This window comes from Tachypleus tridentatus, chromosome 10 (genome assembly GCF_004210375.1).
Source record: "Tachypleus tridentatus isolate NWPU-2018 chromosome 10, ASM421037v1, whole genome shotgun sequence".
Classification (NCBI taxonomy): domain Eukaryota; kingdom Metazoa; phylum Arthropoda; class Merostomata; order Xiphosura; family Limulidae; genus Tachypleus; species Tachypleus tridentatus.
Genome location: NC_134834.1, coordinates 72,623,741 through 72,745,636, shown reverse-complemented (window position 1 = coordinate 72,745,636; position 121,896 = coordinate 72,623,741). Strand labels below are relative to the sequence as shown.

The following is a 121,896-nucleotide window of genomic DNA, read 5'->3' as shown; positions in this document are numbered from 1 at the left end:
TGTTGTAATCTGTAAACCCTCCTAAATACGTTTCAATTGTTTAAGAGAAACTTTACATTTTGTCTGTTATTTTCTCTACCATAACTATGTGGGATCTGTCAGTTTTACCGGCCTCGTAACCACCATAAACAAATGAGAACATAAATAGAAATTATACTTTTTTTCGTTCTAAAAAAGACTACGGAGTATAACACGAAAACACAAATGTTTAGTCTAAATAGCTAAAATCTCATAACAATATATTTATTATGCTGATCTTCCAGTCGTGCCTGGTTAACATTACAGAAGTTGTACGCGTACTTATGTTACCTTATCCAATAATATAAAACTGACCTTTAGTCTTTACCGAACATTTGATATTAAAATACAAAGGCATCCCAAAAGCAGTCACACAAAAACTGTTGGTACTCCAACACTAAGTCAAGACAAATTACAATAACAATAAAAAACCTAAGAACATCACTTTATTTCCAGAAATGAACACCCATCATATATTTGAATATCAGAGCATGAGACAAAAACTTGGAGCAAGTTACCTTATCAGAAAAATATAATTCATAGTTAAATATTTATCTAGTAACATTTAATGTATTAATTTATAAAGGAGATATTTGGTTACTTTTTATTTCTCGTATTCCTCGATTTTTGTTTTGTTCTTTATGTACAAAACATCATAATTCACATTAGAAAAAATTATAAATAGCATTTAAATGACCAAAACATGAACAAATAATGAATCAGAAATAATGTACTGAAAATATTCTAAGATGCCCTTACATAATGTTGTATGACTAAAATTACTTTAGTAACAGTTAGTATATCTTTATTCCATTTTTATCACATATACATACAAACCCATTAATTAACACGTTCTTAACTTCCATTATGTGGTCACCATATGTTCTTTAACTCCATTAAACTATATGGTATTCAGAATTATAGGCTAATAGAGATTTCTTTCTATAACATACCACTTGTGAACTAAATCATGCTTGCATTGACTTACATTAAACAGACTCTAGCATACATTCTCATGATACTATAAAAACCTAACATATTTGTAAAACTTGTATATTAACTATTAAATAACAACACTGATGTATATTTCATTACTCAAGAGTCTAATAATAAATGTCATAGGCAGTTTGATCAGGATTTTTGACATTATAAAAGACACTTAATTTAATGATGTAAAGTCTTACATACACATCATAAATTTTCAATTTATTACACCAACACAGATATTTGGTTATCCTGGTTATGAAACTGATTATATATTTCTTTGAAAACGACCTGTCTTTCTGGTAATTGTGTATCAATGAAAACAGTGATGTAATAAAATATCACGATGCATACTAACAAGATATTTCATGCAGCTCTACGTCAATTTTAAAATGGTTCCTATTTAGAATAAAATACAAACTGAACATTCAGAAATTGTTTATGAAAAAAATTAAAGGAAATATGAAGGAAACATATAGTGTTAATATAAAAACACAACAAACTTGATGAATCAAGCTAAATATCATTCAAGTTTAACAACCCTCCTTAAAAAACAAAACCTATTACAGTGATCACTTCAATTTCCAACCTGTTTTTGTCAGTTATCACTCCAACTGAATGAAGCTTATTAAAAAACACAGGTAATTACTCCATGTTACACCAGTCTTGTTATAAAACTCCCATCACATTTCAGAGATTCTTCAAGCTCAAACTATCTTGCTAAACAGTTATATTTCATTTATCACTAACGATTTACTTTGATCAGATATGCACTGAGCAACTCCATTAACGACTCACTTATTAGTTTATTTCTCAAACCCATTACAGCAATATCATATAACAACTGAATACAACTTGCATCATAAGCCTGCAGGTCTGACAAATCTTCAACTGAACTGCTATATATTACATTCTTACTGATAATATATGTACAAAATTTGATAGCATACTAGATTGCTGGAGTGCTACGTAAAAGTTTTGAAGAAGCTCTTCTAATGCCAGGAGACATTTGCATCTTATGGTTTTAACACAAGTATATTTATTTAAACTAGTGACCTAACAAAGCTATCAGAAAAATGACTCATTGAGTGTCAATAAAACATAATATTGAATACTTCATTGAATTATTTTTCATTCTTTACATTATTAATTTTAAAATGAAGTTAAAAAAGGATAACTGACATTTAGTTACACAATATAAGATAGAGATTTGTATAACCAACATGTCATTTCACAGAATGACATAATTAAAATCATTGGTAATAGGACAAAAGTCGTATTTTGCAGAAATCCAGGGGTAAATGTAGATTGGTGTATGAATGTTTTTCTATGAATTATCACAAAGAATAATTACAGATTAAATGACATATTGAAGCACTATTTTAACCCGCACCTAAACATTGAGTGTTGTTAGTATTTTGAGGGAATTACAGTACTAAATTGTTCAGAATTTCACAATAACTCTGCTATTAAAACAGGTTCACCATCTTTGCCAATTGTTAAACTTGACTGTCTCACTTCAGATGGTTCTTGTAAACTGGAAGATGGCTCTGGACTGCTGCTACCTTGATGAAAATTACTTGTGTCATAAGTATCATTTATGACAGCAGGTGGCACTGGTGTTTGGAGTTCATGATATTCATGATGCTGTCAGGTAAGAAATGAATATAACAAATATATTAAACACTACAACTGAAATGCACTGAGTAGTGTCAAACAATAAGAACTAAAGTGAAAGATCCATATAAGAGTCACTAAACCAATGAAAACTACATATCCACTAAATGTTCTTTCAAAAATATTTCTGTACCAGAAATAACATGTTTACTTGAGAAAGCTGCATTTTTAAATTAGAGACATTTGGTGAAGATTAATAACTTGTTCATTTTCAATGCAATTTTTTTTTTATAATTTCTGGAAGTTAAACTTAGCCTATCAATCTTATCTGATCTGAAAGAAAAAGGTATAAGTTACAATCTTTTAATCTCCAAATTACTGGTTTGCTTGCATACAATTCTTTGCCAATGGGCTTCATGTTGCATTACATGAGTAATTCCATGTTTTTGCCTAATACAACACTAATATGTTGTATAATCATTTTAAAAAATGGGTTTAGAAGGCCAATGTTGGTCCCATCAGGGATTCTAGAGTTAACATATTATGGTAACAACTAGCCAACTTTTAAACTTCAGAAATATGTTTTAATAAATTTTATATTTAGGCATGACAGAAAAAGACATTCCACAATGAGTAGTATGTAAGTGGTTCCCATACCATGGGCAGAATGAAACTTTTCCTAAACCTTTCTGACCAAATTATTTTATTCTCTGATCATCTGATCTATGCTTCTAATACATCATTACTTATACTAAAATATATAATTGCAAGACATTATTCATGTATTGTTCAATAAAAGACAAAACAAACTATATGTTAAGAGTCAAAGTGTACTTAAATTTAATCTATCAAAGTTCCAATATGATTAGTCCCACCATTCTCAAATATGATACTTCATCACATTAGCATTTAAAAAAACAAAACAAAAAACAGCTCATTCATTTTTTTTAATGACAGTGCACACTGATCACACTTTTTAATTTTAAATAAAATGAAAAAGCTATTAGTACAAACAATACTATGGATGTTAACAAATGTGATAATAATATTTCAACTTTTAATAATGACATTAAATGATGTAATATGTCTAAGATAGGAATATGCGATGTATGGCCTACAATGAACTCCAAAATATAATTGAATATGGCCCACAAACAGCTCACAAGTTTATCTTTTTTTCTATAATCAAAGAAAAATAAAACTGAGTGCTTACAAACTGTTTTCATATAGCAAAGCCACATCGGACTATCTACTAGCACATTACTCATATAGCTTAAGAAACTAATCAATCAGAACACTAAGATAATTTTCTTCCATAACACTGTTAATGTTGCTCCCATCACAATTCACAGTTTAAATTCTGATATCTTATATTCATTACCTTACATTTATTATAATTAACAGCCATCTGCAATTTATTCATCCAACAATCAAAATCCTTTTGTAAAGCAAGAGCATTCTCCTCAGTCAGCAACATCATAAATTTTAATTTTATCAGCATTATGATGCCACATAAACAGTGGCAAAATCTTATTTTTAAATTATGCATTTTTTCTATTCCATTTTAGGTGTTTTTAAATTTTGTAGAATGTGGGATACCTCTAACATTCATATTTATAAAGGCAAGATTTTCCCCCAGTGAAACCATTCTATTAATAATATTTTACACTTTGTTAAATTACTTTAAAAATTTCTTAATAGACTTTCAAAAAAAAAACTTTTCCTACCACTGATGTATGATTAATATGCCTATAATTGCTAAGACAATTTTTGTAACACTCACTGAAGGAGCCATTAGCCAACTTTCAATCTTCTAGTACCTGATACTAAACAGCTCATGTAGCCAGTTATCAGCCTTCAAATTTGTATTTTTTAAACAAGTTCCAAATTAATGAGATTTTTTCTCAGTTATCTTTTCTTGTAGTAACTGTTCAGGATGAGGAATGTTAGTTAAATCTCCAATAGCAAAACTTGAAAACAAGGTGCGATTCAATAACTTAGTCATCCTTTAATCATCAGATATTAGCTTTTCTATATCATCCATAAAAGGTCCTACTTGCAAGCTAAGACTGTGTTTAGCCTTAATGTATTTAAAGAAATCCTTACTATTAATTTTTACATTTGCAGCCAACTTTATTTTCATATATTTTTTAAAATTTTCTAATGCCTTATTTAACCAACTTTCTTGACCTTATATAATCCTCTAAGTCTCCCATCATTGATGTCAACCTAAATTTTGTATTTTTATCTTCTTTAATGTTACCCTTTGTAAGCACACATGGTTTTCACTTGCAATCACCCTTTGTTTTTCTACAAGGAATAGGCCTAGCACTAAAGAATTAATTATTATATCTTAATCTTAAGAGCACTTTGTAATCTGATAGCCCATAGTTTCACAACAAAACTACAGGTATAAATTTCATGCTCATTTGCATCTTCAGTCTTTATTCTTTCGTGTTCTTTGCATCTTATTTATTGCTTGATAACCATTAAATGTTTCCTAATATACTACTCAGGTACCCAATGCATCAAATTATAGATTATTAGGTAAACAGAATGTATAATGTTCAACTGTATTTACAAAAATTCATTAATGACAAACAGCACCATATTCTTGAAAACCTTTATGTGTTATACTGTTATCCATTATCTGTGAAATTTTCTACATTTCAATATTTTTAATAAGTTTTGGAAAAAAATCATTTATCTTTAACTTTCCAATACACACTGACATCCATATTTTGCTTTATAATAGTTCTCCTTAACTATAGCTGGTGAAATTCTACTATTCTCTTGCAGATATTGTCTAGTAATGATTACTGCCCAAGATGTACTATGTATAATGACATCATATGCTATAGATAATATTTATCAATCTATATTTTGTTTTTATAATGAATTAAACCTACATTACTGATAAATGATTATTTCTTATTATTAGTTAATTTTGATAACTATAATATTAAACAAATACAATATGGAAATGAAATAAAAAAAAACACCAAAACTGTGTAGGTTTGTACTATCCTTGAACTGGTGGGCCTTAATAAAAGTAAACTATATGTGTTTGAATATATTATGTCATTTATGTATTTTATGGAAAAGATTTGAAAGATGTCAGACTATTTTGTGTACTTAACTGGGAACTATTTTATCAATGCATTACAATATGGAAAATAACATTTATTGGAAACAGCCTATCACTAAATACTAATTTGCTAAAAGCTTCTAGTTTTAGTCTGTAGTAAACAATTCTCTGTAACATAGGTTTAGGAAACCCAAATGAAGCCTTTTAACATAACCCGAATGCAACATTTAGATGGTAACCAGCTATTTGGTTATGTAATTATTATGGCTGCTTTTATAACTGATGGAAAACAAAATAGGTGAATGTAGATAAACAAATGTTTATGCATATTTTAACATAATAAATGTACCAGAACTTATTTTCCTGCAACTTTTTGGTTTCAACACTTATTTATTTTTAATCATTTGTATCGTAAAAGCATCACTGACTCGCATGAAATTCAGTAACATTTCCTGGGCCAGGAATTTAAAATGTAAGTTTCGCCGACTTTTTCTCCAATCTGTAGAAACCATGTATTTACTCTCAGGTATAACAACATTTTGTTTTCTGTAATATGAATACACTTCAGTTATAACATAATTAAATTTGTTAAAAACTTTCTTTCATTAAATTATTGCCAGAAGCACTTTTCTTATACTAGCTTTATGTGCTATTTGATTTTGACTAATGCATATTTAAATAAAAATTTTTTTGTTTATAATCATTTTATATATTTCATTTTATTCAATAACTCCCCAGAATGCAACTTAAAAACACACTCACATCTGGTTCTCGCTGTCTTTGTCTTCTTAAGGTGTTACTGGCACTTTTTTGGTCACTTACTGGTTGTTCAGAACCATTAGAATGATTGTTGAGTGTGGCATACTCATTTGTGGTGCTTCGATCTAATGTTGCACCTCCTCGGTTGCTCACACTTCCGATACTACCTGCGTTACTTCTTCTTAGTGTTGCATACATGGCACTTGCAGTGTCATCTCCAAAGCTGATGGCAGCTTCAGTAACAATAACATGTTCCTGATCTGGTGCAACACTCATGCTGAGTTCCTAAACAAAACAATTAATCTATCCATCATGCTACCTTACACTTTCAAAATGTTCTTTTCAAATTACTGTACCTAAATACTGTTTATATTGAGATAAACAGAAAACAGTTAATTCTTAAGATTATTGAAATAACAGAAGTATAGAAAAACATTTGTGCACTTACACTAATGAAAAAGAAATCTTTTTAGGAAATACTCATTATGAAACTTAATATGTAGAACATGTCAGTACTTCTAAGTGGAAGAAAACCTTTCTACTGACAATCGTAGCTCATTAAAAAACAACAACAATGTACACGATAGTTTAACATTTAATGAATCACCAATAAATACTGTTTTTTGGTATCTGTATAGAAATATTCTGTGTATAACAAAACAACTTTCATAATGCTTCATCTGTGACTATTCTCAATGATACTGACATAAAATCCTAAAAGGTGAGCTATAAAAACTGCTACTGAGCTCTACATACCTGTTCCTCATAAAGCTTTAGTTTCCTGTCAGATATAATAAAAATAATAATGTTATTTGCTGAAGAAATGTGGTTTTCAATTAATCACAGTTTATTGTTACAGATTTATTTTCACTATTTCAGTTAAAAGTTGGAACTTTTATGGAAATATTGAATTTAAATTTAAAGAATTATATCTATGATACATTTCAAAATGCTAACTTTACTAATTTGTTGAAGATTTGTATTCATTATTTAATACTGACTCTAACATGTATGGGACAAAGGCTTTGACATAGAAGTCATTGTAATAAACTGTACAAATACCTGTGAAATAAAGATTAGATTACATACTAATAACAACACTTTAGCACTTTTGTAATAGACTAAATTACAATAGTAATAATAATAATATAATTTTTAGCACACTTTTTCTGTCTTAAAAATTACTGAATAAACAATGATTAAATTTGACTAAGTTACTATACAAATTATACAATAAAATTTCTGAATAACTGAACTGAAAATATGACAACATTGATATTAAATATAAAACATGGATAAAAGATTCAATATTTATTTTTAAAACAATGGGAAATACAAAATAAGATATTATTTTGGTTGTTCTTTAATTAATAAAGTGAATCTACATTTATGTGGGTTTTATGGAAGAATATGTTGCACTGACACTAGTAATTTATTCATTTGTTTTGTCCAACAAACATACCATATAAGATACTAAAGAGATATGATGGCGAATAAAAGACATGAAAAAACACATAATATAACATGCACTATAAGAAGCCTAATTTTGTTCTTTGCTTTAACCTTATAATTGGGGTATAAATCTCTAGAACCAGTTTAGCTAATATAAACTAAAAATACATTTCATTTTATTTTGGACACTATATTGTAAGTTAAAATAAAGTAAGAAGATGCTAGTAGTAATCATAATAAAAGAAATGGTTATTCCAGATATTCCTGTATAGCCTTTCATGGCAAAAGCTTTAGTAATTGCACAATAAACACAAGTTGAAATTAACATTTAACATGTGTTACAAAAATTAAACAATTATATCATATGAAAGTGGAATTTATGTAAAAACAAAGTAAGACAAAGCCTTCATTTCTTGTATATTTAGTAGATAATATTTAGTATATACTAAACAGACACCTTTCAAATAACATGCATGCTGTAGCTAGACCTGAACGTGAACACAGCATGTGATGTGATGATAACAAAGGAAATTCAGTTTAACACTTACTGTTCAGTCCACAGTGGGTTCTCACTATTCAGAAAAAAAAACAATAACACATTATTTAGCTTTTTTTCATATCAATAAACTCTTAAAAAATGTGAACATTAATAAATTATTTGAATAAAACAAATAACAGAGAAGTAATTTTTAGTAGTCTTTTAAGACAATTTACTAATACTTCCAACTACAGCATATTTAAATGTTTGAAATTAATTTTTAATTGTTTTAATTTCATAACCTTAACAATGACAATTTTAATTATGTAGTTTTGGTTGTATGAATGATCTTTAATTATATGACTGAATGTGTGATTGCTTTAATTATGTGGCTAAGTGTATGACTTCAATTTTATGTATTTGACTTTAAAACTGTTAATTTTGGGGATTTAACAATCTGATTATTTTAAATAAACAATTTCAATGAACTGTATTAATGAGATTAGATGGCTTTGCTTGTACAGTTATTTTAGTTATGTAGCTAACTAAAGGACTATTATATTTTAAATGTGAAGATTTAACTATAAATTTATGATGTGGTTTTAACCGAGTGACTTTTAACTATACAGAGTTTAAATGCATAAATATTTACTTATTTATCTTTAACTAAAGACATATTTGTTCATTAAACAACAAATATGGATACTAGTGGTTAAACAACCAAATTCAACAACTCCTTTGGTTTAGATACAAATGACCATTCTTTCAACTGTGGATCATAGGTATGGTAGTCAACTGGCAGAACCTGCCACCTCAAATAAATAGTGGGACTGACTGTCACTCTTATTACAGACAATTACAAGTGAGAAATGTGTTTAGTTCTACCACATCTCAAACTCAAGCCCCTAGATTCTCACTCTGATATGCTGACTATTAAGGCCATATTTGGACAAACCAACTTTAAGCCTGTTTTATGTAGCTTTAAATGTATGTTTTTAATATGTGGATAACTATTTCAATTATGTGGATTTGAATATATCACTAACTTAATTCTGCACATTTGATTACATAGTAGTTAATTATGAAACTTTCACTCCACGAAAACTTTGATTTTTTGTTTTTAAATGTATGATTAAAGTGTATATTTTGTTGTATGACTGTTAACTATGAGATTTTAACTGAAGGTTGTTTAATAATGTACATTTAACTGTACGTTTTATTTATGTAGTTTTAACAGCATGCCTGTTGTGTGGCTTTAATTACATTATTGTTCAATTATATGACGTGCATACAAATCTTGTTCTAAGTTAGTGGATTATTCTCTTAAAAATAAATGTATTTCTTAAAAACTTCACCTCATGTTGTTGGAAAAGATAAAACTAAGCTTTCATTCAAATAAAGGAAAAACTTCTTGAACTCTGTCATGATGTTTCCATTAGTACTTTCGGAAGCTACTTAACATTATTACATACTTTTTTTTTTTTTTTTATATGCAAAAACGGCTCGTTTGGGTTGAGAAAATATTTTACATAGAAGAGCAAACAACGTTTCGACCTTCTTTGGTCATCGTCAGGTTCACAAACGTTGTTCGCTCTTCTATGTAAAATATTTTCTCAACCCAAACGAGCTGGTTTTGCATATAAATTTCTCAACAAGTGGGGTTCTCGACATCACTGATTGTTACATACTATGTTACAACTATTCCAGTGTTGTAACATTATGTACAACATTAGAAATCCTTTAACATGAAAATTTAACAATTTTTGTATGGTGTGTTTTAAAAATTGTACTTACGTGGTGTTTCCTGGTTCTTGAATCTCATCATTATGTACTGAAACAAAATATTTTTCATATTATGTAACTACAGAAAAAAATTTTCTTGAGGTTCATCATGTGAAATAAAAGGACCTTAATTTGATGAACATATCATTAATTAAGCATCAATGTTATATCAAAGAACAATTTTGTTTTCAGTTCTAGAAACAAAACATTACCTTGAAGTTATTGATGGAAAAGAAAAACACTACTAAATCCAATTTTGTAGTCACATAAGTGTTTATTTCTTGTGATTAAAATTAAACCACAAATGGTTTTTACAAATTTTTCATATTTTATGTATCCTGGATGCCAAAATTAGGTGTGTAAAAAAATAATACTTTTAGATCTATATGCTGTCTCCCACTAGTCCCTCATGTAGCCTTCCATTCCATACAAGAATGTACCAGTTAGCTGAATGATGATGATAAGCAAAGAGTTTGTTTGAAATGCTATGTTTTAAGCATCAAGAAACATATGTTGAACTTTAAGCCTGTTTTATATAGCTTTAAAAGTTAAGGTTTAAGTACCAAAAGCTAGCAAAGTATTAGATTAACCAATATGAACAGCATTCATGAAAATACACTGCTAAGATTTTTTAAATGAGTACAATAAACACTTAGTGATACATAAAATTATCATTTAATATAATGCTACTATACATATAATCAATCATAATTTATTTTAAAATATCATTTAATGAAATAAAGCATCTTAATAAAATTTTAACTTCAATTTTCCACAGCTTATGAAGTTAATAAATATAGAATAACTCATAAAAATGCTCTATGATTTGATTTCTTTCAGCTGTTATAAAACACTGAAAAAAACAAAAAAAAACAAACACTACACATTTCAATCTTCTTACCCTGTAAAGTTACATTCTCTACATTTTAATATTAAAAACATTAATTTGGAAAATTACTTTTACAATGAATGAAAAGTTTAACTTCTAAGTTTTTAACACTGCAAGACAAAAATATGTATGAATTTAGCTTGTTTTGTTTATTTAGCTGATAAATTATATAAAGAAACTAATTCCTCTTTAATTATCTGATAAATAACTTACTTAAAGCTTCTTTGATTTTCACAGCATACCTAAAACAAGATGAAAAGTTTAGAAAAACTCTGAATGAAAATTAGATACAAGAAGTTAGATAGTAATGTTTGCTAGATATCTTCTTGAAAAGATGCATATTTGATAGCTTTATTAACTAAAGACAGTGCTTTTATATCAGTTATTTCCATTTCACAACTATGGTGTTAAAATATCTTTCACAGTACACAAGTCTCAAGAAGGCTTTCTTGTAATAAAGTGAAAACAGAAGTCTACTCTTAAAACACAATAGCATTATTAATTAAAACATATTTTCTTGACATTTGCACTACTTATGTTAGTGCAAAACTTAATCAAATTGCCAATTTTGGAAACTTTGCAAAGTCTCAAATGTTACAACTTTAACCAAATGATCTAATTTAACAATTGACTCACCAGGACTTGAGACACATACAACATACAATCACTGTGATAATTCCTACGAACAGAACAACCAACAAGGCGATCAGAACAGCTAAGGACAGATCAAACTGTTCCTCTTCAATTCCAACATAGGCTGGCTAAATGATGAATAAAAAAACAAATTATTTCTGTGTTTCCTAATTATTTTATTAGGTACATTATTATAAATAACAACCTACATTTCTATAATATCTTAATTAGCTAAATATTTCACATATTATAGTTTCATCATTACAAAATCAGTAATCAACAGTTTGTATTTTATTACTTTATAAATTATATAATAACACAATTAATATACATATTACTCCTATATACTCAGTTGACACTAAAAATTCATTTATCTTACTAATGGAGCAAATACTCTTCAAAGTAACTGGTCACTCTGTAAGTGCATAATATCTTATTAAAGAAGGGGCAGTTCCGAAGTACTAAGAAATCATCTTTACTAACTAAGTCTGTAATAGTTGAAGTGGTGAAATATTAAGGGAACAAAGATTATTGCACAATAAGGTTTGTTTTGTTACATAGTGAGGAAAGTAGAAATGAACTGTATTGTACATAAAAGTTTTTGAAACAGCTTTTGGTGGTAATATTATATTTAGTGTTTAAATTACATTGTTGGGCCTCTAAAAGTGAGTTTGTTATCATGAACATTATACAACTTGAGTAATTACATTAGTACTTCTTGAGAAGAATGAGAAATTAAATCTTTATTCCTAATTTTCAGAAATCCATTTCTGAGGCCATGAGACAAGACTTATTTTGTTAGTGAAGAAGGAAATTTGAAAAAAAAAAAAGTTTTTCAATTAAAATAACCATGTTCATAAGAAAAGAATAACAGAAAACAAGTCAAACTTACTAAAACCACAAAGAAAAATGATTAAGGATAAATTGCACGAGCTTATGAGATGTAAGCTGACATACGGGATGGAACAGGGTTGAAATTCTGTCGGTACTGAGAAATGGAACTTATTTTCTAAGGCAGCACTAGAACCTGTACTTAGAGTTTCTATGTTGTTTATCTTTACACGTAGATTTGTTTTCTCAAAATTAGATCGATTTTTCTCAGCTAAGTACTCTCCACCCCCTTTATTATTTATGAGAATTTCACTCCTTGGATGAAAGATGTATAGAACTACAGGAAACTAGGGTTTAAATAGAAAAAATAAATTAAGACCAAATGGAATTATGAAAAACTAGTTGATTAATAATACCAAACTTAAAGCAAAGATTTTTTAAAGAATGTTAAAGGTAAGTAAAACGTTAAAATGAGGACTTGGCTCTTAGTTAAGTTTTTGTTGGAGACTGAAACACCCGAACTTCTAAGCATCCGATTCTGATGTTTAAAAAATGGGATGTCAAAAATTTCTTAGCCCTATGTGAAACACTGGGATGGATTTAAATAATGTGGTTATTCATCTATTTGTGGTAAAAAGAAAGACTAAGAGATTAAAAATAAAGCATAAGTGGTAAGAATCATAAAGAGAGACAAAAGAAATAAGATGTGTGTGTGTGTGTGTGTGTGTGTGTGTGTGTGTGTGTGTGTATATAGCTGGTAAAATATGATACAATAAAGGAAACAAAATGGGCTCACTAGTAGAAAATTTTTTCTTAGTAATCTGATAACATTATTTTTAGAATGTTAGATGTTTTCTTGGTGATGAAGAGTGTATGAAGTAGGCACACTTAGAATTTGAAATATCTTTTGATAAAGTTCCACACAAAATATTGGGGGTAGGGTGAAAGAATAGTAAATTGGACTGTTGGATGGTTAAATAAAAGAAAGCAGCAGGTTGCAGGTTTTTACTAGTTTGTTTGAAATTATGCACAAAGCTGCACAATGGGTTAACCATGCTCTGCCCACTATGGACATCAAAACCTGGTTTCTAGCATTGCAAATCTGTAGATAAAGTTTTTACTAATGGAGTCCAGTCAAATTGGATCCTTGCTGCTAATGGAGTTGACCATTTTCTTATTTACATTAATGATACTGATAAATGCATAGTTAGTAAAGTTTGTAGATTACATTAACCCTATCTGATGAGGCACAAGTCAAAGACCATTTCACCTCATTTGCTGACTTGCATTCAAAAGCCTTGCATTTTACTGAAGTACTGTTTTATACATTTATATCAATAAGTTTTGTATCAAGCTGTAGAATATAATTCATATTTTAGTATTATACATTATTTAAATTCTTAATATAAAAAGTAAATATTAAAAACAAACAAACGCTTAAACATTAGTTTTTGTGTGTCACTTGGTATGTTCAATGGAGCATTAGGTCAAATTATATGTTTGTGGTGTCCAAATACAAAGTATGTAGTTTCATATGAATTAGGAACTCAAATAACCAATATTGACAAGCTACAATATAAAATAAGAACCTTCCACCTTTACTATTTGTTGAGATATGGCTTATATACTGAATCAAACAAAGTGGCTCCTCTCACCTCTTTACATTTTTGGAAATGGCCCCTTTAAATGGCCAATAAAATGTTCAGAATGTCCAACCAATTACTTTCTCAGCCATTTTGAAGTGCTAGGAAAACATCTAGTTTTCTCAAACAGGTAGGTTGTGTCTATAGTTTGCTTGAAATATCACACTTCATTTAAACAAAATACAACTTAGTTACAAAGCTTGATAAAGTACAGTGGCATTCTATGGTATAGTTGTAATTATTTCCAGTTTTTTGATTATTTCAAATGTATATATAAAACCTAAAAAGAAAATTATTTCACTTTACACCCACCATGTGTAAAATATGAAAAGGCTTAGCAACCTACACTATACAGAAAATGAGTACAAAGGTCATTGTAACTAGAAGATATAATTGTTTGCCATATTTATTTACTGATGTATATTTTAAGAAAAATAGGTTAAAAAACTTGGTTGTAAATAGTAGTAATATAAGTACATATCTATATAATATAACCAAACATATCCATTTAAATTTGTCTATTCATCAATAACATTTCATAACCTATTGCCATACTGGTTAATGAAAAGTTAAAACATGTTTTCACTGATTTTACAAAGTTTTTTTTTTCGTACATAAATCTATGCATTTACAACAACATACTTTTAAAAATACAAAAAACAATTATCATTTCTACTTACAACTACTTTATGAATTTGTAAACTTTTGGACTGTGCTTCAAACAACCTAGCATTGGTATCAACAGCTTCTATAACCTCAGGAATAGAGATCATCTTGCCATCTTCATTTGCAACATGAATATAAAGATCAGTCCTACAGAAAAAAATATTTAACTCTTCTTGAGTAAAAAGGAAATTAGTGTGTTCAATTAGTTTTCTTTACACATATCTATACACTTGAAGCCAATACTTACTATATCTCTTCTGAATAAATATTTTGTAGAAAATAATCTAGAATGTACCACATGTAGTGAGTACAAGCCTATATTTATGTACATTTTAAAGTAGTTACATAATATGTTGTATTTACAAGTTGAAGTTAGTGTTGGTTTTAAACTAGGTTACTCCACATGTGGTTAGTACAAGTCAAGGTTACTTTTAATTTTGAACTAGATTACATCATATTTAGTGAATCCAAGTCCATGTTAGTGTTCATATTGAAGTAGGATCAATCATATGTCAGTGGGCACTTATAGGTGGCCTGCACTTTGATCACATATTGGAAAAGTAGACAAACACATATCTTGGATACTTTCAGCCACTTTTATCCAAAAGAAGGGTCCTAGTTTTAATTAAACAATGTAACATATTTCAAAATACAAAAAAGTATCATGCTCACCATTTTTGTACTAAATTGTTGTCAGCATTCACATGGTATCTTATATCATCTATTACAACAAAACCACCTGTTGCATTGGAAAGAATTCTAGCAAAATAGGAAAATATATATGATTAAAAACTTCAATATATCAGTCTTATAATGAATACAAGTTCTAAATACGTTATTTAATTTAATCTTTAATTATAATATAATGTTAAGTATTTAATATACTAAGTATTATAGGGGCACCAGTACCATGAACTAAAGTAATAGAATCATAAGATTACAAGAACCTACACTATTAAATAAATCAATTGTATCATAATATTATGAATTAAAATCATTAAAACTAAGAGATTATAATTACTATGAACTAAATCAATACATTACAGAATTAAGGAAACCAAATACAACTGTACAAATTACAGTTATTCCATTTATTATTACCATGTTTTGCCAGTAAAGGCATCAGCAGATATGGTCTGAAATGGCTTGTAAGTAGGTTCATATTTGTTTATAATTTATTTTAGTCTCATCTAAAGATGCCTTTGCTTGAGAAACCATGATAGTAACAAGTATTTGTGAAACATGTAACTATCACTGTTTTCATCACTTATGTAATTATAGTGTTTCACAAAGTACCAACAGTGACAAGAATTGATATGTATGAAGTAAACCCATAAAACCACGAAAATATGAGTACTACAAATGAAATAACAGCATCTTAATATTACAAGTGATACAAACTAAACCTTAAGATCATAAACTTATGGAGTACTGAGAATTAAACTTGTTGTATCTCTAACTTAAATATAAAACTTACTTTGATGTGTTGAGTTCCAGAACCACACTAAAATAGTATCTATTATTTTGACATATACAAGACTAGTATTATCTTTTTATGTATTAATATAAAGAAATATTTGTATATACTTATGTACACAGCCTACCAACAAAGAAATATGTGTGTACAAGAATACATATTACAGATCTCAATGATATGAGAAGTAATCCACAACAAGTGAATACAAGTATAACCATGTAAAAACCACTGAATATAAATAGCATTACCATGAATGAAAGAATTATGGGAAATAAATTTATGTTCAGAAGGTTTCACAGTTGGATGATTGGAAGGTGGTCAAAACTGGTGAAAAATAAATCACCAGATACTGCTTTCTATAGTAAATATAGTGAAAATATTGGTCTAGTCATGTGAAAATACAGCAGTTTAGTCATTTCCCAATCAACAAAGAGCCAACAAAATGGACACTTCATGTAGTGAAAAGAATGGAGACTGACAAAAGTAAAAAAGTAATAACTCTTTCAAGAAGTGGTATCATTAAGCACATTAATGGAAACTACTTATGGCATCAATAGCATACATCAGCAGCAATGGGTATCACACATATTGTCAAACTTTCCTCTCCTTTAGAACACTGTAGTTTTATCCAACAAGTTTATATTTGCACAATTCTTGAACACACACCTGGGTTTGGAAACTATCCTCCCAAGAAGTTTTATTGAACTATTTGCTAGTCATAAAAAAGTTCAATGGTATTTCTGTTATGGTGCAATATGTCATCAAAGTTACTGCTGATTGATACATCATAGTTCTTGAGGAAAGCCTATTTGTCTATACCAATGACCAGCACCAATGCTTAAAATTATGCATTCAGTCCAAGTTAGAAAATGGCATGTAGGTCAAAATATTACCACTTACAGGTGGCTTGACCAATTGTTACATATGAACCCAATAAAATGTGTTATCCATCCTTGATCTTTCCCTGAAAAAAATGTCCCAAACAATAAACTTTTAGAGTATAATAATTCAAGTTCTTCACTAAATAACATTCTTTCTGGAATGGGTGTTTATTTCTTGTAGACTTGTTTTATAAATAAATAAATAAATATATGAAATAAGCATTAAAATGATTTTGATGGAGATTCTAGGAACTATAAGAACTTAAGGGTAACTTTCTTCCCACAACTGGCTGCAGTTGAGATGTTGTGGATGCAAGAACCCAAACTCCTTACCCTTAGTTGATTTCCATTTTGGCTGGCTTGTTTAACATGAGCATTTGAATTTTGTCTGATAGATGGGATATTTTCAATGTATTTAAGAGATAATACCACAGGCATTATCTGCTATAACTTTAAGGTAATTACTAGGGCTTCATATAAGTGTGTATTTAGTATCTTCTTTAAGTATATAAAAAAGTAAAACACTGAACATTTTAACAACAAATTACAAAACCACTTCTTATGTAACTTTTAAATTGTAATGTAACTCACTCTCAATTAAATGACACAAAGTTAATGAAAGAATACCATAATAATAATAATACAGTGCAGGCATGCATACAAACAGTGCTCATCTTTGTTCTTGTTTTGTAAGCCTGATTTATTCTACAGGATATATTACTTTAGAAAACTACTATAAAGCCTTCTAAGAAATAATGTGTGATAAAATGCCATAAAACAGTTCCGTTTCTGAATAAGGTAGGATATCCTGGCTAAAGACTTAGAAATAAAAGTGTATTGATTCACCACAACAGATGATCACAGTAATATATAGTTGTACATAGTTTTTATGGGCATGATCAGATTTTACTTACGAGATAAATTCTTCTTTCTTTTTGTTCACAATTTCTGGTGGTTGGGCAATAATTACTCGAGTCAATTGCTCTGGTTCATAAACCCATAACTGAAATGGTTAAAAACAGAATTTATTGATTCCTCAGATATTATTTTAACCCATTCACTGTGGCTGGGATGTATATTTCCCAGTGCTCCCACCTCCTTACACTGTGACTGGGACAAATATTTACTCATTTCTAACACTGTTAATGCTTTCCTCTGCTGGATCCAGGTGTATAATATTGATTATTATCACTAGATGAAGAACTAGTATCCTCTGGTCTCATTGTCTCTTCATCATCATATATTTGAACATCACATGACTTACTTTCACTGTCTTTTAAGACATCCAAGTCAAGTGAATCAAGCATATTTACATTGTAATTAGGGTTTCTATTCCCTGCTCTAGCTCTGTGGGCATGATTGGCACAAAGCTGTCAGACATTTTACTTAGTCATTTTGTTGGTTACCCTAGGACTGAGTGAAACCTTATATCAACATTAGATGGGATACCAATAAGGACTTTCCAACTCACTTTACTTCCACACGTCACACGTGGCAACTCTGAATGACAATAAGAAACATCTATCCCAGTCACAAGGTGAGGGTGTGAGAGCACTGGGAAATATATGCCACAGCTGCAATGAAAAGGTTAAAATTAAAAACAATGTGATATTTGAATTTTAACCTTATATTTCTTACTGTATCAACAGAATTAAAATTAATTTTTTTTATCAGTTATTATTACATTTTTTATTCTTAATCATATCTTCTGTTATACAAATACTTAATACTACTTAAATACTTTACTTCTGTATCTTTCAGTAATTATACTTTTAAAGATGATTTCTACAGTGAAAGAATTGCTACAAAGTTTAGCTTGACTATTGTTTTAACTCATTTTGAACCATATTTCTATTTTAAGTTAACTCTTCTATAAATACAACATACAAATGGTAAAACATTATAAAAACTTTTACACAATTAATTTCCTGTAAAATTAGACTAATATGGATAATGTCAAAAACTGATTTTTAACAGCCACCCCTTATGAATTAAATCCCTAAGTTGTAGATTACTTAAGGTAACTGAAGTTTATAAGAAAGTTGTTTGACAATCCATGCTTCTCAAACTCTTATTTATAAGACGCATGTTCCACATCGTTGCAATGGCTTTTCGAGTTGGAACTTTTTTTTGTCACACCATAGCTTTCACTTTACAGAAGAGAACATCGTTCTAGATAGTTTGGAGTGTGGCTTTTGAGCCAGTAGCTGTTTTTAAGTATTCTAATGTGGAAGTTTCTGAACTTCAGAGAACACTGAAGTATTTTATCTTAAAAGGTTGTGACCTCTAGCCCCATATTGTTTGTTGTGATAGTATACCATATTACAGCCATTTCAAAAGAATGATATCCTCGTAGCTTACTGTGTCATGTGGTCTAGAATTCATCATACATGTTAAATATGTTTCCCATGGAACATCATTCTAACATCTTTTATGACATACCACTATGTGGCATATGACTATTGTTTTTATGCAGCATGATTAACCTTTTATAATAAATATTAAGCTTTAAAATTACATGACTACAGCTATTTTATATATTCAGAAATGGCATATTATTAAGACCAGAATAACAAAGAAGTTCGAAGTGTAATGTTTTAGTAAAACTAAAAAGGTAATCAACAAGGATAAAGATGATTTTGCCATCTACATTTAACTTACAGAGAGCCTAAAATATGTTTTATCTTTTACAGAATGTTCTGATTTGGTGGTATTTAAGTGTACATTTTGAAAATATGTCTTGTCTTACTGAGTAATAAATGCACACATAGTTAAAAATTTTTAAATATTTGCTATGGGACACACCTTGACAGTAGCTCGAGTAACTCTGTGAGGAAATGCATCTTCTCGTGCTGCTACAACAATCTTAAAGTGAACTTGATTATATTGTGTCATTAACTGAGTTGTGGAAATACGACCATCTTTAGAGATGTTGAAAGGAGAGGGGATAGGACGAACACTTCCAGGAACCCCAAGCCTGAAGAGGTTGATTTGTTCTAATCGATAAGTGAGTGTTCCATTTGGTCCTTGGTCAGCATCAACTGCTGTTACAGTAGCCACTACATCTCCAACTTGAGCAGTGTACTTGATACCTGGAAGGGTGAGAGAGGTCACAGATTTGCAAGATGAAAACAAAGTTTATATTTGTGTAGAATTTAGAGTAATCATAAGGGCTTGAGTAATTTATGATGAAAATAAGCATTAGAACATTTCCATGTGTAAGGGACATTTAATTTTGTTATCCTGTTACTGTAAAAGCCAGGGTATAACAAGTGCAGTACTATTATTACTGAAATAAAATAAAAAAGAAAGAGCAGAATCAAACTGTTAATGCGAAAGATATTTAATACTGAACAAATGTTTACAATTTTTTCTTTCTATTCTTATCCATTAAATTTTTTTTTTTCCCCATTATGAGGAGAAATTGGGGTCTTACTGGAAATTTTTACTGATCATTTTAATAACTTAACTCACAATAAAATTAACAAGTGTTACATACCAAATGATTCTAAAATTAACATCAGGCATGTGAATATTTAAAACAACATGATCAAATGTAGCAAGCAATATTGCAGCAATCATCTCATACGAGATAAAACTATTATATCTTGTCAGGAAAAAGGGGAGTGTATTGTTTAGTTAAATCAAGATCACATATTTTTTGCATCATAAAAATTTATAATTTAGCAGCCCCAAATCATTGCAAATACAAGGCTCCTTTAGTTTCTATTGTCCATTAACTTACATTAGAGGTTCCCAAACTGTGATCTGTATCCTCTGAGGGATTCACAAAAGTACTTTAGTGGGTCTCCACCAGCACATCAAATTTATGAAATTACCATTTATTGAAAGAGTAATGAATAAAATGAAATGCTAAAACATTACAAAACTAATATAATAATATATAAATCCAAAGTTAATGATTGTAATTAACATAAATCACATACATTTGTTGAGCGCCTGGTACCGTTGCATGCTGGTTGCAAAAAAACAAGACTGATTTTATGTGCATCAACCCAACTGGAAATTAACAAAGTCTAAAAATTGGATGAATGTGGTTTGTTTTGTCTGTTTTTGAATTTCGTGCAAAGCTACACGAGGGCTATCTGTGCTAGCTATCCCAAATTTAGCAATGCAAAACTAGAGGGAAGGCAGCTAGTAATCACCACCCACCACCAACTCTTGGACTACACTTTTACCAAAGAATAGTGGGATTGACCGTCACATTATAGTGCCCCCATGGCTGAAAGGGTGAGCATTTTTGGTGCGACCGGGATTCGAACCAGCAAACCATCAGATTATGAGTTGAATACCTTAACCCACCTGGCCATGCTGGGCCAGGATGAATGTGGAGCCATATCTTCTTTATAAACTGTTAGACATTGACCCAGAAATTCATAAGGTTATTTTATCAAAGCAGTACCTTCACATTAAAAGTAAATCATAAGATTTTTAAAAACATTTTTGATATTTAAACCTCTTTTCATTGTTATTTTCTTAAAATGTAAAAAGGTAGTAAAACACACATGATACACAATTTTTAATTAGAGGTCATCTGCCAATACAGTAAAGAGGTTGACACTGTATAGGAACTCCCAACTTAGATTATATGGCTGATTTCTACCAAGTTTCTTAAAAAAATGTTGACTAGGGCTCAAATCAGTAATGAGTATGCATGTAAACGATGCACACAAACATGCATAATGATTATTAATAACAGTATTAGTACTTGTCTTATGCTGTGTGTAGATTTAGACAAACATCAGTAAACATAAATTATGTCAGTCTTAATGTCAGTCAGAAGTCCTAGAAATAGCTATTGATTAAGCTGGAGATATAGATTATATAATGCACAAGCTGGGGAATGTTTAAACTTAATTAAAACAATCCAACGTTAACAGTAACAAAATATTTCAGGGCAATAATAATATGGACAAACTTTATCTCAAAATTTTACTTACAACAAAGCTTCTTCATAAGCGACATTTGCAGCTTGTTTCCCATTTACCAACAAATAAAGATTTTGACGTGATCCCACCCTAGAACATCCTACATTTTATTGACCATGAGAAAAGCATGGTTGTTTGAGAAACAGTCCAGTAATTTTCATACTTTGACCATGAACAGTTTTAGAGCAAAGAATATTCAAGATTATCTAATGCTTCAACCTACCAAAAATTGAAACTGTCTCAACAGCCTGGGAGTAATTAATCAACTAGGTTAAGTTCAAATTTAACCCCATTAGGACATTTACAATAGTTTATAGTGTTTATGTATAAATTTTGATTGAGGTTGGCCCAATAGGCTTGAAGGAGTTAGGGTGCAAATAAATACACTTTTCTTTTTTATATACATAGATTATATTTATTATCATTGCTATAGTAGAAGTGAGGTCTCTTGTTAAATTTATATTTAAATAGATATTTTTAATCCAAGCAAAAGATTTAGGCCCACATCTAAAATAAAGCATAACATGTCCATACCAGACTCAATTTGATATTTATAGTTGTGACTGCTAAGATACAAACTTAGTGCTATTTACACAAGACTATGAAACTTTAGGTTTCTGTCATGTCTTAGTTTTTGCAGAAAAAGCCCAAAACAATACTTAGCAGGAAATGGAAGCTTAAAAGTTTTTTAAGGTACATTTTTTCAGCACCCAAACACCTCTTGTGGCACCTAAAATTTTTATGCCATGTGGCATTTAAAAAAAAAAAAGTTCATTTTGTACCCTTCTTCTGAAACTACAAAAAAATTAGTTTAAAACATTTATTCATTGCACTTAAGACATACTGTTAAAAACCAAATGGATTGTAAACATTACTTTTACCTGCAAAGTATGGATCATTCGTAAAGTATGGAACATTATCATTGATATCTGCAACAATAACTTGTATCCAAGCAAGGGTTAAATCCTCTTCACGATAGCTTCTGTCTACAGGAGATAAGCCATTCTGTTGCGACTGCTGGAAAAATTCAAGACATTGTATACCTTTATACTCTTTGTAGTAAATATTTATTAATTTATATACAAATGCAATTAATTTAATAATAGATTAATCCTTACTATTGTGATAAGTCTTGCTTAGTAGAATAATGGGTTGTAGGTAAACTAATCCCACATAACAGAAAATTCAAAGACTGGCTAGAGAGACTGTTCATGTGACTGTTTTTTTCACAGTAAAGCTACTTCAGGTTATATGCTGTATCCATTGAGAGGAATCAAACCCCTAAATGTAGCATTGTAAATTCACAGATTTACAACCATCACACCAGTAGACATTTATGCGAGAAAAGGTGCATAAGAGAAGAAACAAACACGTTTGACAAACACAATGAAGTACGGTACATTTTGAGCTTCACATACAATTATATATTTATATATGACTTCCAGACTGAGATGATGAAAATAAGTAAAAGTGAATGAATTTGATATTAACATACAACTAAAGTAAAAAGTACACAACGAACAATGGAAATATAGTGAAATAAAAGATTAAACTTCTGATCTTCTCAGCTCAGAGATACATCATCTTCCTTGAAAGTTGGAATGAATCTTCCCAAAAGTGTGAAAACTGCATATACAATACTAGACAAAGTGTTTGGCCAAGAGAACACTTTGTCATTCTTCCCATTTTATGAGACTAAGTTGTCCATGCCATTACAACAGAATGCAAGTTTCAACTTTGTGGTAATGCTTTACTGAGCCAGGATGAGAATAAGTAATTTTTAGAATACCTGAATACTTTTACCAAGGGCATGTCATAAGAATTCTGCTTGAATGAGCATACTAATAAAATTTAGGGTCTGAAATAACTGTCATGGTACCTCTTGCAATGTCGTAACTACATAGAAAAATGCTAGCATATGGTAGAAGAAATTAATTTTACAGTACTTCATGAAACAAAGCTTCATAAAAACAGTGTTTAACAATATAGGTTACATTTTGTTGTCATGCCACAGCCCAAAAAGCATAGAAAACTGTCAGTGGAGCAGAGAGTTCACATAAAAGCTTTACATGATGCTGGTTGGACTCTGATAAATTGTGGAAGACTTTAAATGCTCTCTAAATACTGTCAAGTACATCCTAGATCATGAGACCAAAACAGGTGAATTTGAAAATGGGAAAGGAAAAGGCAAAACATCTAAACTCAATGATACTGATGTTAAGTATTTTTTATACAGACTTTGGGAAGGAAGGAATGAAGAATGCTACTAATCTCAGGCACGAGATAAATGACTGTGTACCAAATGACAGAAAAGGGTCCAGATAGACAGTATCAAGACGACTCAATGAAAAGGGAATATTTGGTTGGGTAGCACTATAAAAAAAAAGACAAAAAACATTTTTTTCAAACTATTGTCAAGAGACTGAAATTTGCTAAAAATACAAAACTGGACTGTAGGTGATTGGAAAAGGGTATTAAGACAGGATGAAATATTTGGTTCAAAGTTTAGGGTTTTACATCTGGAAGGCAAAAGGTGAAAGATACCTCAATACATATCATCTACAGTGAAGCATGGGAGAGACAGCAGTGTGATGGTTTGGGGATGTTTTTCTACTGAAGCAATAGGAGGCATACCCAAAAATAGATGGAATAATGGATCAGAGCAACTACCATTAGATACTGATCCATCATGGTACACCCAGTTATTGAGTATTATTGGTAAAAGATTCTACTACCAAAAAGACAATAACTCTGAACACTCATCCAACCTGTGCAGAAATTATCTAGCTAAGAGAGAAGCTACTGGAGTCATTCATATGATCCTGATCTCAATCCAATTGAGCAGATCTGGGATTTGATAGGTTTAAAACTTGGTAAATCAAAAGTTACTTCCAATGAAATTTAATGGGAGTGCAGAGACATTTATAGTAAAATCCCAAAGGACACTTTGATTAAGTATGTTGCAACAATGCCTAGAAGACTGTCTACATTTATTACAGTAAAAGGGAGACATACAATATTAACTGTTTGCTGCACTTAAGCACTTCCATCAAGTGTCTGCTGTATTAAGTATGAAAATTATTCAGTTTTGATGGTTCACTTGCAACTTACCTTTCACTGCTTTTGAAAATATATATTAAATATACAGTCTAATTTATTGCATTAATTTGAAAGGGCCTTTATTAAAGACTAAATGTTTTATACTGTTTTAACTCCAGGTATCAAACTTTTCATTACACTGCTTACAATGGGCCTTTACCAGAGGGTGGCATTTCTGCAGATTTACTCGGTTATCTCGAATTATCATTATAATACATGGAAGGCATCTTTACAAAGAGTTAAGTATGCTGCATTAAAATCCAGTTATGCTCTATCTGATAATCATGCACTTGAGAATAGCCACACAGCATATTTTCTATTGCAAAAGGCTCAGACTAATGTCTAAAACACACCAATCCTGCTTGCAATCATTCCATAATCCGTCTCCACACCCATAACAACAGTGTTTGCACAGAAACCTACTAATGCTGTGCGAAGCAACTTTATTAATATGTATTTGTATGGAAAAGCAAGAATACTTGTCACAATCTCTATCTGCTCGAGATATGTAACTGTGGAACAGGATAAATAACTCAAATACTATTTTGGTGTACCAATACCCTGATAGCCTCATCTATATAAAAATTCAGTGTTTCTGTGTGGTATAAAGGATCCAGAAAACTGACTTGATACTAAGAAGAGTGCACCTTGATCTTTTTACTCACTCTCCTGATCCCTAGCTTGCTCCTGACACAGTAACTATGATCATAACTCCCTTTGAAAATATTTTGCAACACTGAAACTTTTTTCACCACTGACCAAGAAAAAAATGGTAAAAAGACTTGTTACAATTATCAATATACGTATACATTTTGATGGGTACTAACCTGCATTGCAATTTTTACCTAACTACATACATACAATTTTCTACAGTTTGTTTTCCTTTCTTGGTTGTGTCATGGAAGCAACTTGTGTTCATACGGCTTGTGTTATCTTATAGGTGGAAATCAATTATTTTATGTAGTTTCCTGATACACATTTATGACTATTTCAATGGATCTTTGCATTCTTGTTTTCTCACCTGTTAAAAAATGCTGCACTTTGTTTACCACAAATAGAGCACAACTTTTTTTTTCTTTCAAATTCATTAAAATCAAAGGGATATCCTATTCTCTGAAAAGCTATAATCCTTCACCTAAACACATCTTTATGATCTTAGTTTATGAATATTTTTCATCACAAAGGATTGATCCAGATTCTTTACAAAAGCAATCAATTTTTGTAGGCAGCACATACTTAAAAAAACCCAAAAAACTAAACAATATTAAAATGTAGATCTGATACATTCAATTTCACCATGACTTTATAATTAGCTGTGGTTTTCCATTATTTACAGATATGCATATTCAAAATATTTTAATATAACATACTTAACCTTGTAAATGATAAAGCAATAAGTTCACAATTTTCTTCAACTATGATGAAACTTGTCATTACACAAATTGCAAGGAACCCTTATCACATAGTGATGTTTCAACTATCTCTACTTCAGCTGTCATCAGAAAGTAGAAACTAATAAGGGCAAGGTTTTATCCGTCTTCAATTCAGATGTCATTAAAGTTACCACTACATAAATTAGCAGTGTTCCTTATTATATAGCAACATGTCATTCTACTTCAGGAATCACAAACAGTCTTTAGACTGACCCTTAGTAAGTAGTGGTATTTTCAGACTTGAGTATAAAAAATGAGGTAGAGGCCTTCTTCAAATATATGCTTTACATATTAACTCGTACCATGTTATAACTATCCAATATCAAGGAAAAATGTCTGCCTGTATGTCTATAGATGAATCGCCTTCTAAACAAGTTGACCAATCCACTTCAAACTTAATATGTCCAATTAGCAGCCCAAAAGCAAACCACATTCTTACGAAGCTTTCCAATAGCTATTGTAAATAGTTGAGTTAATATAAAATTCGCACTACAAAAAAATTCTACAAGTCAATGATTGTAAATAAAATCTTCAGCATTTGGGTTTATTTCCCTATGATGACAAAAATATATAGCAAGAACGTAGAAAATAAAGATACTGCTGTGCTTAAGTTTCCAGCTCTTTTTGGATCCACACACTTTAATTTCCAGTTTAGACTAAGGTTAGAATAAGTGAATTCCAAAAAGCATTATCCAATATCAAATTTACAATTCTTTTAAGAATTTAGACAGCTAAATTTGTCAATGTAGCTTTTGTCACAATTTCTCATCATTGTCAGAATTTTTTTTTTAAATTTATAATTTAAATATCCTAAAAATATTTCAAAACCCATTTCACAGTAGAGTTAAGATTTCTACTGCTTGATGTTGGTACATTTAATGTATTAAATGTAATAATAATCTTCACTTTTGCTTCTACAGGAAGCACTACATTAAATGTACGAAGTTCAAGCAGTAGAAACCTTAACCACAACTCTACTGTGAAATGGGTTGCTTTGAACAAGAAATGATGGAACTGTTTTGCTATTACTACCAAGTTTGACTCAACTACACCTCACTTCAATACATTTCTGTCATCTTACAATAAATTCCTTTGAGAATAATTGTTACTTAAAATCCTTGCAGACACTTTTGCTCATTTTTAGGAAATTTGTTACAATATATTTCTACCTTCTCATTTACTTTTCAGATGCAAAAATTCCATTCTGAGAACTTACAAGAAAGAACAATTCTAGCCTGATATATTAAAAGATGCCACCAAGAGAGAGAGAAAAAGTACAGGAAAAATGCTCTGATTATATTATCCTTCTACTAAATTTAAGGTTTTCTTATTATTACAGCTATTGAAAGGGCAGAGCTAGGTATGAAATACGCTGCCTAAAAATGAGTCAAATTGCACACATACTTTACTTTTTACCCTCAAGGATTTTTAAAGATTGGATAATTCACTAACAATTTCCAGTGAATACACTTTCATTGAACAACTTATCCATTTTTGAACAGAAACTTGATATTTAAATCTTGTTTAAAAATTTGGCAAATAGTGTCAAATGTAAAGTTTCTAAAATATATATAAAAAATTTTACAGATCTTCAAGATATTATAAATTAAATAAAATTTGTAGAAATCTACAATTTCAAATATTTTATAATCTGTATTAAATATGAAAAACACATATGTATGAACTTACTTTAAGAATGGTGTAGTCTGGATTGCTTGTCACTTTGACAATTAACTCAAAATCTGTTTTATTTTCTCGGTCAAATGATACATTGCTACGAATCACTCCATGCAATTTGTCAATGGTGAAAAAACCATTATAGTTCCCATCTATAAAAACAAACATTTAATTTTAAAACAAAACTTAAACAAAAGGGTTAAATAACAACTGAAGCATCTTTATTTGCTTTCAAGTCTCTGTCATATGACTATAATCCAAAAACTGTAACGTCAAGGTTTGTGCTAAGATGTCAGTCTTCTATGAAGTTAGATGATCTAAACAGACAACTGATAATCTCTACAATACAAAAGTTCCTATCAAACTTACAATTGCACCATAACTGACAGCTGACACACCAAATAACTTATTTAAATATATCTGATGTATACAATTACTTTAAACCAAATTTCATTATGAAAATAATGATGCATACATATATTTTGATATATAACTTAAAAATAATCTATTATTTTTCAGAGTTTAAATTTTTCACCCAATTAATAGTTTATGCAAAAAAATAAAAAAAATATGTAATGTATGATATATATGAAAATATAAAACTGGTTAAGTTGGTGGATAGAAAAAAGAAATAGTTCATTAACAGCTCTTTGTTCAAACAGTTTATGGTCAAAGCCTGTAGACAGAGAAGCTTTTTTACATTTCACAACTTTAACTCTGGCTTGCACACACACAGATATATATTTGTTTAAAATGTCAGTTTTGTCAGACATGATATACTGGTAGGCTAAAACGCTAGTTATACTGATGTACCAATTATCGTTGTTACAATTCTCTTGAACAGTCCAGTTTCATTTAAGGACTTAAGTAACTTATTCAGCTTGAAGTGGGCATAGTTAAGAATAAGAGATGATATTTTTATTGAGGATCTAAAATCTGCTTTTAATAACACATAAGAAGTGAAGGAACTTCTTCACAAGTTAAAGATTTAATTCTTTTAATTAGACAAGATGTAATAATTTTTTGTAACTGATCATGTAACTGGAGAGCTTAAAACAAAGATTTTGTAATATATATTGTCAAATCTCAAAAGTTCACACTTCAAAAGTTTTAGAAGATCACATAACAGCTAGCTTTTCCTTTAGGAATATGATATATGTAGGGTTTTGGTTATTATGACAGTGACTAATTTAGTTATAATTATGAATGAACTTTTGTATTATTTTTTAAATATTATTACAAAACTTTTTTTTTAATTTCTGAAGAAACTTCATACAACAACTTATGGTTGTAATTGCATATTACATACCATATCCAGTGTATAATAAAAACAAAAACAAACCTATGATATAGTAATATATATGAGCGTTATCTCCAACATCAGCATCGGTGGCATGCAACTGTCCTACTGGTGTGCCTAGAGGAGCATTTTCATTTATGTTGAAAACATATGGGTTGGTGCTCTGAAATAAAGAAATATTTTGCTGATTTACTCTTCACTCATATACTCTATCATTAAAATAAATTTACAACATTTAATAAAACAACATTTGACTATTTTAATAAAAACCACAAGTTCAGTCTTTAGAGTACCTGTGTTCGAGTAAATTGAGGAATGTTGTCATCCACATCTTTCAAAACAATTGTTAAAAACTGAAGAGTTTCAAATGGCATTGGTGATCCATGATCTTTTGCTGCTAATACAAGCTGTAAAGTAAAATGAAAATTATGTAAGAAACTATAACTGACAAAATAAAAATATCAAACATGAACAATTAATAAATGTGAATTTTGTAAAAATAGCTTCTTTTAAAATTAGTGCAACATTCTGTAGCACCTGTTATGTGAAATTCTGTTTTACTATGATCTTCAGATGTTTAGTTGATAATTACTACATGACTTGCAGTTTAAAAGCAGGTTAGTTTTTACAGTTACATTGCTCATTAGTTACAGTAATCACCTTAAATTTACTGCATCATTTACTTTTTTTTTTACCATTATGCTATTCACCAATCAAAATGATTTATTCCCATTATATTAATAATGTGTAGGCATGAGACAAATATTTGATGAGATTAGATACAGTACTATCAGATGAAATTTGGTCTTAGATATTAATCTTGCAATGAATTAGCTTATTAGACAATATTTCCATGAAAGGATTATTTTGCAATTGCATAAATTACGACACAATATTACTTTCTCATGGATCATAGAGAGCAGTATTTTCTACAAGCTTATAAACAAACATACTCAAATTTACCATGATATTAAAGGTAAGAAAAATTGTCTCAGATTGCCAAGCACCACATTTCCTTTAAGAATCTGAAATATCTGAACTATACATTGTCAATGTAAATCTTTATTTAAAAAAGATGAGTAGCTAGTTTAATACCTTACTGTAATGAAACTGTAGTTTATATTAATGGCATTTTTAATGTGTATGTGGACATTTACTGTCTCTTTTTGAAATATTTAACTCCAATCAAATATCAGGAGCCAGATATTTGAAACCAAATATATGACCAAAATGATTATTTGTCCAATCATTACTATTGTTATCACTTAATAGTTAAACAATCCATTTATCATATATTGTTATACCATATTGGTTCATGTTGCTATTTAATCTTTTATAGACTAAACAAATTGTCACTTTATAGCTGTTATATCTGTCATAATTTAAGATCATCAGCTAGAAATATTTAATTATAACTACAATGTAATTAACCTCATATTTAGGTTTCTTCTCTCTATCCAAAATCTTCTTGGTTTTAAGCTCTCCAGTTACATGATCAATAAAAAACTCTTCTGTCTCTTCAACATTTTTATCTCCAAGCTTGAGCCAATAGGATATACGTCCATTCTCTTCTTTATCAGTATCCACAGCCTTCACTGTCATCACGAGGTAGTCTGATATACTCTGGTTCTGAAAGAATGGAAGCAAGATTTAGAATTAAGATTCTAAAATTCCTACAGTAATTATATACATAAATAAATATCTGGGAATTAAGTTATCCTAATGTTTTTCTGATTTCGAGTGTTTGGATCTTGCTAAGTCAGGCAGGGTAAAGCAGCTTAGAATCCCTGTTGACACAAAACAAGACTACATACAATTTTTTGAAAGACAATAACATATAATATACACTTTCCGTAGCTTAAATAAATGTCTAATTGAATGTTAAGGAAAAAAAAATAGAAAAGTAATACTGTGTTTTGTGTTACACTGTAGACTACATTCTTGAGTAGTCTTGTCACAAATTAGTTGTATCTTTCTGCTTTGATAAAGTAATGTTACAAGAACTGTTACATCTTCTTTCATTTGTTTCTAGGAGAGGAGATTATTTTTTAAGAAGGAAAGTTTGTGTAGATGGAAAGGCATAATGTAGAATAACAAGAGGGCTATTACTAAACAGGAAAGGACTGAAGTTTAGCAAAAATAGCTGAAACTATGTAAACAGTTGCTTTGTACATGAAAGATTCCAATTACAAGATAAAGAATTATAAACATGTTTCTAAATGTTTGATCAGTTGCAAAAGGTTTTCCAATAGCATTTTAATAAACCAAGAAAATGAAACATTTTTTATATATTATTTAATAATCCAGGTCTTTCTTCTATTTTCATAACCAACGTTTTTTTTTGTTTTTTTTATGTTGAACATAACCCATATATTTGTTTTAGATAATATTTCAACATTTATACTTAGACACAGATTTCAAATATTAACACAAATTATTTTACCAGTATTAAATAAGTTTAATCAGCATGTTTACATTTTCCATCACCATCCATCCCTCTGATAATACATATTTACACAGTTTACTTTTGTCAGTATTAACTAACTTCACCAGCACTGCTTATAATTAAACAAAAGATCCACAAACTGACAGATTTATGATAACTGACCTCTGGGATTTCAACAGTGGCATTCAGTGAAGCAGGAACAAGAAACCTAGGTTTGTCCTGATTGACCTCAACAATTTCAATGGTTACTGTTGTCTCATCATAGTTTGTACCACGACCATTCTGGTCTCGAGCCTGCACTCTAAGAAGGTAGTTTTTTAGAGTCTCTTCAAATGGTTGAGCAGGGTAGATTGAACCTTTTTCTTCATTTATAGCAAATTGTCCTAACAAAGTTTGCAAACAGTAATTTATATAAATACTTTATTTTTATCACAATAATTGGTAAATATTTAAAGTTGTTACTTATTAAAAATGTATAGTTACATGTTTTTACAAAAACTAAGTTTGGATTCATATAGATATTACTCAGTTTTTCACAAAATGTTTGAAGGTTAACAGCTTTACTTATGTCTGTTAATATTACTGTAAAACTACTTTTCTTTCACATTCATATGTTTCTTTGTTTCAAATAGCTGTTTAATTCACTACTGTAGTAATCAAATGTTAAAATAACTGATCCTCTTAAAAAAAAATTTCGTCATCACTAACAGGGTACTTATGTTGGGAAAACACCAGCACAGAACATTCATAACTTGTAAAGTGAATTCAGCAAAAACTGTTTATCAGTAAATATTAATTTGCATTTGAAAAATAAACTTATAATTTGGAAATATAATCACGAAATACCATTTTCATTTCCAGCAACAATAGTGTACGAGACCTCAGCATTATGGCCTTCATCTTTGTCAAGAGCAGTGACCTGAATGATGGGACTTGGGTGGTCCAGAGGAATATTGGTTACAATGGAAGCTCTATAGTTTCTTTGTGTGAAAACTGGTGGATTATCATTTACATCTTTGAGTGAAATGTAAATCTGAAAGAAATTGATGTTGATACTCAATTTAAGTTCTTTTATAAATACAAGCAACTTAAGTCATGATATATTTTCACATACACAAAAAATGAGTAAACACACACATTAGAGAAGGAAGAATTTATTATAAAGAGAGGTCAATGAAGCAAACAAATATTATTCAAAAATAAATACAACTGAGTAATGGTTATTATTAACTGCAGATTTTAAATCAAGTATTAACCAATTAAGTCATCTTTGTGTGCGTGTTTAAAATTATTAGCGTTTAACTAATAAGTTGGAGTTTCAGAAACAAAGATCAAACATTCTATAACAAAAACTTCTTTTCACTACCAAAAACAATTACCAAATCACTTATGCATTTATTAGCACTACAATTTGACTCCCACCAAAATGCTTCTACTCACGGGAACAGAGATAGAACGGTAACTATTCAAGTCATGCCCTTGGTCTGTGGCCTGAACTTGTAATGTAATCATAGGAGTTTCTTCTCTATCTAACATGGCAGCAGCTGCTACTCTAATAACCCCCTAATACAAAAAATATGAATAAATTATGCAACAATTGAGTAAAAGAGATCATTACTCACCTGCAACTTGCTACTTGGCAAATAATAAGAATTTCTATATACTTAAAAGCTATCCTACAACACATTTAAATTTACACAAAATATATCCCACTACTAATAACTATTTTAAATAACTCATTCATAACTATATGCTTAAAAGCTATCCTACAACACATTTAAATTTACACAAAATATATCCCACTACTAATAACCATTTTAAATAACTCATTCATAACTATATGCTTAAAAGCTATCCTACAACACATTTAAATTTACACAAAATATATCCCACTACTAATAACCATTTTAAATAACTCATTCATAACTATATGCTTAAAAGCTATCCTACAACACATTTAAATTTACACAAAATATATCCCACTACTAATAACCATTTTAAATAACTCATTCATAACTATATGCTTAAAAGCTATCCTACAACACATTTAAATTTACACAAAATATATCCCACTACTAATAACCATTTTAAATAACTCATTCATAACTATGTATTTGATATGTTTAAAACAATACAAACTTGGTTGTCCACTGTGAAATCTGAGCTGCGTTCTCCAATCAAGGAATATTGAATTTTTCCAAAATCTCCAGCATCTGCATCAGTAGCATTAATGGTTATAACAAAGGTTCCTTCTGCAGCATTTTCTTTCAGTTCAGCCTTATAACTTTGCTTCAGACAAAACAAGAGCAAGAAATCAAATAAATTTAAATCTCTGTCCCAGTTAAACATATACGAGAGTTAGCACATACAAGTATGAAAAGTACCCAAAGTTTATTTGATAAAATCATACATCAATAAGTAATAAAAGACATTACTGCTGCTGCTATCACACAAAAAAAACTAACTGGTAGCCAGTAACAATATATTAAATGTTTTCCAATATTCAATGTAAAAAAACAAACTGATAAGTTTTTAAATACTTTTCTCTTGACTGAATATCAATATATGGGCTTTAAGTAACTTTACAAGTCAAAATTTAAAAACAAAGAAATAAGTTTTTTTGGATGTTTTATCAAAGTAGTTTAGATTCCTAGCAATCAAACTTCACTAATTTTAGGTTATATAACATGAAACTTGATGTGCATAAGTATTCTCAGACAATAAAGAAATCTTGTATTCCTGTTGAAACACTTATTTCATAAGAAACCTTTTTTTTTTAATCAGTCTAGTAATAATTCTGCTAAATAATACATTGAGTTTGTAATAGAAATATTTCATTAGAGAAAAATAGAATCTTACTTGTGAAAAAATAGGGTCATTATCATTGATATTCACAACGTCAGCTGTAACCTTAGCAACAGATGACAACTGAGGAACTCCTGTGTCATAAGCTATTATACTAAATACAAACTGTTGTACTTGCTCAAAATCAACTCTTTTCTTGATAGTTAGAATACCTAAAATAGCAAGGATAGATTGTGAAAACCCACTAATATGAGCTAGAATTCACTTTATTGATATCTTGTATAGAAAATAAAAATTATTTTAAGTGAAAACCTCACAGTTTATACTTATATTTCCAATTTCTTAAAAATGCATATCTGTACCATAAAAAAGTTTATTCTTTTAAACAAAGAATATTTTTCAGCAAAATTATTTTTAACAGTCCTGAAAAAGGACAAGCTTGAAATGTACATGTTTAACCTTAAAAATGGAAACTTAAGAATAATTTTGTTAAAAACAAGAATTTTAGCTAACCATTTTCATCTAAACAAAGCTTGTATAAACTTTTTTAAAAAAAATTGGGAACTTTTACAGACTTTAGAGACCAATTATGATTCCACAAAATTTTATTGACCTTAGACAATAAGAAGTACAAATGAATTAATAACAACAATAACTTTACAATGTACCTGAACTATTGTCAAGAGCAAAATGATCATTATCAGACTTCAGTTCGTAACGAGCAATATTAGAATCTGGATCAGATGCTACAAAAGTTGCAACAACACTTCCAACAGGTTGCTCTTCCATTACTTTTATAGTTATTTCTGGATGTTCTGGTGTCCAAGGTCTTGCAAATGCCGGTGGAAAATCATTAAAATCTACAACAGTTATGACAAGGGTACCTGCAAAAAATGTAGACAAAAGCATTCTTTTCACCTACAAAATTTCAACTTTGTGAATTTCCATTCCATAAATTAAACTTATATAGTCCAGGAAATAATTTGCTTTTTTAAAAATCAAAAACAGATAACTAAACTTTTTCTCCTGTGTGACTTCAAAAATAAACTTTACCAAAAAGCTGAAAGATATGTCAGAGTTGCTACTTATTACTTTAAAGAAAATTGTATTTATTAATAATTATTATAATAATACAACCTCATGTGCATACATAAATAAATTTCCATAAATTCTGAAGGGAAGCTCTTACAAATTATCATACTTGAAATATCCACTTTTTTGTTTTTGTTTAACAGAAGTTTTCAAACATAACCGATTTGTATGAATATACAAGTAAATATCATTACTATGGATGTAATTTTCCAGTTCAGTCTGTTCAAATTTCTCATTGACTTTTGCCAGTATTTGGTGGGGTGATACTAACCACAGTTACAACTACTGCCATTGTTTTCTATAGTAACTGCTTCTCTGTTCAGTTTCATGACAAACTATTAGCCTGTTCAAGTTTTTTTTACTAACCTTTACCAGTCTGTGGTGGGGTAGCACTAATATCAGTTACAACTACTGTCAATGTTACTATAGCAACTGCTTCCCTGTTCAGTTTTCTAGCAACTTGTACATCTCCAGTTGCCTGCTCAACTTTAAAGATATCCTGTGAAAACACAGTTTAAATTATATTTTTTGCAACAAGGGATTTCCAACTCTGTATAAAAAAATCATTTATTTTCATATACATTCTATATAATCTCTATCTATATATATAGTAGCATTATAAAATTTGCATCTAACAGAGTTGGATATTTACTTACAAGCTAAGTGGACATTATATCTTAGGTTGTGAACTTTTAGGAACTTTTTTTTTATAAACAGAATATAGCATATGCTTAAAATAATGCAAATGTATTCAGATATGTTTTTCAAAAATGTATCAGAAATTGCTGCATTTTATTGAGTTAATGTTAAGAAACAACAGATTTCACTCTGACACTATTTAAACAATTTTGTTTTTTTAGTATCTGATATGGGTAGAATTAAAGCATAATGAAAGTAGGAAAACGAAAACAATAACATGAATGTAACCTTTTAATTGTGAGGATCCTATCTCACAAACCACAACTGATCATTCATTGTAGTATTATGGCTTTAATACACGTTTTAAAATCTTAATACAACAGTAAAGATATAATTTTCAGTCATTGTGGTTACACACATACAAACATTGATATCTAGGTTAAGTTGTATTGTGTGAGCTAAATGTTCCCAATCAATCAAGTCATTTTGTTCAGAGAAGGAAACCTACATAGAAGTGAAATGAAAAAAATGAAAGCACAAACTGGGATTTCTGACAGTTCATTTACAAGAGGATACTGATATAAACAGATAACTAGTTTTGGTAACAACATGCAGGAAGTGTATTTTCATCTCACATACTATTTCAGTTGAAACTCATGAGTAGAGAAGAAAGTGAATTGTTCACCATTTTCATTAAGTTTTAATAGTTGTTGATTTACCATATAGGAAAGAGTCATCCTTTAAATGTATTTACCATCTTTACTGAATCTAATAATACTTTACTAAGAGCTGTGAATAGACAGTTGTTCAATTCTTGTATAGAGAGTAGCTTTTTTTTTTCTTTAAACTAAGAGGTTTGAATAGTTGTTGACTTACCCTGTAGAAAGTGGCTGTTTCATCAACCTGTTTACCATCTTTATTGAGAGCTGTAATTGGTTCTATGACAGAGAATCTCAAAGACTCAGGACTGGTAGTATCTGGATCTTTAGCTTTAAGTCTGTAGAAAATTTCATTTACTTCTGCTCCTATACGAATAAATTGTATCAAGATGTATGCCATATAAAATGTCTTGGTAGAAGTGACATACAAAGTCTTATTTTGTTTGTCAACAAGTCAAGTTTTATCACCTGAGTGTACCAGATATATAGTACAATTATATACTACAACAGAGTATATCAACAAAGGATAAATAAATCTTTAAGGAAACAACTCAGACTTAAATTATAACAATGAACCCTTAAGAAAGGATAACACTATTGGGTTTGTGGCAAATATCGTTTGACGACTCTCATCTTAAGCTCCTCTAATGACATCTGACAGTAAACAGAAATTTGACATTAATGATGGATAGTTCTCAATAAACTAGAAAAGTTAAATCTCTCTTTCTTAAAAGTACTGCAAAGTCTCAACTTTTTGTTCCCATAAATACAACTATGACTAATAATAATAATTATTTTTTTTAATAAAACATGACAAAGCATCTCATGATTGGTTTAGATAAAATGACTTAGTTCTCTACATTATTCTAGAAATACCAATTGAAAAAAAGGTATATTAGTGAAAAGACCATGTATTCAAATTTGATCATCATATGGCCAATTAACTATTAACAAAGCAGTGAATCAATGTATTCTAGGAGAGAAATGCATACCTTCAGAGACCTGAGCTCTTTGAGTAGTTGGCGTGAAATAAGGATTTTTGTTATTACTGTTTAAGATCTGCACAGTTAAAGTTGTTGTTCCACTCCTACTAGGGCTTCCACTATCTATAGCCACAATCTACAAACATGTTACAAATCAAAATTGAATATCACTTGATGAAATGAACTTTGTAAAACAATACATACCAAAGAATTGTTTACTTAAGTTAATTATTTCATTCAAAAGAATGGAATTCTATAACAAACAAAAACAATAAGGAATATTCTGCTTTTATAATACAAAGGATACTTCAAATATGCATTATCGTAAAAACACATACACAAAATAAGTACTGAATCTATATAAACAAACAACGGTATGTGCGTTTGTTGTTGCATATATACATCTCTTCCTTATATATATTTCCACATTTTACTATGGATGGTTACAAATGAGTTTCACTTTACCCATCAAATGGACAGATTACAAGTGGTATAATATAAGTGTGACAACAAGAGAGTATTTTCTAGATGACTGAAATTTTTCATAAGATGTGTTAGAATAAAAACACCTTTTTCACAGTTAGGGCCACCTAAGTTCCAATGAAATGCCATTATTATAATAGGACCTGCTGTTAGTAATTTGGATCACTGCTGGACATTGACAACTACTTGTGACTGATACATCAGCCATAGAAATACACTCAGTTTTTTCTACTTACCTCCACAATGTATTTAGACCTTCGTTCATAATCAAGCTGAGCATTTGGTGCTACACTCACAATACCAGTGTCAGTACCAATCACAAAATCATCAAAACCTCCCTTCTGAATACGATAGGATAACTGTGCATTGGCTCCTGTATCCAAGTCTGTAGCTGCAACTTGTTCAACTGTTATTCCTGTGGTGTCAAACACAACCATATTACATTGAGACCTTTAACAGTGGATGCTAGAGAAAAGATTTAGTCCCAGAACATATTATAATAATTAACATTTTGAAAGTTTTTGTCACAGTGAAATGCAAGGCAGTACTTGATATTTTTCACTGAAGTCAAATATGATTCAAACTTAAATCTACATTGTAAAGAAACTGAAAGACAAATCAGGCAGTATTCTTTAATACAACTGTTTATTTCCTTGAAACACATTTTTAACATGTTGTTAAATTATTTAATAATTCTTAGATACAGAATAACCATTAACAGTTCAATAAAAAGTAAGATTTTGATAGGCTTTACATTGCTGCTTCACACAACATAATTCTTAGTCAAAAACATAATATTCTTGAATGGGCATAAAATTAAACCAATCAGTTACATGTAACCATAAAAATATGTGAACTGTAAGAACTAAATATGGCAATGCACAAAATGGTTATACATACTATCACAAACAGAATAATAGTTAGTTGCTCGGAAAACAACCAAAAAAAACCAAAAAACCTTAAAACTGCTCACATATCCAATTCTTGAGCTTATGCATCCTAATCACATGGAGAATGAAAAACAAATGAGACAAACACATAAAACTGGCATGTATTCCATCACATACAATCTCAAGTCTTGTCATGACTTCTGTCCTATCCTTTAGAACATTAGGCCAAAATGAAAGGGTACATGTAACTAATGAAAACCAAGTGTATAAAACTGAGTATGTATCCTATCACATTGTCTTATGCTTGTCATGATAACTGTCCAATTAGCAAAGAAATAGCTGTAACCAGAAATGATCAACAAAAATCCACACCACATAAGGTATGGTTTCATATCCTGTTAAAGCAACACTTATCCAACACTTTTAAAGATGTTAAATTGTGGTATACACATTTTTTTCCCTTCAGATTACTATTCTCCTTGACACCATGTTCATTAATTACCATTATACAGAACATCTAGGGAAATAGATGTTCCCTTAAGATATCATTCAATCTACCATTTAATCATCGATATATGCTAAAATGTTCCAGTGTATGACAACAATAAACATTGTCTCTAAACAAAAGTGACATCAGGCTGCTTTCTTCATTATATCTGTATAAAATATTTGACATAAATGTCACTGTTAAATTTATTACAAAAGTTATTATACACATGTAGACTTGAATACATTCACTTCTTCTATTAACCTATCAAGCTATTTAAAAAGTTTAATAAATCACACATGTTGTAATTTTAGTAATATTTCTTATGCAAGTTCAAGTTATGTTTATTTCTTATTTTTGCATTTCTCTTCACGACTTTTAAAATCACATAGCATCCAAATCTTCATAGTGAAATAAACATTCACGTTGAAACTACAACATTGTAGTAGTACGATTAAACAATGTTGAATTGATAAAAATGAAGGCAAATGCATGTATATTAGTTAAAAAAAACATTTTATTATATTCATACCTTGAAATAACAAAAATATGTTCAATAGAAAAGTATGCATCAACTATCAGCACAAGTGGTATTATTGTTTAGATTTTGTAACCTATTAATCTTACATGCACAAGCCTTTGTGCATGGAAGTTTGTGTACACAACATATGCAGTCAACAGCAGCAAGCAATCTTGCATGCTGTAAAACAGACAACCCATAAATAATGATTTGACTTGTAGTGAAAAAAACAACGTATACTAGAATTTGATTTATATCTCCTTAAAAATTTAAACAATACACAGAGTTATGCAAAAAAACAATAGCATCTGGACTATATCCCTGAGTGTCTTAAGCAAAGCCTGTATTCTAGTCATGTAGAGAATATATATTTATCCTATCAAGTATTTTATCATGCCAGTCATAATTACTGTAGCCATTAAGATAAAAATTGTTTACTCAGGTTTGTAGCTCTAATAACTCAGTTGGAAAGGCACGAGTCAAAGAACACTAGTGTGTGGTGCAGAATCTGGGTTGAAAAAACAGGTGAATGTGGAATATTCTTTTTGTAAATAAGTATATTGTTACACTATGAAAATCATGAATCAATATTAAGTGGATCTTAAGTCCTAGAAAATTAGGTAAAATTCTACAAAATACAAAAACGGTTACGTTTGCAGCTTAAAAATATCATACTGACCAAAAACCTTGACTGCTTCTGTACTCCTGACATGGGTATTTTGTAGAAACCTTTTATTAAACAGAAAGAATACCTAAAATACATGCACTTGTGTCTATGAGAGACTATTAGAGGGTTGATTCAAGGGATGTAACATGAACATTACAACTGTCCATAACTTTTGAATATAATTTATCTGAATTTCAGTTTGAATTATTAGACTTAAAATCTATACACCATTAAATGCTCTTCGAAAACAATCTTTAATAATGTGCACTAATGGTTTTATTTGTCAATGAAGTGTTTGACTAGCTCACACAGAAAACTTAATATAACAGAAAGTCAGAGAAGAAACAGTGATAAAGAGTTGTAACAATTCTCACCAGGGGTTGAAGATTCTAAAACTGATGCAACATATGAAGATTCATCAAATATTGGGCTGTTGTTGTTGGCATCCTGAAAGACATTCCAATAGTTTTAATTCTAATATAAAAATACATTAATAATCTTATAATGGTACACTAATAAGGAAAACCAGATTACAACTATCAACGTGTATGATATATAGAGAAATATTATTTTCTAATTTAGTATTTTATATCATTATCTTAAAGTTTTTCGCAATGTGATTTAAAATCTACATTACTGGTAATTATTTACAAGCTCTTTATAGTTATTTTAATAACACTAAAAACTAACTTACTCTGACAGTTATCTTAACCACTGCTGTATCAATTCCTTTCCCACCATCTGATGCTTGTACAGTCAGTATTATCCTATTAGAAAAACAGATTTTGTGTAAAAAATAAATTTAATAGCTACTAGAACACACTGTAAAACTTTGAGTCAATATTCAATATTCTTCAGTCATCTCATTTTATAAAGCTCATGAAGCAAAAGACAATAAATACAACATTATTTCATGAATTTTTGTGAAAATATAACTGTCACTTTATTCTTATTTCAAGAAATTAAAATCACAAATTCAAGTTTAAACTACAAAATTAAATTAACTTTTAGAAAACTCAATTTTCACCTTCCATTTGAAACAAAGAACCTTTTATCTGAATAAACACAAATAAACAAAGAAAAACACGAGATAGAAAAAGATTTTATTTTAAGTTATAAAATAAACTCCAGTAACACTGGCTTATGAAATAGACTGAAAACTCGGGTAGATATACTGTATTAATATATATATATATATTTTTTGCTATAATAAACTTACAAATCTGTTCTTAAAGCTGACACATCCAAACCAGCAGGATTTGACACTAGAATCTCTCCTGTGTGGTTATTAATACTAAATAGTTTCAAATTATTTCCACTAATAATGCTGTATGAAGGCAAGGAGGTTACATCTGCATCAAGAGCCTAAAAAAACAATACTTGTGGGTAAAAAATAGTGTAAAATTTCATATAGATATTGTGTAACTAAGGTTTTCATGTGTGTATCAAAATCTATAAAAATATAGCTTACAGTTACAAACTGATCTACTATCTCATTCATTGTACAAAATCATACATAAAGAAAACAGCAATAAAACAGGTTTAGAAATAAGTGTAAATTACAGTAACATTAATTATATAACAGATAGTTTGTTGAAGTGAAAAATGTACAAGTAAAATTAATTTGTTAATCTCCTGTTTTCCTAAGCGAATTTATGATATGCCTAATCTTTAGAATACAAGTTTAAGAAGCATTGAAGAGAGAGAGAGAATTGTTTTTTGACATATTGAAGATATTTTACTACTTCAAGTAAATTATTTTAGAAAATACTTTCAAAAACCTATAAAAATTATAATAAAACATTATTCTTAAAATTATAAACATTAATTTTAGAAAGATAGTATAAATGCAAAACATTTAATTTCACAAAGTATAATAAACTCTGAAAAACAACAAACTCTAATTCAACATATTTCAAAGATTCATTACACTTACAACAATATATCTGGCTCTAAATTGACAGAAAGAAAAGAAATAAGTATCTAACAACTAACTAAAGAGTCTTTTAAAATCAACTATTGAAAGGTAAAATTATATTGACCTTAACTTTCAATGGAGGATTGAATACTATTTCTCCTTCGTCAATTATTGCTGTGTAAACATCATGAAGAAACACTGGGGGATTGTCATTTGCATCAGCAACATTTACAGTTAGTGGCACAACTGCCACCTGTCCAAGACCATTATTATCAGTTGCCTGGTAAGACAGAAGGTAAGATGGTCGGGTCTCGAAATCAAGACAGTTTCCTGATCCTGGTGTCACACAAGGTGCAACAGTTATCACTCCTGAAGTTGGATTTACATAGAACCTAAAATTTTTTATATACTGTATTAATACAAAATAATTTCTATTCACCAACTTTAAAACAAAAATGTGGTAAAGCATCATTATACTCTCAACCAATATTACACTTAAAGTTGGATGTACACTTAATCAGACTCATGAATCTTATATACTTTATGAAACTTTCTATTTAACATAGTAGTGAAAAAAACACAGTTACTGAAGTAAAATATTTTTCTAGTGTTCAGATCTTATAACATGAGCACTTCCAGAAGTTACAAAGTTCTATACATATGATTTAATTCAATAATATTTAATGAAAACAAACTTGCATACTCTTTTCTGAAAAATCACTGGAAAGACAAAAGTTTCCCAACCATGTGAAAGATAAGCAGAGAAAAATCTCATTGTGTTCAGCATGCTACATGTTGTATTAATGTTATTGATAAAGTTTAGGTGAATAATTATATTAAAGATGACAGATGGCTGTCCAAGAATGGTTGTAAAATACATTGTTTACAATATATTACAAGCTATATTGTCAAAAGGTAGTTATATATAAGCACTTGCATCAACTTAAAATGCAGATTTACAGAGGCAAGAACAACATTTCTTATTGTTGTGTATGAAATGGGTGATGAAAACTAGGTCATTCTTTGGAAGGGCATAAGTCAGGTCGATATAGACACAGCAGTAAAGTAAAGTAGTGTGAAATAAAGCATAGCAGATGAGAATACTTAGTGGAGCTGACATTTTAAGTGCTATAACAAACTAGTAGTTATTATACAATGACATCACTAATGAAAACCTCATGCTAACTTTACATAAAACGTTTTCATATATTATGAAATATATAATAGAAGTTCCGTACCTTTCTGCTCCATTTCCAAAAAGAGAGTATACAATACCAGCTTCTCCATATGACCCTTTGTCTCGGTCTGTGGCCTAATGCAAAACAATAGTATGTGAAGACATTTCATATACAGACACTATTAAAACATATCAAGGATTATACAATCAGATGTAGAGCACATTTTGGTTGTTACAATGGAACTGAGGTTGCACCACAGAATGTTGCATACAATGACACACAAGGTGGTTACCACAATAGAGATGAGATTAGATCATTATGTGTGTTACTTACCAAAATGTACATGATGGTAGCTTAGATTGGGCATTAAATGTTACACATAACGTGCATGATCATTGCATAGACACAGTAGTTGTTATGAGTCCTAGAGTGAAATTATGTTGGTTTAGATATTTATTTACTTTAAGTGACAACAATAAAAGTTGCATATGATAAATTACAACAACAATGTTTAGTAAAATGTATTAATCAAACAATAAAAAAGCACACATCATGACAGAATACATATAACTTCCAACATACTAGTATACACTTTCTATAATAAAGCTTACAAATATTGTTGTTACAATAGTTCCCGGAGAAGCATCCTCCATGACAGAAGCTGTATAACGTTCATGTTCAAACTGTGGAATATTATCATTAGTGTCCATTATATTGACTGTTACACTAGCTGTGCTGGAAAGTCGAGGGTTGGTGAAAGCTTCTTCTGCCACTACCTGAGGAATGAGAGGAAAAAAAAAAAATCAAAATTCACAGTAATACATAAAACAACATTCCTGAGAGAAGACTGAAATTAAAAAACAGCAGTAGTCTAAATTAATATTGTGATGTTTTATATCAATATTATTTGTTTACTGTTACTACTATAAATGGTGCTCTGGTGACACACACTTCTACCCTGATCACGTAAATTAAGCTTGCATATAGAAAGAAATTGTTATGAGAAGTAGAATCACACAAGACTGTACACATCTTCAAAATACCAACGTGGTCAGGTATGGTAATATTTAAACACAGATACAGCATTGGTGATTAATTAACATGTTTACATCAGTCTCATGTTAAATTGTTAGGCCTAATCTCTTTTTTCTTTTATTAAGGTTTTTCTTGTTTTTTCTTTAATTTTCAAGAACTTTCAGATTCGACTTATCTGAGCATAAAGACCTCAAGCAGCAAATTGTTTAGAACTATTCGAAAATTACACTAATCCAAAAGTTAAATTAAGACTCATTATTATAAAACTATTACTTTATTAAGGGTTAAATAAGAAATACAGTACAATAATTTTTTTTAAATAATTATTTGGAATAGCACAATTTCTTTAATAGTATAAAACACCAAGCCTGTCTCATTTGTGCTTAAGGCTTAAACTGATAACTTGGTACATAAATACTCTGCTTTCAGCAAGATTCATGCACTACTTTTAGCAGTCCCATTTACTGTTAACACTTCTTTTGTGGGTGGTATGTTTCCAACCATTTCTATTGTTTAATTTAGTTTCCAGCAGTTTTATGTCTAGCAATAGGCTTCTCAAGCTTATTGTCCTTCAATTCTTCAACTTTTATATATTGTAATTTTTGTGAATGGTCTGAATTGCACATGTTGCACTTTTGAAAATGAAGTTTTTACAGTCTTGTTGAAGAAGCCCATAAAATTCTTTTGGTTGATATGTTTCCCTTTCAATCCAGCCAAATTGCAGCTGTATATTCTAACACTTGATCCATTCTTGGCCTCAGACAAAATACCACATTCATTACATATTTAACTTGACCAGTTCACTTACATCACAATATGTCTGCTCACATATAACCACATGACAAAATATTTTCTGTACCTAATAACAGAAATAGTTGTTAATGATACAAAGAAAACGACCACTTGAAATTATTTTAATTGGAGAAACTTAACATCTTCCCAGTACTTCTAAACAACATTAAAATTACCATATATGCTGGCATACAAGGCAACTGGGCTTATGAGCCAACCCCATACTTAGGACACTTTAAAATCTTGTATAGAGGGCTTGGTGTTTCTTACTTTCATCTCTGAAGGAGTAAATAAATCAAATGCAACTATTCAAGACTGATATTTGAGACTTCTGCCTGAAGGGGCTGTAGTAATGTTGCATCAACCGATAACTTTTGCCTTCTGGATCACTTTTACTGTGTCTCATGAGATTTCATAATGTTCTCATAGACTTACATCTTCTGTTCACTTTCAAACTTTACTTTCTGTTTATAATTTACCTTGTTAACATTTCTCCTACGTATTCAATCCTTCCCCTGTTTGACTTTCGGGTACACTTCTCTGACCTTACGTGACACCAGGGAACGTTATGCGAACATATGTCGCACACACCTTATTATATCTATAGTGCATGCGTACGTGTGTTACACACACCCCACATCCAGGGACAACAAAATCTTTCACCCCCAATACAAGGGCTCATCACGCTGGCTGACACGAAAGATGCCTACATGCTATCCTTATCATCAGTTGCATAAAACAACTGTAATGGTGTAAACTAGATAAAGTGAAATGTAATCATTAACAATTTTAGAAGTCATTTATAATCAAAATTATTGAAAGGAATAATAATGCAATATTTTTCATTTCTAACACCAATTAGTTATTACTATTTTTGATGTAAATTACTACTATGTTACCACATAAGACGACATTTAAAGCTTAAAAACATCCCTCAAAACTCAAGCTCATCTTATACACCAGGTATGAAATGTGAACTATTAATCCTGTGGTGTATGGTAAGTTTATATTGGTGGGTCAGATACAGTTAGATAAGTGGGACTGATTTCAAATGTATTGGTGATAGAATAAAATAAAAAGAACAAGCCAGATCTCCACTGAAGAGTTCAGCAAATATTATATTACCTTATCTTTTAATAACAGGATTTAGTATTATTACTATTCAACACAACAATCACACACTAACCAGTTCGGCATCCTAACAAATTGAAATCAGATATAATTGATGAACTTCTGATGTCAAATGATGAATAGGACTTGCATTTTGAAGGATTTTACTAACTCAACCATTGTAGTTGAAACTGTCAATAAAACATTAACCTTTAAAATGTTTTAATTATCTATATTGTGTATACAACTACAAGATGTATTGTATCAAATATATTAAATATATTCAGTAAGCATATACACATTTTATTTTATTTTGAATACTGGCGACTAAAAACTATTGGACAGCAATTCCTCACAGGCTCATTTGGTTCCACTAATCAAGTGCAAAATTCGGGGAGGTCGGCCTATATGGTGAATATAGCTTGAAACCTACAATTTAACTTCATAATTATGGGGTCGTCTCATCAGCCCAGTTGCCTTGTATGCTAGTATATATGGAATTTTTAATGTTATTTAGAAGTACTGGCAGGACATCAGGTTTCTCCAATTAAAAGTGATACACCAATACAAATAATTTCAATCAGGCTTTTTCTTTGATATATCATTTACTATTTTTGTTATCAGGTACAGAAAACATTTTGTCATGTACATATGTGAGCAGGCATACAATGATGGAAGTGAACTAGTAAACTCAACATATGCCAAATATCTGAGAAGATATAGAGTTGGAATGCTGACAATTTACAAATATTGTTAAGGTAGTTGTCTTATTGAAGATATTGCTTCATAGTAAACATTATCTCATATATCTAGAATAAACTTAATTTCCTTTACTTTTGTTAAAATTTACAATGGCATAATGATGTATAATGTTGTGAAATGGTAGAAAGTCGTGTTGTGAAATGGTAGAAAGTCATTCTCGGAAGATGAACCAAAGTATGAGTAAAATTGAGACTTCTACAATTTCTGGGCTTGTGTCAGTAACAATATAGTAGTTAGAAAGGGCAAGGACCAAGAAAAGTTTGTGCTTTTGGGTACACAAGATTGAACTGCAGATAACCTGAGGTAGATGTTTTGTTTTCTTTATTTTTTGAAATAATAGCAACTTAATGAAGTTATAAATTTCTGCAAGAGGCAAACATTGCTGGTATGAAAAAAACAAATTTGGAGTTGACTATTACTGGCATGATAAGGGAGTTTTGTTTTTCTGTAAATACCTTTACTGTAAAAGGTATAGACATTCTGAAACAAACCCTAGAGGTTTTGTCTTTGTTTATTTGGATTACCTTTCTATAAACTGCACTGCATCTAATTACAAAATTATAAATAAATAGTTTAATATATGTGCAATAGAAAAACTAATTTAAATTGATGATTATTGATTTCATTTTATAAAGCATGTTCTAATCTTTATCATAATTACAATTTCCAATGGTTCAACTCATCAAGTTTTTAAAACTTCTAATACACACTTAAACTTTACTATTAATCATGTGAATCCTTCTAAATGATATACTTTAGATGCATACATGCACGCTAGTTTCTTATATTAACCCTTCGTTAAACTCAATTCTTGCACATGATTTCAATGTAAATGTGCCAATTAGTATGTATGTTTCCATGATGTAAATAATGTTTTATTATTTGGGATTTTGAGTGTATGTGATACTAAGATATACTGCAGAGTCCCAAGACTATTTCTTTTATATGTATATTTTTCCTACATGTAACTAAAGCATTACATATGAATTTCATTTAGAAAGGCTTCAAAATAAATGTCAAATACTTACCAGCAGTATATATTTACGTTGATTTGGATTTTCATAATCCAGTGGACCATTAGCTACCCTGATACTTATGGAAGTAGAACCTGTAGCAAGTGGTGGCTCCACACTGAAGATATCTGAATCATCAATTAACTTAATGTTGAACACAGAGTTGGAACCCTTGAAAAAGAGTTATTTTATCTTCAGTTTTCAAAAAAATTTTAGTTAATTTTGTAACATCACTAACTGTATTTGTTTCTGGTATTACCTTCAACATTATGGATTGTATGTTAAACTTTAGTATTTAATATTTTTAATCTTACCTGACACAGGCTAAATGGCTAAGTCAGAGATTTACAACATTAAGGAAACTAAGTCAGAAGCACTCGCCACAAACATTGGGATTGGCCATTTCAGTTATAATGTCCCCAAGTCTTTAAGTGTAAAGCTGATTCAGCATTACTCAACAAACCAAATGCTGAACATTCCAATTTAAATGCTAACCAATAGGGTATACTTAGCTTTATACTATAAAGCAGATATGAAATTAATTTGCATCAAAAAAGTCCAGGACATGTACTTCTACATCTCTAATACGATGAAACCTGAACTTCTTGTGTAGCGAGATGAGAAAATGAATTTAAATAAAGACAAATAAATAAAACAAAATTCAATTTATTTATGTTATATGTTCTCAGTCATGTAACATGTTGAACTGTAAGAAATTAATGTAAAATTATTTAGTAAATCATGGAATTTCTACCTTAACAAAAACTAAATTAAATCTTGTATTACAATATGAATATGCAAGGTAACATTATTTTTATAATCTTGACCTCAGGCTAGGCCTATCGAAAACTTTCTGGGTCCCTATTAACAAAAGTTTTAGCACAATTTTTCTCCCTTTCAAAGTTTACTTTTACAAATCTAATCCTACTGTTTTTACCTATGTCCTTTTCACAGTCAATAACAATCCCTATCCAAACACTATCATCACCACTACCATCAGCATTTAAAATTGGGTAGTGAAACCAATTTTGACCTGAATCTTATCACTGAAATACATATTGGTGAGCTGTAAAATAGCACACTGAAAAAAAAATAAATTTTATCTGTTATTCAAATTTTGTGACATATGATGCAATATCTCTTTCAATTTTCATCATAAGTAATGAAATGCATAATTTACTTTTATTAGGTCTACGATACTACCAAACTGCACGTGTCTTTTCCTTCCTTCACTACCTCCCTTCCTCTGATGGGCTTTGGCATTAGGGGCAAAAGCCAATATAAAGAATTATCACTCTAAATTTCAACCTAATGTTTGTCACTGATTTATTTTTAAAGGTAAATACTGATTAAAAATTCTTAGTCAGTAAAATATTTAACTGCTAAGAAATTATAAAACAAAGTAATATAATATACTTACAACATCTGTGTCTTGAACAAACATGTCCAAGTTTGGAAGTGGGGTTCCATTTGGCACATTTTCACTAACATTCACAGTGTAACTTATTTTGTCAAACTTTGGAGCCTCATCATTTACATCCCTTATAGTGATGGTTAAGTTTTTTAAAGTTGATGTAGTAGGAGTATCCAGTTGAATACCATCTTCCATTTCATAAGCCTAGGAAATAAAAAGGTCAAATTCCATCCAAGTGTAAAAATACCATATATTATAATATCATATTTACCAGATACACTTCTTTGTTAGTTAAATATCTGTCTTGTATTTTAATTTCAATATTTACCTTTACAAGAATTGTAATGACACCATTAGTATCTGAAAACACTTCCTTATCCAATGGTCTGGCTGTTCGTAATTCTCCAGACACAGGATTCAACACAAAAAACTCTTCTGGGTCTAGTAACAAAAAGCAGTAATAAGAAACACATACAGTTATAATATTTGTCAGATATCAAGCCAATATCTCAGTGTCTAAAAAGTCACCTACCAAAGATTTTACAATTTTAAATCAAAGTTTTGGTATTACAAGATTTTCTAAAACTTTGAAGATGTTAAAAATTCTATGCTAACAAAAATAATATTGTTAGATCATCTTTCAAATAATTTTGAAATGAATACAAGATGTTCTAAAAATTTCAGTTATAACCAGGAGTAGGTAAGTGTTGTCCAAATTTACAAGTCAAACACAAATATTATCACAGTATTTTAAAATAAATTCCATGAGTATACCATGAATAAACTTCTCTTTTACTACTAAAGTCTAATCATCTGTTTAAAAATAGCATTCAACTGACTAAGTAGATTGTAATGTATTAGTAGATGGTCACAAAAGAAAATAAGATTATTTCCACAATACTGCAAGTTATGCAAGAATACAGGGTATACTGTTTTACCATGAGAATCATAGGATATGACATACTTGATATTAGCTCATACATGATTTCTCTTGGATTTCCTTTGTCACCATCACTTGCTTTTAACTTCATTACCAAGGTGTCCTATACAGTATAAAAATAAGAGTTTCATGAAAGGTGATTCTACTCAAAGTTGTTTTCATATTATCTTTAAAATTATGTATTTTTATTTTTCTCTCATGAGCTAAATGAAAAAATATTTTTTAAATTAAGTGATTACTTGATACAAAAACAAACAACTAAAGTTGTTTGTTACACCCACAATCTTTCAGCAAGTTAGTTAGCTCAGTTACAAAAATTAGCAATGATCTTTAATTATGATATAATTTTTACCTTTTGGCACTTAAGAGAAAACTGAATAAAAAAAACTGGTCATTATTCATGAGTTATATTACCATTTTGTAAGTTAAGTTTTGTTCAAGATGAAGATGTTTTATCTGCTTTACAACATTCATTTATAGTGAGTAAAGAGCTTGCATCTTACAAGAGTGCATTCAATGTATTAAACCTTGTCTCATACAATAAACAGACACACACCCTAATGAAATGTTACAGCGTAGATAAATATAATGCATCACTACAAATTTAAGACTTTTTCATCATTACTAGTTTCACTAAAATGTACACTCACAACTGGGTCATCCTCATTTACTATTCCTGTGAGTGATCCTTTAAAGACTGGTGGTTGGTTTTGGACATCTCCCACAGTTACAATAACTGCTGTTGTTGAATTAAACTGACCATCCTGGAGAAATAAGAAAACTATATTAGTACCTATCCAATAATTAAAACTTAAATCCTCTCACTGAGGAAACTGAAAGTTCCACCTTTTATTTAACTGTATTTTTAGTCTCAAGTTAGAGAAAATATGCTTTCAATAAAGCCAAATCAAAAACATCATGACATTAAACACAAGTCACAAGGGGTCTGGATCTATTAATGGGTAGAATTAGGCCTAACTTGATAAGATAAACATTCTTTATACTTATGATGATAATTCATATATTTGTGCTCATTTGTAAAGAAGTCATTTTAATACAAGTTTTGAAACGTTTATTTTCACTTTTAACTTTCACACAGAAGTGTTCAGTAAATGAATAATGTTGTTATATCTCAAAGTTCAAATATAGTTGATAAAATCAGTTCAGTAATGACTATTTGCCTATTTTAATGTTCATATTAAAAACAAACACCTACAACTTACATCGGCAACTAACTTGATCTGGTAAACTTCTCGCTGTGCATAGTCCAATGGCTCTCGTAAAACAAGAGATGCCAAAACATTTTTTGGGCTTTCGTTCCATGTATAAACTGAAAATTTTCTGCATGCTTTAGGAAACTGAATAGGAAACATGGAAATGAAAAACAGCAAAAATAGTTACATTGTGTTCTTATATCCTGTTTTTTGCATATACCTCAAGTTTAGTAGCTAGATGGTAAAAAAAGTATTATACAAAAAAAGAAAACAAGCCCTACATATAAATTTTATATGCTGTATAAAAATGTTTATAAATAAGTTTTTCTACATATAGCATTATACAGACAGAATGTACTATCCCTTTTAACATAAGAAGTCAAAGGATGAAAATAAAAATAACCATAATTGAAATATAAAAATATTCAGAAGAAAGAAATTTAAGCAGCTCCACTGTGTATAGTAAAAATCATTCATCTTTTAAATGGTCATAAGCTAATCTTTTTTCTTCTAACTAGATTTCATTTGGGGAAATTGTTTACTCTGAACTGTTTGTGTACCTCTTGAGTCCACAAAGTATACTGATCTACAACCATATAATAAGGCTTTCTGTAAATAACATTACTTTTAATGAATTACTAGTACTTAATTTCTATCTATTTACACATTTAATTTAAAGTTAATTAATAGTAGTATATCTACTTGGAAGGGGGGGGTAATCAACATTATTTAAAGAAATAAATCTCACAAATGTTACACTCAACACTGTTTTCTACCTGATTATCATAATTATAGTTTTATTTTGGTTTTCCACGTTATAGTAAAGGATATTTCAGTTCAACTTTTAAATGACGTAGGAAAGCCATTTTGTTAATTTATTAATACTGATAAAAGCAGTTGAAGCCTACTTTAGTAAAAATCAACTTTTAACCAACAAACCTGGAGATGGAAAGTACACTTAACGTTCAACACCTTCCCTACAATGTCTGTATCAGTCACATTAATTCTGTTAAAAACAGTGGTTCCAGTAGGTGTGTCCTGTCAGAAAATAACAATTGTTAAGTACTGATAGAATATTCTTTACAGACACCTGATTGTTCAAATATAGACGTATGAAACAACACTCGCACACGAGTTAGAATCATTAAAGATTAAATCAATAATTTGCAAAATCTTTTAAATTAAAAAAAACAAATAAACAAAGATAATCAATAGTATTTATAAGCATTATTTATATATTTTAATCTTTACTGTAATTTACGGGGGCAATAGTATCAATTTATCAAAACAGTTAAGAGAATATTTATTATATAGCAAGTTCACACTTTAAAATGAAAAAGCAAAAGTAAAACTCACATCATCTGAAGAAACTGAAAAAGGCTTAATTTTAGAGGGGAACAAGTGTGGCAATAACATTCAAACTATCTCTCCAGTTATCCAGGTAAAATCAAATGCAAGTGATAAGGGTTAAGAACCAGGTGCTCAAGCCCATAAAAGTTTGAGACCAAATATATACCAAATGGCTAGCTGTGGAAATAACTATTCCTTAATACCAGTTCTAGATGGCTACAGCAGTTTTATTAAACTCAATTACCACCATTAGTCTAAAAAAACTCTAAATAATGAAGAAATTACCCATTTTAAAAATGCTGCCAAACACAAGGAAACATATTATCCTATAATGCAGATTGATGGTTAGCAAAGTAATTACTACACAATCAAAACGTAGACAGTTATGGAAAAACTTGTTTTCTTTTTTCTTATATTATATTTATTTTACCTTTACTTGTTCTCTTACAAACCACTTCTAGTCTCATTAACCACGGTACTGCAAGTCAAAACTTTTTGTTTTAATCAGTTAGTACAGTATGCCTCTTAAGTTTAATTTTTAACTACAAGTTTTAGGTAATTTTTTCTGATCAAGGCTTAAACCTGGGTCCCTTGGTTTCAGCAGTAATCCTATGAGGAAGATGTTTTATTAACCCACTTACTAGGACTCAAGTCCTTATCCAATGACTCTCCATTTAGTTTGTTACATTTTCTACTTGCCTGTTTTCAGAGAACATTTCAAAATTTCTCCCAAACTTGAGCCATTTTTCACTTTTAAAGATAACAAATCATCTTGTCAGTGACAGAGTATGATATACATCATTCATATTTTCATTATATTTTATTTATTTGCTTTATATAGACACACACAAACTTTACTGTTGGAGAATGGGCATCATTCTAGTTCAGATAACTCAGTAGGGACTTTATTCTAGTGTAGTTTGTCTGATGTGTTACACATCTAATTTTATTAATTTGAGCTTTCACTACCATAATGAGGGTTAGGGTACCAACTTCAGGGGATAAGGTTTTCTCACTTACCACTCTTAATGGTAGGACATTTTATTTTTTTATTCTTCTACTTCATATTTAAAAAAAAACAACAAAAAACACAGCAGCCAGTGATATACTTGTGAAACATGTAACTACATCTTGCTCTCTTACATTTTATTTTTTCTTATTTTGTTTTTTTAAATTTTGTTTCTTTACATGTGAGGCTTAGTGAAAAGAAGTTAAGATTGATAGTCAGTGTATCTCCACCACTATACAAGTCCTACTTCCACACTCACTTCCAAAAACTAGGATTCATCTTATACCCCACATTACAGCCTGTGCCATGGTGACTTTGTTTTGTTCTGTAGCACTTTTGTTTAAGGCTTGTTTTGTATTAAGTACATTTTACTTCATAAGAGAATATGTCTTGCTATTTTTAAAGCAGTATATAGTCTCCACACACACACACACACACTATTGCTTAAAAGCACAGAAATAAAGTCAACACAAAATTTTATCTAATAAAGAAACTGAGCAATCATTTTCAAGGAAGTTATAACTTTCAGTTAGGTCACAGCAATTTGCAAAAGTACTTTTTAAACTTTGGTGATTTTCTTGTAATATGTTCACTTCCTACCTCCATAACCAAAGTTTCATAAGGAACTTGCTCAAATCGTGGCACGTTATCATTTTCATCAAGGATAAAAACTGTGACTGGCACCTTCACCTGGATAAAAAAAAAAAAGTTCAAGATAATTCAACAATCTCAGGGTTATATTTTTTAACTGAAGGTCACACAAACGATAAAAAAAATAAAACGATCAAATCTCAAGAAATGTTTGTGTTTAAATAATTTATTTTTGTGGAAATGGATTACCCACAAAATATTTAAGTATAATGTTCCAGTTAAAGAATTTCCCATGAAAAAACACAAAAAACAAAATAAATAAAAACACATGGTATGCATGCCTAAGGATACTGCTCAAGGTAAGTTTAAATCTTGTTCAATATTAAAAAAGAAGTAATGAAAAGACTTGTAAGTGAAGCATATTCTTCTAGATACATGTAAATTATTTTGAATACATAAAAGATTAAAAAGATTTGTAAACTAAGCATACTATTACAGGTGAATTTAAGTATTATTCTATGAGCAAAGCAAAAAATATTTAAACTCAAACAACATGTCTGTACTTCAAGTAAAGCCTAACAAATAGTAGAACTGGAAGATATTAAAAACACAAATGATCCTTTGAACCAGAGACATTTCAATAGATGAGCTAGTTAAAAGTTTTTACTTACAACATTATTGTCATTTCCTCCACCCACAACATCTTCCAGAGTCACAAAAAATTTTAAAGTATCATTTCTCTAAGTAAAAAAACCAAAAAAAACCAATTAGGTCACAGAACCATTATATAATATTACATTTCTTAATAAGTAGAAAATATGCATGTACATAAAATGTATACAATGTTATACTGTTCTCTTGGGTTTCTGGTACAACAGATTACTCCCCAGACCAATCAAACAGCCTTGTTATAAATACAACACAATACTGCAACAAACATATTACAAACACTTCTTTATTATTAAGAAAAATAATAAGAAAAAAGTAACAGGTTAAAATTAGAGTCAAACAAAAAAGAAAAACAGTCCTACGGTGAAAACAAAAATGTAACAAAATTAGACGTTTGTTTCTCTTCTGAATAACCTATGCTATATCTCTAGTTCACTCACTGTAAGACATCTTAGGGCTTGATCAAATAGATCTGTATTACCTTCCCATATACAATATGTGAAGGACATTCTATTACTGAAATATACTGCTCTCCTTCTTGGTACTGTCATTCTCTTACTGAACCAATTTATACCATTTTCACCTGTGCAATACAAGTAGAACTTATTGTAATTATACACATGAGATACTCTGCTACTGCATCAGTCCATACTATCTTCTCCTGTGCATTATATGCTACACATTCTGTCACTAAACCAATCTGTAACAACTACTGCTAAATCCCACATAAAGGGGATGTTCTGTTACTAGATAAATTTATACCATCTTTTCTTGTTCACTACATACGAGACATTATGTAACTGTTCAACCTGTGTACTTCTCCCTAATATAAATACCTATGAAACATCCTTTAAAGGTCATTTTCTAATGAGTACTGTTACACTATTAAATACTACAGAATCCTAAGTGCAATATCAAATATCACAAATCTGTAATATTTTGATAGTTTTTACCTCTCTATCAATTGGTGCAGCAACTGAAACAATTCCTGTATTTCTGTTAACTGAAAGCTGATCAGTTCCTTCAAGGCCATAATATATAGCTGAGTTTTCTGGATCTTTCCCAATTAACTGATATACTGATGTTCCTATATGAACAAATTTTCAAACTTTGGATACATGCATTATCAAGTACATACTTGTACACAGTTTAAGAAATACTTTAAACAACTTAAAGGATTGAACCAGGAAAAAGACATTTATGTTTGTATATACATAAAGGTTTTTACTAAACTATTTATTTAATGAGAATATTATGGTACTTTGGATAAACATGACAAGTTAACTAGCAAAATATAATAAATCATGCAAGTAAAAAAATACACAACATTATTTTCTAAAATTTTAACAGTGATGTGATCTTGCCACATCATTTTGTCAAATGTAGAAAAAAAACAGATTAAAAATATTTTAAAAGTAAAAAGGCCTTAAACTAAGATCTCTTAAAAATCAATGTAACATACTTTACTTTTTAACTATACACCTTTTTGCAAAGTTTCTAGATCAAGAGTGTACATATAGGGTCTTTTGGAAAAAAAAAAAAAAAAGTACTGTAGTGTTAATTATACTTACCTACCAAATAATTTATTTGCAGTGTTGTTTCAGGTGTCAATGACTTAAATCAGGTGAAAGTATCATTAGCATATGAACCATAGACATTCAAAAGACATTTTTAGACATCTACCAATATTTTCAATAACTCCAATCAGTGTCTTGACTGATGCTGGTAACAGCAACTATAATTTCTATTATGGGCAATAATGTAATGCATTGTCTATAATTTCTATTATAAGCAATACATCACAGACAAAACCTCACTAGCCTTTCACGTTTTTTTGACACCAAAGTCAATAGTTCATTTTCATTAGTTAAAACATTATCTATTACATATCCAGTTTTTGGCGCAAAGATTACTTCTTGATTAGTTGTGCATTCAGATTTACTAAGTTATTTAATAAATATGTTTGTCAAAAGATAAACATCTTTACTATTTTATGTTACTTGTTTTAAAGTAATAATAAAAAAATTAATCACCGATTCAAGACTCAAATTTTTTCCTTTCAAATGTTATGCAGTGTTTCAAGTTCAACAGCCACTATTTTCAGGTACAGTACGAGTGGTGTTTGATACCACCCCCACACTTCATATACAAGTATTTATTTATTAGAACACATGAATATCGGGTTATTATCGCATCCAAGTATTAAAATTTTGTTTCATAATAACCCTTATTATGGCTACATTGCGAGTATACGCGGTTATTTTAAAAACGTCACAAAACTTACCAACAGGTGTGTTTTCGTTGATGACTGCTAAGTCAATATTATTAACGAATTCTGGAGGTAAATTACAATTGAATCCTGAAAAAAGCAAAACATTTCATTATTGGTAGGCATAACTCATTTAATATTTTATCGAAAAACAAGTTTATAAAATACTATGTAGTCGTGTTGTCTGTTACGTCACTAAAACATTTATCATTTTTCTGGATATTCAGATATTACATCAGGTATGATTATTTAAAAGGTAAGCCAATGTATCAGTTATCAGGAATAAAATTAGAAAATGTTACCTTTCCATGTTCAAAATGCAATATACATCTATCAAGTACTAATCTCTCTATTTGTTGTAAAAATAGAAAAAGTTATACCGCCTGTCAAACAATGCCCGTTATAAAACTTGCTAAACCCTTAAAAGGCAACTATCATCAATTGATGATGCTACCTACAACATTCTCGCTGTTTAATGGTTAAATACACCCTGTGGTTAAAATCGGGTAATATGCAATGGTATTCACAGTAGGAAAAAAAAAGTGGCGATATTACATGCTAACAATAAAATTATAATAATAAATGTTACACTGCTGCAAGATACCTTACAAACATACTTTTATACGAAACTCAAAGGTGTGTTAGTGCGAATTTAATTAATTGTCCTGCTATTACAGCGTAGGTGTTCTTCACCCGTGGTCAATGATCTTACATATGTACAATAAGAAACAAAACAGATTTACAATGTAGAGTGAAGGCAAACTTCAAAATGTGGCCAAGGCTTTACAAGAAGTACTAGATAGCCTTTGTACGAGTTTTAAAAATATACACATCAATTTCCTGCACTAAACATGGCTTCTCCAAAACGCATTAATAGTGGTTTCCTGGTACCAATCCAAAGAATGCATTAAACGTAATACGCACACTACCTAAAATAAAGAGAAGGTTGGGCACTGAAGTCATTAGTTACGTAGACTTGCTTCACGATTAAGTCATAATACAGTTCCGTCTTCAGATATCAAATAATGTGTGTATTTCAAAGTGAATCACTTCATTAAAAAGTATATATTGCCAACAGGGGCGTAGATTTTTTTTTACACCCGATGATTTTTGCAACCACTTATGTGGACTGTTCAATTTACAAATTGGTAATCTCTGGTCACGTGAACTGAAAGCTGTAAACATGCAGTCACAGAGTAATCTTGTTGCCACGATACTTCAAGGTTTCCATGTAGATTTGTATTAGTGAGGTGTTGTGAACAGTTTTCAAAATGTTAATAGAATAAAGATAAATGTGTCACAAATTAACTGCCACATGAATTTATTCCTGCACACTGCACAGTATAAAAGATGACCATTATACTTGACTAGGTTATTAATAACTTTCATTGCATGAATTACGTTTTCAAATATTAATAAAATTAGTAAATGCCCTTGATAAGTTTATATCCACTGAAAAACTGTTCATGTTTGATAAAAATAATTAAAATATCTTTGCGAACTTTTGAAAATTACACATCAATACAATGTAGCACAAAATTATTCATACTTTTCATTGAAGTAAAATTCATTCAGTCCTCTAGTCTACATGTTCTCAAACGTAGATCTCCTTTGTGATGATCTGTTTATGAATTCTTTCATAAGCTCTTCTATATTTATCTTGTCAACCTCATTTTTGTGAGTGTGACAAACTGCCACATGGTTGAGGCAGCATTGAGACATAGTTGACTTTAACCACGTCTTCAACAGTCTTAATGAGGAAAAGCTGCGTTCACATTCGCAGCTGGATACTTGACATACAAGCAAAATTTTCATGAAAAGAAACACTTCACTAAACATCTGCTGGCTTGTTTCATGCATTTTACAGTAAGCATCCTTCGCACCTTTTAGAGATACTGCTTTTGTTGTTCCTTTGAACATTGGCAACTGAAACTCGAGCCGTTGTGCAGAGATTTCTGGATAGAAGTTTATAACCGAGTTGTCAATCTTGCCAGATGTGATCATGTTCTCAAGTGCCAGATATTGCCTCATGTCGTTGTTGTCTGCCTTGAATCTAGTGGTCAGATGTTCTATGACTGTGTCCACAAATTAAAAATATTGGTTTCTGTAGTAATCTCTAGCTGTTGCAGAATGATGTGCTGAGCTATCACCTGTGATCCTTCTAGGTGGGGGGGGGGTCTGTGAATGTGTGGTAGTTCAATAGGCACCAGATCTAGGGAAGTTACCTGTTTCTCAGCTTCATCAAATATCTTGTTGTAATTTTCCTCTGTTCGCAATACCCGCAATTGCTCAACTGTCATTGCAGATGCTTCAATCATGCCAGATGCTGTTGCTGATTTTGCTTGAAATGCACGGTTTAGTTCCTCTAATGCAGCTAATGGATGCTGGGCCATCAACAATTCTAAAACTGTCTTTCCTTTGTCAAATCTGTCCAGCAGACCTCGTGCTTTCACTGCTACATCTGATTTTTCATTTGATAATTCAAACAAAGAATCAACAATGTCACTGTAGTGATAATGAGCACATGTAATTGCAGATAGGCGGCACAACCAGCGTGTTGGACACAGTAGGCGGATGAATTTAACTGTAGCTGTCTGACGATACAATACTTTCAAAGATTGTTTTGTATTTGCCTGACCTCTGAACCAAGACACCAAGTTCATGTACCCACTGGATAGAATCTCGAACACATTCACAAGTTTCAATTGCATATTGCATTATTAAATTAGCCTTGTGTGCTCCTTAGTGAAAAAACAAAGCTGACGGTTGCTTCTCTTTTATTTTTGCCTGGCATCCACTGTAAGCACTACTCATGTTAGCGGCTCCATCATAAGTTTGTGCTCTTAATCCTGACAGTGGTAAATTGAGTCTAGTCAGTACATCAAGTATAGTCGAGGATACTGTTTCACCAGTTGTATTGGAAACACTGTACAAACCAAGAAATGTTTCATGGACGTCAAGGTTCTCATCTACGTCTCGTACACATATTGTTTCCTGTTCGGCACCTGTAACATCTCGAGTGTCATCAACCATTAATGCAAAGATTTTACTTTGCTGCACTTCGTGTGCTATGTTCCTCAGTATTTGATGGCTGAAGATCTCCATTATTTTATTCTGAGCCTGGGGTGGTGTGAACGTGGTTTTCTTTGACAAGTAGGCCGTCAACTCAGGATCTTCCTCTTCCAGGAGCTTCATTAACTGCAGGAAGTTCCCCTCTGTATCAGTGTTCACGTAATGATAAACCTTGACGCAGTAAGAAACGTAAACTTCTGAATATTTTGGCTAGACTTCATTAGCATTCTTCCTGCAGTTTCTTTTTTCCATCATGTAGCTAGACAGTCACTGGAATTACATCAAGTGAACCTTCTGGAGAAATAGCAAATCTGTGCTGAAAGGAGGATTGGTGTTCGTTGAATTTCTGTTTTGACTTTTTCCGGTTGCAAAAACCGGTGGATATGAAGGTATACTTCACTGGCCTTTCCAGTTTCCCTGTAAAAAGGCTTCTATTTTCCGCCTTGGCACAATGAAAGCATACGACGTTTTGAGTGTGATTGTCGAAGTGTAGCCATGGGAACTCAAACCACTTGCCCTGGAAGTTGATATTTTGCTTTCTGTCGTGGTATTAGTTGTGCGTCTGGATGATATGGCTTTCCACACTGTGCAGTAATGAAAAATCTGACACTTCACAGTTACAAACTTGTTTCACAACTATCGGGTGATTCATAATGTGCAATAATTGCACATGCATTTTCAGACTCGTCCTCTGATGAACATGGTATTTCCTCTGTATGGCAAGTTTCTATTCCTTTGCTTGAGTTTGTTGGATTATCTGCATCTGCATTGTCACTTGTAGTACTGGTAACTGGCTTACAGAACTGTCTAATATCGGAACGTTTCAAATGGTTGCTTGTCATAATTGGAATCTGTTTCCCAGATGACTCAACAGGCTAAAATACAGTCTTTATTGAAAAACTAACGTACAACGAGCGAAGATAGAACAGAATGGAAGTAGGACTGTACTGTACAATGTGTTTAAGTCGAACGCGCGAACCTCACAGTGACTACAGAGCCGACCGACCGCCTGGGCATCGCTGGGACAATAATGTTTGCTAGTTACAACACAAGTAATTGTAAGTTTCTCGAAAAATACTTAAACAATCACAAATATATTATATTTCTGTTAAAGCTCATCAAAAGGCAAACACGTTGTGATATAATGTCTATAAGCACGTCTATTAAATAAAAACACCTAAACAAAAACTAGCAATACAATTCGAGTAGAGGCTTTAGGCCGTTGAAATCGCTCCTTTTGTGTTCTAATTATACAAAGAAAATACAATACTTTTACTATCTATAATAAGAGAATATATTGTTATTTTACCATAAAGCACCAGCACCTTATTAGAGGGCAGTGATAATCTGAAATTTCATGCATTAATGAGGGCCACAAACACAGGTCTAATGAGCCCTGTTGTAAAATCGAGGCTCGGACTAAAGGGAGCGGAGGGGATGATGCAGGGCGCGTCTGGATCCGAGCGGCCCGAACCTGTCGTTAACTGTACACTAAACGTACATTATGGTCAGCGGCTTCGGCAGCTAAGGAGAGTAAGGCGTTCGACAATAAAACCGGCTAAACATGCATAAGAACAAATGGCGTAGAAAAACCGCACAATATACACATAAGATTGATGCAGCTACAAGCTACAAATGGCCTGCCAGATCTAGATCACAGAAGTTTACGCTTGGAAGTAATATTTTCGAATTTCATGCTCTGTTCAATCTGTTGTGATGAAAATTTTACTTAATCTTACACTACGTACAAGACGTAGGTAGATTCTGTGATAGTGCTTGCAAGCCTTGCATGTATACTTAGGCCTACTGACTGATACTTACGAACTATCGCTTAAATCGAAAAGCTTAGAAGCACGCCTATATTAAAGATGTACATTTCGGCTACTGAAAATGCCTACATCTAGGCCTAATTATGTAATTTGATTGGTAAGAACACGAGAATCACAAGAACAAACACACAATTTGTAGGCCTGTGATGCAATAAAACAATTCAACAGACCAAACATAGGGGAGGGTGATTGTATGCACCATACCCTCCACCTAAAATGAAGGAGGGATGTATTCCCCAACCTCCAGGATCTACGTCCCTGATTGCCAACATTTATTCATATTCTTCAGTTAAAATGTTACACAGTTAATAACTAATCATTTCAATTATATAATGGCTTAACTTTGTAGTTTCCAAAACTACAGACTCTATTATCTTTATTTTGTTACTATGCCAAACTGTGTGTAAAAAACCTTTTAACCATAACAACCTTTAATTTAAAAGTTTCGCTCCCACCAACATTTCTAAGAAAACATATGTGGTTATTAGTGCGAAGTTTAAGACATTACTTGACGTTTAACAAATTAATATGGAATCTTTTCCTGAAAAGGTGGCGATGCAGTGTTTTGAGGTGGCAGGACAAGGAAGGAAAAAATTGTGTAATTATGTCCCGTGGATGTTGCACATACCGTTGGAATGTCTGAAATTTTCTATATCCAAATATGTGATCCATATGATGATAACTTATTTCAGTCGGGAGTTACGAGTAGTTAAAGATTCAAAGGTTTTCGGAGAGCCCGCACAAACTGGCCACCAATGGTAACACATACGAACTGGTTATCTCTTTTCTGATTCTCAAATTAAATGATGCGTCTTCATTGTCATTGGGTGCTTTTTTTCATAGTGATTCTGAAGTTGTTCATAATCTTCTGGTGTGGTGGAAGACTTACTAATATAATACTATCTTTGTCAGTCCCAAACCTGTATTTTAGAGTGCTGTTATTACATCTTCAGCTTGATAGATAAATTTGCCTCAATCAATTATCCCAAAAATTCCACGTGATCACCTCTACAACTGAACTTTTGGAACTCTACACATGTAGGTGATCGAGAGAGTAATGGTAACTGATGATGGCATACTGAAGAGCAGCAAAGTTCTTGTCACGGTCAGCGGAGTTTGGATATACTTGCTGAAGATCTGCTGGTATCTGATCCGAAAAACAAACACAGGCAACGACACGGGAAGGAGGCTCAAATAGCGGACTCGTTGATAACACAAAAAGTACTCTTATTAATTATGGGGTTTCTTCTGACGATGTGGCCAGTCGTAACTCGGTCAATTTTTGTCCGATCTGGAACCTGTATATATTGTAATCGTCATATAAAAGATGTAGCTTACTGTGAGATAAGTTCCACTAAAATCGGATAGATCCTGGCATTTTTTTTGTCCAATCCCTTCCACGTAGGCGTCTCTAATAATTTATTTTATTGATAGAACCAGGAGAAAGAAGTTTTACAAAAGTTCCAGTCAGGGGGTGCTCTTCTTATTCTTCATTTGCTGATAAGAACGTTTCTCTAATAAATTAATTTTGGGTGTGAATTCAGATTCGTTAGTGCTTTACGCGCTTAGTTCTATAACAGCACAGCAAGATGTTAATATAATTAAAAAAAGGCAACAATAACAAAAGTATTCACGAATCTAATTGTATGCAAATCATCTTAATTATAAAGTTTCATAACCGGTGCCGAGATTTGTTGTTTGTTTGTTTTGAATTTTGCGTAAAGCTACACGAGTGCTATCTGCGCTAGCCGTCCCAAATTTAGCATTATAAGACTAGAAGGAAGGCAGCTAGTCATCATCACCCACCGCCAACTTTTGGGCTACTATTTTACCAACGGATAGTGGGATTGACCGTCACATTATAACGCCCCAACGGCTGAAAAGGCGAGCATGTTTTTTGCGCCGGGAATGCGAACCCGCGACCTTCAGATTACGAGTCGCATGCCTTAACATGCTTGGCCATGCCGGGTCGGTGCCGAGAAAAAATTGCTAAAGATTTACCTAATTTTATTGAAAAGTTTCAGATACATTTAAAAGTATATACTGTTAACATAGAAGTTATGTGACGACAAGTAATCTCACAGAACAAAAACCAGAATACACAGGTTTTAAAGCCACATTTATCAAACGTTAGTAATCTATATATAAATGTGTCCATAAAAAATCAATCAATCAATAAAAGTATTTTACTAATAGTATCTAGTTATTTCAACCATTCTGGTAGGTCGTGTTAGTTAAAAATAACAAATGATTTTACACGTTCTTTTTACATTTTTGTACTTCAGGACAACTTCCCGAACAGGTTTCAAGGAATAATGACGCTAACTTCAGTTCACATGTTACCGACGTTTATATATGTTTATTATGCATCTGAATTTACAATGAGAAAATTTCAATAACTACAGACAAATCAAATTACCTACACTTAAGGGAAAGTATTGGTCTTCAAACTTTCGTTTTAAAAGTTGAACTAACAAGGAAAAACTGATGTCCAAGCAGTAGATTTTCCCTTCTATTTCTCAATAATAATAATATTCTTCAAGAAGCATACTGAAACGCGTGTCGCACTTGAAATAAATATTACGTTCATCTTTCCAAAATTAGTTTAGAACATATCATTAGTGAAATATATTAAGGTTTTTTTTTTTCTCTAAATTTACAAGCAGGTGTCTGTATAGTTATGATATTTCTATTAACGGAATGTCAAAAAGTCAAACATTTACTAGTCCTTTGTTCGTGTCCGTTCCCTGGGGAGAGAAAGATCCATTTCCAGTTGGTACGAGATTTTTTTTTCCCCTTGAAAATATCTTTTGGAATATTTGTTAACGTAGTAATTTTTGGATTATGGGATACCGTACTTTGACCCTTCTGTTTGAACTGAAAATTATTCTTTTTCTCGTCTTTGTTATGCACAGATATTTTGAAAAGCGCCAGCTGCTAGTTAGAGAAACCAAAAGTTAGCCTGTTGATAATAAACAGAATAAATATTTGCGCGAATAATAATTTTATTCATTTGCTCATTTATGTTTATTTTTTCTTTGCTATCCGTGCTTTATTTATCTTCTGCAAAACATTTCTCGAACTTCATATACTGCTAAAATCTTGACTATTTGCTGGGTATCACAAGTGCAATGTTCACAATGTGTACCCTATAGTTTTTTCAAAATTAAGATAAGTTGCCACCATAAGTTACAAATGTTTTTTTTTTAATAAACTTCACAATAGGGACTTTCCTTATAACATTTTCATAAAGATGTTTGTTTAAATTTCATAGTTAAATAACATAAACTACACGTCACACTTTGTATTATAAGAGATTTTACTTAATTTAATGTTGTTGTTGTTTTGAATTAAGCACAAAAGCTATATAATGGGCTATCTGTGCTCTGCCCACCACGAGTAACGAAACCCGGTTTTAGCATTGTAAGTCCGCAGACATACCACTGAGCCACTAGGGACACCTAATTTAATGATATCTTAAGTATATCTTTACAACATCAGTTTAGCACATTATTATAACTCCTCGACATTTGTATAACTTTGCATTTATTTGTGCAAAGGAAAGCTACTGTGCGACGAGTCAGGTGAATGATAAATCCCTATAAATGCAAGGATGTAGTTACGTCATGGCTATTTGTAAGAAAATGAATAAGAACAAGGATCTTTCCGACTTTCAATGGGGTAAGACTGAGATGTTTGTCTACCAATACTGACCATCCCTACCAAGACATCGCTTTAACCAATTGTTAAAGATATATCATTACAGTCAAACAACAGTGATAATTAAAACAAAGTGCGACTGCCAACCACCAGCGACTAACGATGAGAAAAGATGACTAAACAAGTTTGCGAAAAGCAACAGACGTAACACCTTGTTTCAATAAAACATCATTAATCAAGTTGGCACTCAGCTGAAAATTGGTAGATGTATAATAATTAAGTTGTTTTTGGCATTCGTGTGTGTGTGTGTGTGTGTGTGTGTGTGATTAATCTTAAACAATCAAGCAAGATAAAATCAAAATGTAGGATTGGATTAAAAACAGCAAATCTAAACTTGTGATAAATGGCATTTAATAGAACAAAAATATAATGTGGTTGTAAGCCTCATATGTAGAAGACCGAGAAAAAGGAAAAAAGTGTATGTGGGTGCTAAATCCCAAAGTCTTACACCTAAAATTACTATCCACGTCTGCAATCAATTATGGATTGGTAGTTAGCTGCTTTTAATGAAACAAAATTATTAAAACAGAAATTAAAACATGTTACCACAACCTTACCATTGGGGTGTACAATATTATAAAACCTAAGATGTTTAGGTTAAAAATCATTATTAAACAAAGGAGTAGACATTACACATACTTCTGCAGAGTCCAGGAGTAAATAAAACCAAAAGTAAGAGCAACAAGTATTTTTATTTATTGTTTTTGAAGTTCATATGTCATGCTGTGTCTACAGAGTGAATAACTCCTCTCGTGATTCATGACATGCGCACATTTTAACAACGTCACGACAGGACAAATTGCAATGTTAAGTGTCCCTTATGTGGAGTTATGTTAGTGTCCACTGACAACACACTTACATAATGATCCTAGTGTCTAAAACAGGTGACCAGTGAGGTCGGACTTCGACTGCCTTTTGGGGAAATTAAATCTCATAGGCTGCGTATCTCCATAACTATGTAGGTTCAACTTACGAAGAGTTATCTCTTATCAAGATGTGTTTTAACCTCCTCACTCTGTTTGTTAATATCACAGGTGTATTTATTTTGTTATGTGCGATGCTTTCCGTTTTTATTCTCGTCTGTATAGTTATAGCAAATGTCATAAATGATGTTATTGTTTATATTTCCTTTACGTTCAACTTAACATTCTGCAATATTTATATGTGTATGAAATCACATCGGGTAGAATACAGACAAAAGTTCTGTCGAAACATACAGTATGTTCAGCAATAAAACTCACATTATTCTTATAAACTGCCGTTTGTCGATTTATCATAACGTCTACATGTGTGACTACGTAAGGTGTGCGTTATCCTTCTTGATAAATATCTGTCGCCTCTTATTCTCATAAAACACACTGAAGTACAACATCTAGGATTTTACTTTCATTTAACAGTGATTACAGTAAATACAATAGCACTTAGCAACTTAATTTTACCGTAAATGACTTATATGCGTTTCACATCTAAGCTTTTCATACGTATTAATTAATGCATTTTGTTTTACAGTACATCATTCAGAATGTCTCACGTACAAAGTTGGAAAAAGACCAGAGTTTACAATAATGCTACTATGAAGAAAAATTGTGGTTAATTGAAACTTTGTTTTCATCTCTATGTTTACCAGCAAAATTTCTATAAAACGGTTGAATTGATTTGGACGAGAGTTGGTATAATTTTGAACCATGATTCAACTTAGAAGTTATTAGTTTTCAGAGGGTTAAAGTTAAAGCAAGGTTACGAAAGCCCAGAAAATCCTTATTTGTTAACGTGGGATCGATTTTCACATTTATTTCTGGTCTATCACTCAGTCAAAAATGATTGGAGTTTGATGAAACTTGGTGAACATATGAAAAATATTATCCTTCATTGTGTCTAAAAAGGTGTTTGTAGATAAGGACAGACATATAAATATATTTTCGTATTTTTTTGAAAGCCGAATATGATCATTGCTGCGTGACGGAGATATGTGCCCCTTTAGTTATTGCATGGTCTTCCTAGAAATAGCTAGCGCTCCAACTTCACTAGGATTCTACAGTAGAAGCCCCCCCCCTTCCCCAGTGGCTCAGCAGTATGTCTGCGGACTTACAACGCTAAAAAACAGGTTTCGATACCCGTGGTGGGGAGAGCACAGATAGCCTATTGAGTAGCTTTGTGCTTAATTCAAAACAGTAATATCTAGAGTAGAAAACAATAACATAATAAAATTATTACAATAATTCAGATGCATTTGTTAATTTGTGACTGGGGTTTTGTTAATGGCATATATGGACTTATGCATACTGTGTTTATGTGAGGTTTAGAGGAACGGATTTTAAATATGTGTGTGATATGTGGCAGACTTCCTTAGTTTAGAATGCTCATGAACTGCATGCCCATTAGGCGAGGTATAGTGGTAAAAGTTTCTTTGTTTGTTTGTTTGTTTTACCTTGGGCTATATTAACTCCACACCCCTGGTACAACAAACATATTTGGTTTTGATGTATGTTTATACTTTAGGGTCTAGTTAAAAAGTTTGTTACAACTCAAAACACTCGGGAATTTACACACTTACTTACTTTTAACTTAATATGCTTAATTCGTTCATTCAAGTGCATTTTGGGGCAATCAACTGAGGTATGGCCACTTGTTTGCAGGAATCGTTGCGGTGCAGAATCCTCACAAAGACAAAACGAAGAACTTACGACAGCACACAGAAGTTTTGCCAGCGTTATTTCATTATTACATTTCCATTCTCTGAGTAACCCTTGAGCAACAAAGTGTGAAGCGAGAAAACATCGAGTTACTTTCCCGTGAAACGTAAACTACACATAAGCACAAAAATTTCTGTCCAATAAACCAAGACTAATTAGGAGTACGATGACCTTCAGTAATGCTTGCTACCAATTCACATACATTCATTTTGAAATGTTAATAAAAGTTAAATACTTTATGTAAAACAATTTTTTATTTTAGGAGTATCTTCGATGAAAAATATTCCATCTTTTTGAGAACGTAAAAATGAATTTTAAAGAAAACAGTTCAGGGGTTTTATTTATTAATGAAAATAAACGAATTAGTATTTTACTGGAATGTCAAAAAGAAACAAAAATAGAGTGAAATCAGATTAACACAATTTAATAAGGCCCGGCATGGCTAAGCGTGTTAAGACGTTCGACTCGTAATCCGAGGGTAGCGGGTTCGAATCCCTGTCGCACCAAACATGCTCGCCCCTTGGGGCGTTATAATGTGACGATCAATCCCACTATTCGTAGCTTTGCGCGAAAAAAAAAAAAAATTAATAGTAGCTTTGCCCAATCTTCAGTTACACGTACCAACACTTTATACCCAAACCAAATCTAAGTTTATTACCACAAATGTCAGCAACCGCACGTTCTTTTATTCAATGAGAGAACCATGACCCATGTAATAATTCACACAGACAGAAGCAACATACTTATCTCTGTTCAAAACCACACAGTTTCAAGTTGTGCTTGAATGAGTAAACTAAATATTATCTCACTTCACCTGGAATACAATTTTCGTGCATTCTCAGATGAATGTATTCTGGTTAGGAAAGTCCAATGTATGTCCTTCCCCCCAAAACAGTTTCCTCACCAAACAACTTAATGCTAACGAGTAATTAAAAACAGGAAAATAAGGATAGAAATGCCAAAAGATAAATAAGAAAATTAGCGATAAATACACAAAATCATACAACCAACAAAGTAACCAAAAATACCAATACATGTAGCCAAATCTTTCCAAGAATAAAACTTTCATCTACAATTAAATGCTAAGTACTTTTCATTTGAATGAATTCAGGTTTGAATGACAAAAAATTAAACTGAATAAAGTGATAAAGTTGTACAATGGCTAATTTCTATAAGCTTGTAGCATTGATCAAGTGGCTACAAATGTAGGGCAGGCCTGGCATGGCCAGGTGGTTAAGGCGCTCTACTCGTAATCTGAGGTTCGCGGGTTCGAATCCCTGTCGCACCAAACATGCTCACCATTTTAGCCGTTGTGGCGTTATAATGTGACGGCGAACCCTACTATTCGTTGGTAAAAGAGTAGCCCAAGGGTTGGCGGTGGGTTATGATGACAAGCTGCCTTACCTTTAGTCTTTACACTTAATTAGCGACAGCTAGCGCAGATAGCCCTCGTGTACCTTTGCGCGAAATTCAAAAACAAACAAATGTAGGGATTTCTGCACGACTTAGTATATTCATCCATACATCATCCTTATCTTCACAATATTTTTATTACTTGTTCCCCTTTTCATTTTAACAATATCGGTCGCTATGAAGGCAGCAGTTTTGACCTGACGTGATGAATTGTCTTGATGGATATCATGTATTGAAGTTAGTGAAATGCTACCCTGCTCTGCACTCCACATCTTAAAATGCAACTTTTTGACGTGTAAATCACTGCAACATTCGTGAGATAACCCTTGACACCAAAATCAGTATTATCAACAGAACATTTGACTGTTACGCTACTCACCGGTTCTCCAATTTAGCGATGATTTTAGGCTAAACCGAAGGTTAATAGTTTTTAAAGATCTCGAAAACTTAATTTAGATGTTTATAAAAAGTATCTTTTATAGTTATAAGAAATTTGAGACTATGATGGGCTACACAGAATATGCGATGGCTATTTTTATTCCCGCACCATCCCTACACACTTAGCACTAAAGTACTTATTGATTGAGCACTCACCTAAATTTATTTTCCCAAAACATATAACAAAGGTTTATTAAAAAACAATTACCTTTGATGATAAAACTGCAAAGAATTCCAAGTAATACCAAGTTCTTTGCCTCCACCCACATTGTTCCAGTTTTCGGGCGTTTTAATGCAATACCTGTACCTGCGATTATGAATAATAAATATAACTTGAAACACTCGAAGTAAAAATTTACATGTGGTTATGGTAACGATGGATAAGAATACTTAAATACAAAAGGAGATAATGATACGTATCGAAAAAAGTTTAATACATATACTTCTTAGAAACTATCTTAACCATCAAGACAGCTTAAATTTAAAATTAAAATAAAGGTTTTATGTAATGGAGAAATCCGTCATGAATGCCCTGGTTTCGGAGTAACTGTAGGGAAATACGATTAAGTAAATAAGCCTTTCCCGCCAAGGATATATTGAAAATTACTGAAACAGTTGGATATTTGAATATTTCAACTGTTATTAGTTTTATTTGTGTAACGCGTACCAAATTTCGTAGGCCTTTTGTATGTTGTGGCATGTAAGTTTTATCATAGATATCGGTTAAGTTTGTAGGATCTGTAACGTGTATTCTTGTAAAAATTTGGTCAAGATGTCCACAACGTTATAAGTTGCACCAGGTAGTGTAAAAATTATTGTGTGTCCATAAAGTTTTTAAAATATTTCTTGATATTGAAAACATTATATTATTAACATACATTTATGATTAGTTTCTATATATGTCTATTATTTCACTATATTCGAAACTTTACAACTTTCATTGTACTATACTCTGAATTTACAATACAGAGGTTTTAAAATCCAAGAACAAGATTAATTATTTACAATACGTAAACCGATCTTAGTCTTTGAATATTACAGTAAATGTTTTGCATATAGTTACAGCCTATGTTATTAAGCAAAAAACTACACAACTGGCCAACTGTGGTGTGCCTTCCACGAATATCGAAACCCGGTTTTCAGCATTATAAGCCTTCAAACTCACAGCTGAGTCACGTGTAAGTGTGTGTGTGTGTGGAGGGGGGAAAATTAAACTGAATATTCAGAATAGTGCTCACACAGATTTTAAAACACGAAGGAAATGCCAACTTTCTTTTAAACAACATTTTTAAAAATAATAATGATAGATAATAGTCTGTATGTGGATGGAAACAGCTATAGTGACGAAGACAGCAAAATCGTGATTAATCAAATAAACACACACTGTTACTATGGTGTTGAAGACCCAGTGCTGAACAATGCTGAAGCTTCGCTAGAAAGTATACGGAAGTAACCAAAACGCAACACCCGGGTCTACCTCACTGGAACATTGTTCATCGCATTGTATTACTTTGCGATCGATTCTTTTTTTTTCTTTATATATCCTACATGACTTCTAAATAATGTGAATATGTGTATTCTATAGTTAACAAAAATCAAATGTCTCACAAGGTAAAGCTATCAGCTTAACCAGAGTTAAAATATTAAAGTAAGATTAATAAATCTTCAGTTCATAAAATAAACGTCTACTAGTTATAACTAAGACACAAGTTGGTTTTCAAATTCTACTTTAATTTGCAGTAACTCTGCAGCTGTCTCAAAAGACAAGATTTGGTCTCAGAACAGGTTTACAAACATCTAAAGTATGTTAATAAAATAATACACTGTTCGAACAAAATCAGAAATTTTTCACTTACGAATATATTCAATCGATTACTTAGATTCTAACTTTTTATTTTAAAATTGAAGTTAACAGAAAATATATAAACTATCTTAAGAAGTCACATGTATCTGTAAATTTGGCATTTATGGGAAAATAGCCACATAATTTTATCTTTGTAAACAGTGGTCAAAGTTTTATGCTTGGAAAACGCTGCTTGTATTCATACAATTAAAATTTTTTCGCACCGAGTTAAACGAAATTACGTTCTCCATTTTCGAACACAGCCAAATCGTTTTGCCACAAGTTTTATTTAAACATTGTCTATGGCTGACTAAGTTAAACGGGTCAGGGGCACTGGTTGCCATATTATTACTAAGAATCTATATTTTCTTCGTTAACCAAACTATACACATCATACGATTTAAAATATATTTCCCATTAAAAAACAAACAAACTTTCCTTCAAATCAAAAACAAGTGATAATTTTTACATTTAACTCCCAAGTTACAAAAGGACTAACTGAATTTACTGTTGTCTAACGTACGGTTTGAAGTTTGCTGTTGATAATTCTTACTCGGGCCTTACCTCCTCACTACCTGTTGCTTTCACTGTAGCCGATTTCTTTAATATTCTTTCTTTCAAGTTTCAGTAATCACTTAAATCCATTTAGAACGTTCTCATGATAGACAGTTATAACACAAAATCATCACAGTTATCTAATACAGCGCTAACTGGAAAACTAACACTTCCTGGCCTAGGATCAGCACTCGAGACAGATGCCCTTTTACTCACCGTACAGGTAGGTTATGCGGGAACGAACCTTGCTTTGCCTGAGGCAGTACAAGGAAGTTTCGTTAACTCCACCAACGTGGTCCTTTTGTTGACGCGTCACAAAATTTCGCTCGAGGAGTATTTTTAAGAAGTCGTGTAATGCCGCCCTAGGAAGTCTTGAGGTTATCGATAACGACGACATCTGTTGAAGTAAAAAATAACAAACGTGGAAAAGAAAAGAAAGACTAAAATACTATTCAACAATACGAAAATGGAAACTCAGCCAAAACTTTTAAAACAATACCAATAACAATTATAATTTCTGTAAAATAAAAACAGTAACGACTAAGAACTATTGTATCAGTCCGTAAACAGATGTAAGCAAGAAGTACACAGTCAAACAATGAGAAGACACAAGCTGAAGCTTCCACATATGTTTAATTTAAGAGCTTCATTTCCTAATGGTTGATTCTCTTAGGTTAAAAGAACTACCGAGAAATTTATAACATTTAACACTAAAATAGCTTTATTAAATTATTACAAAAATAATTTAACAAAACGCACGAATTAATAGGGCATATTTATTTGTTTTATTGCTAAGTATAGAACTACCTGTATTATGGTCACCCGATTTTAAGCGTTATAACCTACTAACCTACCACTGGGGGCTTACAGGTCATAAGTTTTTAATCTTGAAATTTTGTTACGATTTATGCTTATTTTATTGTTTCAGCGAGGATTCCATTTTCTAAATTACACAGAAATCTTTTCGCATAACTTTACACCATAATTACTTTTTTATTTTAATTAAACATAGATATATAGATCTATATATTATTTTACATTTTTAATGCTAGATTTTAGTAACATTTCTATAAGATGCTCCGATGCACGAGCTGAAGTCGTATAGTGAGTGTGTGTGAGTGTTTTCTTCTAGCAAAGCCACATCGGGCTATCTGCAGGGCCTACCGAGGGGAATCGAACCCCTGGTTTTTTGCGTTGTAAATCCGTAGACACACCGCTGTACTAGCGAGGGCCTGAAGTCGTATATGGTGAAATGATTACTACAAAACATTGAGTTTATAATTTAACATTTTTCCAAAGACCGAATGGCAGTGTTTTGAACTTTTTATGATTTTTTGACCTGTTGTTCATATTCATGAACTCATTTCTTTTCTTTTCGACAAATTTCTGTTTTTGATTATAACTATCCATCAATTTCAGTTTTTTCGACAATGGAATGCTTTTGTATTTGTCGGGAGTATCGCAGAAAACCTCATCAAAGGATTACAGTACCTTCTCAAGAAAGAGTGATTATTTTGTATAAACTTTATGTACGTTACAAAGTCCTCACGGCTGAAAGGACGAGCATGTTTGTGAGTCGAGTGCCCTCACCACCTGGCCATGCCGAACTAAACTTTAGAGCTTTACATTGAGTTTCTTATCTTCACTTTTTGTTCATCCCAGACCTCCGGTTAGTGTGGTATTTTTCAATAGGACTACTAAAGAAATATAAATCCCTAATTATAAATCACATAAATTGTGTAAAGGGTACTTTGACATTTAGTGCAGGTACAAGTTTTTGAGGGCATTCCATCTGTTTATAGACTCAGAAAAAAAACATTCATTGGCTCATTAAAAAAATACAGCTTTAGGACAATACAAATCAGCATCAGTAACTTTAAGACAAGGCGAATAAGGTGACATAAAGAATGGTCTTGGACTTAGTACCAATACTCTAGACTCATGTCGTTTACGTAACATTACTCCCTTATGTTTTCAAGATCGAATCTCAATTCTTAAAGTTTTTGAAGCATACAAGTCCTTGAGTAAGTACTCTCAGTGAATCCCATAAAGTCTTTTTCCTTAATAATGACATTATCAAATATAGTTTGATGAATACGTTAATTATTATCATCAGCACATTGTGACTTGTATCTGGATCACAGTCCAGCAGAGAAGGATTATACACTTTTTGTGAAACTCACAATACTGCGAATAGTTTTATTAACTAGTAATTACCGTTCTTGTGTTCGCCTAAAGAGTCTGGAATTCCACGAATTCGAACGTTACCACGCATCTTGTGTTAGTTACAGGCTTATGTGAAGATCAGTTTCAGTTTTAATTACAAGCCGATTTAAAAACAAACAAACAAATCGATGGTATGTTCCTTTTTAAGACGTATAAGTTTAGTTCTCCCCCCTTTTTTTACTAGTTTTTCCGTAAACTTTGTTGTTTATTGTTCCTGCCATTAATATCATTATCAATATATGGAAACTGTACTGTTCAATATATGGAAACTGTACTGCTCAATATATGGAAACTGTACTGCTCAATATATGGAAACTGTACTGCTCAATATATGAAAACTGTACTGCTCAATATATGGAAACTGTACTGTTCCAGCAGAACCATACGCATTTTCTCATTTATCTGAATAAACAAACCAAGTCCGAGTGTTTCTTTTTTCATTAGTAAGACGATGGTAGTGATAGATTGTTGAAAATTATCTTTCATATTTACTGTGTGAAATGTATATTTTATTATGGTGGACTTTAAGTAGAAATAGTTAAAAATAGTTATTTGAAGCCACGTTTTATATCGTTACTGTATTGCATAGGGTTTCTTGAAACCTCAGTGATATGATAATGAAAAACAATTTCAATCTTTTCAGCATGAGTTTTAGTGCCACAAAGTTTATTTTACTGTTACACTGTTAACTCATTTCTATTTTGCCCGAAACCTTCCATCATTCCTCAGTTTGCCATTATTTACATTTGTATTTCATTTCTAGATTGATGTGCTTTGCACTGAAACGGGAGGAAACTGTTATCTACATCAGTCACACATATTTATTTAACAGACCATAAGAACTCGTGAACCGATGTGTACTGCACTCCAACAGGAAAAAGCTGTCATTTCATTAGTCGCACCTGTTTATTTAACAGAATAGAGAAACTTGTGAACCGATGTGCACTGCACTCAAACAAGGGGAAAACAGTCATCTTAATTTGTCATATCTACTTACATAAAAGCCCATTAGAGTTTGTGATATTATTTAAATCTGGAATCTTCCGGTGAAGGAAGTAGTTTCTTTTTAAACATGTTACTTAGTTTCTATGTTACCTGCTTGATAGGCATCTTATACAGCGTTGCACCATTGTATACTCTGGATTTTATTACAACAATAATAAAATTACGGATGCAGCTCAGAAAGCGATAAATATAAATATATACGTTTTTAAATGCCTTTCTATTACTGTCGTTGCGACATACTTTTTGACCTTCTGCAAACTATGGAATTATAAGCCCCATATGATACATGAATTTGGTGTAAAAGTGGGAAATTTGTTTTATATGCTTACAAATATAAATGTTTACATGTTTATTTATACAGTTGTTGGTAAAGTGCTGTTTTGTCAAATAAAAAAACAATTTTCTTTTCATCTTACTAGGCCTATATTTCCTTAGCCCTTTACTCATTTTGAAAATTAATATTAATTTATATAATCATTTAATTTAATATCCGCATAATTTTCCTCGCTGAATTTTTTCTCGGTTTGATTTATTCTTGTTTTAGTTATTTACCTTTATCTTTTTCTGAGTTACTTGCCAATTAGTGGTTCGGCATGGCCAGGTGCTTAAGGCGTTCGACTCGTAATCTGAAGGTCGCGGGTTCAAATCTCCGTCACAACAAACATGCTCGTTCTTTCAGCCGTGAGGGCGTTATAATGTAACGGTCAATTGGTTAAAAGAGTGGTCCAAGAGTTAGCGATGGGTGGTGATGACTAGCTGCTTTCACTCTAGTCTTACACTGCTAAACTAGGGACGGATAGCGCAGATAGCCCTCGTGTAGCTTTACGTGATATTAAAAAAACAAACAAACTTACTAGTTGCTCCTGCACGTCCCATGATGGTACAGTGGTAAGTCTACTGGATTTATAACGCTAAAATCAAGGGGTTCGATTCCCCTCGGTGGACACAGCTCCTGCACACTTTATTATAACTCCTTCCTATCCTCCACACAAAAATTGTATGAATTTCGAGATGGCTCTGAAGGTGCTGTCACCTAACTGTTGTGCGACCTAATCGATTCTCACCTGCAGATACGTTTGAGGGCTGTCATAAACACGTTAAATTCTGTTTGTTATTACTCACAAAGCTTATTAGACAATTTCTAAGCGCACCAAGGGTATCGTGAAAAATATTTTAAAAAACTTTAAGTCATTAATTCACATTTATTGAAATTAAACAATTGATATATTCACTCTCGTTCCGTTGGTTACCCTTATACATCACACTAACGATTTTGTGGGATTAAAGTTAAGTTGAAGGAGCTGTCATCTAGTGTTCAGAATATGCACAAATGTTAAAAAAATAAAAGGAATTTATTATATACGAGGAAAACTAATTGGTTTATTTGAGAAATAAAAACATCAGTAACATGTTAAGACTAACCTTACACACACACAAATACATGTTTTAAAGAGATAAACATATATGTTGAATTTCTGTAAAAGTTAATAAAGAATAACCGCCGCAATTCAGTTTGAGAAGTTGTCGCAGAGCATGCACGAGATTGTATCAAAAACTTTGTGTATCCCATAACATCGTGTGAAAAACGACAAATAGGATTATGTACAGATTTATACGGTAACAAATACTTCCTTGTACATAGCATAGACTTGGATGTACTTTGAATGATTTCTAAAATTAATCTACGTTAAAGTGAAGACGATTTGAATAATTATAATTATTGGCTAGAATCAGCAACCCTCATAGAATTCACCACGATGAAGATAAACTTCACGTTCAACAACCACAGTCATAATTATATATATCTTCTAAGTTTGGGACCACAAAGCCTACACATTGCAGAACGGTTTAACTGCTATTTTACTTTACGTTATTTTGCTCGTCTTCAATGATATTTTGTATTCTAAGTCCACATTTTTATCACAGTAGTATATGAAAAAAAAGACCGGAGCACATTTTTTGTAAAAATGTTTTAAAAATTGATTTTTCTTATTTTATACTTTTAATATTTGTTTACTTAAATTTCCTAAAGAAGACCTAATATTTTATAAATTGCATTAAGATTTAAACAGAATTTATACTTTAAAGTGACAAAGTTTTGAAATTAAGTTTTAGTTCATCTGTTCATTATTTTCCATATTCTGTAGTTCAGTTTGTCAAGAAACTTTTACATCATGTTCTACAATACATTAGAGCCTTCATAAGACATTACACAGTACTATTCATTCATGAATCTTAATATCATATTCTAATGTACACACTGTCTAAGTTTATCTAAGAATTTTTATTCAGTATATAGTACATTCCGCCTAAGCGTCTATATTACATATTACAGTGCGCTCTGTCCACTAGCCTGTACATTATATAACTAACACCTGAGCCAGTCAGCGCTTGGAGAAACTTCGTAATTATATATTTCAGAAAAACAACAATATTTGTATGTTTCACAAATATTACATATTTTTTTAGTTTTGTCAGTAAAAGCATCACCAGGTACAGGTCGAAATAACCTGTAAACAGGAATATATATATATATATTTGTTAACATAAGAACCGTAATAAACCTTGACATTTACCTTGAGACAAATGGGATGAGAAGTGGGACAGGAAGTTGATTCTGTCATTTAAATCTTTGTCTGAATTTGTTTTTATATTTCTATTTATTTATATAATTATCGAATTATTGAATTATTTATATCATTTTTATACTGATGTATCAAATTTATTTGTAGTTGTTTTTTCCAGATAAAACTAGTGTTTGGTTTAGGTAACATGTGATGTGAAAAGTGAGCCCATTTTCCCCAATTTTCAGTTTGAAATATTCGTTAAATCTCTAGTTAATCATGTATATATATATATTTACAACCTATACGTACATACGTAAGTGTTTATAACCTATTTTCCTACACTTCACCCATTATTTTTTAATAAAGTTTAAATCATATCATATAGTACAGTTCTCGTGTCTTTACATTACATTCTACAGAACACTCCGTCTACTAGTTTGTTTGTCGTATTATTTAGTGCAGTCCATGTGTCTTTATATCATATCATATAGTACACTCCATTTAGAAGTATGTATTCTACAGGACAATGTGTCCATGAATCTTTCTATCGTATCCTACAGTACTTTATCAGTACCACATTAGAGGTCCCCTGCTGGTACAGCGGTAAGTCTACGGATTTACAACATTAAAAGCAGGGGTTCAATTCTCCTTGGTGAACTTAGCAGATAGCCTCATGTAGGTTTGCTATAACAAAACACACATCACATGATGGTGAATGTATGGGAGATATTGTTAGTGTTATATATTTTAATGTTTTAAAAGAACAACGCATGATACAGAAATCTAAAGCTTCGAGCAGTTTTCAAAAAGCGTCTGTTTTCATCAAAGAAAATGCACACATTATGAAGTCTAGTTGTAATGTTTGGAGCTATCTAGGTCGAGACAAGCTTCGCCACATGTAATTTAGTCTGTAACAGCAGTCATTAATCGGAACCTTAACGTGTTATCGAGAACATTTTTTTTATTAAACGGGAATATAATGAAATTTATAAAATTATATACATATACACACATGTCGCAAAAGGGGAATATTTACATTTCAAATAAAGCTTTATATACAGGGTGTAACAAAATGGTTTCTTTCTTATGGAACCTTGAAGTTTCTGTTGATGTCCTGAATTAGGAAAAACGTGACATAACTTCCTGTCTCATTTCAGTCTAAGAAAAAAAACATTACATTTGATGCGCCATCTACAGTTAAATATGTACAAAACACACATACACAGATCGAATATTTTTAACGTGTATTGTAACTACAAATCAAAAACAAATTTAATAATACTAATTCCGTTTTGTCTCCCAATGTAAAAGTTGGTAAGTTTTACGACGCTAAGATCAGGGTATCGATTCTCCTTGGTGAATACAACAGATAGCCTTTTTGGCTTTGCAATAAGAAATACGCGCGTTTGCGAGATATTACGTGACATTAAAAATTCTTAACACTTACCGTATCACTAGTTTTGTAGGCGGTTTTCCCCGGCTATGTTCTAGACATTTAAAACTTTTTTAATATTTATTTTACCAGCAACAGTAAATAAAGCACAGTGATGTGCCATGAAAACATAAATATGCAGAGCAGTTTAAACAAACAATGTCAGTGATCAGTAGTACCAAGTTCTACTAGATTACAGAGTTTCAAGTCAGTACAACAACCTTGTTACACCCTTTACGTACACTATATAAGACAATTAGAATACAATATTCAAAATTTGAATTATCATAGTTATGGAGCGACAAAATCATTGTTAAAATATCACATCAATCGCCCACATCAGTTCATTACTGAGCAAGTCAAGCATCCAATAAGTCCGTCTGGCTGGACCTAACCTAGTGGCTAACATGACTGACTGTGAATCGCAATGGTGAAGGCTCGAACCGTGAAATTATGCTAAATATGTCCCGCATTTGCGATTGGCGGTGTAACAGTGACAGTAAATCACGTTATTAGGTTAAGAGTAGCGATACCAAAATCGGGTTCTGATTGGTTACTGTCCTCCTGGTCAGCATTTAAAATTTACGAATTCTTGTACTTGAAATTTTTTGTTTTGGAATTTCGCACAAAGCTACTCGAGGGCTATCTGTGCTAGCCGTCCCTAATTTAGCAGTGTAAGACTAGAGGGAAGGCAGCTAGTCATCACCACCCACAGCCAATTCTTTTACCAACGAATAGTGGGATTGAACGTACATTATAACGCCCCTACGGCTGGGAGGGTGAGCATGTTTGGCGCGACTCTGGCGCAAACCCGCGCCCCTCAGATTACGAAGCGCACGCCTTAACGCGCTAGGCCATGCCAGGCCCCGTATTGTGATTGAACCTTGAGGAATCTGACTTTGATGTTCAATCTATTGTATTTTAAAAGGTGCTATTTAGATCGAATTACCAAATAATGAAACATAATTCATCATTTGATATCAATACAAATAACTGACCAGTTAACTTATGATCTAAATAGCGATCTTATCACCTTGTCTCATTTTCCACTTCAACATGAATCACAGAATTTTAAAATGCTTCGAATAAGCTAAGACGAGAAGTAAATTAAAAAGCTTGGATATTTTATTAATATGGAAAAAACAACAACACCGGATGTATGGGAGCTAGCTGATCACAAACGGTTTTTTAGCAGAATATAGTTTGTTTATTTGTTTTTGAATTTCGCGCAAAGATACTCGAGAGTTATCTGCGCTAGCCGTTCCTAATTTAGCAGTGTAAGACTAAATGGAAGGCAGCTAGTCATCACCACCCACCGCCACCTCTTGGGCTACTCTTTTACCAACGAATAGTAGGATTGACTGTTATATTATAACGCCCCCACGCCTGAAATGGCAAGCATGTTTGGTGCGACCGAGATTCGAACCCGCAACCCTCAGATTACGAATCGAGCGCCCTAACCACTTGGCCTTGCCGGGCCATAGCAGAATATAGAACAGCATTAAAAACAATGACACAGTTGTGTGGACACCTGGATAAGGAACACCTTCAACCACAACATAAATAGGCGCTATCTGTAAAATAAGATTTCCCACAATCGTTCGCTACCGGTGACGAGACTGGATCAAATGTTCACAGTCAAATTTCAAGTCAGTTTATATACGGCTGAAAACACATTTCACAGGTCAAAACTCTATGCCAGATTTTCCAATCAAAACAAGACATAAAACAACTTGTCTTTAATGGTGTCAAAAACACATTTACAGATCGAAACTTCTTAAGCAATGTTACTTTTACAGAGGATCCACTTCAACTTGCACCGTTTTTATGTAATTACAAGACAAACTGACTGCTGCATCTTGTGGTACTAATAATACTAATTTATATGAGACCACACTCAGTGATCCTGTTTATTACCATGCAATGTCGTTATTGGCTCTGACTTCAGTGTAAGCGGTAATGACATCTACTCACAAAATGTTTGAATATGTTAGAATTTTCCTTAAAAAGAAATAATGAATCGGAAGATGTGGCCCGCACGCTCACTGGAATTCAATTCAGTGTATCTGACGCTCAGGAAAGTTGAGTAGAAACTTTCTAATACTAAAGATTCTCTGGAAGCAGCTCTCTCAAAGGAATTTTCAGTGATATCTCAGTGATTTAAGTCAAATATTAGGCCATGTAAAGATGCATAGCCACCTGTCTCAGATATTTATTTACCTCTTATGAGATTTGTTTGTTTGTATTTAAGCACAAAGCTACACAACGCTTTATCTGTGCTTTGTCCACCACAGGTATCAAAACTCAGTTTTTAGCATTATAAGTCTGCAGATGCGCCAGTGGGAGAACTTACCACAATATATTTTGTTTGCCTAAAAATGAACTGAGATGATTAACATTATTCTGTAACAATAGCCTTGCTTTGTCAAAATATTATAAACTCCCACTATATTTGTATAATTGTTTGTGTAATATAGAATAATTTTTGTTTGGTGTTGGCCTGAGAATGGAAACGATACATATATATATGTCGAATAAATGGGAGAACAAATTCGTTTCTTTATCCTCTGGGAATTTTCCTAATAATTAAATCTGCAACTCTAAAATGTTTAATGCATCATTTACGAAGGAATTCGATCATATGACGCGGTCTCAATCTATATGAAGTTTTCTTAATTCATCCAACGCTTGCATATTGTTGAATCTAATAATAACGTTTTTTTTTTGTTTTTATTTAGTTTTATTGAACAAAACATATGCTGTTGAAAACTGGTTTGATAGTTCGTTTAGGTAACAACCTTGAAACAGGTTGAAGATATATGTGGTAAACACACTGTTATAACTGTGTACAGTTATTGGTGTGACGTCATATGTCGTGTTAAGTGATGACGTTCTCGAAAGCTTTCGTTACACAAAGTACATTTTAGTTTTTCTTCTCGCTTAGTCTTCACACGGATCGGTTCCCTTTTGTGATGGGTCCTCATGTGATAAACTAAGTCACTGGTCATCCGAAATGTGGCGTTACACTTCGCGCACCAGTTCTGTGTCGGAAATGGTAAAGCAGTTAAAGTTTGGGGAAAGTAAGATATAATGGGAGGGGCGACCGTCTTTGTTGTTGGTACATTAGAGTTCAAATGTGTAGAGAAATATTTGGAGGAAGAAAGAGGGATATTTTGAAGTTGCGTATGTTGAAAGGAGAGCGAATTCGTGTTTGAAATGCTCCATGGTCTCAGATCTCCTAACTTCAGACCTCTGGAGTCAAATGATGAGTGGAAGAGTTTTGTTGAAAGTACATTCCGCGTATCTTCTGTGAAAGATTGGTCTGAGAAGCCTCTAGACAGTGCTAATGAGTTTTGAGTGTCATCTAATGTATTACTGGTAAGACTAGAACGACTAAGAGAAAGTTCTGGGACAAACGAAAGTTCAAGGTGACTTGAAAATAATTCACGAGATGACGCCACAGTCGATACAGGCAGAGAAGGGAAGATGGGGTTTGAAAACTCCTTTTTTACTTGTCTAAAAGCACTCAATGCTTTCACAGGAATGTGCATCTCTTCCCTTAGAGTTTTGTTGTTGTTGATGATGGAATAACTGTTTTCGTCCCTCTGCTCTGATGCTGTCAGAGAATTTGACATCTTGATTTCAAAGGCAGGAATAGTTTCCGGAGAAGAAGACGTAGATTTTGTACGGTCCTGTGGGGGCGAAAACGTAAGTGGTTCTTCTACGATTGTTTTCTGTCGTTTCTTACCTCTAATTTTCTCATCTGTTGTATCTACTATTCTTTTTACAATGATTCTACTCTTTAGTGAATGGTCGTCTTCACCAATGTTGTTTGATAGGTTTTCTGTCATTTCGTCTTGATCACAGTTAATACTATTTGCAACGTTTTGATTGCTGGGACTGTACGAAGTGTCAGTTAGTGACGCAATATCAAAACGTTTGATTCGTGGTTGAGTCTGTTTCAGCTTTATATTTGTTGATAATTTCGTGTCAGTAGTACCAGGTGTAGTAGTGAGGCTCTTGACGTAATTCCGTTTCTCACACCAGTACATCAAATGTCCAATCACAGGATAAGGATGAAGAAATATCTTGTGACAGAGCACACAGAAATAGCGCGTGCCCTCTGAAAACGATCAGATACAATAAAGAAAAGGGTTAACGTGAATACAATAAATGCTACACATTAATATAATAAATACTGTACATTAATATAAATTATTCATTTGTTGCAAATATAAAATTGGATTAAATTACGCTAATTCAACAATTAAAGAAATACAATTTTGACACTCTGCGTTTATGAAAGACGTTATTTGAAATTCAAAACATTTAGTTCAAAAAACAAACAAAAACTCTACCCATTTTACATACAGGTTATTTTTAATATTATCAATAGATCTAATGCATAATGAGGGTTATGTAAATATTATATAACTGGATTATGTATTTGACATGGTACATAATAATAGTCACGCCAAAAATAATGAACCTGATTATGTACTTGGCATGCTAAAAACAAAGAACACACCAACAATAATAATAACCAACTAGATTATATTAGTTTTCTTTGAAAGTGAAAATTTATTATTATACAATAAGATACAAATAATTGATTGTGTTTTAATGAGATGCTACTCGTAAACAAAGGTTTTTTTGTTGTTTTTTTCTCCAGAAAGATTCTGATAGATATACTATCTCTAAACAAATCTTTATTGGAGTGAAACTAGTTATTTTCAATTAGAACGACATCAATCCAAGAAACGTAAAACGTAATAACAAAACAAATTATTAAAAAAAATTGTAGTCGATCAACTTGGCGTTACTAAGATAAACTTTGCGCTGCCGTTATGTGGCGCCACCTGCCTACAGAGGCTTAGTTTTACAGAAAGAAACTTATTATTCAAAACAAACCAAACCACGTCTTATATGATTTTGACTTAATGGAAAGAAACCATACTCTACCGCTGTGTGGCGCTACTGATAAGCGACGTTTGTTTTGTTTGTTTGTTTTGAATTTCAAGGGCTATTTAACAGTGTAAGATTAGAAAGGAACATCACCAGATAACATACTTAAAATCTACAAAACGTACATTAGACCAACAATAGAATATGCATCACCTGCCTGGATTAACATAGCACCCACACATGTACAGAAACTTCAACGTATACAAAATTCAGTGCTAACTTCGGCATATAAAGTACCACGTAGCACCTCAACCACATTCATGCACAAATATGCAAACATAGACACAATACCTGAAAGACTCTTGCATAATACGCTAAAATATTTTAATAAGAATTGGCATAAAAATGACTTAATGTGTGATCTCGACAGATATCACGTACATGATGTAAATAGTCCTAAATACCTCTCCCCTTTTAACATGTATTTAAGAAATGTAACACAAGCTGGCCACTATGCACTAGACACTTAATCCCTGTTTCATTTTTATTATTATTATTATTTTTCTTTTAATCATTATTTTATTTTATTTTATTTTTTTTTCATTTATTGAATTATTATTCAATTATTATTACTTTTTTTTGTTACTACAAGTAGTAGTAGCATTCTCTCTATGAAGAAAAAGGAAAAAAATACAAAAAATTATATATATATATATGAAAATACAAAAAAATAAAAACAAAAAGAAAAAAACACACAAGAGAAATAATAAAGAGGGAAAAAAAAACTTCTTGTTCGTCCATACATGGACTGAGCCCTGAAATGGGTCTGAGTACGATGTTATACTTTTACTCTGGCCCAAAGCTATTAAAAAACAAAACAAAACCTAAAGACAGACGCTATAATCGTTCGGGAGGGAGGAAGAGGTCTAATGTACCTGACCCTCCTGGGTATTTAACATCAATACCCAAATACCGACACAGTGAAACTTGTAAGATTAGAGGGAAGGCGGCTAGTCATCACCACCCACTGCCAACTCTTGGGTTACTCTTTAACCAATGAATAGTGAGATTGACCATCACATTTATAGCGTTCCTATGGCTGAAAGGGCGAGCATGTTTTGCATGACGGAGATTCGAACCCGCGACCCTCAGATTACGAGTCGAGTGCTTTAACCACCTGGGCATGCCTGGCAGTAATAAGTGACGTCTAGCTCTTCCATAATGTAAGAAACTGATTAACGAAACTTAATGTTATAAAGTTACCTTTAACAGTCGTTGAAGGTACTGGCGGTAAGCGAAGAATTTCGACAACATCAACACCGAACCACACCACTAGCTCTTCTTCTTTATTAATATCTCTTACTGCCTGGAAAAAGAATTGTCCATTCCTAATGACAACCTCAAGATTCTGCTCCTCGTGGTCACGAGCTGGCCTCACGTGTAGAACCCAGTCTACGTGTCCGGTTTCCATGGCTTCTTGAATGTTTACCTATGAGACATTTTCCTGAGTTAAGCCACTGCTCTAGTTTCCATGCCTTATGTTTTCTTATAATTAAATATTAAATGCGAGAAAAAAAGAAGTATCCAGGGTGTAAGTTTAAGAAGATATTTCAGGTGGTTTTAACTTTTTTTTTTATAGCAAATCTTTTGATACTCAAATTTCTTGTAGCATCCAAACTTTTGTTTAATAATAACTGCTAGCAGTAGTTGTTATAGGTGATACTTTTATTATCGTAAAATACTTGATGAAATGCTTTTCTTCTCACTGTTTAGAAACTGTTTCTTCTTTTTGACATATGGTTTAGAAAGGTCTAGAAACTTTCTCTGTCTCTGAAAAAAACACGCTGTTGCAGAAAGAAACGAAAAAATGTTTAGAGCCATATTTATGAGTTATAGTTGGAAAAATAGTAAATTACATAATTAGACAAGTATAAACGTAATTATAATCTAATTACTTTCATTTAAACATTCAAGTTCTGAAGCGAGTGGAACATGTTCTAACATCGGTTTTGCAGATTACCTAAATAATTCAGAGAATAAGGATTTACAACGCTAAAATTAGGGGTTCGAAAATCACTCGGTGGACTCAACAGATAGCCTGATGTGGCTCTGGTATAAGAAAACACAGACACTTAGAAAATAAACAATCTAACAGACCATTTTCCATTAGTCCAATTTCATATTATTTTGTTTATTAAAACTTTTAGAGCTTTTTAAAGTAATTTTATTATGACTACACGGTCGTATAGATCAATGAACTTCAACCTTCCTTTCATAGAAGCAAACGTTTGATTGGTTGTATTAAACTGTAACGTAAAGCATCTATTATACTCGACACTTTCATTTGTATTTGTTTAGCTTTTCGATTTTTTTCTTCTGTCCATTTCACATTCTCAGTAGCTTCTTTTCCTGCAATGTGTCATAACGTGCCTTTTTCACATTCCAACTTTCCTCTCAATAAAACTTTCACCAAGTGAAGAATGATAAGGAGTTCATATATGTTTTCTTAGTCCTAGTTATATCTTTTATTGTCAAGCCTTCGGAAGAAGAAATACATATATGTATATATATAACAGGTCGTATTAATTTCCTTAGTTCGAATAACATTTCTTTCTTTTACAAGTAGCTAGTGTTTACTTCCTTTGTCCTAGACATATTTCTCTGTTTGTCAAGCCTTCAGCACAAGAAGTACAAATAGCAGGTTATGTTTAGTTGTTTATTCCTATCCATTTTTAATTGAACCACCAAGAATACCCTGTTGATAACTGTACATTATAACATTCTTTTTGGAATTAAAAGTTGATTTTAAGGAACATTTTGGTTACTTTGAGAAATTAACTGTTTAAGTGAAATATTAATTTGTGATCGCATTTGCGTGTGCCAAATTTTCTATTTTAATCTCTCTTACTTTGTTAATTATAAATTATGTATTTGTCATTTTTAGTGAAAAAATGTCTCTGCTTTTAAACATTTGAAAAGTGTTGTAGATAAAAGTCTTAAAACAACGAAATTTATCCAATGCTAACTTAGGTTTTCAATACGTTTTTGTTAGATACACAACAATCGACAACAGGTAATAAACATTTCCATTAGATGCACAACAATAGAGGACAAGTTAAAAATACATAAGATACATAACAAACGATGACAAGAAAAAATACATAGGAAGTACAACAATAGACGACAAGTTAAAAAAATGCACAAGATACAGAACAATAAATTGCAATAAAAAATGCTTAAGATAAACAACAATCGATGACAAATAAAAAATGCAAAGGATACACAACGATCGATAACAGATAAAAAAACATTTCCATTAAATACACAACAATCAATGACAGGTAAAAATGCACAAGGTACGTAATAATCGACCAAATTAAAAAATTCATAAGATACACATCAATCCATGATAAGAAAAAATGCATAAGACAAACAACAATCGGTGGCAAGTAAAATATGCATTAGATACACTGCAATCGACAACGTGTGAAAGTGCATGAGATATACAACAATTGGAAACAGCAACAATTTTGCATAAGATGCACAAGAACAGAAGAAGGTAAACATTTTCATAAGATACACATGTATCGAAGAAAGATAAAAATGTCAAACATGATACGTTTGAAAACTTTCAACAAGTTCAAAGCAGCAACTTAATTCTCTCATAGTTGAATAAAATATTGAGTAAAATTTGGTGTCAGTACATAATGTAAGCTGTAACTGGCTTCATAGTAGGTAGGTTTTGATATTACTGACCTCATTGTGATTGGATAATAATTCAACGTAGGTAGGTTGTAATATTACTGATGTCATTGTGATTGAATAGTAATTCAACGTAGGTAGGTAAGATATTACGGACCTCATTGTGATTGGATAGTAATTCAACGTAGGTAGATTGTAATATTACTGATGTCATTGTGATTGGATAGTAATTCAACGTAGGTAGGTTGTGATATTACTGATCTCATTGTGATTGGGTAGTACTTCACGTAGGTAGGTTGTGATATTACTGATGTCATTGCGATTGGCTAGTAATTCAACGTAGGTAGGTTGTGATATTACTGATCTCATTTGGATTGGGTAGTACTTCACGTAGGTAGGTTGTGATATTACTGATCTCATTGCGATTGGGTAGTACTTCACATAGGTAGGTTGTGATATTACTGATCTCATTGCGATTGAGTAATACTTCACGAAGGTAGGTTGTGATATTACTGATGTCATTGCGATTGGATAGGACTCAAACGTAGGAAGGTTCTGATATTACTGATGTCTGACCTTACGGCAACTGACCTGAATACGATAGGCGAAAGACTTTCGAAACGTCGTCCTCTACACTTGTGTGTCCACAACAAGTAGTTGCCGTCCATTCTACAAAGTTTCATCATGAATACTCTGCCTAAACAATCTATCTAAGAATTACTGATGTCATTTTGATTGGATAGTACTTCAGGTAGGTAGGTTGTGATATCGCTGACCTCATTGTGATCAGATAGTGCTTCAACATAGGTAGGTTGTAATATTACTAACCTCATTGTGATTGGATAGTGCTTCAACGTAGATAGGTTCTGATATTATTGATGTCATTATGATTGGATAGTGCTTCAACGTAGGTAGGTTGTGATATTACTGATGTTGCTTTGTAGAATGGACGGCAACTGCCTGTTGTGGAGACAAGTGTAGAGGATGACGTTTCGAAAGTCTTGATTTTCATTCTCAGGTCAGTGTGTGTGTCAGGTGTTGTAGTGTCCTATTGGATTGTGGAGAGCCTGTCATGATTGGTTGGATTATCACTGTTTCTCATTGGAGGAGAGATTTTCTGTAGGTTCAACCAATGGTAACCACAGGTTACTCACCTATAATCCGGAATCTCTGTTTAGTGAAGGTTTAATAGTGTTAATATAAAATAATTCTTTGATTTTTCTTGTCTTCCAGAATTTGTCTGTGTCGATGAATATAGGTTTCTCCAAGTTTATTCTGTTTTCATTTGACGTGGCGTGCTCTGCAATGGCTGAATGTTGTGTTTCCATGAGTCTTTTACTATCTTTATGTTCTTTAATTCTTATCGCGAGTGTTCTTTCTCTTTCTCCAATGTATGTATCGCTGCAGAAATACGGAATTTCATAGATGACGTTTTTGAGATTCTCTTTGGTTGGTCGCTGTTTGTTTTTTACCAGAATTGACCTTAAGGTATTGTAAGATTTCCATCGGACTTCTATGTTGAATTTCTTGGCTATGCATTTGAGTTTTCACTAAAATGTTGCAGGTATGGTAGGTAAATGGTGGTAGTGGTGGTGAGTTTCTGACCTTTTCTTTTTGTCGTGGTCTTCTTCAAAAAGCTTTTGATGAAGGAGGAGGTGTAACCGTTCTTTTTAAAACTGTGATCTTTTAACGTTCTGTTTCTATGGATGTCTTATCGCAAATGTTTTCTGGTCTCTTGTTTAGGCATTGGATTATACATGTTTTATCGAGGTTGGATGATAGGACTGGAAGTGTAGGTATCTGTTCGTGTTGGTGAGTTTTCTGTATACTGTTGTGGTGATTTGTCTTGCTTGTTTGCTGATGAGTATGCCAAGAAACGGTAGAGTGTTTTGTTCCTCTATTTCTATAGTGAAGTGGGTTTTTTTGTCTAGGAAATGAGATGTTCTAAGAAGTTAATAAGTTTTCATGACCGTGAGACCAAATAACGAAGGTGTCGTCGACATAATGTCTGTAGAAATTTGGTTTTATATGTATGGATAAAAGAACCCTTTATTCAAAGTCTTCCATGAAAGTGTCTGCTAGGATTGGAGAGATTGGTGATCCCATGGCTAGACTATTTGCTTGTTCGTAGAATCCCTCGTTGTATTGGAAATAGGTTGATTGTAGGCAAATAGTTGTTTGTTCCATTATGATGTCTATTTTCATATTTTTTCTGTGTGGTAGACATTTATTATTCAGCAGTCGTTGTCTGGTAATGTGAAGGGTTTCTGAAGTTGGTACATTGGTAAATAGGTCTGTGACGTCAAAACTGACCATAATATCCTGGGATTTGATGTGTAGCTTTCTGAGTTGTCCTAAATCTGTCGAGTTTTGAATGTGATGTTCAGTGTTTCTTCGTAGTGGAGATAAGATAGGTACTAAGGAGGTAGCCAGTTGATGGCAAGGTGAATTTTGAGCACTGACGATAGGCCTTAAAGGTATGTAACACACACACTGACCTGAAGATAAAAGGCAGAAGACTTTCGAAACGTCGTCCTATACACTTGTCCATTCTACAAAGTTTCATCATGAATACTCTGCCTAAACAATCTATCAAAGAATTACTGATGTCATTGTGATTGGATATTGCTTCAAAGTAGGTAGGTTGTGATATTACTTACGCTATTGTGATTATATAGTGTTTCAACATAGGTAGGTTGTAATATTACTTATGTCATTGTGATTAAATAGTAATTCAGCGTAGGTGGGTTGTGATATCACTGATGTTATTGTGATTGGATATTGTTTCAACGTAGGTAGAGTGTGACATTAATGATCTCATTGTGATGAGATAGTACTTTACGTACGTACTGCTGTAGCTGATCAAATTGATATAATGTGATTGTAATGCACACTAATATGATTGGTTTTTGATGTTGAATGAGAGTGGTTTTAGTTTACTGTTCTATGGACGATCTCTAAGAGTGTTATATTTCATCTTGATTTTAATACCCATAGCAATGACTAATCGATTGGGTTGTGTGCTAGTATACACTACTAAAACTGATCTTAACAATATATGATAATGATGTTGATGGATACTACGATGATTAATATCGATAAGAGCGATTAGTGACATTGATACTGTTATAACTTATCTCGGTGTGAATGGTTAGTGATTTTGATGCACACTGATAATTATTTGAATGGTTAATAGTATTGATACACACTCTCATAACTAACATCGATGGGAATATAAGTGATACTTATGCACATTGCTATTAGAGACTTTCATCTGAATGGTTAATGATACTGATACATACTGCTATGACTGATCATGATGTGAATGGTTAGTGATATTGATACCCACTGTTATGACTGATCATGATGTGAATGGTTGGTGATATTGATACTCACTGTTATGACTGATCATGATGTGAATGGTTGGTGATATTGATACTCACTGTTATGACTGATCATGATGTGAATGGTTGGTGATATTGATACCCACTGTTATGACTGATCATGATGTGAATGGTTAGTGATATTGATACACGTTGCTGTAAACGACATCGAGACATATTTAATAAATGGATTATGTCGTGTGCATTGTATTCTATTAATAGCTGACTGTGTGTAAGATATTAACTTTAAGGTTATAAAATAAGGCTAGATGCAGGACAGTTTTTCGCTATCATTACTTACAGGACCTTTAGTGTAAAAGTAATTACTGAGGACAGAATCTTTATCGTTATCAAAACATACAATTATTTAGGTTTAGCACTAAAGCATTAAAATATTCAGGGTTTTATTCATTTATCGACTAAGACTGTAATAGCTGTTAACTATTTTAATTCTACACAAAATATTTCTACAGTTAAATTCAACTTAACGATTTCCTAAACAAACAGCATACTTTTAGATAATTTATTTATTTGTGTTTCTCTTAGCAGTCGCTTATCTGTTTTTCAGTTTTTATTAATTGAGTTAAACAATACATATTACTTCCATATACAGTTAACGAACGTGGTGTAATTTAAAATCACCCTTACCATAATGTTAGAAATTACAGAAATACTATGCAAACATCACACGAGCTTTAACAACAATACAATTTAGTAATAAACCAGAACAAAATAACTAATATATAGATTATAAACCATGTAATATATTATATAAAATAATATTTTATTTTAGTACCTTCATGATCTTTTTTGAGTTTGTTTCTTTCAAATCTCGACATTGCCATATCAAGAGAGCCAAAGGATCTACAGCACCGGCGCGAAAAGGTAATGGCCCAATCAGAGTTCCAGTAGTGACCTGATACTGCGTTGCGACTCCTAGGAATGGTTCCTCCATACTCTATGCAAACCTTTGTAAAAATAGTGCAAAAAACACATAACTTTAAATTGTTTACTTGTGGTTATTTTTTTAGGGTTAAGAACTGAATATAACACACAAATAAAATAAAAAAATAATTCGTTTTAACAACTCTTTATAATTTTATTAAAACATGATATGTCCCTGAGTTGGAGTCATCAAAGTGGTGGAGATCAGATTAAAAAATTCGGGAATTATTCAATTTTGTTGAAACTTATATAAGATACAGCATCCGGTGGAATATAACGATTTTAATTTACACTTTTGAAATCAAACAAGAAATTATCCGAGTTATGACTGGTCACATCATCATCAGAAATTCCACAGTTAATGACAGTACTTCGTGTTATGTAACCAACGGATTCGCTATGCCAGCCTTCTTCTTCTTCGTACATTGTTGCACCTGTTTTTCGAATCACAGTCTAAAAGATCACCAGAAGATTACTTTAATTCCTGCTGGTAGTGGCTGTAACTTTACTACTCTTTGGTTTCGAGTCATTAAGTACCATCATTTCCTTGTTTATCTGCATGTTAAGATATGTTCGACTTGCAATCTGTGCAGCCGATGTGTACACGACCACAATGAACTTTATGACTACCTTTGATGAGGCAGATTTATCTGCTAAGTCTAAAGATACACCCAAAAATAGGTTTGGTATGTTATTATTACCTTTAAATTTGATTGTTTATGTTTCATCTGTCTTAAGAATTGAGCTTATGTAAAGATATACGTAGGATAGATTTTTCGAATAAATTGAAAAAAATTATATCAACCATATATTATTAGTCAAATCACGAGATATTAATTCTAGCACAAGAACCAAACGATGGTATTGAGGTAAGCAATGAAACATAGGCTTACATAATAAACTTATACCACTTTGTGTAGCAATTTTTAATTACATGAAATTTTTTTTCAGAAAAACATTATTTTTGTTCATCAACAGCAACAAAAATTGTAACATTACATAAAGCAATGAACTCTCCAACAAAATTTTCTTCGTAAGTCTACTGAAACCAATCAATCCGCTTTTACAAAAATGTATATATTACATCAGACAGGTGGACAGCATCAGTAATCGAATACAAACGCAAGGAAATGTGTGTGAACAGCACATAATCTATGATTCAGTTAGAGTCACTTAAGTGACATAAATTGGACTCAAAAAGTCAGATGCTGATACGGTCACGATGGACTTTTTGATTGTCTTTGTCGAGGCAGATTCATCTGCTATGCCCAGAGATACACTCAAAAATAGGTTTGGTATTGATAAGTGCAGTAGTAATTGGAGTAACATCCTTCCGACAGATCAAAAGATAAAACACATGGTCTGAAACTTCTAACAGACAATGAAGACAGGTTGCATAATTGGATATGAGAATCAAAACAGAGATAATCAAGTAGTGTGTGTAACCATTATTGCCAAGGTTGTGCGGTCAGTCCGAAACCATTTGTTTCTATCACTGCCTATAACTACCTACTGAAATACGTTAGCATCATATGGATTGCTAATACACGTCAGTAAAAAATAGCAGCAAAATAACTAATATGTAGATTATAAACCACGTGATATATTACATAGAATAATGTTTTATTTCAATATCTTTTTGATGTTTTTTGAACTGGTTTCTTTCAAATATCAGCATTGCCATATCAAGACAGCCAAAGGGTCTACAGCGTCGGATCGTTTGTTTGTTTGTTTTTTTGGAATTTTGCACAAAGCTACTCGAGGGCTATCTGTGCTAGCCGTCCCTAATTTAGCAGTGTAAGACTAGAGGGAAGGCAGCTAGTCATCACCTCCCACCGCCAACTCTTGGGCTACTCTTTTACCAACGAATAGTGGGATTGACCGTCACATTATAACGCCCCCATTGCTGGGAGGGCGAGCATGTTTGGCGCCGCGTGGATGCGAACCCGCAACACTCAGATTACGAGTCGCACGCCTTAACGCGCTTGGCCATGCCGGGCCGACGTCGGATCGTAAATATAATGGCTCAATCAGCATTTTATAGCTAATATTAACTAATGTGTTTTTTCATTTTCAAACTGTCGAGGCTGCTTTCAGCGAAATCAAGTATTGAAGGCCTCATTGGTACAGATTCATTAGTTTTAGCAGTTTGGATACGAAAACAGACCTCTAATACTGACCTCAAACTTCCAATTGTTCTTTTACATTTGCTATTTTATTAGTGCGTATGACTTTAGTATGGTGATAAAACTACGTTTTTAATTAGAAAATTGATAATTAAAATTTATTTAGAAATATTTGAATTACAGGAGACAATGCTTTTTATCATACTTGTCATAAGGTATGATGATAAACCTATCATATTTTTAACGCTACATCCTTAATCTAGTCCCTTAGGAATTTTCAAAACTCATATTACTGTAAATTACTGGCATTTTAACCACACCATTTTTGTTATATCCAATGCCGAATTTAAATGTAAGAAAGCATTCAAACTGTGTAGTGAATGTTTAGTGTCACAATTCTTAACGTTATTTCCAGTCATCATTCCTTTCGAAAGAAAAAGGTAAAAAAGCAGGAATTTTTCGGTGAAGGATTTTTTCAAGAATGTTCAAGGAGAGAAATTCATCTCCATTCACTAATAAAATCCAAGAAAATCTAGGAACTTGGTGTTTGAACTACACGTGAAAGAATGGATAATGGGAACTATAGGTAAGGTTTCAAGATGAACCAGATAGAGGAGACAGAGAAGTAGATAGGTGGTAGTCATCCAGGTAAGGAACGATTGCCTTTGGCTAAAGCGTATTATTTTTTCAAGGATTAGGAGATACATTTTGATGTGCTTCCTGCTTAACGTGGATCTTTATTGGTTTGACTGGTTTTTCATGTAATAGTGGTGCTTGATGGTAACTCACTTTCCAAGCAGTGGGTAGTACCTAACTGTTTGCAAAAGTTATTTAGGGCTGGAGAAACACACATACAGATTATTTTCGATAAATACATTTACAACAGTTTTTTTCAAGTTCCATTTTGAATACATTTTAGAAATAATGATGACTTCTCACTTCTCTTGAAGATTACGTCCATTCTTCGTCATCCTTGTCCTTCCACGGATGTCCACGTAACAGACTAATATCTATGACATGTTTATTTTGTTACTGTCTCTCCCCAATCGCTTATGTAATCGGCAAATGACTACGGCATGCTTCTCTCGTTTCTTCTACTGTTGTCTTTTCGTAAGTAGTCTTGTAATAGAGCAATGCGTACGTCATGTTCCTTATGTTTGGTTGTGACAGAAGCTGTAGTGTCTACGTCACGTTTCTCGTGTCTCTCCAAGGATTCAGTGCAATACTTTATCAAGCCTGTGAATAAAACTAACATTTAACGCACGAGACAATGGATACACTGGATATGTAATGCCATATGCGTTTTGATTTGTTGCATTCTTACGTACCATACTTCTGTGACGATTTAACTATATATCTATAAAATACTGTAACATAGCCAGCCAGCCATCTGTTTTTAATATGAGAAATTATTTAAAATCACACATACAGCATTGTACATGAACCTCACTTTACACAAGATGTATACAGTTAGCAAAAACAGTCATGGTTACCTTCCACCATCTTAGGTTGTACCTGCTTTTCTTTCTAATGTAAATTAATTATTTATTATATATCTTGAAATTTTATAAGAATAAATTATAAGTTTGAGGGCCAGTCTTAATCAAAGGTAACATTTGGACCTATTTTTTTCCAAAGGGTAACATCTTAACCTTAATATGAGGGCTTGACACGGCACTAGACCCGCAATCTTATGGTCGCTAGTTTGTATCCCGTCTCCAAATATGCTCGTTCTTTCCATAGTAGGCATCTTATAATGTGATAGTCAATCCCAGTATTCGTTTATAACGAATAATCAAAGAATTGGCGCTGGGTACTGTTGACTAGCTGCCTTCTCTCTAGTATATTGCTTCAAAATTAGAGAAGGCTAGCGCAGACATCCGTAAAGTAGCTTTGCGCGAAATTCAAAACAAATAAAGAAGGAAAACAATTCCGTGATGAAATAATATCCAAAGTTAAAAGTTATTGTTCGTATAGCTTACAACTGAAACGTGTGAGGTTGACGAAGCGTTAGAAACGGCAGCTTTCCACGTTTAAACTAACATTTAAAATATTTTACTACAATATTAATGTTGTTTCAGAGATCCTTTTGTCGCTCATCTTCCAGCTCAGTTGACGAGTTTTGGTATTCAATGGAAGGCCTCTTGAGCAATGGCTTGTAAGAGACAGAAGATGGACCTTAAATTTTATTTTTTACATGCCCGCAATACACACATTAAGAAGAATGTGAAAACATATCTTTAGTTAAATTGTCGTTATTATAACTTTTAGACGTGTTTTTCTTAAAATCTTTATCATCTATTATATTAAATTTAAATAATTTTACATTACCCATTTTGTCCCCAGTGGCACAGCGGTATGTCTGTGGACTTACAACATTAGAAACCATGTTTCCATACCTGTAGTGGGCAGAGCACAGATAGCCCATTGTGTAGTTATAAACTAAAAATAAACAAAGAAATACCTTTTTATGCACTTTCCTTTTTATATATTTTATTACGTTAACAATACGTTATTATTTCTTATAAGTAACTTTCACATTTAAGTAAATGGAAACATTTTAAAAATTTTTAGAAAAATTGTGCAAAGGTTTTAGTTTGAATTTCGCGCAAAGCTACTCAAGGTCTATCTGTGCTAGCCGTTCCTAATTTAGCAGTGTGAAATTAAATGGAAGGCAGCTAGTCATTGCCACCTATCGCTAACTCTTGGACTACTTTTTTACCAAAGAATAGTGGGATTGACCGTCACATTATAACACTCCCACGGTTGAAAGGGCGAGCATATTTGGTACGACGGGGATTACGAGTCAAACGTCTTAACCTACCTGGCCTTTTGAATTCAGTTATTTTATCTGTTTTGTTTGGAATTACTTTTCGGAAACATAAAGCCACAATACTAACATTCAAGGCAACATATTCAATTTTATAGCAGTTTGTGTGTTGAAACATAACTATGAAGTCAAGGACCTTTGTTTGATTCATAATGACTACTTCAATGAATTCTGTTAACATACAATGAGGACTTTACAGAACCACATCGATAAAAGACAACGAATTTTTGCATTTGAACTCAAAAGGAAACGGGAAGTTCATATATTGTATATTTAATATACAAAGATAAGTACAGATAATGTCTTTTTAAATCGTAATAAGTTCGTATTTCATAAAATATTGCTTAAACTGTGTAATACGAACATACTACAATATATGAATTTAAAGCAACTAAACAAGTAGCTAGTGTGGACACTAGTTACACACAGAAGTGGAAAAAACTTTCACAGTACTCGCACGTTCAGGCCTGGTGACGAATCCCATTTAGTTCTTAAAAATTATATTAATTATCTCGTTTAGAAACAGCATCAGTTGTAGTTTAAAACGTTATTATTGGTATAGGCATCAAAACTATTTCTCAATGTCTAAGTATAGCCTTTAGCAACGTCCGAAAACGTAGCTGTTAGCAACATAAGTAAACTGAATACTTAGTAATGATTCCAACTTTATTTCCTTTAAGTAACTTGGAGCTTCCAGATATAACCAAAAATATTAGATGTAGCTTGTTTATCTTTACAATTTAGTGTTATACTGTACGTAATGCATCGTTTTTAAAATGAGATGTGTATCTTTACAATTTAGTGTTATACTGTACGTAATGCATCGTTTTTAAAATGAGATGTGTATCTTTACAATTTAGTGCTATACTATACGTAATGCATCGTTGTTAAAATGAGATGTGTATCTTTACAATTTAGTGCTATACTATACGTAATGCATCGTTGTTAAAATGAAGTGTTTGTTTACCTTTACAATTTAGTGTTATATTTTACGTAATGCATCGTTGTTAAAATGAAATGTTTGTTTACCTTTACAATTTAGTGTTATATTTTACGTAATGCATCGTTGTTAAAATGAAGTGTTTGTTTACCTTTACAATTTAGTGTTATATTTTACGTAATGCATCGTTGTTAAAATGAAGTGTTTGTTTACCTTTACAATTTAGTGTTATATTTTACGTAATGCATTGTTGTTAAAATGAAATGTTGTTTGTTATCTTTACAACTAAATGCTACAATACATTGTGCATTATTACTAACATTAGATGTTGCTTGTTTGTTCTCAATTTTACAACTACTGCCAACATCTGAGATACCCCTTACCAATGGAATATGAGATTGGGACCGTCACATAATAACAAAACAAAGGTTGAAATGGAGTAACATATTTAGTGAATGGATTGGAATTCGCTACCCACAGGATACAAGTCGAGTGTCCTGACCACTAATCTATGCCACATTTTAAAGATTAATCACAAAAACTCTGTGCTTTACGCGATAGAAACTTTAAAGAACAGAAAACAGTAAAATGTGATTATTTTTTTAAATACTGGCAAATACGATTTAATATTTTGGTAAAAAATATGAAAGTAACTTTACGAGGGAGATCAATAAACACTCCTCAAGGATAAGCTTCTTCCATAAGCTATGCTTTAAGAAATTGCCTCCTGATTTGAAACATTTTGAACTGGAAACACTGATCCCTTCACATATGTGGTTTAATAAGTAAGGTTACCTACAACTGTCGTATGATTTGGTGCTGTTTAAATACGAGAACATTTTGTTCTGTTATTCATGTTCTGCTTCATAAGCTAGGGCCTCAGTACTGACCACCTTATCCGATACTGTTTGAAGTATAAGAACAGTATATCCTATTTTCCATAATTTGTTTCATAGATAAGGCCTTAATATTATTAACTGATCTAATACGATGTAAACTGTTGTTTTGTGTGTCTATTGTTTAATTTTTTGCAAAGCTACAAGAGGGCTATCTGCGCCACCCGTCCCTAATTTAGCAGTGTAAGATTAAAGGGAAGGCATCTAGTCATCATCTCTCATCGTCAACTTTTGGACTACTCTTTTACTAAACAATAATAGGACTGACTGTCACTTCATAACGCCCCCACGGCTGAAAGGGCGAACATGTTTGGTGTGACGGAGATTCGAACCCGTGACCCTCAGATTACGAGTCGAGTGCCTTAACCACCTGGCTATGCTAGGCCTGACATGTTTAGGTAGAATTGTAACATCGAAGTTATTTGTTATTACAATTTATTTTCATATATGATAATATATGAATATATATGATATGTATGATATATCATATATCATATATATGATATGTATGATATATCATATATCATATATATGATATCATATATATGATAGAGAAGCAAGTGTTAAATCATGGGGCGTTTATCAAACTCTAATTTATCTCGAAATATCGGTAAAAATTTTGTTGGGAACTGAGAAATAAGGATAATATAAAACGCCAAAAAGCTAGCCACTGAAAATAATACTTTTGATTTTGCGAGCCAATAAAAGTTGTTAAACTTGAACGTCCGTGCATGTTATTTATAGCAAGACCACATCGAGCTATCTGCTATGCCCACAGAGAGGAATCGAACCCATTGTTTTAGCGTTGTAAATCTGTAGACTTACCGCTGTCCCATTGGGAGGGGGGGGGCAGTTCAACTTAAAATTTCTCCGGAAAGCTTCTAGTTATGTTAATTTGATTCTTTAACCTAGACACAATGAGAGAAAAATAAACAAACCGAACTGAAAGTATTATTTAGAAATTGAAAAAATATAAATGGTCAGTTTGGTGGATATGGACTGGACATTAAAAGGGATTCTAATAAATGTTCATCTTTGTAGTGCTTAATAACAACATTTTAAAGAAATGAGGCACTATTTTGACATTGAAATGCACTCAATGACGATTGTATGTAAGTCATTAGGTTTCAGTTTCTTTTTATTTCCACAGTTGTTGTTTCATTGCTTTTATGTTTTACTCCAACTGTTCATGTGTCCAATCAAAAAGCGATATAGAGTAGATGTTTGATAGTATACGATACTAGTGTTTTACATTGATGTTTTTGCATACGTTGATGGAGTTCTAACTGAGTAAATGCCAGAATATTGACATAGAAGGTGGTGTATGATCAGTAAAACATGTACGAGTTGTTATTCTGGTCCGTATACGTAGTTTTAAGCATTTTTTTATTAACCACACATACACACCTGTTTTGTATAAAAGGGTGTAATTTTGGTATAATCTTTTTCAAAACAGACCAACACTTTGTTCAGACAATTTCTCTGTACCTGATTTAGAGTCATGTCTTATCACGTGCTAGAACTTACAGAGCGTCAAATTGTTTGACTGCCCAGAAATGGTACAAAGTAAACGGACACTGTCAAAACAGTTGTATATCTCCAGTTACTCTACCCAGAATCCTGAAACATCATCAGAGCACAGGAAACGTTGTTCCAAGAAAGTCTATTCGTAGACACCAAAACACAATTGCCCGAGATGACTGTGTTTTGATCAAGTTAACACGGCAATGTGGAAAGAAGTCTTGAACACCTTATTATAGGAATGGCATGAACACATTCATTTCAGAGTATCTAGAAGAAAAGTGAATAGGAGACTGACAAAAAAAGGGTATTTTGTACGAAGAGTTGTCTGCAAACCGATATTAACCAGAAGTCATTGCCATCACCATGTCACTAGTGCAATACAGCATGTCAATTTACAATTAAGACATTGATGACATGTCATGTTTTAAGATAATCCTGTTTCTAACCTCTTAAAGCTGATGGTAGGATTCTCATATTCGTTGTTTACCTGGATAGCGGATTAGGGAAGACTGTCTTTATCAAAGGGAACACACAGAAGGCGGTGCACTATATGGTTGGACAGCTATTCATCATAGTGGAAAAACTGCTCTTCATATTCTCCAGGGAAACGTCAATGGCATCTCCTACTAGTAATACATAGGGAAAATATTTCTATCATTTGCTAGGGCAAGGTTTGACAATAAGCTTGTATTTCAGGATGATAATGCCACAGTACCCATATAGTAAATGATTATCTCGACAAGAAGGGCATTACAAGATTGTTATGGCCAGCAAAGCCTCCAAATTATAACCTTATTGAGAATTGTTGAGCAGAACTGAGTCAGAAGATTGGTAATGAGAACCCTAAACCAGCTACTGTAGCTGAGTTGCAGCTCTTACTAGTGAAAAGTTGGGATGAAATTACGGTGAATTACACCAATAACTTCATCGACAGCATTCTTGTTTCATTGTGGGTTTTATTAGAGTACGAGGAGAACCAAAACAACCAAGTACTGAATGATTAATATGAACTAATATAAGGTTACGTACGCTATTTATGATAATTTTATATTGTAATTATATATGTTTTGGTAAGATCTTGTTGTGAATTATACTGAATTACACACCTTTGTACAGGTGTTTGATAAAACTGTTCCAATAAATCGTTTATGATGTCCATATTACCTGTCTTTTTACACATATTACATGCGTAGATGTTTAATATAACATGCATTTCTCAGTTTGATAGTGCTAAGTGTATTTCTATTTTATCTTAATACTAATGACTTTATTTGCTACAAAATACATAAAATTCTAACGAAAACTAAATTAAAAAAGATTGGTATATTTAGCTTGTCATTTAAAATGTAGAAAGGACAGATTAAATTGGGAATTATAACTAAAAGACCATTGAAGAGATATATTTGAAGGGATGAAAGCCTTCCAAGGTTGGTATTTTTTAAGAGAATAATAGCAGTAGAAGCAATGTTATTAGAATTATCTTAATTAAATTGAATAATTGGTAGTAATAACACCAAATACAGGTTGTATTATAGTAAAGGGTGGTGTGAAAATAGGGGTGGCTCAATGATACATACACTTCAGGTTTGCAGAAGTGTTTAGACGGGGTTCCGTGAGGATGGAGGAGAACTGGTGCTATTCTATATCAGCACTTAAGTTAAATCACAGTTTTCTTCCAAAGCATTTGGTATTTAATTATTTTTAAAGAATTTTTATAGAAACTTTAGACATATTCTACAATACATACTCTTATTTGTGACATACTTCTGCGGACATGTGTTATGAAAGTGAGAAATTACGATTGAAATAAATTAAAATCATAAGTCGTTTCATGTATTTTTCTTAGAGGTAAAATGTATCGTCAACCTGAACAGTGTCTTATGCAACATATATCAGAGACCACGAACATAAACTGTAGTCATTTTAATTTTAACCTGTTTGCCAGAGGTAAGGCAACCAGTCACATGATCTACTGTCCACATATCGTTATTCTTCACTGAATAATGAGATTGACCATTACTGTTTAGAACGCCCACACTATTGATGGATGTGAAATGTGTTCAGTAGTATATTGCGGGTTTAAACCTTATACATTTTGATACGTAATCCAACACACTATTATTAGATCATCCCTAGCTTTCTTATGGTGAGGTCAGTGTACGTAAGTTTCTTTTCTTTACTGACCCCTGTAAAATACATTCCTTCATAAAACAGAATTGTTATAAGGAAAAGACTCACGTCTTCTAAAATTGTGCTAAGTTTACAGTGTAAGTAAATCATGAAAACATATGTTTTACAGTTTAAACGTTATTGTATAAGCCCATTCAGGCTTAAATTCATTACGTCTCTCTTATTATCAATGTAAAAAAAAACAACCGATAAACAACTGTTAAAAATGCAACTAACAAAGAGGAGAGTATTTCACTAAACTGATTCAGATTTAATCTGAAGATGATTAATATTCATTTTGTATAGCATAGATTATAGTATGGCACGAAGGTTCCTCGAATCGACTGTAGTATAACACACGTGGAGGAAAAAACGTAAAAAACAAGAACGTATCAAATGAATGATTGCATGCAATATGAATTCAGATAAAACAACAACAAAAGGTGGACATATATATTTACCTAATGTGGACACATGCAGTGCTAATGTGGATTAAACAAAAAAAAAAATGGACATATCTATCTACCTAATGTGGACACATGGGGTGCTAAGGTGAATTAAACAACAACAAAAGGTGGACATATCTATCTACCCAATGTGGACACATGCGGTGCTAATGTGGATTAAACAACAACAAAAGGTGGACATACCTATCTACGTAATGTGAACACATGCGGTGCTAATGTGGATTAAACAACAACAAAAGGTAGACATATCTATCTACGTAATGTGAACACATGCGGTGCTAATGTGGATTAAACAACAACAAAAGGTAGACATATCTATCTACGTAATGTGAACACATGCGGTGCTAATGTGAATTAAACAACAACAAAAGGTGGACATATCTATCTACCCAATGTGGACACATGCGGTGCTAATGTGGATTAAACAACAACAAAAGGTAGACATACCTATCTACGTAATGTGAACACATGCGGTGCTAATGTGGATTAAACAACAACAAAAGGTAGACATATCTATCTACCCAATGTGGACACATGCGATGCTAATGTGAATTAAACAACAAAAAAGGTGGACATATCTATCTACCTAATGTGGACACGTGCAGTGCTAATGTGGATTAAACAACAAAAAAGGTGGACATATCTATCTACCTAATGTGGACACATGCGGTGCTAATGTGGATTAAACAACAACAAAAGGTGGACATACCTACTTGATGTAAACATATGTCTGATGTAGATCGTACAGTCCAATGAGGATGAAGAAACGACAAAAGCTGGAAGTATTATAATAATGTTAATTCGTGCTATCCGTATAACACTATGCTGAACTGAGGACGAATGTGGGCACATATCACGCAGAAGTGATAATACTGAGAGGGTACATCTAATTGATGTGAAATATTTATTAAAATCATATTAATATGTTATAATATTAATAATCTTATAATACGTTAACCACGATTGACTATTAATTAGTGTTTCACTAATAGGTAAAAATAATTTTAATCATACAAGTTAAACTAGTAAACTTTAAACTCTTTCAGCGAAATTGGAATTTTTCGACTAATTGTGTTTAGTATGTAACTTCAAAACCTAAACCAAGTGTTCTTTTAATGCAAAACATGCTTAAACACTTACATTAATTAAAGTAGTTTTTATTTCTCTCTGTGCTTCAGTTTTTGCCCTCTTTGAATAAGGATTTTCCCGGATTCTAATTAGTATGGGAATATGAAATCACTGACTTGTTTGTGAAACTAGGAACTTAAGACCTGGAGAAATAGACGTGAGTATATATTCACTTACGTTTCCTTTTGGAATTTTCAGAAGACACTAAGATCAGTATTTATAACACGTGTTGGTCTGATATTATCCGTAGGATTAGGGTCCGGAAACTTTCCTGAAAGACCCGATTAAGCTCTCTTTTTTCCTCCACTGTGTCAACGACGTTGCACAAAGCCCACGCGCTCACAGGATAGCAGAGAAGCACTCTGGCAGATGACCGGTATTCTGCATGCATACAGTGAAACAGAACACAGTGGTACTCATTGACGTGGCGTTTCTAGGTTACAAACGTGTTGGTTACTATTTTGAAGAGATACGAGGGCTGTGATTGGTAGATCACGCCAGGCGGCTCTCGAAACTAAGCGATTGTTCTTGACCAGATCTTTTGTTTCAAAATTAGCACAGTGACTTTTCTGTATTAACAGTTTATCACTATTTTCGGTTCAAATTTGATTGTTTGTGTTGTAAATTTGTGTAAGGGTACATAAGGGTTATCTGCAAATAGTCTTTCTTAATTTTGAAACAATATTATCCAACAAGAATACTGTCTCTGCATACACTAAGAGAAGATAGCCGATTTTTTTTCTAACGGTAACAGCAAACACTACTGTCTTTCAGAATTCTAAGAGGAATCTAAATGATAGTTTTTTGTTCAAAATTCGAAAGAAGATACCGACAACATTTGTTTCAAAGCTTTAATAGTACTATATATGATCCTATCGTGTTTCACAGATACAAAGAATGCAGGCGTTAGTACTTCTCTCAGAACTCTACAACGACTCTAGATGACAGTATTGCTATTCAAAAGTCTAACAGGATGCTAGTAGACAGTAATATCTTTCAAAAGTCTAGATCCCCAATAACGTAGCGGCATGTCTGCTGACTTATAACGCTAGAGACCAGGTTTCGATACCTGTGATGAGCAGAGCACAGATAGCTTTGTAGCTTAAATTAAAAACACACGTGATAAGTTGGTAAAATCAGTTCTCAAAGTATTAAAACAACCACCTTGTGTAATGTTTGCTAACAATAAATTATCAATTTTATTCAAATATTTGTGACTGCATATTAACAATGCCACCTTAACTTCTTTGGATGGCTGAAGGTTTTAATCTTTTTTATTTAGTTTTATTCGGAATTTAAATATCTATATTTCACGTGTAATATTATGACAATTCTTGAAGCAATATTATTACTGGCTGACTATAAATTAGGCATGTATCAAAAAATTATAGTTCTATGAAAACAAAGAAAAAATCTCCAGAGCTTCAGAGAAGTGCTAATTTTTATTTCTCACCTTTCTCACTTTTTCAAAAATACAAAGTCGATAGTTTAAATAAAATACATGCCTGTCTGTGTACAGAATAATGCAAAGATCCAGAACAAAAGATATATTCACTTAAGAGTGAACTTGATAAGCTGAGTTTGAGAGACAGGAGACATATTGTAAAACTTCTGTGACAGTTTTTAAAATACTTTTTACCATGTTTAAATTTTACTTAATAAAGCTTGTATGGCTTTCAATGCACCCATGGTGAAATTCATTTCACACATAGTGTTAGTAGTTTCTAATATATGGTTATTTTTAAGGCAAGGTTGTCTTTATCCTAGCAGTGTTGGAGAGCATAACTTGTAATTTGTAAATTTTTACTCTTTGATACCAAATCTGTGGTTATTCTACTTGTAAAAGGACAGACACACAACTGAAATATTATTTCATTAATAATATATCATTAAAAATTATGACTTGATTTTTCATTATGTTTATTTCTACGATTAATAAAGAGGATTATGTTGGAAACAGAATTATGATAACCCTACGTTAAGTGATTTATTCTTATTCAACCTTGGTTTCAAACTGATAAAAAAAGAGAATAAGTCTAATGGAAACAATAGGCAAGAGTTCTCCAAAACCTAAATAATCTCAGAAAACATCATAGGGCTTCTAAATGTAGAAAAATAAACAAACATTTAATTTACTACTCTATTGAATTCAAAAATTAAAATTTACCTTCTTTAAAACAATTTTTAAAATTACAACCAGCAAAACATAAAGAGTTTAGCTAGGCTAGCCAACACAGCTTGGCTGCACTCGAATCCAGTTCAACCATCTGTTACTCTTAGTCTGAACACGTGCTAGTAAAGCGTCAAGTGTTGTAAGTGGGCCAATAGAAAGCAGACTTTAACTACGAATAAACTAAAAGCCAGCTACCATAGTGTCACGATTCGGTATCATTAGCGACCCAAGGGACCTGTCGTCATATTTAAGCTTAACCTACGATTGAGTTATACATGATTAAGTTCCTCAGAAGGAAAGAAATGCGTCAATAGCGTGGGTAAGCGATCAGGCGTGATGCTAGAAAAACTTTGTATGTTTTGGCCTAAAAACCTTTCTTGTTGGTGGCAAAGCATATAATACTTACATGTCCTACGTACTCTGAAGAATAGCCCACCCCATATAATGGTATTTACTAAACAAAAGCGTTAATCTAATCACTTGATAACAAAATACGTTACGAAATAAGTTACAACCATAAATGTTGTGTTTCTTTTAGAACTGGCAACTAATTAACTAGCAAATCGAGAAGTTACAAAACGTTATGTTAAATATATAGAAAACAGAGAGGTTAAACTAATTACCTGGTTTCGCAAGTTACTAGCCCACTACAACCCTCAAATATTTTCATTCATTGAAAAAGAAATTAGACTAATTACTTGTTATTATGGCAGAATAAGTTATATACTAAGTTACAACCCAAATTAATGTGTTACTCATTAAACAAAAAAAGTAAATTAATTCCTAGGATATTATGGTAGAACAAGTTAGTAACTAAGGTACGACCCTGGAAATGTTGTTTCACTCATCGAATAAAGAAGCTGAACTAATTACTTGGGTAGCAGAACACAAGTTACTAAAATATTCTGTGTTACTCGTAGAACAGAGAAGTTGAACTAATTACTTGGTAGCTGAACAAGTTAACAAAATATTTTGTGTTACTCGTAGAACAGAGAATTTGAACTAATTACTTGGTAGCTGAAAATTAACAAAATATTCTGTGTTGCTCGTAGAACAGAGAAGTTGAACTAATTACTTGGTAGCTGAACAAGCTAATAAAATATTTTGTGTTACTCGTAGAACAGAGAATTTGAACTAATTACTTGGTAGCTGAAAAGCTAATAAAATATTTTGTGTTACTCGTAGAACAGAGAAGTTGAACTAATTACTTGGTAGCTGAACAAGTTAATAAAATATTTTGTGTTACTCGTAGAACAGAGAAGTTGAACTAATTACTTGGTAGCTGAAAAGTTAACAAAATATTCTGTGTTGCTCGTAGAACAGAGAAGTTGAACTAATTACTTGGTAGCTGAACAAGTTAACAAAATATTTTGTGTTACTCGTAGAACAGAGAAGTTGAACTAATTACTTGGTAGCTGAAGAAGCTACTAAGGAAAGTTATGTATATCACAGGATATAGGACAGCCCATATAGAAACGAAAAAATAAAGGAAAGTCGAAACTACAAGTAATATAAGAAATATTTCTTCTTAGATAAACTATCTTTCCATGGCCACTGAATCAGTTCTAACCTTATACATACTCAAACTTTCCATTATAGTTGTCAGTAAAATGTTTCATTTATCGACAATGAAACATACCCACTTACATCGAGTTTCACATCCCAAACTCATCAGTTGGCAAAGCCTGTCCAAACTTTACCACGAAAAGTTAACACGAAATAAAAATATATAGTATCTCAGTTTTGAGATTTGTTAAGCTTATCCCGTATACGTGCTTTCCTAATAAATAAAGATTTCGTTAATTGTTTAATTTTTAAGTTGTAAATGTCTGCACGATTTTATATGGTTTGCTATATAGCAGCAAACGATGTATATTTGTTTGAATATTTGAAAAGAAAAGAACAAAACAATAAAGCATGTTTTTAAGCGTGTTTAGTTTAGTTTTGATTTCAGACCTTACACGCGTGTTTAGTTTTGTTTTGATTTCAGACCTTACAAGCTTTTAAGAAATGAAACGAGGAAATAAACAAAGAATTTTCTTCTGATTTTTTTACTTGAAATGTAACAAAGTAATTTCCATAAATGTATGGTTTCTTTTGGCAAGGTTTCTTAAATTTCCAAGTTTTAAGAAGGTGTGCATATACATAAAGATGGGCTATGTCACTTGCACCAGCCAAGTTACACCAATGACAGATGACTACAAATAGTGAATGTCAGCTTGTGCTGTTGTGTATCTAACTGATTAAAGGCCTCCTGTATAAGCAAGTCATGCACTTTATTTTCTAAGCCATCAAAAGGAGTTTCATCCAGAATTAACTGCTTAGCTGTTAGCCTCTTGGTTACAAGAGGTAGAACAGTTAATGATACTTGATTCAGTGCCATGGACACGATAAGCTAGAATGGCAGAGAATTATTTCTAGGGTATGTAGTTCATATCAGAAATGAAGGGATTTGTGACCTTTGTTTTCTGAGGACTAGGGTGGAATTTTGTGGAAATTAATGAGAAGTGACTAAAGATTTCGTCTGTGTAAGTATGTCTGATTTGTATCACACTTGCATTAAAGAGACTACGTACATATTCCAGGTATACAATGGAAGGAATGTGTTTTTAAACAGTATGAGAGATTACTCAAAAGTCCTGAAATACATCAGTGTCAGCTCCTTGGTTCCCTGGGTCTCTTCTAAGAACACTTATTTTGTGATGACAACGGAAGAACGTATGTTGATCCCTATTTCATAACTTTCCCTCAGTTACAAAAGTAACTCCATTATGCAGCTCACAAAGTGTGAAAGGGTAATTTAACATTTGTTGCTTGTAGCTCATTGGGGCTGAAAACATAAAACTTACAATTCATGGGTTGAAACACTGATTTTACTCTGCTGACATGCATCATTTGTATTTTGTTTGTTTGTTTTGGAATTTCGCACAAAGCTACTCGAGGGCTATCTGTGCTAGCCGTCCCTAATTTAGCAGTGTAAGACTAGAGAGAAGGCAGCTAGTCATCACCACCCACCGCCAACTCTTGGGCTACTCTTTTACCAACGAATAGTGGGATTGACCGTCACATTATAATGCCCCTACGGCTGAAATGGCGAGCATGTTTGGCGCGACTGGGATGCGAACCCACGACCCTCGGATTACGAGTCGCACGCCTTAACACGCTTGGCCATGCCGGGCCCATTATTTGTAAGAGTTAAAAAGTTATCCTTCTTTAAGTAATGTATTAAGTACTGGAGTAAGGAAGCCGTAATTATATTTGTTTGGTTTTTAATTTCTCGACAAATTACACAAGGGTTATGTGTACTAGTCATCCTAATTTAGCAGTGTTTGGTTTGGTTTGTTTTGAAATTCGCACAAAGCCACACAAGGGCTTATCTGCGGTAGCCGTCTATAATTTATGAGTGTAAGACTAGAAGGAAGGCAGTTAGTCATTATCACCCACCGTCAACTGTTGGGCTACTCTTTTATCAACGAATAGTTGAATTGCCTATAACATTATAACGTCCCCACGGCTGAAAGAGCGAACATGTATGGTTTTACATGGATTTGAACCCATGACCCTCAGATTACAAGTTGAGTGCTCTAAACACCTGACCATGTTGAGCTGGCAGAATTATAGAAAGTGAAAGATTACGGTAAACTCCAGAAAACCTCTAGGGAATCTAACTTCTACTGTATATTATAAGACCGTTTTATATCCTTTAGATTATTTATATATCTTTATTTTCATAAAAGTCTATTACATGTTCCTGTATTATGTTATAAGTTACAGATTAACAGGATGTGCCCAACCTTGGACTATTATAAGACTACCTTTTGTCATTCATACAGTTATGAAAACTAGTCTATCTGTGTTTTGTCTTTATGTTTCCAGACATGCTCGGTAAGTTCGTAATTAGTTTTTAACATTTGTTTCAGGGATGTTGTTTATAATTGAACAATACAGCTCCATTCTAAACTAACACCTTTGGATACCATTATACTTTTACTAATCTGTTAAGTAATCTTAAGATTACTGAATACATTGACAAGCTGATGCTATTTCACTGACGAACCTTTCATCCGCTAGTCAGACCAGAAACCAAAGATTGTGAAGATTGTTGGGTTGAAAAACAGTGAAATTCTCACAATATCAGCTTTGCTAATGAAGATGTTATAGTCAATGATATGGTTGATCCTAGCAAATAAAGTGTTTAACTTGTTTTTAAACTGAATTATTCTTGACCATGTGATATTTCACAGAAATAATTCAATGTTTCTATTTTATCTAAACTACATCAAGTGAAGAACTATGTGTACGTAGTTTTTATATTGGTATTTGTGAAAGAATATATTTAATTCTGAATGAATAAAATCTTCAAAGATTTTGAGATTTTGTCTGTGGAAAATAAATCATGATTATGCGGCATTTATAAAACAACGAAATTTTACTTAGTAGTTTTCTAGCAGTTTTGTTTCAGAACGAGTTTGGTTTGTAAAATTAAACTATCTCTTATTTTTGCAAATGTGTTTTTATCAATATTTATTTTGTGCAAATGTAGTTTGATTGCACGTTCAATTTTTACGAACTATATTAATATAATTTTGAATTTAAATGAAATCCATCCATAGTGTTGACTTGTTTTACAGTTAGATTTAAACTTCTATCAGAAGTAATGTTTAGGTACAATATAACAATGTAAAGTTTCACTGTCCAGAATCCAAATAGTTTATCATAATCCAATGAACTGCACTAACAGTTTATCACTTCCAATGAACTATTCTAGTCTAGTTTCTCTGGTGTTTGGGTATATTTATGTGTATACCCAGGAGGGTAAGGTACACTCGACCTCTTCCTCCTTCCATGACTTTGTTGGAGTGGCCATATTAATATATATTTCGATTTAAATACAGAATGGCTGGAGTGATATCATAAATTTAGTCTGGTCCTTTTCAGGACAATGCCCATTTATATTGTTCTTGTTTTTTGTTGTTTTTTTAATTATTATTACTATTATTATTATTTAATAAGTCTAGAACGTAGGTGGCCTGTTTTATTTTATCTATATTCCAATACTACTATTATTATTTTAAATGATTTTTGTCTTAATGACCTAATGTATAGATTTAACGGGGAAAGATGTTTAGGTCTCTCTTTATCATATATGCAATATCTGTCTAGTTCGCATAGCAACTCATTTTTTCGCCAATTTTTATCAAAATATTTTATTGTACTATGTAGAAGTCTATCGGTATTGTTTGTGTATTTGAGTAATTATGCATGAGCTTTGATAAAGCGGTTTTAGGTACTCTGTACGCTAACGTAATTAGTGTATTCTGTAATGTTTGGAGTTTGGTTTGTATTTGTTTTACACTTACATTGATCCATGCAGGAGCTGCATAGTCTATTACAGGTCTAATGTGTGACTTGTATATTTTAATGATGTTTTCTGGTGTTGTTCCGTAGTTTTTATCAGTTAGACTCCTAGCATAGTTTATTCTTCGCTAAATATTACTTTTTATGTTATTTACATGTTTTATCCATGTAAGTTTCGAATCATATGTTAATCCTAAAAATTTTGCAAATGTAGCAGTCTGGAAGCGTTCCCCATTCATATAGATTTGGGGTTTAACTTTTTGATATTTCGTAGATTTTGAAAATATTACTAGTTGCGTCTTCGCTGTATTTATTTTGATTCTATATTTTTCACAATATTCACATAATCTATTTAGTTGTGGTTGTAAGTTGGCGGCTGCTATTTCTGGTGTAGGGGCACTTTTCCAAATTGCTACATCTTCAGCGAACTGAGACGTGTATCCATGGTTTGGATCCTTTAGTGCCATATTACTTACATACATGATGAAGAAAATAGGGCTAACCACCCCTGCTTGAGGGACTCCAGCTTCTGGAGTGAAGAACTCCGAGAAAGTTCCCTCTACGTTTACTCTACATTTTCTATTTTCCAAAAAGTTTGATAACCAGCGAATAATTCCACGCGGTAGTCCCATTTCATACATACGGAACCGAAGACCATTGTTCCATACAGTGTCGAATGCTTTCTCGATATCGAGGAAGCAAGCAACAGTGCATTATTTATTATTAAAACTGTTTATTATTGTTTCAGTTAACCTAATTAAGTGATCTGTTTTTTGTTTTATACTTTATAAATCCGTTTTATTCCTCTGGTAATTTTGTATTGATCTCCAAAAATGTGGAAAGTCTATTGCTTATTATTCTTTCGAGAATTTTGCCTACACAGCTGGTCAGACTGATCGGTCGATAATTGTTTGGTTTATTGGCTGGTTTTCCTTCTTTGTGGAACATTAAGATATTTGCTTGCTTCCAAGAAACTGGGATGTATCTAGAGTGTAGAGATAAATTAAATATTGCTAATAGATGGTCAAATAATTTTGGAGTGCCTTTTTTGAGAAGTATTGCTTGTGTTCCATCATTTCCTGGTGTTTTGATTTTTTCCAATGAACTTGTCACTCTGTTACAGCAGTCAAAAAATTGCGGAAAACGTCGTGTATATGTTAACTGGCTGTACCTTACGGCCCTCCACTGGCACAGCGGTATGTCTGCGGATTTACAATACTAGTACCGGGTTTCGAACCCACGGTGAACAGAGCACAGATAGCCCAATGTGTAGCTTTGTGCTTGCTTTCAAAACAACAAAAGCAACGTGTGCTAAAACAAATCGTTAAAATCTCATCGGTAATATGTCATATTTAGCGTCGTTTGTATATTGTTATACAGACTTCTGTACTTTTGGGCTTAAGTTCCTGAAACTAAATACATTTACTTGCAATTGGTAAGCAATGAATAGTTTTAATACCAGCTACAGTGATGAAAAGCTTCTCACTCGCTGATAACAAGTACAAAGTTTTGTCATGGTGACTAATCACATCAGATCAGGTGCTGAACCAAAGTGAAGTATTTTTTTTAATAATTTGAAAGGCATCAGCTTCAAATATACTAGTAATCGAAGCCCTGATTTTTTCAAACAACCTGTTTGGTGAGTCATCACTTAACAACATCAACTATTTTGATGAGAGATGTATGCCATCGTGAAGGGCATAGCTGATTGGCACAAAAACATAACGTATATAATTATTCAATATTAGTTAAAAAGTATAATATTTAGCTTCAGTAAAGAAAGAGGATATTCTAGTTCACTTTCATTGCATACGTCACCGAAAATAGTCTCTACAAATTACCAGAACCTTACTATCTAACATTCAGGATAAATAACTGACTCTCCCCTGTGAATACACCCATAGTTAAAGTTGTCGAATATTTTTGTGATTTGCATGGATTAGAACTAGATTTGCCAGCTTCAAAATCCAGAACTTAGCCACAGACTCAACCTGCATCTTAAGAAATATGTTATATAAATTTACTTTCAATATATCACAGTGATTTCTATTTTATGTTATTTTTTATATCGTGTTATGTTTTCATCTCGAGTTATAAAGATATTATTTTGCAAATCAGTTTTTTGCTTATTTTCAACGTTCATCTGTAACTGACTTCGTTTGGTTTCTTTTATTACTTTCTTACGTGTAGTACATGATCACATTTTGATTGGTGTCTAATTTAAAGTTTAATAACCTGCATTATATTTTTAAACAATACAGTCGAATTACATTGACTTTGATACTTTGACTTTATTTATTTAGTAAGAAAGGTTTATGGTTGTCAGCTGCTAGTGCAGCGGTAAGTTTACGGATTTACAACGTTAATATCAGAGGGTTTGAGTCCTCTCGGTGGACGCAGAAGATAGGCTGAGGTGGCTTTGATAAACGAAAACACACGTGCGTTAGTAGTTCAGTTTTTCTAGACGTATCATAATTTACACTTTTTCACATTGAGTATTTCTTCAATTTACCAGATGTTAAGTTTTCTTTACATCTGTGACAAGGGACTTTGTTTAAACCTGAATTATATATTTAACTTTTACTCTGTGTATTTTATTTTAAATTTGTTGCACTTCTATGTAAGTTCAATTTTGTTGATTTGAACTTACCTTTTTATGCTCTTATTGAGTTGGTGAACCTTAAATTGTTGAATTACCTTTTATTATGTTGTATTTGAGTTCTGAGTTTTGTATTAATCTACCACAGTACCTTAGCTTTCCCTACACTAGAATCAAATTCAGCGCACCCCGCAGGTACAGCGGTAAATCCACGGACTTACAAAGCTAAAATCAGGGGTTCGATTTTTCTCGATGGGTTCAGCAGATAGCTCGATATGGTTTTGCTATAATAAAACGCACATACACATCAGACTTAGCTTTAGTTATTTTTGTTTTATTTTCTTTTTCTCATTTTTGGACTGGCGAAACCTTTTTGTTCTACGTTCATAATGTAGTTAAAAATATAATAAATGTAAGTTAATAACAGGCTGAATTAACGTGAGGGATGAGTGGGGTAAGGTGTAGTAGTTAATACTGTAAGCTAATAACAGGCTGAATTAACGTGAGGGAGGAGTAAGGTAAGGTGTAGTAGTTAATACTCCTATAATTTGGGTATGAATATGTCTTACTATATCTGTCGTATCTCATCTGACTTAAAGAGGCTGGTAATGGGCGAAAAATCTTATCGGCACTGGATAAAGAAGGTATAATGCAAATGATCTATTTCTAATGTTATTTCTAAACACTATTATTTTCATACACTTTTATTTATAAACACTATTATTTCCATACACTATTATTTCTATGCACTATTATTTCATTTCACACAGAAGTTCTTATTCATATTTAGTTAAGATATATTCAGATAAGTTTTCTTCAAAATATTTATTTTTTTTTTTGTTTAGTTTCCACTTTTAAGAACAACACAAATGCAGTAACTGGTTTACTTGTGCCTGGCACCGCTGGTCAACACCATGTCTTTCTGTCTTGGATTTTTGCATGAAGATAAGCTAATACCTGTAAACGTGTGGCTCTGGCCATAGGCAGTTTTCTTGAACAAACAGGATTAATTGTCTTTTCGCGGAGTTTCACTGAGACTGCCAATGGCTTGTACAGTTAGCGATAATGGATATTCAAACTAAGTCGTCGAATTAGCTTTGTAAGCTACGAATGCTAATTTTCAAGTACAGCAAGCTACCTATGCAGATCAGAACAATACTAATATAAGTAAAGTGGAGTTCCTTAACATGTTCAAAGTCGTCACTGATCTTGTTCAGCAGGGCTCATTCAAGTCGTTCTTAACTTTACATCCTTGTTTACTTGTACAATAGTGAAGTTGTCTTAATGATTAATCATGTTTCTTTTGTTTTATGAAGAGGTAATTGTTCCAGAAACTACAACCTATATTTATTAATATTAGAGGCTGTCAAGAATGCACAATGAATTGTGTACAATCAAATATTATACTATACTTTTTTACAGTTTGGTAACAAGTAAAGATTCTGCTATTGTCAGAAACATCTGTGTTCAGTAACGTTACTTCACTGGCAATATCATTATTTTTTCAACTATTGCTCAGCGTGTGATTTATTAGCCTGTGAATTGTGGATACCACATGTATGTTAAATGATCGTGTATTGTTTTTCTTTCTTGCGTTTTCTATATAAGTGGCTTCAAATTTCACAGTATCATTATTGTATTTGTTTTGCTTTGAATTATTACATTTAACACTTTTTGTAGTGGTTCCAGACATGACATTATTATTGTATTATTAGACATAATACGTATTAATAATGATATATAGATCTGTTTGTAATATAATTAAAGTAAATGATTTGTTTTAATTTCAACTTAATAGCTCGTTTTGTCATAATATTTCTGTTTATTTTCGTAACTTTGTTTGATTTTGAATTTCGCACAAAACAACACGAGGGCTATCTGCACTAGCCATCCCTAATTTAGCAGTGTAAGGCTAGAGCGAAGGCAGCTAGTCATCACCACTCATTGCCAACTCTTGGGCTACTCTTTTAGTAAAGAATAATGGGATTAATCGTAACATTATAACGCCCCACGGCTGAAAGGATGAGCATGTTTGGTGTTAGGAGATTCGAACCCGAGATTCACAGATTACGAGTCGAGCATCCTAACCACCTTTTTAAACAAACTTTGCTTATTTAAGGTATATCATTCCGAATTTCGTATTTAATTTCTTCAAAAAACACGAGAGAATCGGTGTAAACAGATTATCGATTATATGCTTAACTTCCCTACTTTGCCTTTTTCGTATAGCATTTTGCTACGATAAAAGATTTCAATATGAGATCAAATTTCAATGTAATTTTTGAAAAAAAGTTCTATGTCATCAGTGACTATGAGCAGATTAATATTCATTAAAATAACGGATGACATAAGGTTAAAACCGTTCGTACACTTGACTCTTTTAAAAACAAACAATATTTTGCTTCTCTGTTTAGCATACCGTAACGTAGCTCAATAGCTAGAATAGTGTTGTTTGGTCTACAGCATCCTTTCTCAGTTGAAGCACTTTACAAAATGAGATATCGACAGACTAAGAAGGAAGTTAGAAGACGTTAAGCGACCGATCAAAATGAAAACAACCACGATCATTAGAGTGGAGCTGCCATGTAAGAAAATAAGACTGAATACAGAATTTTATATTCCAATAAATAACGCATGAACAAAGGAGATGCATCGAAACATCCATTTTCCTAAGCTGGTGATTCGTCATGTTGTTCTTCCTAAGACATACTTGCTGGCTCCAGTTCTGATTCTGTTCCACCACGTCTAGAGCCCCATCCTTCAAAAGCTTCCATGCGTAAAAAGGGGTGCTTTTTCCAACAGCTTTTGTGTAATTGTAAGACAGCAGAGCTAGCATAAATAGAACATAATTTAATAAAGCCTTCTTCTTCATGATTACCAACAGTTTGTAAGTGACGGAGACATATATTCAATACATATGGTGAGAAATGCAAATGTGAACATTTTATTGTATTTTTTGATAACTGTTTCTGCTAATTTTGCTCTAATTGCAATGATAATTTAATTGTAAATTCAAAATGAAAATAAATCCAACAAAAAGTCATATTATACATTAATCGATAAGGTCACGCAAGTTTTTTTTTGTTATCTGATAAATGCAAGAAAACACGAATGATATTATCTTGTTAACTCAAAATCTGCTAAATGTCACGACTCAAAACAGAGAATAAATGTATTCCCTTAGTCTTAAATGAAAGCATTTGATCACTATAAAATACAAGTAAAACCTGACCAGTAGATATTTGTTGAGATTTGATCTATGTTTTCGCTTAGCCATTATTCACCCGGAAAAATCAGTTATTAAACAGTAGACATAGCGACAAAACTATTTTTTGAATATACGTATAGAGTTAGAAGTCTGCTGTTAATAAGATACTATTTGAATATTAGACACAACTACAAAACTGACATTAATTAGAACTATAGTATGTTAATAATAGACACTACTACAACTTTGCTGCTAACTAGTATTATAATATGTGAATATTAGACAAAACAAATCTGGCATTCACTAGTACTATAGAAAGTTAGTTTTAGACACAAATACAAATCTGCCATAAACCAGTATTGTAGTTTGTGAATATTACACACATCTACAAAACCTCCATCAACTAATATCATACTATGTGAATATTAAACATAACTGCAATACAGGTGAAAGTAAAGCAGGGCTAAAAATCAACGGTTAAAAAAAAACAAATCTATTAACTACGTTTCACTGAGCTAACCCTAACCCAGTATAATTAGGCAAACAGGACATTACCTTACAAATGTGTGAAAGAATAAATAAAAATTTGTGATAAAAACACGTAAGCTGCAGATTCCTCACATTCCACTTAATATTCCCCTTCCGAGTTCGAAATATGAGGTATGTACAAATAACATTTGAGATCAATCTTTTGTTTTATAATAAGACATTGTTTAAAAGACCTTTTGTTTAATATGAGAACTCGTCAACTAAATTAGACGATAAGAGACAAGTTTTTGACATTTCGTTCCTGCTTTGAACTGCCAAACTATCAGAGGGTTCCGAAGTCTCTTCGCGAAAATATGTGATAACACCAGCCCTTTAAGTGCATCATCTCATAAATAATAAAGTATGGACGATGTTTATTTGAGTTTGAAATGGGGAACAAATTACATAAAGGCAGAAAAATAATCATCCCTCTATCGGGAATACAGGGATATAAAAACAAATTAAATTTGTTTGCCACAACAGTAGTATCGTCAGTATATTGATATAATTTAACGGTTTAGGCTTGTGAACAACATTAATACACAGAAGATATAAGAGAACTGAGTTTTGATGAACATTAGCAGAAAGAGTGCAGGATTGAGAGAGATTTCTCGTAAGACGAGTAGCTACATAAAAATGAGTTGAAAATCCGGAAGAAGGTAAGTAGCAGTGTTACTTTTTGTGGTTATTACCTTTTAAGAAATAGTTAAATTACATATCTTTTCCCAGGAATAATTGTTCATAACAAAGAAGAAAGATATGACATGTTACAAGCAGGAGAAAAACACTCTTCAATTTGGTATTTGAAGATGACAGTGTTGTGACCATTTATCAGGACCAGCTGGATATCCTGTGCTGTGATTGGTGTATTCAAATACCTATCATCCAGAATATGTGTCGATCTGGGAGTGAGATAAGAAAACGAGCGATCAGTCAATTCCAGAATAACTGTGCTATCTTACCAGTCAAGAGGATGCCATTCCGGAGCTGTAAACCTATTTTTTGAATAGTATAGATAAACATTCTTGTTGAGTCATGAGCTTAGATCTGTTCCAGTATTAGACAGGATTCGAAGAAGGTAGGAGTTTGTTGCAAACCTGGTACCATCGTTGTCTCTCCATTTCTCATACCCAGTTATAGATAAAAGACAGATCTGAAGTGCTATTTTTGCAAAACTTTAATTTCGAATCCGAAATTAACAAATTAAACGAATGTGAATAAAATCGTCTGGGGTCCACGTGATTTTCGTAACAATTTTTTCTGATGCTTCGACAAATTTCGCCGTTTAAGCTGTAGCTAAAATACGAAAGACTTAAAAACCAACTAAAAACACCTGAAAGAACAGCATATGGAACCTTCGTGAGAATGGATATTTTTAACTTCAGTGTTTGGTGACTGTATTTAATATTCCCTGTACCTTCACCTCCTGCACTATTTCTTACATCGTAACTCATTTTTCATTACTTGTTTCTCGTATCCAGCCACTGTTTTCGTAACTGGCCATTTTTGATATTCTTTCATAGCTGAAGAGATAACGTAGCCCTCTAGAGGTACGCCAGCCTCCGGGTTCGAAAGAAACTATGATTTAAAAAATAACCCAACAATACATTTGAATATAAGCCTTTCGTTGA

At 32.1% G+C, this 121,896-nt stretch overlaps 2 protein-coding genes across 3 annotated transcripts; both read right to left on the bottom strand.

Moving 5' to 3' along the window:
- Positions 1 to 222: 222 nt before the first annotated feature.
- Positions 223 to 74,444, bottom strand: Cad87A (cadherin 87A). 2 transcript variants are annotated; one of them, XM_076462049.1, is made up of 45 exons: positions 74,164 to 74,444; positions 71,965 to 72,063; positions 58,607 to 58,681; positions 57,276 to 57,409; positions 56,325 to 56,393; positions 55,663 to 55,752; positions 53,643 to 53,741; positions 52,713 to 52,847; positions 52,140 to 52,253; positions 51,514 to 51,592; positions 50,878 to 50,990; positions 50,556 to 50,753; positions 49,151 to 49,306; positions 45,035 to 45,199; positions 44,484 to 44,557; positions 43,370 to 43,637; positions 42,547 to 42,692; positions 42,022 to 42,094; positions 41,702 to 41,774; positions 39,000 to 39,178; positions 38,290 to 38,416; positions 37,515 to 37,663; positions 36,366 to 36,498; positions 35,576 to 35,791; positions 34,962 to 35,119; positions 34,242 to 34,391; positions 33,543 to 33,665; positions 32,949 to 33,135; positions 32,265 to 32,485; positions 31,088 to 31,285; positions 29,950 to 30,063; positions 29,699 to 29,819; positions 28,369 to 28,508; positions 23,029 to 23,161; positions 20,004 to 20,290; positions 18,113 to 18,201; positions 15,513 to 15,599; positions 14,855 to 14,987; positions 11,704 to 11,828; positions 11,281 to 11,309; positions 10,191 to 10,227; positions 8,467 to 8,490; positions 7,223 to 7,247; positions 6,470 to 6,751; positions 223 to 2,649 (listed from the first exon to the last, which is right to left on the bottom strand). In XM_076462049.1, exons 2-45 carry the CDS (start codon positions 72,023 to 72,025, stop codon positions 2,455 to 2,457), a joined length of 5,784 nt encoding a protein of 1,927 aa, XP_076318164.1. In that variant the 5' UTR covers positions 72,026 to 72,063; positions 74,164 to 74,444; the 3' UTR covers positions 223 to 2,454. The 2 variants fall into 2 exon arrangements, with proteins under 2 accessions (XP_076318164.1, XP_076318163.1); XM_076462048.1 differs by having other exon boundaries at positions 23,029 to 23,164; positions 74,164 to 74,443.
- A 9,792-nt stretch (positions 74,445 to 84,236) lies between these two features.
- Positions 84,237 to 94,329, bottom strand: LOC143228379 (zinc finger protein 488-like). The gene is made up of 3 exons (XM_076459644.1): positions 94,171 to 94,329; positions 87,553 to 87,778; positions 84,237 to 85,507 (listed from the first exon to the last, which is right to left on the bottom strand). The coding sequence occupies exons 1-3, from the start codon at positions 94,327 to 94,329 to the stop codon at positions 84,237 to 84,239; spliced, it is 1,656 nt and encodes a 551-aa protein (XP_076315759.1).
- Positions 94,330 to 121,896: the final 27,567 nt, after the last annotated feature.

Coding starts and splice junctions, on each gene's coding strand:
- Cad87A (XM_076462048.1), bottom strand. CDS start 72,025: ATGTGGGTGGAGGCAAAGAACTTGGTATTACTTGGAATTCTTTGCAGT. Junction 38,417..38,999: donor GGTCTAAATACATTGTGGAG/GTAAGTAGAAAA, acceptor ACATGTTTGTAG/ATTGTGGCTATAGATAGTGG. Junction 33,666..34,241: donor ATTTCACAGTGGACAACCAA/GTTTGTATTGTT, acceptor TTTTTGTATTAG/GGGGTTATTAGAGTAGCAGC.
- LOC143228379 (XM_076459644.1), bottom strand. CDS start 94,329: ATGGAGGAACCATTCCTAGGAGTCGCAACGCAGTATCAGGTCACTACT. Junction 87,779..94,170: donor ACTCAAAAAAGATCATGAAG/GTACTAAAATAA, acceptor AATGTCTCATAG/GTAAACATTCAAGAAGCCAT. Junction 85,508..87,552: donor ACCTTCAACGACTGTTAAAG/GTAACTTTATAA, acceptor GATCGTTTTCAG/AGGGCACGCGCTATTTCTGT.